The sequence below is a fragment of the Castor canadensis genome, chromosome 6 (genome assembly GCF_047511655.1).
Source record: "Castor canadensis chromosome 6, mCasCan1.hap1v2, whole genome shotgun sequence".
Classification (NCBI taxonomy): domain Eukaryota; kingdom Metazoa; phylum Chordata; class Mammalia; order Rodentia; family Castoridae; genus Castor; species Castor canadensis.
Genome location: NC_133391.1, coordinates 35,718,914 through 35,835,384, shown reverse-complemented (window position 1 = coordinate 35,835,384; position 116,471 = coordinate 35,718,914). Strand labels below are relative to the sequence as shown.

Genomic DNA, 116,471 nt, shown 5'->3' with positions numbered 1-116,471 from the left:
ACAGTTTAAGGAGGGTTGGTATCAGTTCTTTAAAGGTCTGATAGAATTCAGCAGAGAATCCATCAGCTCCTGGACTTTTCTTTTTGGGGAGACTCTTGATTGCTGCTTCAATTCCATTTTGTGTTAAGGATCTATTCAGGTGATTAATATCCTCTTGGTTCAGTTTTGGATGATTATTTGTATCTAGAAATCTGTCCACTTCTTCAAGATTTTCAAATTTATTTGAATATAGTTTCTTGAAGTAGTCTCTGATGATTTCCTGGACTTTCATGATGTTTGTTGTTATCTCCCCTTTTGCATTCCTGATTTTACTGATTTGGATTTTTTCTGTCCTCATTTTAGTCAAGTTTGCCAGGGTTCTGTCGATCTTGTTTATTTTTAAAGAACCAACTTTTTGTTTCATTGATTCTTTGGTTTTTTTGGTTTCTATTTCATTGATTTCAGCTCTTATTTTTCTTATTTCTCACCTTCTATTTATTTTGGGATTTGCTTGTTCTTGTTTTTCTAGGAGGTTGAGATGTATCATTAGGTCCTTGGTTTGAGATCTTTCAGTCTTTTTAATATATGTACTCATGGGTATAAACTTTCCTCTCAGGACTGCCTTTGCTGTGTCCCATAGTTTCCAGTAGGTTGTGTTTTCATTTTCATTGACTTCCAGGAACCTTTTAATTTCCTCTTTTATTTCATCAATGACCCATTGTTCATTAAGCAATGAGTTATTCAGTTTCCAGCATTTTGCATGTTTTTTGTCTTTATTTTTGTTGTTGAGTTCTAGTTTTAATGCATTGTGATATGATAGAATGCGTGGTATAATTTCTATTTTCTTATATTTGCTGAGGCTTGCTTTTTGCCCTAGGATATGATTTATTTTGGAGGAGGTTCCGTGGGCTGCTGAGAAAAATGTATATTGTGTAGAAGTTGGATGAAATGTTCTGTAGACATCAGCTAAGTCCATTTGATCTAATGTATGTTTTAGATCTAGGATTTCTTTATTGATTTTTTGTTTGGGTGACCTATCTATTGATGATAGTGGGGTGTTAAAGTCTCCCTCAACCACTGTGATGGAGTTAATATATGATTTTTTGTCCTTCAGGGTATGTTTGATGAAATTGGGTGTGTTGATGTTGGGTGCATATAGGTTGATAATTGTTATTTCCTTTTGGTCTATGTCCACTTTTATTAGTATGATATGTCCATCTTTATCCTGCTTGGTCAATGTAGGTTTGAAGTCTACTTTGTCCGAGATAAGTATTGCTACTCCTGCCTGTTTTCGGGGCCATTGGCTTGGTAAATCTTCCTGCCTTTCATCCTAAGCCTATGCTTATTTCTATTGATGAGATGGGTTTCCTGTAAGCAACGAATTGTTGGATCTTCCTTTTTAATCCATTTCATCAAACGGTGCCTTTTGATGGGTAGTTAAGTCTGTTAGCATTAACTGTTAGTATTGATAGGTATGTGGTGATTCCTGTCTTTTAGTTGTCTTAGTTGTTTGAGGGTTTGATTGTGAGTACCTAAGTCGAGGTTACTCTCTACTTTCTTGCTTTTTCTTTCCTGTAGTTTGGTACTGCCTGCCCTTTTGTGGTTATGTTGGGTTTCACTTTCTGTAGTATTGAAGAATCTTTTGCTGTGGTGTCATATATTGTTTTAGTTTCTGCTTATCATGGAAGACTTTTATTGCTCCATCTATTTTGAATGATAGTTTTGCTGGGTAGAGTATCCTAGGATTGAAGTTATTTTCATTCAGTGCCTGGAAGACCTCACACCAAGCTCTTCTTGCTTTTAATGTTTCTGTTGAGAAGTCTGCTGTGATTTTGATGGATTTACCTTTGTATGTTATTTGTTTTTTTCTCTCTTACAGCCTTCAATACTCTTTCTCTAGTCTTTATACTTGTTTTAATGATAATATGCTGTGGGGTCATTCTATTTTGGTCAGGTCTGTTTGGTGTTTGGGAAGCTTCATGTATCTGTATGGGCATAGTTTTCTCTAGCTTTGGGAAATTTTCTGTTATTATTTTGCTGAATATATTATGCATTCCTTTTGCTTGCACCTCTTCTTCTTCTTCAATGCCATGATTCTCAGGTTTGGTCTTTTGATGGAGTCAGTAAGTTCTTGCATTTTTTTTTACAAGTCTGTGTTCCTTAACTAATAGTTCTTCTATTTGTTCTAGTCTTCTGGATTGGCCTTCCATTTTGTTTTGCATTTCTGTTTCATTCTTTTTTCTGAGGTTTTCCATATCCTGAGTTCCTTCTTCTTTAATATTGTCTATATTCATCCTGAGTTCATTTATCACTTTATTTTTTGTGTTCTTTGTTTCACTTTTGTGTTCACACAGCTCTTCTATAGTTTCTTTTATTTGTTATTGTGTTTTCTCAAATTCTCTATTTTTGTTGTCTTGGAATTTCTTGAGTGTCTCCTGCATATTTTGGTTGACCATATCCAGTATCATCTCTATAAAATTCTCATTGATTACTTGCAGGATTTCTTTTTGGGGTTTTCTTGTGGGCTTCATTGGGTTCTTTGGCATAGTTTATCTTCGTTTTGTTGGAGTCTGGATCTGGGCATCTGTTTTCTTCATTTCCCTCTGGTTCCTGTACTAATTTATTATTGGGTGGAAAATGGTTTCCATCTTTTTTCTGTCTTCCCATCATTGCCCTTGCTATTGTTAATATCCCTGTACTGTGTGTAATTCAGTATTGTCTAGCTTATAATAGTAATGATGGAGATATCTAGAATGGAAGGGTGAGAGGAGAGGGAAAGCAAAGAACATAAAGGAAAAGGGAAAAAAAACAAAAACAAAAAACAGAGCCAAAGAAATAAACAGGGAGAGATAGTGTACTAATCAACAGTGAGCTAAACACTTCCTAGAGTGTTTGTATACATAGAAATTCAGCCCTGTATAACATAGATTTTAGTCCTGGCCCCTGCCTTTAACCAGATAAATGACCTTAGGCAAATTGCTTAATATTTGAAGGCTTCATATTTAAGAGACTGGTGTATCTCTTCAGGCTTTAATGATACTTGGTTTTAAATTTATTTCAAAGGTAATGGTAGAGTATAATTAAAAGAGATGACTTAATCAAATGTAAACCATTTCAGAAGTCATTTGGTGTATTTTTCTTTTTTGAAATTCATTTGTTAGTGAATAAAATATATGCATTATAATCTCACAGAAGAATCATTTTTGAAAAAAAAAGAAATAGTGATCACCTTATATTAACATAAATCCCAAGCCTGTTTTGTGTGTTCCCTCAGAAATTCCTGAACTTTTCCATTTGTTGAATAACCATATTGACTTAAGAGCTTCAGTCACAAAGGCAGTTCAAATTTTCTTCCAGAACAAGTTCAATTACTGTATCTTGGTATATGTGAATTTATCTTGCTCCCATTGTGCATCTTTTAACTATTTACAGATAGATTGTGCAACTTATAATGTATGTGAGAATTTCTTATGTATTATGCAATTTTATATGAAGAGTAGATACAATTACTGTTATTACCAATACATCATGATATCTTTTAACTTTCTTTTTTTTTAAGAAGTACGTATTTATTAGCATTTATTAGTTGTACAGGGGGTTTTCTTTGTGACATTTACTATGTGCATACAATGTATCTTAATTAGGTTGATCCACTTCATCCTTCTTTCTCATCCCTTTCCCCTCTTAGATAGTTTCAGCAGGTTTTATTGTTCATCAGTCAGATTAGCCCTCCTTCATCCTCAATTTACCCTCCCCCACCCACTGGCACCCACTTCCAACAGGACCTATTTTACCTTCCTGTCTTTTATTCTCCTAAGTGTACATTGATTGTTCAACAGGGTTTCACCTTCGTATTTCACACTTGTAATACTGTCCTTTAATCAGATTAACTCCCTCTATTACTTTCTCTATCTCTATCCCTCCCCTATTATTCAACAGCTTTCAGTGCATTTCATTATACTGTCTTCATACACAGATTCAATGTATTTCAATATATTCATTGTCTAAAGAAGATGGTCTTTAGGCACCTTCCCCTCCTAAAGTTTTGTAATATGGAAAAACCCTGTTCTCCTAGGAAAACTTGTCCTTAAGTTAGTGTCACTCAGTAGAATGAAGCAGTCTTTCTAGAAAATCAAGTTAAAGGAAACATAATAAAATATGGATTACAGGCATTGTAGTACATGTCTGTAATCCCAGCACTCAGGAGGCAGAGGCTGGAGGAGTTTGAATTTGAGGTCAGCCTGGGCTACATAGCAAGAACTTGTCTCAAAAAAAAAAAAACCCACAGTAAACACAATTAAGTTGCATAATATAAAGTTCAACAAAGGGAGAGAATATTGTTGCATTCCCTAGGGACTCAACCTGGTCACAAGCAGTGGGTGACCTTTTTACTGATCTTACCACACTGAGTGTATCCTGGATACAGAACTTAGGAAAAGAGAGGTAAACCAGGTTGGCTGATCTGAGGCAGGTAGATTCTATAGTGAGCATACATTAGTGAGTAACTAAGATGGATAAGGGGATGGGGTGAGTTATAATTGTTTTGAAAATCCCGTCTTTGGGACTAACACATGAAAAACCTGATGGGTCTGTAAAATCTTGTTCTGTACAGAGCAGAGTGAGCTCCATTTTTCTGCATCCAGAGACCAGATATTTCAGGCTTAATATTCCTTACAGAATTTAGAACCTTGTTTTTCATAAGTAATGCTCAATATATATTTGTTACCTGGTCATTCTTGAGCATTTTTGCCTATATTTCCAGTTAAATTTATACAAAGATGCATTATCTACCATCAAAGCCTGCTAGGCAGGTGCTCTTATTACTCAAGCCTCTGCCAGCTCATCATTACAATTTTACTTGACATTTGTTACTGAATAATTTAAAATTTTACTTTATAGCAGAAGATGCATTGTGGTACTATCATAGTTTAAAACATATTGACATAGGGAAATATGTGTGTTTTAAAATTTTTCTTGAAATACCTTGTGTAATTTTGTTACTTGGAAAAATACTGGCATCATGTTATGTCTGATTAACTATTTCTTGCCACAAGAGTATATATGGGTGGTCAACAGTGGTTTAAATTTGACTTTTAGAGATTGTAATAAAGATTATTGGTGGTTTTGATTTAAAGAAAAAAAGGACCTTTTTACTTGAGTATTAGAAAATTTTTCCTCAGAATTATATACCACAATCTTTAAAATTTGTGTAACATATTTGCTTTATAAGTGCACAGAGATTTAAAATTCAAATACTATAGGGCTTATTACCCAAAATAAGTTTTGCCCTCCCTCAGCCCTGTTCCTCGGACTGTTACTTACTCTTGCTTATTTCTTCCTGCTTACCTGTGATTAATTTTACATTGCCATTTCTAGATTGATCAATTACAGACCTTATTTGACTTTTTACTGTGGTGGAGTAGGAGTTGCCTCTTTGAGAGAACCAAGTGCATGACTGTGGGATTTTTTTTGGGGGGGGTTGAGGGGAGAAGGAGATGTCAGTGCTGGGATTCAGCCCAGGGCCTTGTGTATGTTTGGCAAGCTCAGTACCACTGAATTATACTACTAGCCCAGAAGTGATGATTTTTAAAGCATATTGGGCTTTTACACCTTTTGGTTTGGGAGTTTGGGCTTTTACACCTTTTGGTTTGGGAGTTATCCGTTCAGACTTGTTATTTGAGGTAATGGTATTTAAAGTAGCACATTCACTATTTAGCAGTACTTTCCATGTTTTTACTTTTGTTAATTGCCTCGTGGTTCTGATAATGCCCTTTTGATTCTCCATGACTTTAATCAATCTTAGTTTCTAGGTCATTAAAACAAATGAGTCAGTCCCATTCTACTTTTCATGACTTACAAATGTGGAAACTGCTATAATAGTTTACCCTGTTCATCCAGTAGTTCTATAACTGGAATGTGGGAAGGGTAGAGGAAGAGCTGACAATTTTGAGTATATGTGCCAGTCACGGCAGTTGTCATTTAATTCTTTTTTTTTTTTCATTTTTCTTTTATTATTCATATGTGCATAAAAGGCTTGGTTCATTTCTCCCCCCTGCCCCAACCCCCTCCCTTACCACCCACTCCACCCCCTCCCGCTCCCCCCCCTCAATACCCAGCAGAAATTATTTTGCCCTTATCTCTAATTTTGTTGTAGAGAGAGGATAAGCAATAATAGGAAGGAACAAGGAGTTTTGCTGGTTCAGATAAGGATAGCTATACAGAGCATTGACTCACATTGATTTCCTGTGCGTGGGTGTTACCTTCTAGGTTAATTCTTTTTGATCTAACCTTTTCTCTAGTACCTGGTCCCCTTTTCCTATTGGCCTCAGTTGCTTTTAAGGTATCTGCTTTAGTTTCTCTGCGTTAAGGGCAACAAATGCTAGCTAGTTTTTTAGGTGTCATACCTATCCTCACCCCTCCCTTGTGTGCTCTCGCTTTTATCATGTGCTCATAGTCCAATCCCCTTGTTGTGTTTGCCCTTGATCTAATGTCCACATATGAGGGAGAACATACGATTTTTGGTCTTTTGGGCCAGGCTAACCTCACTCAGAATGATGTTCTCCAATTCCATCCATTTACCAGCGAATGATAACATTTCGTTCTTCTTCATGGCTGCATAGAATTCCATTGTGTATACATACCACATTTTCTTAATCCATTCGACTGTGCTAGGGGAATCTTGGCTGTTTCCATAACTTGGCTATTGTGAATAGTGCCGCAATAAACATGGATGTGCAGGTGCCTCTGGAGTAACAGTCTTTTGGGTATATCCCCAAGAGTGGTATTGCTGGATCAAATGGTAGATCGATGTCCAGCTTTTTAAGTAGCCTCCAAATTTTTTTCCAGAGTGGTTGTACTAGTCTACATTCCCACCAACAGTGTAAGAGGGTTCCTTTTTCCCCGCATCCTCGCCAACACCTGTTGTTGGTGGTGTTGCTGATGATGGCTATTCTAACAGGGGTGAGGTGGAATCTTAGTGTGGTTTTAATTTGCATTTCCTTTATTGCTAGAGATGGTGAGCATTTTTTCATGTGTTTTCTGGCCATTTGAATTTCTTCTTTTGAGAAAGTTCTGTTTAGTTCACATGCCCATTTCTTTATTGGTTCATTAGTTTTGGGAGAATTTAGTTTTTTCAGTTCCCTGTATATTCTGGTTATCAGTCCTTTGTCTGATGTATAATTGGCAAATATTTTCTCCCACTCTGTGGGTGTTCTCTTCAGTTTAGAGACCATTTCTTTTGATGAACAGAAGCTTTTTAGTTTTATGAGGTCCCATTTATCTATGCTATCTCTTAGTTGCTGTGCTGCTGGGGTTTCGTTGAGAAAGTTCTTACCTATACCTACTAACTCCAGAGTATTTCCTACTCTTTCTTGTATCAACTTAAGAGTTTGGGGTCTGATATTAAGATCCTTGATCCATTTTGAGTTAATCTTGGTATAGGGTGACATACATGGATCTAGTTTCAGTTTTTTGCAGACTGCTAAGCAGTTTTCCCAGCAGTTTTTGTTGAAGAGGCTGCTATTTCTCCATCGTATATTTTTAGTTCCTTTGTCAAAGATAAGTTGCTCATAGTTGTGTGGCTTCATATCTGGATCCTCTATTCTGTTCCACTGGTCTTCATGTCTGTTTTTGTGCCAGTACCATGCTGTTTTTACTGTTATTGCTTTGTAATATAGTTTGAAGTCAGGTATTGTGATACCTCCTGCATTGTTCTTTTGACTGAGTATTGCCTTGGCTATTCGTGGCCTCTAGTGTTTCCATATAAATTTAACTGTAGATTTTTCAATGTCTTTAATGAATGTCATTGGAATTTTGATGGGAATTGCATTAAACATGTAGAGTACTTTGGGGAGTATCGACATTTTTACTATGTTGATTCTACCAATCCATGAGCATGGGAGATCTCTCCAATTTCTATAGTCTTCCTCAATCTCTTTCTTCAGAAGTGTAGTTTTCCTTGTAGAGGTCTTTCACATCTTTTGTTAGGTTTACACCTAGGAATTTGATTTTGTTTGAGGCTATTGTAAATGGAATTGTTTTCATACATTCCTTTTCCGTTTGCTCATTGTTAGTGTATAGAAATGCTAGTGATTTTTCTATGTTGATTTTATATCCTGCTACCTTGCTATAACTATTGATGATGTCTAGAAGCTTCTGAGTAGAGTTTTTTGGGTCTTTAAGGTATAGGATCATGTCGTCTGCAAATAGGGATATTTTGACAGTTTCTTTACCTATTTGTATTCCTTTTATTCCTTCTTCTTGCCTAATTGCTCTGGCTAGGAATTCCAGTACTATGTTGAATAGGAGTGGAGATAGTGGGCATCCTTGTCTGGTTCCTGATTTTAGAGGGAATGGTTTTAATTTTTCTCCATTAAGTATAATGCTGGCTGTAGGTTTGTCATATATAGCTTTTATAATGTCGAGGAACTTTCCTTCTATTCCTAGTTTTCTTAGAGCTTTTATCATGAAATGATGTTGGATCTTATCAAAGGCTTTTTCTTCATCTATTGAGATGATCAAGTGGTTTTTGTCTTTGCTTCTGTTAATGTGGTTTATTACGTTTATTGATTTTCGTATGTTGAACCACCCCTGCATCCCTGGGATGAAGCCTACCTGGTCGTGGTGAATAATCTTTTTGATGTGTTGCTGAATTCGATTTGCCATTATTTTGTTGAGGATTTTTGCATCAATGTTCATTAAGGAGATTGGCCTATAGTTCTCCTTTTTGGAGGTGTCTTTGCCTGGTTTTGGGATAAGTGTAATACCGGCTTCATAAAATGTGTTTGGCAGTCTTCCTTCCCTTTCTATTTTGTGGAACAGTTTAAGGAGGGTTGGTATCAGTTCTTCTTTAAAGGTCTGGTAGAATTCAGCAGAGAATCCATCAGGTCCTGGACTTTTCTTTTAGGGGAGACTCTTGATTGCTGCTTCAATTTCATTTTGTGTTATAGGTCTATTCAGGTGATTAATTTCCTCTTGGTTCAGTTTTGGATGATCATATGTATCTAGAAATCTGTCCATTTCTTTTAGATTTTCAAATTTATTTGAGTATAGGTTCTCAAAGTAGTCTCTGATGATTTCCTGGACTTCCATGGTGTTTGTTGTTATCTCCCCTTTTGCATTCCTAATTCTACTAATTTGGGTTTTTTCTCTCCTCATTTTAGTCAGGTTTGTCAGGGGTCTATCGATCTTGTTTATTTTTTCAAAGAACCAACTTTTTGTTTCATTAATTCTTTGTATGGTTTTTTTGGTTTCTATTTCGTTGATTTCAGCTCTTATTTTTATTATTTCTCTCCTTCTATTTGTTTTGGGATTTGCTTGTTCTTGTTTTTCTAGGAGTTTGAGATGTATCATTAGGTCATTGATTTGGGATCTTTCAATCTTTTTAATATATGCACTCATGGCTATAAACTTTCCTCTCAAGACTGCCTTAGCTGTGTCCCATAGGTTCCGCTAGGTTGTGTTTTCATTTTCATTGACTTCCAGGAACATTTTAATTTCCTCTTTTATTGCATCGATGATCCATTCTTCATTAAGTAATGAGTTATTTAGTTTCCAGCTGTTTGCATGTTTTTTGTCTTTACTTTTGTTGTTGAGTTCTACTTTTACTGCATTGTGGTCAGATAGTATGCATGGTATTATTTCTATTTTCTTTTTTTTTTTTTTTTTTTTTCATTTTCCTTTTATTATTCATATGTGCATACAAGGCTTGGTTCATTTCTCCCCCCTGCCCCCACCCCCTCCCTTACCACCCACTCCACCCCCTCCCGCTCCCCCCCTCAATACCCAGCAGAAACTATTTTGCCCTTATCTCTAATTTTGTTGTAGAGAGAGTATAAGCAATAATAGGAAGGAACAAGGGGTTTTGCTGGTTGAGATAAGGATAGCTATACAGGGCATTGACTCACATTGATTTCCTGTGCGTGGGTGTTACCTTCTAGGTTAATTCTTTTTGATCTAACCTTTTCTCTAGTTCCTGGTCCCCTTTTCCTATTGGCCTCAGTTGCTTTAAGGTATCTGCTTTAGTTTCTCTGCATTAAGGGCAACAAATGCTAGCTAGTTTTTTAGGTGTCTTACCTATCCTCACCCCTCCCTTGTGTGCTCTCGCTTTTATCATGTGCTCATAGTCCAATCCCCTTGTTGTGTTTGCCCTTGATCTAATGTCCACATATGAGGGAGAACATACGATTTTTGGTCTTTTGAGCCAGGCTAACCTCACTCAGAATGATGTTCTCCAATTCCATCCATTTACCAGCGAATGATAACATTTCGTTCTTCTTCATGGCTGCATAAAATTCCATTGTGTATAGATACCACATTTTCTTAATCCATTCGTCAGTGCTGGGACATCTTGGCTGTTTCCATAACTTGGCTATTGTGAATAGTGCCGCAATAAACATGGATGTGCAGGTGCCTCTGGAGTAACAGTCTTTTGGGTATATCCCCAAGAGTGGTATTGCTGGATCAAATGGTAGATCGATGTCCAGCTTTTTAAGTAGCCTCCAAATTTTTTTCCAGAGTGGTTGTACTAGTCTACATTCCCACCAACAGTGTAAGAGGGTTCCTTTTTCCCCGCATCCTCGCCAACACAGGTCGTTGGTGGTGTTGCTGATGATGGCTATTCTAACAGGGGTGAGGTGGAATCTTAGTGTGGTTTTAATTTGCATTTCCTTTATTGCTAGAGATGGTGAGCATTTTTTCATGTGTTTTCTGGCCATTTGAATTTCTTCTTTTGAGAAAGTTCTGTTTAGTTCACATGCCCATTTCTTTATTGGTTCATTAGTTTTGGGAGAATTTAGTTTTTTCAGTTCCCTGTATATTCTGGTTATCAGTCCTTTGTCTGATGTATAATTGGCAAATATTTTCTCCCACTCTGTGGGTGTTCTCTTCAGTTTAGAGACCATTTCTTTTGATGAACAGAAGCTTTTTAGTTTTATGAGGTCCCATTTATCTATGCTATCTCTTAGTTGCTGTGCTGCTGGGGTTTCGTTGAGAAAGTTCTTACCTATACCTACTAACTCCAGAGTATTTCCTACTCTTTCTTGTATCAACTTAAGAGTTTGGGGTCTGATATTAAGATCCTTGATCCATTTTGAGTTAATCTTGGTATAGGGTGACATACATGGATCTAGTTTCAGTTTTTTGCAGACTGCTAAGCAGTTTTCCCAGCAGTTTTTGTTGAAGAGGCTGCTATTTCTCCATCGTATATTTTTAGTTCCTTTGTCAAAGATAAGTTGCTCATAGTTGTGTGGCTTCATATCTGGATCCTCTATTCTGTTCCACTGGTCTTCATGTCTGTTTTTGTGCCAGTACCATGCTGTTTTTACTGTTATTGCTTTGTAATATAGTTTGAAGTCAGGTATTGTGATACCTCCTGCATTGTTCTTTTGACTGAGTATTGCCTTGGCTATTCGTGGCCTCTAGTGTTTCCATATAAATTTAACTGTAGATTTTTCAATGTCTTTAATGAATGTCATTGGAATTTTGATGGGAATTGCATTAAACATGTAGAGTACTTTGGGGAGTATCGACATTTTTACTATGTTGATTCTACCAATCCATGAGCATGGGAGATCTCTCCAATTTCTATAGTCTTCCTCAATCTCTTTCTTCAGAAGTGTAGTTTTCCTTGTAGAGGTCTTTCACATCTTTTGTTAGGTTTACACCTAGGAATTTGATTTTGTTTGAGGCTATTGTAAATGGAATTGTTTTCATACATTCCTTTTCCGTTTGCTCATTGTTAGTGTATAGAAATGCTAGTGATTTTTCTATGTTGATTTTATATCCTGCTACCTTGCTATAACTATTGATGATGTCTAGAAGCTTCTGAGTAGAGTTTTTTGGGTCTTTAAGGTATAGGATCATGTCGTCTGCAAATAGGGATATTTTGACAGTTTCTTTACCTATTTGTATTCCTTTTATTCCTTCTTCTTGCCTAATTGCTCTGGCTAGGAATTCCAGTACTATGTTGAATAGGAGTGGAGATAGTGGGCATCCTTGTCTGGTTCCTGATTTTAGAGGGAATGGTTTTAATTTTTCTCCATTAAGTATAATGCTGGCTGTAGGTTTGTCATATATAGCTTTTATAATGTCGAGGAACTTTCCTTCTATTCCTAGTTTTCTTAGAGCTTTTATCATGAAATGATGTTGGATCTTATCAAAGGCTTTTTCTTCATCTATTGAGATGATCAAGTGGTTTTTGTCTTTGCTTCTGTTAATGTGGTTTATTACGTTTATTGATTTTCGTATGTTGAACCACCCCTGCATCCCTGGGATGAAGCCTACCTGGTCGTGGTGAATAATCTTTTTGATGTGTTGCTGAATTCGATTTGCCATTATTTTGTTGAGGATTTTTGCATCAATGTTCATTAAGGAGATTGGCCTATAGTTCTCCTTTTTGGAGGTGTCTTTGCCTGGTTTTGGGATAAGTGTAATACCGGCTTCATAAAATGTGTTTGGCAGTCTTCCTTCCCTTTCTATTTTGTGGAACAGTTTAAGGAGGGTTGGTATCAGTTCTTCTTTAAAGGTCTGGTAGAATTCAGCAGAGAATCCATCAGGTCCTGGACTTTTCTTTTAGGGGAGACTCTTGATTGCTGCTTCAATTTCATTTTGTGTTATAGGTCTATTCAGGTGATTAATTTCCTCTTGGTTCAGTTTTGGATGATCATATGTATCTAGAAATCTGTCCATTTCTTTTAGATTTTCAAATTTATTTGAGTATAGGTTCTCAAAGTAGTCTCTGATGATTTCCTGGACTTCCATGGTGTTTGTTGTTATCTCCCCTTTTGCATTCCTAATTCTACTAATTTGGGTTTTTTCTCTCCTCATTTTAGTCAGGTTTGTCAGGGGTCTATCGATCTTGTTTATTTTTTCAAAGAACCAACTTTTTGTTTCATTAATTCTTTGTATGGTTTTTTTGGTTTCTATTTCGTTGATTTCAGCTCTTATTTTTATTATTTCTCTCCTTCTATTTGTTTTGGGATTTGCTTGTTCTTGTTTTTCTAGGAGTTTGAGATGTATCATTAGGTCATTGATTTGGGATCTTTCAATCTTTTTAATATATGCACTCATGGCTATAAACTTTCCTCTCAAGACTGCCTTAGCTGTGTCCCATAGGTTCCGCTAGGTTGTGTTTTCATTTTCATTGACTTCCAGGAACATTTTAATTTCCTCTTTTATTGCATCGATGATCCATTCTTCATTAAGTAATGAGTTATTTAGTTTCCAGCTGTTTGCATGTTTTTTGTCTTTACTTTTGTTGTTGAGTTCTACTTTTACTGCATTGTGGTCAGATAGTATGCATGGTATTATTTCTATTTTCTTTTTTTTTTTTTTTTTTTTTCATTTTCCTTTTATTATTCATATGTGCATACAAGGCTTGGTTCATTTCTCCCCCCTGCCCCCACCCCCTCCCTTACCACCCACTCCACCCCCTCCCGCTCCCCCCCTCAATACCCAGCAGAAACTATTTTGCCCTTATCTCTAATTTTGTTGTAGAGAGAGTATAAGCAATAATAGGAAGGAACAAGGGGTTTTGCTGGTTGAGATAAGGATAGCTATACAGGGCATTGACTCACATTGATTTCCTGTGCGTGGGTGTTACCTTCTAGGTTAATTCTTTTTGATCTAACCTTTTCTCTAGTTCCTGGTCCCCTTTTCCTATTGGCCTCAGTTGCTTTAAGGTATCTGCTTTAGTTTCTCTGCATTAAGGGCAACAAATGCTAGCTAGTTTTTTAGGTGTCTTACCTATCCTCACCCCTCCCTTGTGTGCTCTCGCTTTTATCATGTGCTCATAGTCCAATCCCCTTGTTGTGTTTGCCCTTGATCTAATGTCCACATATGAGGGAGAACATACGATTTTTGGTCTTTTGAGCCAGGCTAACCTCACTCAGAATGATGTTCTCCAATTCCATCCATTTACCAGCGAATGATAACATTTCGTTCTTCTTCATGGCTGCATAAAATTCCATTGTGTATAGATACCACATTTTCTTAATCCATTCGTCAGTGCTGGGACATCTTGGCTGTTTCCATAACTTGGCTATTGTGAATAGTGCCGCAATAAACATGGATGTGCAGGTGCCTCTGGAGTAACAGTCTTTTGGGTATATCCCCAAGAGTGGTATTGCTGGATCAAATGGTAGATCGATGTCCAGCTTTTTAAGTAGCCTCCAAATTTTTTTCCAGAGTGGTTGTACTAGTCTACATTCCCACCAACAGTGTAAGAGGGTTCCTTTTTCCCCGCATCCTCGCCAACACAGGTCGTTGGTGGTGTTGCTGATGATGGCTATTCTAACAGGGGTGAGGTGGAATCTTAGTGTGGTTTTAATTTGCATTTCCTTTATTGCTAGAGATGGTGAGCATTTTTTCATGTGTTTTCTGGCCATTTGAATTTCTTCTTTTGAGAAAGTTCTGTTTAGTTCACATGCCCATTTCTTTATTGGTTCATTAGTTTTGGGAGAATTTAGTTTTTTCAGTTCCCTGTATATTCTGGTTATCAGTCCTTTGTCTGATGTATAATTGGCAAATATTTTCTCCCACTCTGTGGGTGTTCTCTTCAGTTTAGAGACCATTTCTTTTGATGAACAGAAGCTTTTTAGTTTTATGAGGTCCCATTTATCTATGCTATCTCTTAGTTGCTGTGCTGCTGGGGTTTCGTTGAGAAAGTTCTTACCTATACCTACTAACTCCAGAGTATTTCCTACTCTTTCTTGTATCAACTTAAGAGTTTGGGGTCTGATATTAAGATCCTTGATCCATTTTGAGTTAATCTTGGTATAGGGTGACATACATGGATCTAGTTTCAGTTTTTTGCAGACTGCTAAGCAGTTTTCCCAGCAGTTTTTGTTGAAGAGGCTGCTATTTCTCCATCGTATATTTTTAGTTCCTTTGTCAAAGATAAGTTGCTCATAGTTGTGTGGCTTCATATCTGGATCCTCTATTCTGTTCCACTGGTCTTCATGTCTGTTTTTGTGCCAGTACCATGCTGTTTTTACTGTTATTGCTTTGTAATATAGTTTGAAGTCAGGTATTGTGATACCTCCTGCATTGTTCTTTTGACTGAGTATTGCCTTGGCTATTCGTGGCCTCTAGTGTTTCCATATAAATTTAACTGTAGATTTTTCAATGTCTTTAATGAATGTCATTGGAATTTTGATGGGAATTGCATTAAACATGTAGAGTACTTTGGGGAGTATCGACATTTTTACTATGTTGATTCTACCAATCCATGAGCATGGGAGATCTCTCCAATTTCTATAGTCTTCCTCAATCTCTTTCTTCAGAAGTGTAGTTTTCCTTGTAGAGGTCTTTCACATCTTTTGTTAGGTTTACACCTAGGAATTTGATTTTGTTTGAGGCTATTGTAAATGGAATTGTTTTCATACATTCCTTTTCCGTTTGCTCATTGTTAGTGTATAGAAATGCTAGTGATTTTTCTATGTTGATTTTATATCCTGCTACCTTGCTATAACTATTGATGATGTCTAGAAGCTTCTGAGTAGAGTTTTTTGGGTCTTTAAGGTATAGGATCATGTCGTCTGCAAATAGGGATATTTTGACAGTTTCTTTACCTATTTGTATTCCTTTTATTCCTTCTTCTTGCCTAATTGCTCTGGCTAGGAATTCCAGTACTATGTTGAATAGGAGTGGAGATAGTGGGCATCCTTGTCTGGTTCCTGATTTTAGAGGGAATGGTTTTAATTTTTCTCCATTAAGTATAATGCTGGCTGTAGGTTTGTCATATATAGCTTTTATAATGTCGAGGAACTTTCCTTCTATTCCTAGTTTTCTTAGAGCTTTTATCATGAAATGATGTTGGATCTTATCAAAGGCTTTTTCTTCATCTATTGAGATGATCAAGTGGTTTTTGTCTTTGCTTCTGTTAATGTGGTTTATTACGTTTATTGATTTTCGTATGTTGAACCACCCCTGCATCCCTGGGATGAAGCCTACCTGGTCGTGGTGAATAATCTTTTTGATGTGTTGCTGAATTCGATTTGCCATTATTTTGTTGAGGATTTTTGCATCAATGTTCATTAAGGAGATTGGCCTATAGTTCTCCTTTTTGGAGGTGTCTTTGCCTGGTTTTGGGATAAGTGTAATACCGGCTTCATAAAATGTGTTTGGCAGTCTTCCTTCCCTTTCTATTTTGTGGAACAGTTTAAGGAGGGTTGGTATCAGTTCTTCTTTAAAGGTCTGGTAGAATTCAGCAGAGAATCCATCAGGTCCTGGACTTTTCTTTTAGGGGAGACTCTTGATTGCTGCTTCAATTTCATTTTGTGTTATAGGTCTATTCAGGTGATTAATTTCCTCTTGGTTCAGTTTTGGATGATCATATGTATCTAGAAATCTGTCCATTTCTTTTAGATTTTCAAATTTATTTGAGTATAGGTTCTCAAAGTAGTCTCTGATGATTTCCTGGACTTCCATGGTGTTTGTTGTTATCTCCCCTTTTGCATTCCTAATTCTACTAATTTGGGTTTTTTCTCTCCTCATTTTAGTCAGGTTTGTCAGGGGTCTATCGATCTTGTTTATTTTTTCAAAGAACCAACTTTTTGTTTCATTAATTCTTTGTATGGTTTTTTTGGTTTCTATTTCGTTGATTTCAGCTCTTATTTTTATTATTTCTCTCCTTCTATTTGTTTTGGGATTTGCTTGTTCTTGTTTTTCTAGGAGTTTGAGATGTATCATTAGGTCATTGATTTGGGATCTTTCAATCTTTTTAATATATGCACTCATGGCTATAAACTTTCCTCTCAAGACTGCCTTAGCTGTGTCCCATAGGTTCCGCTAGGTTGTGTTTTCATTTTCATTGACTTCCAGGAACATTTTAATTTCCTCTTTTATTGCATCGATGATCCATTCTTCATTAAGTAATGAGTTATTTAGTTTCCAGCTGTTTGCATGTTTTTTGTCTTTACTTTTGTTGTTGAGTTCTACTTTTACTGCATTGTGGTCAGATAGTATGCATGGTATTATTTCTATTTTCTTTTTTTTTTTTTTTTTTTTTTCATTTTCCTTTTATTATTCATATGTGCATACAAGGCTTGGTTCATTTCTCCCCCCTGCCCCCACCCCCTCCCTTACCACCCACTCCATCCCCTCCCGCTCCCCCCCTCAATACCCAGCAGAAACTATTTTGCCCTTATCTCTAATTTTGTTGTAGAGAGAGTATAAGCAATAATAGGAAGGAACAAGGGGTTTTGCTGGTTGAGATAAGGATAGCTATACAGGGCATTGACTCACATTGATTTCCTGTGCGTGGGTGTTACCTTCTAGGTTAATTCTTTTTGATCTAACCTTTTCTCTAGTTCCTGGTCCCCTTTTCCTATTGGCCTCAGTTGCTTTAAGGTATCTGCTTTAGTTTCTCTGCATTAAGGGCAACAAATGCTAGCTAGTTTTTTAGGTGTCTTACCTATCCTCACCCCTCCCTTGTGTGCTCTCGCTTTTATCATGTGCTCATAGTCCAATCCCCTTGTTGTGTTTGCCCTTGATCTAATGTCCACATATGAGGGAGAACATACGATTTTTGGTCTTTTGAGCCAGGCTAACCTCACTCAGAATGATGTTCTCCAATTCCATCCATTTACCAGCGAATGATAACATTTCGTTCTTCTTCATGGCTGCATAAAATTCCATTGTGTATAGATACCACATTTTCTTAATCCATTCGTCAGTGCTGGGACATCTTGGCTGTTTCCATAACTTGGCTATTGTGAATAGTGCCGCAATAAACATGGATGTGCAGGTGCCTCTGGAGTAACAGTCTTTTGGGTATATCCCCAAGAGTGGTATTGCTGGATCAAATGGTAGATCGATGTCCAGCTTTTTAAGTAGCCTCCAAATTTTTTTCCAGAGTGGTTGTACTAGTCTACATTCCCACCAACAGTGTAAGAGGGTTCCTTTTTCCCCGCATCCTCGCCAACACAGGTCGTTGGTGGTGTTGCTGATGATGGCTATTCTAACAGGGGTGAGGTGGAATCTTAGTGTGGTTTTAATTTGCATTTCCTTTATTGCTAGAGATGGTGAGCATTTTTTCATGTGTTTTCTGGCCATTTGAATTTCTTCTTTTGAGAAAGTTCTGTTTAGTTCACATGCCCATTTCTTTATTGGTTCATTAGTTTTGGGAGAATTTAGTTTTTTCAGTTCCCTGTATATTCTGGTTATCAGTCCTTTGTCTGATGTATAATTGGCAAATATTTTCTCCCACTCTGTGGGTGTTCTCTTCAGTTTAGAGACCATTTCTTTTGATGAACAGAAGCTTTTTAGTTTTATGAGGTCCCATTTATCTATGCTATCTCTTAGTTGCTGTGCTGCTGGGGTTTCGTTGAGAAAGTTCTTACCTATACCTACTAACTCCAGAGTATTTCCTACTCTTTCTTGTATCAACTTAAGAGTTTGGGGTCTGATATTAAGATCCTTGATCCATTTTGAGTTAATCTTGGTATAGGGTGACATACATGGATCTAGTTTCAGTTTTTTGCAGACTGCTAAGCAGTTTTCCCAGCAGTTTTTGTTGAAGAGGCTGCTATTTCTCCATCGTATATTTTTAGTTCCTTTGTCAAAGATAAGTTGCTCATAGTTGTGTGGCTTCATATCTGGATCCTCTATTCTGTTCCACTGGTCTTCATGTCTGTTTTTGTGCCAGTACCATGCTGTTTTTACTGTTATTGCTTTGTAATATAGTTTGAAGTCAGGTATTGTGATACCTCCTGCATTGTTCTTTTGACTGAGTATTGCCTTGGCTATTCGTGGCCTCTAGTGTTTCCATATAAATTTAACTGCAGATTTTTCAATGTCTTTAATGAATGTCATTGGAATTTTGATGGGAATTGCATTAAACATGTAGAGTACTTTGGGGAGTATCGACATTTTTACTATGTTGATTCTACCAATCCATGAGCATGGGAGATCTCTCCAATTTCTATAGTCTTCCTCAATCTCTTTCTTCAGAAGTGTAGTTTTCCTTGTAGAGGTCTTTCACATCTTTTGTTAGGTTTACACCTAGGAATTTGATTTTGTTTGAGGCTATTGTAAATGGAATTGTTTTCATACATTCCTTTTCCGTTTGCTCATTGTTAGTGTATAGAAATGCTAGTGATTTTTCTATGTTGATTTTATATCCTGCTACCTTGCTATAACTATTGATGATGTCTAGAAGCTTCTGAGTAGAGTTTTTTGGGTCTTTAAGGTATAGGATCATGTCGTCTGCAAATAGGGATATTTTGACAGTTTCTTTACCTATTTGTATTCCTTTTATTCCTTCTTCTTGCCTAATTGCTCTGGCTAGGAATTCCAGTACTATGTTGAATAGGAGTGGAGATAGTGGGCATCCTTGTCTGGTTCCTGATTTTAGAGGGAATGGTTTTAATTTTTCTCCATTAAGTATAATGCTGGCTGTAGGTTTGTCATATATAGCTTTTATAATGTCGAGGAACTTTCCTTCTATTCCTAGTTTTCTTAGAGCTTTTATCATGAAATGATGTTGGATCTTATCAAAGGCTTTTTCTTCATCTATTGAGATGATCAAGTGGTTTTTGTCTTTGCTTCTGTTAATGTGGTTTATTACGTTTATTGATTTTCGTATGTTGAACCACCCCTGCATCCCTGGGATGAAGCCTACCTGGTCGTGGTGAATAATCTTTTTGATGTGTTGCTGAATTCGATTTGCCATTATTTTGTTGAGGATTTTTGCATCAATGTTCATTAAGGAGATTGGCCTATAGTTCTCCTTTTTGGAGGTGTCTTTGCCTGGTTTTGGGATAAGTGTAATACCGGCTTCATAAAATGTGTTTGGCAGTCTTCCTTCCCTTTCTATTTTGTGGAACAGTTTAAGGAGGGTTGGTATCAGTTCTTCTTTAAAGGTCTGGTAGAATTCAGCAGAGAATCCATCAGGTCCTGGACTTTTCTTTTAGGGGAGACTCTTGATTGCTGCTTCAATTTCATTTTGTGTTATAGGTCTATTCAGGTGATTAATTTCCTCTTGGTTCAGTTTTGGATGATCATATGTATCTAGAAATCTGTCCATTTCTTTTAGATTTTCAAATTTATTTGAGTATAGGTTCTCAAAGTAGTCTCTGATGATTTCCTGGACTTCCATGGTGTTTGTTGTTATCTCCCCTTTTGCATTCCTAATTCTACTAATTTGGGTTTTTTCTCTCCTCATTTTAGTCAGGTTTGTCAGGGGTCTATCGATCTTGTTTATTTTTTCAAAGAACCAACTTTTTGTTTCATTAATTCTTTGTATGGTTTTTTTGGTTTCTATTTCGTTGATTTCAGCTCTTATTTTTATTATTTCTCTCCTTCTATTTGTTTTGGGATTTGCTTGTTCTTGTTTTTCTAGGAGTTTGAGATGTATCATTAGGTCATTGATTTGGGATCTTTCAATCTTTTTAATATATGCACTCATGGCTATAAACTTTCCTCTCAAGACTGCCTTAGCTGTGTCCCATAGGTTCCGCTAGGTTGTGTTTTCATTTTCATTGACTTCCAGGAACATTTTAATTTCCTCTTTTATTGCATCGATGATCCATTCTTCATTAAGTAATGAGTTATTTAGTTTCCAGCTGTTTGCATGTTTTTTGTCTTTACTTTTGTTGTTGAGTTCTACTTTTACTGCATTGTGGTCAGATAGTATGCATGGTATTATTTCTATTTTCTTTTTTTTTTTTTTTTTTTTTTCATTTTCCTTTTATTATTCATATGTGCATACAAGGCTTGGTTCATTTCTCCCCCCTGCCCCCACCCCCTCCCTTACCACCCACTCCACCCCCTCCCGCTCCCCCCCTCAATACCCAGCAGAAACTATTTTGCCCTTATCTCTAATTTTGTTGTAGAGAGAGTATAAGCAATAATAGGAAGGAACAAGGGGTTTTGCTGGTTGAGATAAGGATAGCTATACAGGGCATTGACTCACATTGATTTCCTGTGCGTGGGTGTTACCTTCTAGGTTAATTCTTTTTGATCTAACCTTTTCTCTAGTTCCTGGTCCCCTTTTCCTATTGGCCTCAGTTGCTTTAAGGTATCTGCTTTAGTTTCTCTGCATTAAGGGCAACAAATGCTAGCTAGTTTTTTAGGTGTCTTACCTATCCTCACCCCTCCCTTGTGTGCTCTCGCTTTTATCATGTGCTCATAGTCCAATCCCCTTGTTGTGTTTGCCCTTGATCTAATGTCCACATATGAGGGAGAACATACGATTTTTGGTCTTTTGAGCCAGGCTAACCTCACTCAGAATGATGTTCTCCAATTCCATCCATTTACCAGCGAATGATAACATTTCGTTCTTCTTCATGGCTGCATAAAATTCCATTGTGTATAGATACCACATTTTCTTAATCCATTCGTCAGTGCTGGGACATCTTGGCTGTTTCCATAACTTGGCTATTGTGAATAGTGCCGCAATAAACATGGATGTGCAGGTGCCTCTGGAGTAACAGTCTTTTGGGTATATCCCCAAGAGTGGTATTGCTGGATCAAATGGTAGATCGATGTCCAGCTTTTTAAGTAGCCTCCAAATTTTTTTCCAGAGTGGTTGTACTAGTCTACATTCCCACCAACAGTGTAAGAGGGTTCCTTTTTCCCCGCATCCTCGCCAACACAGGTCGTTGGTGGTGTTGCTGATGATGGCTATTCTAACAGGGGTGAGGTGGAATCTTAGTGTGGTTTTAATTTGCATTTCCTTTATTGCTAGAGATGGTGAGCATTTTTTCATGTGTTTTCTGGCCATTTGAATTTCTTCTTTTGAGAAAGTTCTGTTTAGTTCACATGCCCATTTCTTTATTGGTTCATTAGTTTTGGGAGAATTTAGTTTTTTCAGTTCCCTGTATATTCTGGTTATCAGTCCTTTGTCTGATGTATAATTGGCAAATATTTTCTCCCACTCTGTGGGTGTTCTCTTCAGTTTAGAGACCATTTCTTTTGATGAACAGAAGCTTTTTAGTTTTATGAGGTCCCATTTATCTATGCTATCTCTTAGTTGCTGTGCTGCTGGGGTTTCGTTGAGAAAGTTCTTACCTATACCTACTAACTCCAGAGTATTTCCTACTCTTTCTTGTATCAACTTAAGAGTTTGGGGTCTGATATTAAGATCCTTGATCCATTTTGAGTTAATCTTGGTATAGGGTGACATACATGGATCTAGTTTCAGTTTTTTGCAGACTGCTAAGCAGTTTTCCCAGCAGTTTTTGTTGAAGAGGCTGCTATTTCTCCATCGTATATTTTTAGTTCCTTTGTCAAAGATAAGTTGCTCATAGTTGTGTGGCTTCATATCTGGATCCTCTATTCTGTTCCACTGGTCTTCATGTCTGTTTTTGTGCCAGTACCATGCTGTTTTTACTGTTATTGCTTTGTAATATAGTTTGAAGTCAGGTATTGTGATACCTCCTGCATTGTTCTTTTGACTGAGTATTGCCTTGGCTATTCGTGGCCTCTAGTGTTTCCATATAAATTTAACTGTAGATTTTTCAATGTCTTTAATGAATGTCATTGGAATTTTGATGGGAATTGCATTAAACATGTAGAGTACTTTGGGGAGTATCGACATTTTTACTATGTTGATTCTACCAATCCATGAGCATGGGAGATCTCTCCAATTTCTATAGTCTTCCTCAATCTCTTTCTTCAGAAGTGTAGTTTTCCTTGTAGAGGTCTTTCACATCTTTTGTTAGGTTTACACCTAGGAATTTGATTTTGTTTGAGGCTATTGTAAATGGAATTGTTTTCATACATTCCTTTTCCGTTTGCTCATTGTTAGTGTATAGAAATGCTAGTGATTTTTCTATGTTGATTTTATATCCTGCTACCTTGCTATAACTATTGATGATGTCTAGAAGCTTCTGAGTAGAGTTTTTTGGGTCTTTAAGGTATAGGATCATGTCGTCTGCAAATAGGGATATTTTGACAGTTTCTTTACCTATTTGTATTCCTTTTATTCCTTCTTCTTGCCTAATTGCTCTGGCTAGGAATTCCAGTACTATGTTGAATAGGAGTGGAGATAGTGGGCATCCTTGTCTGGTTCCTGATTTTAGAGGGAATGGTTTTAATTTTTCTCCATTAAGTATAATGCTGGCTGTAGGTTTGTCATATATAGCTTTTATAATGTCGAGGAACTTTCCTTCTATTCCTAGTTTTCTTAGAGCTTTTATCATGAAATGATGTTGGATCTTATCAAAGGCTTTTTCTTCATCTATTGAGATGATCAAGTGGTTTTTGTCTTTGCTTCTGTTAATGTGGTTTATTACGTTTATTGATTTTCGTATGTTGAACCACCCCTGCATCCCTGGGATGAAGCCTACCTGGTCGTGGTGAATAATCTTTTTGATGTGTTGCTGAATTCGATTTGCCATTATTTTGTTGAGGATTTTTGCATCAATGTTCATTAAGGAGATTGGCCTATAGTTCTCCTTTTTGGAGGTGTCTTTGCCTGGTTTTGGGATAAGTGTAATACCGGCTTCATAAAATGTGTTTGGCAGTCTTCCTTCCCTTTCTATTTTGTGGAACAGTTTAAGGAGGGTTGGTATCAGTTCTTCTTTAAAGGTCTGGTAGAATTCAGCAGAGAATCCATCAGGTCCTGGACTTTTCTTTTAGGGGAGACTCTTGATTGCTGCTTCAATTTCATTTTGTGTTATAGGTCTATTCAGGTGATTAATTTCCTCTTGGTTCAGTTTTGGATGATCATATGTATCTAGAAATCTGTCCATTTCTTTTAGATTTTCAAATTTATTTGAGTATAGGTTCTCAAAGTAGTCTCTGATGATTTCCTGGACTTCCATGGTGTTTGTTGTTATCTCCCCTTTTGCATTCCTAATTCTACTAATTTGGGTTTTTTCTCTCCTCATTTTAGTCAGGTTTGTCAGGGGTCTATCGATCTTGTTTATTTTTTCAAAGAACCAACTTTTTGTTTCATTAATTCTTTGTATGGTTTTTTTGGTTTCTATTTCGTTGATTTCAGCTCTTATTTTTATTATTTCTCTCCTTCTATTTGTTTTGGGATTTGCTTGTTCTTGTTTTTCTAGGAGTTTGAGATGTATCATTAGGTCATTGATTTGGGATCTTTCAATCTTTTTAATATATGCACTCATGGCTATAAACTTTCCTCTCAAGACTGCCTTAGCTGTGTCCCATAGGTTCCGCTAGGTTGTGTTTTCATTTTCATTGACTTCCAGGAACATTTTAATTTCCTCTTTTATTGCATCGATGATCCATTCTTCATTAAGTAATGAGTTATTTAGTTTCCAGCTGTTTGCATGTTTTTTGTCTTTACTTTTGTTGTTGAGTTCTACTTTTACTGCATTGTGGTCAGATAGTATGCATGGTATTATTTCTATTTTCTTTTTTTTTTTTTTTTTTTTTTCATTTTCCTTTTATTATTCATATGTGCATACAAGGCTTGGTTCATTTCTCCCCCCTGCCCCCACCCCCTCCCTTACCACCCACTCCACCCCCTCCCGCTCCCCCCCTCAATACCCAGCAGAAACTATTTTGCCCTTATCTCTAATTTTGTTGTAGAGAGAGTATAAGCAATAATAGGAAGGAACAAGGGGTTTTGCTGGTTGAGATAAGGATAGCTATACAGGGCATTGACTCACATTGATTTCCTGTGCGTGGGTGTTACCTTCTAGGTTAATTCTTTTTGATCTAACCTTTTCTCTAGTTCCTGGTCCCCTTTTCCTATTGGCCTCAGTTGCTTTAAGGTATCTGCTTTAGTTTCTCTGCATTAAGGGCAACAAATGCTAGCTAGTTTTTTAGGTGTCTTACCTATCCTCACCCCTCCCTTGTGTGCTCTCGCTTTTATCATGTGCTCATAGTCCAATCCCCTTGTTGTGTTTGCCCTTGATCTAATGTCCACATATGAGGGAGAACATACGATTTTTGGTCTTTTGAGCCAGGCTAACCTCACTCAGAATGATGTTCTCCAATTCCATCCATTTACCAGCGAATGATAACATTTCGTTCTTCTTCATGGCTGCATAAAATTCCATTGTGTATAGATACCACATTTTCTTAATCCATTCGTCAGTGCTGGGACATCTTGGCTGTTTCCATAACTTGGCTATTGTGAATAGTGCCGCAATAAACATGGATGTGCAGGTGCCTCTGGAGTAACAGTCTTTTGGGTATATCCCCAAGAGTGGTATTGCTGGATCAAATGGTAGATCGATGTCCAGCTTTTTAAGTAGCCTCCAAATTTTTTTCCAGAGTGGTTGTACTAGTCTACATTCCCACCAACAGTGTAAGAGGGTTCCTTTTTCCCCGCATCCTCGCCAACACAGGTCGTTGGTGGTGTTGCTGATGATGGCTATTCTAACAGGGGTGAGGTGGAATCTTAGTGTGGTTTTAATTTGCATTTCCTTTATTGCTAGAGATGGTGAGCATTTTTTCATGTGTTTTCTGGCCATTTGAATTTCTTCTTTTGAGAAAGTTCTGTTTAGTTCACATGCCCATTTCTTTATTGGTTCATTAGTTTTGGGAGAATTTAGTTTTTTCAGTTCCCTGTATATTCTGGTTATCAGTCCTTTGTCTGATGTATAATTGGCAAATATTTTCTCCCACTCTGTGGGTGTTCTCTTCAGTTTAGAGACCATTTCTTTTGATGAACAGAAGCTTTTTAGTTTTATGAGGTCCCATTTATCTATGCTATCTCTTAGTTGCTGTGCTGCTGGGGTTTCGTTGAGAAAGTTCTTACCTATACCTACTAACTCCAGAGTATTTCCTACTCTTTCTTGTATCAACTTAAGAGTTTGGGGTCTGATATTAAGATCCTTGATCCATTTTGAGTTAATCTTGGTATAGGGTGACATACATGGATCTAGTTTCAGTTTTTTGCAGACTGCTAAGCAGTTTTCCCAGCAGTTTTTGTTGAAGAGGCTGCTATTTCTCCATCGTATATTTTTAGTTCCTTTGTCAAAGATAAGTTGCTCATAGTTGTGTGGCTTCATATCTGGATCCTCTATTCTGTTCCACTGGTCTTCATGTCTGTTTTTGTGCCAGTACCATGCTGTTTTTACTGTTATTGCTTTGTAATATAGTTTGAAGTCAGGTATTGTGATACCTCCTGCATTGTTCTTTTGACTGAGTATTGCCTTGGCTATTCGTGGCCTCTAGTGTTTCCATATAAATTTAACTGTAGATTTTTCAATGTCTTTAATGAATGTCATTGGAATTTTGATGGGAATTGCATTAAACATGTAGAGTACTTTGGGGAGTATCGACATTTTTACTATGTTGATTCTACCAATCCATGAGCATGGGAGATCTCTCCAATTTCTATAGTCTTCCTCAATCTCTTTCTTCAGAAGTGTAGTTTTCCTTGTAGAGGTCTTTCACATCTTTTGTTAGGTTTACACCTAGGAATTTGATTTTGTTTGAGGCTATTGTAAATGGAATTGTTTTCATACATTCCTTTTCCGTTTGCTCATTGTTAGTGTATAGAAATGCTAGTGATTTTTCTATGTTGATTTTATATCCTGCTACCTTGCTATAACTATTGATGATGTCTAGAAGCTTCTGAGTAGAGTTTTTTGGGTCTTTAAGGTATAGGATCATGTCGTCTGCAAATAGGGATATTTTGACAGTTTCTTTACCTATTTGTATTCCTTTTATTCCTTCTTCTTGCCTAATTGCTCTGGCTAGGAATTCCAGTACTATGTTGAATAGGAGTGGAGATAGTGGGCATCCTTGTCTGGTTCCTGATTTTAGAGGGAATGGTTTTAATTTTTCTCCATTAAGTATAATGCTGGCTGTAGGTTTGTCATATATAGCTTTTATAATGTCGAGGAACTTTCCTTCTATTCCTAGTTTTCTTAGAGCTTTTATCATGAAATGATGTTGGATCTTATCAAAGGCTTTTTCTTCATCTATTGAGATGATCAAGTGGTTTTTGTCTTTGCTTCTGTTAATGTGGTTTATTACGTTTATTGATTTTCGTATGTTGAACCACCCCTGCATCCCTGGGATGAAGCCTACCTGGTCGTGGTGAATAATCTTTTTGATGTGTTGCTGAATTCGATTTGCCATTATTTTGTTGAGGATTTTTGCATCAATGTTCATTAAGGAGATTGGCCTATAGTTCTCCTTTTTGGAGGTGTCTTTGCCTGGTTTTGGGATAAGTGTAATACCGGCTTCATAAAATGTGTTTGGCAGTCTTCCTTCCCTTTCTATTTTGTGGAACAGTTTAAGGAGGGTTGGTATCAGTTCTTCTTTAAAGGTCTGGTAGAATTCAGCAGAGAATCCATCAGGTCCTGGACTTTTCTTTTAGGGGAGACTCTTGATTGCTGCTTCAATTTCATTTTGTGTTATAGGTCTATTCAGGTGATTAATTTCCTCTTGGTTCAGTTTTGGATGATCATATGTATCTAGAAATCTGTCCATTTCTTTTAGATTTTCAAATTTATTTGAGTATAGGTTCTCAAAGTAGTCTCTGATGATTTCCTGGACTTCCATGGTGTTTGTTGTTATCTCCCCTTTTGCATTCCTAATTCTACTAATTTGGGTTTTTTCTCTCCTCATTTTAGTCAGGTTTGTCAGGGGTCTATCGATCTTGTTTATTTTTTCAAAGAACCAACTTTTTGTTTCATTAATTCTTTGTATGGTTTTTTTGGTTTCTATTTCGTTGATTTCAGCTCTTATTTTTATTATTTCTCTCCTTCTATTTGTTTTGGGATTTGCTTGTTCTTGTTTTTCTAGGAGTTTGAGATGTATCATTAGGTCATTGATTTGGGATCTTTCAATCTTTTTAATATATGCACTCATGGCTATAAACTTTCCTCTCAAGACTGCCTTAGCTGTGTCCCATAGGTTCCGCTAGGTTGTGTTTTCATTTTCATTGACTTCCAGGAACATTTTAATTTCCTCTTTTATTGCATCGATGATCCATTCTTCATTAAGTAATGAGTTATTTAGTTTCCAGCTGTTTGCATGTTTTTTGTCTTTACTTTTGTTGTTGAGTTCTACTTTTACTGCATTGTGGTCAGATAGTATGCATGGTATTATTTCTATTTTCTTTTTTTTTTTTTTTTTTTTTTCATTTTCCTTTTATTATTCATATGTGCATACAAGGCTTGGTTCATTTCTCCCCCCTGCCCCCACCCCCTCCCTTACCACCCACTCCACCCCCTCCCGCTCCCCCCCTCAATACCCAGCAGAAACTATTTTGCCCTTATCTCTAATTTTGTTGTAGAGAGAGTATAAGCAATAATAGGAAGGAACAAGGGGTTTTGCTGGTTGAGATAAGGATAGCTATACAGGGCATTGACTCACATTGATTTCCTGTGCGTGGGTGTTACCTTCTAGGTTAATTCTTTTTGATCTAACCTTTTCTCTAGTTCCTGGTCCCCTTTTCCTATTGGCCTCAGTTGCTTTAAGGTATCTGCTTTAGTTTCTCTGCATTAAGGGCAACAAATGCTAGCTAGTTTTTTAGGTGTCTTACCTATCCTCACCCCTCCCTTGTGTGCTCTCGCTTTTATCATGTGCTCATAGTCCAATCCCCTTGTTGTGTTTGCCCTTGATCTAATGTCCACATATGAGGGAGAACATACGATTTTTGGTCTTTTGAGCCAGGCTAACCTCACTCAGAATGATGTTCTCCAATTCCATCCATTTACCAGCGAATGATAACATTTCGTTCTTCTTCATGGCTGCATAAAATTCCATTGTGTATAGATACCACATTTTCTTAATCCATTCGTCAGTGCTGGGACATCTTGGCTGTTTCCATAACTTGGCTATTGTGAATAGTGCCGCAATAAACATGGATGTGCAGGTGCCTCTGGAGTAACAGTCTTTTGGGTATATCCCCAAGAGTGGTATTGCTGGATCAAATGGTAGATCGATGTCCAGCTTTTTAAGTAGCCTCCAAATTTTTTTCCAGAGTGGTTGTACTAGTCTACATTCCCACCAACAGTGTAAGAGGGTTCCTTTTTCCCCGCATCCTCGCCAACACAGGTTGTTGGTGGTGTTGCTGATGATGGCTATTCTAACAGGGGTGAGGTGGAATCTTAGTGTGGTTTTAATTTGCATTTCCTTTATTGCTAGAGATGGTGAGCATTTTTTCATGTGTTTTCTGGCCATTTGAATTTCTTCTTTTGAGAAAGTTCTGTTTAGTTCACATGCCCATTTCTTTATTGGTTCATTAGTTTTGGGAGAATTTAGTTTTTTCAGTTCCCTGTATATTCTGGTTATCAGTCCTTTGTCTGATGTATAATTGGCAAATATTTTCTCCCACTCTGTGGGTGTTCTCTTCAGTTTAGAGACCATTTCTTTTGATGAACAGAAGCTTTTTAGTTTTATGAGGTCCCATTTATCTATGCTATCTCTTAGTTGCTGTGCTGCTGGGGTTTCGTTGAGAAAGTTCTTACCTATACCTACTAACTCCAGAGTATTTCCTACTCTTTCTTGTATCAACTTAAGAGTTTGGGGTCTGATATTAAGATCCTTGATCCATTTTGAGTTAATCTTGGTATAGGGTGACATACATGGATCTAGTTTCAGTTTTTTGCAGACTGCTAAGCAGTTTTCCCAGCAGTTTTTGTTGAAGAGGCTGCTATTTCTCCATCGTATATTTTTAGTTCCTTTGTCAAAGATAAGTTGCTCATAGTTGTGTGGCTTCATATCTGGATCCTCTATTCTGTTCCACTGGTCTTCATGTCTGTTTTTGTGCCAGTACCATGCTGTTTTTACTGTTATTGCTTTGTAATATAGTTTGAAGTCAGGTATTGTGATACCTCCTGCATTGTTCTTTTGACTGAGTATTGCCTTGGCTATTCGTGGCCTCTAGTGTTTCCATATAAATTTAACTGTAGATTTTTCAATGTCTTTAATGAATGTCATTGGAATTTTGATGGGAATTGCATTAAACATGTAGAGTACTTTGGGGAGTATCGACATTTTTACTATGTTGATTCTACCAATCCATGAGCATGGGAGATCTCTCCAATTTCTATAGTCTTCCTCAATCTCTTTCTTCAGAAGTGTAGTTTTCCTTGTAGAGGTCTTTCACATCTTTTGTTAGGTTTACACCTAGGAATTTGATTTTGTTTGAGGCTATTGTAAATGGAATTGTTTTCATACATTCCTTTTCCGTTTGCTCATTGTTAGTGTATAGAAATGCTAGTGATTTTTCTATGTTGATTTTATATCCTGCTACCTTGCTATAACTATTGATGATGTCTAGAAGCTTCTGAGTAGAGTTTTTTGGGTCTTTAAGGTATAGGATCATGTCGTCTGCAAATAGGGATATTTTGACAGTTTCTTTACCTATTTGTATTCCTTTTATTCCTTCTTCTTGCCTAATTGCTCTGGCTAGGAATTCCAGTACTATGTTGAATAGGAGTGGAGATAGTGGGCATCCTTGTCTGGTTCCTGATTTTAGAGGGAATGGTTTTAATTTTTCTCCATTAAGTATAATGCTGGCTGTAGGTTTGTCATATATAGCTTTTATAATGTCGAGGAACTTTCCTTCTATTCCTAGTTTTCTTAGAGCTTTTATCATGAAATGATGTTGGATCTTATCAAAGGCTTTTTCTTCATCTATTGAGATGATCAAGTGGTTTTTGTCTTTGCTTCTGTTAATGTGGTTTATTACGTTTATTGATTTTCGTATGTTGAACCACCCCTGCATCCCTGGGATGAAGCCTACCTGGTCGTGGTGAATAATCTTTTTGATGTGTTGCTGAATTCGATTTGCCATTATTTTGTTGAGGATTTTTGCATCAATGTTCATTAAGGAGATTGGCCTATAGTTCTCCTTTTTGGAGGTGTCTTTGCCTGGTTTTGGGATAAGTGTAATACCGGCTTCATAAAATGTGTTTGGCAGTCTTCCTTCCCTTTCTATTTTGTGGAACAGTTTAAGGAGGGTTGGTATCAGTTCTTCTTTAAAGGTCTGGTAGAATTCAGCAGAGAATCCATCAGGTCCTGGACTTTTCTTTTAGGGGAGACTCTTGATTGCTGCTTCAATTTCATTTTGTGTTATAGGTCTATTCAGGTGATTAATTTCCTCTTGGTTCAGTTTTGGATGATCATATGTATCTAGAAATCTGTCCATTTCTTTTAGATTTTCAAATTTATTTGAGTATAGGTTCTCAAAGTAGTCTCTGATGATTTCCTGGACTTCCATGGTGTTTGTTGTTATCTCCCCTTTTGCATTCCTAATTCTACTAATTTGGGTTTTTTCTCTCCTCATTTTAGTCAGGTTTGTCAGGGGTCTATCGATCTTGTTTATTTTTTCAAAGAACCAACTTTTTGTTTCATTAATTCTTTGTATGGTTTTTTTGGTTTCTATTTCGTTGATTTCAGCTCTTATTTTTATTATTTCTCTCCTTCTATTTGTTTTGGGATTTGCTTGTTCTTGTTTTTCTAGGAGTTTGAGATGTATCATTAGGTCATTGATTTGGGATCTTTCAATCTTTTTAATATATGCACTCATGGCTATAAACTTTCCTCTCAAGACTGCCTTAGCTGTGTCCCATAGGTTCCGGTAGGTTGTGTTTTCATTTTCATTGACTTCCAGGAACATTTTAATTTCCTCTTTTATTGCATCGATGATCCATTCTTCATTAAGTAATGAGTTATTTAGTTTCCAGCTGTTTGCATGTTTTTTGTCTTTACTTTTGTTGTTGAGTTCTACTTTTACTGCATTGTGGTCAGATAGTATGCATGGTATTATTTCTATTTTCTTTTTTTTTTTTTTTTTTTTTTTTCATTTTTCTTTTATTATTCATATGTGCATACAAGGCTTGGTTCATTTCTCCCCCCTGCCCCCACCCCCTCCCTTACCACCCACTCCACCCCCTCCCGCTCCCCCCCTCAATACCCAGCAGAAACTATTTTGCCCTTATCTCTAATTTTGTTGTAGAGAGAGTATAAGCAATAATAGGAAGGAACAAGGGGTTTTGCTGGTTGAGATAAGGATAGCTATACAGGGCATTGACTCACATTGATTTCCTGTGCGTGGGTGTTACCTTCTAGGTTAATTCTTTTTGATCTAACCTTTTCTCTAGTTCCTGGTCCCCTTTTCCTATTGGCCTCAGTTGCTTTAAGGTATCTGCTTTAGTTTCTCTGCATTAAGGGCAACAAATGCTAGCTAGTTTTTTAGGTGTCTTACCTATCCTCACCCCTCCCTTGTGTGCTCTCGCTTTTATCATGTGCTCATAGTCCAATCCCCTTGTTGTGTTTGCCCTTGATCTAATGTCCACATATGAGGGAGAACATACGATTTTTGGTCTTTTGAGCCAGGCTAACCTCACTCAGAATGATGTTCTCCAATTCCATCCATTTACCAGCGAATGATAACATTTCGTTCTTCTTCATGGCTGCATAAAATTCCATTGTGTATAGATACCACATTTTCTTAATCCATTCGTCAGTGCTGGGACATCTTGGCTGTTTCCATAACTTGGCTATTGTGAATAGTGCCGCAATAAACATGGATGTGCAGGTGCCTCTGGAGTAACAGTCTTTTGGGTATATCCCCAAGAGTGGTATTGCTGGATCAAATGGTAGATCGATGTCCAGCTTTTTAAGTAGCCTCCAAATTTTTTTCCAGAGTGGTTGTACTAGTCTACATTCCCACCAACAGTGTAAGAGGGTTCCTTTTTCCCCGCATCCTCGCCAACACAGGTTGTTGGTGGTGTTGCTGATGATGGCTATTCTAACAGGGGTGAGGTGGAATCTTAGTGTGGTTTTAATTTGCATTTCCTTTATTGCTAGAGATGGTGAGCATTTTTTCATGTGTTTTCTGGCCATTTGAATTTCTTCTTTTGAGAAAGTTCTGTTTAGTTCACATGCCCATTTCTTTATTGGTTCATTAGTTTTGGGAGAATTTAGTTTTTTCAGTTCCCTGTATATTCTGGTTATCAGTCCTTTGTCTGATGTATAATTGGCAAATATTTTCTCCCACTCTGTGGGTGTTCTCTTCAGTTTAGAGACCATTTCTTTTGATGAACAGAAGCTTTTTAGTTTTATGAGGTCCCATTTATCTATGCTATCTCTTAGTTGCTGTGCTGCTGGGGTTTCGTTGAGAAAGTTCTTACCTATACCTACTAACTCCAGAGTATTTCCTACTCTTTCTTGTATCAACTTAAGAGTTTGGGGTCTGATATTAAGATCCTTGATCCATTTTGAGTTAATCTTGGTATAGGGTGACATACATGGATCTAGTTTCAGTTTTTTGCAGACTGCTAAGCAGTTTTCCCAGCAGTTTTTGTTGAAGAGGCTGCTATTTCTCCATCGTATATTTTTAGTTCCTTTGTCAAAGATAAGTTGCTCATAGTTGTGTGGCTTCATATCTGGATCCTCTATTCTGTTCCACTGGTCTTCATGTCTGTTTTTGTGCCAGTACCATGCTGTTTTTACTGTTATTGCTTTGTAATATAGTTTGAAGTCAGGTATTGTGATACCTCCTGCATTGTTCTTTTGACTGAGTATTGCCTTGGCTATTCGTGGCCTCTAGTGTTTCCATATAAATTTAACTGTAGATTTTTCAATGTCTTTAATGAATGTCATTGGAATTTTGATGGGAATTGCATTAAACATGTAGAGTACTTTGGGGAGTATCGACATTTTTACTATGTTGATTCTACCAATCCATGAGCATGGGAGATCTCTCCAATTTCTATAGTCTTCCTCAATCTCTTTCTTCAGACGTGTAGTTTTCCTTGTAGAGGTCTTTCACATCTTTTGTTAGGTTTACACCTAGGAATTTGATTTTGTTTGAGGCTATTGTAAATGGAATTGTTTTCATACATTCCTTTTCCGTTTGCTCATTGTTAGTGTATAGAAATGCTAGTGATTTTTCTATGTTGATTTTATATCCTGCTACCTTGCTATAACTATTGATGATGTCTAGAAGCTTCTGAGTAGAGTTTTTTGGGTCTTTAAGGTATAGGATCATGTCGTCTGCAAATAGGGATATTTTGACAGTTTCTTTACCTATTTGTATTCCTTTTATTCCTTCTTCTTGCCTAATTGCTCTGGCTAGGAATTCCAGTACTATGTTGAATAGGAGTGGAGATAGTGGGCATCCTTGTCTGGTTCCTGATTTTAGAGGGAATGGTTTTAATTTTTCTCCATTAAGTATAATGCTGGCTGTAGGTTTGTCATATATAGCTTTTATAATGTCGAGGAACTTTCCTTCTATTCCTAGTTTTCTTAGAGCTTTTATCATGAAATGATGTTGGATCTTATCAAAGGCTTTTTCTTCATCTATTGAGATGATCAAGTGGTTTTTGTCTTTGCTTCTGTTAATGTGGTTTATTACGTTTATTGATTTTCGTATGTTGAACCACCCCTGCATCCCTGGGATGAAGCCTACCTGGTCGTGGTGAATAATCTTTTTGATGTGTTGCTGAATTCGATTTGCCATTATTTTGTTGAGGATTTTTGCATCAATGTTCATTAAGGAGATTGGCCTATAGTTCTCCTTTTTGGAGGTGTCTTTGCCTGGTTTTGGGATAAGTGTAATACCGGCTTCATAAAATGTGTTTGGCAGTCTTCCTTCCCTTTCTATTTTGTGGAACAGTTTAAGGAGGGTTGGTATCAGTTCTTCTTTAAAGGTCTGGTAGAATTCAGCAGAGAATCCATCAGGTCCTGGACTTTTCTTTTAGGGGAGACTCTTGATTGCTGCTTCAATTTCATTTTGTGTTATAGGTCTATTCAGGTGATTAATTTCCTCTTGGTTCAGTTTTGGATGATCATATGTATCTAGAAATCTGTCCATTTCTTTTAGATTTTCAAATTTATTTGAGTATAGGTTCTCAAAGTAGTCTCTGATGATTTCCTGGACTTCCATGGTGTTTGTTGTTATCTCCCCTTTTGCATTCCTAATTCTACTAATTTGGGTTTTTTCTCTCCTCATTTTAGTCAGGTTTGTCAGGGGTCTATCGATCTTGTTTATTTTTTCAAAGAACCAACTTTTTGTTTCATTAATTCTTTGTATGGTTTTTTTGGTTTCTATTTCGTTGATTTCAGCTCTTATTTTTATTATTTCTCTCCTTCTATTTGTTTTGGGATTTGCTTGTTCTTGTTTTTCTAGGAGTTTGAGATGTATCATTAGGTCATTGATTTGGGATCTTTCAATCTTTTTAATATATGCACTCATGGCTATAAACTTTCCTCTCAAGACTGCCTTAGCTGTGTCCCATAGGTTCCGCTAGGTTGTGTTTTCATTTTCATTGACTTCCAGGAACATTTTAATTTCCTCTTTTATTGCATCGATGATCCATTCTTCATTAAGTAATGAGTTATTTAGTTTCCAGCTGTTTGCATGTTTTTTGTCTTTACTTTTGTTGTTGAGTTCTACTTTTACTGCATTGTGGTCAGATAGTATGCATGGTATTATTTCTATTTTCTTTTTTTTTTTTTTTTTTTTTTCATTTTCCTTTTATTATTCATATGTGCATACAAGGCTTGGTTCATTTCTCCCCCCTGCCCCCACCCCCTCCCTTACCACCCACTCCACCCCCTCCCGCTCCCCCCCTCAATACCCAGCAGAAACTATTTTGCCCTTATCTCTAATTTTGTTGTAGAGAGAGTATAAGCAATAATAGGAAGGAACAAGGGGTTTTGCTGGTTGAGATAAGGATAGCTATACAGGGCATTGACTCACATTGATTTCCTGTGCGTGGGTGTTACCTTCTAGGTTAATTCTTTTTGATCTAACCTTTTCTCTAGTTCCTGGTCCCCTTTTCCTATTGGCCTCAGTTGCTTTAAGGTATCTGCTTTAGTTTCTCTGCATTAAGGGCAACAAATGCTAGCTAGTTTTTTAGGTGTCTTACCTATCCTCACCCCTCCCTTGTGTGCTCTCGCTTTTATCATGTGCTCATAGTCCAATCCCCTTGTTGTGTTTGCCCTTGATCTAATGTCCACATATGAGGGAGAACATACGATTTTTGGTCTTTTGAGCCAGGCTAACCTCACTCAGAATGATGTTCTCCAATTCCATCCATTTACCAGCGAATGATAACATTTCGTTCTTCTTCATGGCTGCATAAAATTCCATTGTGTATAGATACCACATTTTCTTAATCCATTCGTCAGTGCTGGGACATCTTGGCTGTTTCCATAACTTGGCTATTGTGAATAGTGCCGCAATAAACATGGATGTGCAGGTGCCTCTGGAGTAACAGTCTTTTGGGTATATCCCCAAGAGTGGTATTGCTGGATCAAATGGTAGATCGATGTCCAGCTTTTTAAGTAGCCTCCAAATTTTTTTCCAGAGTGGTTGTACTAGTCTACATTCCCACCAACAGTGTAAGAGGGTTCCTTTTTCCCCGCATCCTCGCCAACACAGGTTGTTGGTGGTGTTGCTGATGATGGCTATTCTAACAGGGGTGAGGTGGAATCTTAGTGTGGTTTTAATTTGCATTTCCTTTATTGCTAGAGATGGTGAGCATTTTTTCATGTGTTTTCTGGCCATTTGAATTTCTTCTTTTGAGAAAGTTCTGTTTAGTTCACATGCCCATTTCTTTATTGGTTCATTAGTTTTGGGAGAATTTAGTTTTTTCAGTTCCCTGTATATTCTGGTTATCAGTCCTTTGTCTGATGTATAATTGGCAAATATTTTCTCCCACTCTGTGGGTGTTCTCTTCAGTTTAGAGACCATTTCTTTTGATGAACAGAAGCTTTTTAGTTTTATGAGGTCCCATTTATCTATGCTATCTCTTAGTTGCTGTGCTGCTGGGGTTTCGTTGAGAAAGTTCTTACCTATACCTACTAACTCCAGAGTATTTCCTACTCTTTCTTGTATCAACTTAAGAGTTTGGGGTCTGATATTAAGATCCTTGATCCATTTTGAGTTAATCTTGGTATAGGGTGACATACATGGATCTAGTTTCAGTTTTTTGCAGACTGCTAAGCAGTTTTCCCAGCAGTTTTTGTTGAAGAGGCTGCTATTTCTCCATCGTATATTTTTAGTTCCTTTGTCAAAGATAAGTTGCTCATAGTTGTGTGGCTTCATATCTGGATCCTCTATTCTGTTCCACTGGTCTTCATGTCTGTTTTTGTGCCAGTACCATGCTGTTTTTACTGTTATTGCTTTGTAATATAGTTTGAAGTCAGGTATTGTGATACCTCCTGCATTGTTCTTTTGACTGAGTATTGCCTTGGCTATTCGTGGCCTCTAGTGTTTCCATATAAATTTAACTGTAGATTTTTCAATGTCTTTAATGAATGTCATTGGAATTTTGATGGGAATTGCATTAAACATGTAGAGTACTTTGGGGAGTATCGACATTTTTACTATGTTGATTCTACCAATCCATGAGCATGGGAGATCTCTCCAATTTCTATAGTCTTCCTCAATCTCTTTCTTCAGAAGTGTAGTTTTCCTTGTAGAGGTCTTTCACATCTTTTGTTAGGTTTACACCTAGGAATTTGATTTTGTTTGAGGCTATTGTAAATGGAATTGTTTTCATACATTCCTTTTCCGTTTGCTCATTGTTAGTGTATAGAAATGCTAGTGATTTTTCTATGTTGATTTTATATCCTGCTACCTTGCTATAACTATTGATGATGTCTAGAAGCTTCTGAGTAGAGTTTTTTGGGTCTTTAAGGTATAGGATCATGTCGTCTGCAAATAGGGATATTTTGACAGTTTCTTTACCTATTTGTATTCCTTTTATTCCTTCTTCTTGCCTAATTGCTCTGGCTAGGAATTCCAGTACTATGTTGAATAGGAGTGGAGATAGTGGGCATCCTTGTCTGGTTCCTGATTTTAGAGGGAATGGTTTTAATTTTTCTCCATTAAGTATAATGCTGGCTGTAGGTTTGTCATATATAGCTTTTATAATGTCGAGGAACTTTCCTTCTATTCCTAGTTTTCTTAGAGCTTTTATCATGAAATGATGTTGGATCTTATCAAAGGCTTTTTCTTCATCTATTGAGATGATCAAGTGGTTTTTGTCTTTGCTTCTGTTAATGTGGTTTATTACGTTTATTGATTTTCGTATGTTGAACCACCCCTGCATCCCTGGGATGAAGCCTACCTGGTCGTGGTGAATAATCTTTTTGATGTGTTGCTGAATTCGATTTGCCATTATTTTGTTGAGGATTTTTGCATCAATGTTCATTAAGGAGATTGGCCTATAGTTCTCCTTTTTGGAGGTGTCTTTGCCTGGTTTTGGGATAAGTGTAATACCGGCTTCATAAAATGTGTTTGGCAGTCTTCCTTCCCTTTCTATTTTGTGGAACAGTTTAAGGAGGGTTGGTATCAGTTCTTCTTTAAAGGTCTGGTAGAATTCAGCAGAGAATCCATCAGGTCCTGGACTTTTCTTTTAGGGGAGACTCTTGATTGCTGCTTCAATTTCATTTTGTGTTATAGGTCTATTCAGGTGATTAATTTCCTCTTGGTTCAGTTTTGGATGATCATATGTATCTAGAAATCTGTCCATTTCTTTTAGATTTTCAAATTTATTTGAGTATAGGTTCTCAAAGTAGTCTCTGATGATTTCCTGGACTTCCATGGTGTTTGTTGTTATCTCCCCTTTTGCATTCCTAATTCTACTAATTTGGGTTTTTTCTCTCCTCATTTTAGTCAGGTTTGTCAGGGGTCTATCGATCTTGTTTATTTTTTCAAAGAACCAACTTTTTGTTTCATTAATTCTTTGTATGGTTTTTTTGGTTTCTATTTCGTTGATTTCAGCTCTTATTTTTATTATTTCTCTCCTTCTATTTGTTTTGGGATTTGCTTGTTCTTGTTTTTCTAGGAGTTTGAGATGTATCATTAGGTCATTGATTTGGGATCTTTCAATCTTTTTAATATATGCACTCATGGCTATAAACTTTCCTCTCAAGACTGCCTTAGCTGTGTCCCATAGGTTCCGCTAGGTTGTGTTTTCATTTTCATTGACTTCCAGGAACATTTTAATTTCCTCTTTTATTGCATCGATGATCCATTCTTCATTAAGTAATGAGTTATTTAGTTTCCAGCTGTTTGCATGTTTTTTGTCTTTACTTTTGTTGTTGAGTTCTACTTTTACTGCATTGTGGTCAGATAGTATGCATGGTATTATTTCTATTTTCTTTTTTTTTTTTTTTTTTTTTTTTTCGTTTTCCTTTTATTATTCATATGTGCATACAAGGCTTGGTTCATTTCTCCCCCCTGCCCCCACCCCCTCCCTTACCACCCACTCCACCCCCTCCCGCTCCCCCCCTCAATACCCAGCAGAAACTATTTTGCCCTTATCTCTAATTTTGTTGTAGAGAGAGTATAAGCAATAATAGGAAGGAACAAGGGGTTTTGCTGGTTGAGATAAGGATAGCTATACAGGGCATTGACTCACATTGATTTCCTGTGCGTGGGTGTTACCTTCTAGGTTAATTCTTTTTGATCTAACCTTTTCTCTAGTTCCTGGTCCCCTTTTCCTATTGGCCTCAGTTGCTTTAAGGTATCTGCTTTAGTTTCTCTGCATTAAGGGCAACAAATGCTAGCTAGTTTTTTAGGTGTCTTACCTATCCTCACCCCTCCCTTGTGTGCTCTCGCTTTTATCATGTGCTCATAGTCCAATCCCCTTGTTGTGTTTGCCCTTGATCTAATGTCCACATATGAGGGAGAACATACGATTTTTGGTCTTTTGAGCCAGGCTAACCTCACTCAGAATGATGTTCTCCAATTCCATCCATTTACCAGCGAATGATAACATTTCGTTCTTCTTCATGGCTGCATAAAATTCCATTGTGTATAGATACCACATTTTCTTAATCCATTCGTCAGTGCTGGGACATCTTGGCTGTTTCCATAACTTGGCTATAGTGAATAGTGCCGCAATAAACATGGATGTGCAGGTGCCTCTGGAGTAACAGTCTTTTGGGTATATCCCCAAGAGTGGTATTGCTGGATCAAATGGTAGATCGATGTCCAGCTTTTTAAGGAGCCTCCAAATTTTTTTCCAGAGTGGTTGTACTAGTCTACATTCCCACCAACAGTGTAAAAGGGTTCCTTTTTCCCCGCATCCTCGCCAACACCTGTTGTTGGTGGTGTTGCTGATGATGGCTATTCTAACAGGGGTGAGGTGGAATCTTAGTGTGGTTTTAATTTGCATTTCCTTTATTGCTAGAGATGGTGAGCATTTTTTCATGTATTTTCTGGCCATTTGAATTTCTTCTTTTGAGAAAGTTCTGTTTAGTTCACATGCCCATTTCTTTATTGGTTCATTAGTTTTGGGAGAATTTAGTTTTTTAAGCTCCCTGTATATTCTGGTTATCAGTCCTTTGTCTGATGTATAATTGGCAAATATTTTCTCCCACTCTGTGGGTGTTCTCTTCAGTTTAGAGACCATTTCTTTTGATGAACAGAAGCTTTTTAGCTTTATGAGGTCCCATTTATCTATGCTATCTCTTAGTTGCTGTGCTGCTGGGGTTTAATTGAGAAAGTTCTTACCTATACCCACTAACTCCAGAGTATTTCCTACTCTTTCTTGTATCAACTTAAGAGTTTGGGGTCTGATATTCAGATCCTTGATCCATTTTGAGTTAATCTTGGTATAGGGTGATATACATGGATCTAGTTTCAGTTTTTTGCAGACTGCTAACCAGTTTTCCCAGCAGTTTTTGTTGAAGAGGCTGCTATTTCTCCATCGTATATTTTTAGCTCCTTTGTCAAAGATAAGTTGCTCATAGTTGTGTGGCTTCATATCTGGATCCTCTATTCTGTTCCACTGGTCTTCATGTCTGTTTTTGTGCCAGTACCATGCTGTTTTTATTGTTATTGCTTTGTAATATAGTTTGAAGTCAGGTATTGTGATACCTCCTGCATTGTTCTTTTGACTGAGTATTGCCTTGGCTATTCGTGGCCTCTTGTGTTTCCATATAAATTTCACAGTAGATTTTTCAATCTCTTTAATGAATGTCATTGGAATTTTGATGGGAATTGCATTAAACATGTAGATTACTTTGGGGAGTATCGACATTTTTACTATGTTGATTCTACCAATCCATGAGCATGGGAGATCTCTCCACTTTCTATAGTCTTCCTCAATCTCTTTCTTCAGAAGTGTATAGTTTTCCTTGTAGAGGTCTTTCACATCTTTTGTTAGGTTTACACCTAGGTATTTGATTTTGTTTGAGGCTATTGTAAATGGAATTGTTTTCATGCATTCTTTTTCCGTTTGCTCATTGTTAGTGTATAGAAATGCTAATGATTTTTCTATGTTGATTTTATATCCTGCTACTTTGCTATAGCTATTGATGATGTCTAGAAGCTTCTGAGTAGAGTTTTTTGGGTCTTTAAGGTATAGGATCATGTCGTCTGCAAATAGGGATATTTTGACAGTTTCTTTACCTATTTGTATTCCTTTTATTCCTTCTTCTTGCCTAATTGCTCTGGCTAGGAATTCCAGTACTATGTTGAATAGGAGTGGAGATAGTGGGCATCCTTGTCTGGTTCCTGATTTTAGAGGGAACGGTTTTAATTTTTCTCCGTTAAGTATAATGCTGGCTGTAGGTTTGTCATATATAGCTTTTATAATGTTGAGGAACTTTCCTTCTATTCCTAGTTTTCTTAGAGCTTTTATCATGAAATGATGTTGGATCTTATCAAAGGCTTTTTCTGCATCTATTGAGATGATCAAGTGGTTTTTGTCTTTGCTTCTGTTAATGTGGTTTATTACGTTTATTGATTTTCGTATGTTGAACCACCCCTGCATCCCTGGGATGAAGCCTACCTGGTCGTGGTGAATAATCTTTTTGATGTGTTGCTGAATTCGATTTGCCATTATTTTGTTGAGGATTTTTGCATCAATGTTCATTAAGGAGATTGGCCTATAGTTCTCCTTTTTGGAGGTGTCTTTGCCTGGTTTTGGGATAAGTGTAATAGTGGCTTCATAAAATGTGTTTGGCAGTTTTCCTTCCCTTTCTATTTCATGGAACAGTTTAAAGAGGGTTGGTATCAGTTCTTCTTTAAAGGTCTGATAGAATTCAGCAGAGAATCCATCAGGTCCTGGACTTTTCTTTTTGGGGAGACTCTTGATTGCTGCTTCAATTTCATTTTGTGTTATAGGTCTATTCAGGTGATTAATTTCCTCTTGGTTCAGTTTTGGATGATCATATGTGTCTAGAAATCTGTCCATTTCTTTTAGATTTTCAAATTTATTTGAATATAGGTTCTCAAAGTAGTCTCTGATGATTTCCTGGACTTCCATGGTGTTTGTTGTTATCTCCCCTTTTGCATTCCTGATTCTACTAATTTGGGTTTTTTCTCTCCTCATTTTAGTCAGGTTTGCCAGGGGTCTATCGATCTTGTTTATTTTTTCAAAGAACCAACTTTTTGTTTCATTAATTCTTTGTATGGTTTTTTTGGTTTCTATTTCATTGATTTCAGCTCTTATTTTTATTATTTCTCTCCTTCTATTTGTTTTGGGATTTGCTTGTTCTTGTTTTTCTAGGAGTTTGAGATGTATCATTAGGTCATTGATTTGGGATCTTTCAATCTTTTTAATATATGCACTCATGGCTATAAACTTTCCTCTCAAGACTGCCTTAGCTGTGTCCCATAGGTTCCGGTAGGTTGTGTTTTCATTTTCATTGACTTCTAGGAACTTTTTAATTTCCTCTTTTATTGCATCGATGATCCATTCTTCATTAAGTAATGAGTTATTTAGTTTCCAGCTGTTTGCATGTTTTTTGTCTTTACTTTTGTTGTTGAGTTCTACTTTTACTGCATTGTGGTCAGATAGTATGCATGGTATTATTTCTATTTTCTTATATTTGCTGAGGCTTGCTTTGTGCCCTAGGATATGATCTATTTTGGAGAAGGTTCCATGGGCTGCTGAGAAGAATGTATATTGTGTAGAGGTTGGATGAAATGTTCTGTAGACATCTACTAGGTCCACTTGATCTATTTCATATTTTAGATCTTGGATTTCTTTATTGAGTTTTTGTTTGGATGACCTATCTATTGATGATAATGGAGTGTTAAAGTCTCCCACAACCACTGTGTTGGCGTTTATATATGCTTTTAGGTCTTTTAGGGTATGTTTGATGAAATTGGGTGCGTTGACATTGGGTGCGTACAGATTGATGATTATTATTTCCTTTTGGTCTATTTCCCCTTTTATTAGTATGGAATGTCCTTCTTTGTCTTGTTTGATCAATGTAGGTTTGAAGTCTACTTTGTCAGAGATAAGTATTGCTACTCCTGCTTGTTTTCGGGGGCCACTGGCTTGGTAAATCTTCTTCCAGCCTTTCATCCTAAGCATATGCTTATTTCTGTCGGTGAGATGAGTCTCCTGTAAGCAACAAATTGTTGGATCTTCTTTTTTAATCCATTTTGTCAAACGGTGTCTTTTGATGGGTGAATTAAGTCCATTAACATTAAGTGTTAGTACTGATAGGTATGTGGTGATTCCTGCCATTTAGTTATCTTAGTTGTTTGAAGGTTTGATTGTGTGTACCTAACTTGATGTTACTCTCTACTGTCTTGCTTTTTCTTATCCTGTGGTTTGGTGCTGCCTGCCTTTTCATGGTTAAGTTGGGTGTCACTTTCTGTGTGCAGGATCCCTTGCAGAATCTTTTGTAATGGTGGCTTTGTGGTCACATATTGTTTTAGTTTCTGCTTCTCATGGAAGACTTTTATTGCTCCATCTATTTTGAATGATAGCTTTGCTGGGTAGAGTATCCTGGGGTTGAAGTTATTTTCATTCAGTGCCCGGAAGATCTCACCCCACGCTCTTCTTGCTTTTAATGTTTCTGTTGAGAAGTCTGCTGTGATTTTGATGGGTTTACCTTTGTATGTTACTTGTTTTTTCTCTCTTACAGCCTTCAATATTCTTTCCTTAGTTTCTGAACTTGTTGTTTTAATGATGATATGTCGTGGAGTAGTTCTATTTTGATCTGGTCTGTTTGGTGTCCTGGAGGCCTCTTGCATTTGTATGGGAATATCTTTCTCTAGATTTGGGAAATTTTCCGTTATTATTTTGTTGAATATATTACGCATTCCCTTCGCTTGCACCTCTTCTCCTTCTTCGATGCCCATGATTCTCAAGTTTGGTCTTTTGATGGAGTCGGTGAGTTCTTGCATTTTCTTTTCACAGGTCTTGAGTTGTTTAATTAGTAGTTCTTCGGTTTTTCCTTTAATTACCATTTCATCTTCAAGTTCTGAGATTCTGTGTTCTGTTTGTTCTATTCTGCTGGATTGGCCTTCCGTTTTGTTTTGCAGTTCTGTTTCGTTCTTTTTTCTGAGGTTTTCCATATCCTGGCTGTTTTCTTCTTTATTGTTGTCTATTTTTGTCCTGAGTTCATTTATCCATTTATTCATTGTGTTCTCTCTTTCACTTTGGTGTTTATACAGTGCTTCTATGGTTTCCTTTATTGCTTCTTTTGCTTTTTCAAATTCTCTATTTTTATTGTCTTGGAATTTCTTGAGTGTCTCCTGTACATTTTGGTTGACCCTATCCAGTATCATCTCTATAAAATTCTCATTGAGTACTTGTAGTATGTCTTCTTTTAAATTATTCTTGTGGGCTTCATTGGGTCCTTTGGCATAGTTTATCTTCATTTTGTTGGAGTCTGGCTCTGAGTTTCTGTTCTCTTCATTCCCCTCTGGTTCCTGTACTAATTTTTTGCTGTGGGGAAACTGGTTTCCTTGTTTTTTCTGTCTTCCTGTCATTGTCCTTGGTGTTGTTACTGTCCCTGTACTGTGTGTAATTAAGTATTTTCTAGCTTGTAATAATAACAATGGTAATATTGAGAATGGAAGAGTGAGCTGAGATGGAAAGCAAGAAGTTAAAGAAAAGGGGAAAACAAATATACAGACAAGAGGGAGAAAGCAGAACAAGGTATCAGTCAATAGAGTTTCAAAGGTATAAACAGGGAGTGTTAGTGTACTAATCGACAGTAAGCTGAACAGACAATAGAGAGACAGAGAGAGGATTGAAAATCAAAGATAAAAAAAATAAAAAATAAGTATATGAAAGTAATATCTATTTATAAAAATGAATTAAAATAAAATGGAAAATAGGAAATTAAAAAAAAAAAAACCAAAAAACTTCCAAGTTTATATGCAATGCAATTTCAGTCTTAATAATTTGGATGTCTGTCTTAATCTCCAGTCCTGGAGTTGGTGCCTCAGATGTTGTTCTGTAGTTGTCTCATCAAAGGGGATGCATAAAGTAGAACAAAACTACACTCACACACACACAGAAGAAAAAAAAAAAAAAAAAAGCCCCACCAAGTGTCCCCAGTTCAAATGCAATACAGTTTCAGTAAGTTTTTCGGCTTGCAGGTGTAATTCGGTTGTTCTCTCATCAAAGGTAGGGAGAAAAAGAAAAAAAAGCGTCTGGAGACAGTTCTGAGAGTGGTATCTGCAACTGTGGCTTGCCTGCCTGCTGCTCTCAGCCTGTAGCTGGAGGCGTTATTTATGTAGATCTCTGGGGTGAGCTTAGCACTCACCTGTTCCCACAGGCTTTGTTTGCTCAGAGTTCTCCTGTGCGGGGGGCCTCTGCTACAGCCTTTCCCCTTTCCAAGCACTGGGAAAGGTGCCACTGCCCCGCGTTGTCAGGCCTGCGTGTTTATTTACAGTTCACGTGGGAAGTGGGTCTTCCCTCCTCTCACAAGCGTCCCCGCTCCTGGTTGCTGGTGCGCCCCGCTCCCGCCAGAGCCTCTCCGGCCCGCCCGGCTCGTTTATTTCCAGTCCCGGGAAGGAGTCCCTTCCCCCAATCTTCAGCGCTCAGGGCGCCCCACCCTCTTTCCAGCGTGTCTTAACTGTTCTTATTGCTTAGTACTCAGTTTCTCTTTTTTTCCCGGGTGGAGGTCAGTCTGTCCAGGGGGCTATGCTGCTCTGGCCCAGGCTTGTCTGTGGGGGTACCGCGGTACCGCGAAGCTCACCTGGTCCGCGTCTTCCCAAGCCGTATGGGCGCCGGCCACTGGCGGCCCCGGGGGGCCTCCTCGGTTCTCCGTTTAACGTGAAGTGGAGATTCTCTGCGCCGGCTGGAGATGTGGAGGGGTCAAAGTTATGCCTTTTCTCGGTGATTATGCCTGCAAAGTGTGTCTCCAGCGTCTCTCCAAGATTTCACTATAGGAGGCTCGCTTTCTGCTTCCTACCTCTAGCCGCCATCTTGGAATTCCTCTATTTCTATTTTCTTATATTTGCTGAGGCTTGCTTTGTTCCCTAGGATATGATCTATTTTGGATAAGGTTCCATGGGCTGCTGAGAAGAATGTATATTGTGTAGAGGTTGGATGAAATGTTCTGTAGACATCTACTAGGTCCACTTGATCTATTGCATATTTTAGATCTTGGATTTCTTTATTGAGTTTTTGTTTGGATGACCTATCTATTGATGATAATGGAGTGTTAAAGTCTCCCACAACCACTGTGTTGGCGTTTATATATGCTTTTAGGTCTTTCAGGGTATGTTTGATGAAATTGGGTGCGTTGACATTGGGTGAGTACAGATTGATGATTATTATTTCCTTTTGGTCTATTTCCCCTTTTATTAGTATGGAATGTCCTTCTTTATCTCATTTGAGCAATGTAGGTTTGAAGTCTACTTTGTCAGAGATAAGTATTGCTACTCCTGCTTGTTTTCGGGGGCCATTGGCTTGGTAAATCTTCTTCCAGCCTTTCATCCTAAGCATATGCTTATTTCTGTCGGTGAGATGAGTCTCCTGTAAGCAACAAATTGTTGGATCTTCTTTTTTAATCCATTTTGTCAAACGGTGTCTTTTGATGGGTGAATTAAGTCCATTAACATTAAGTGTTAGTACTGATAGGTATGTGGTGATTCCTGCCATTTAGTTATCTTAGTTGTTTGAAGGTTTGATTGTGTGTACCTAACTTGATGTTACTCTCTACTGTCTTGCTTTTTCTTATCCTGTGGTTTGGTGCTGCCTGCCTTTTCATGGTTAAGTTGGGTGTCACTTTCTGTGTGCAGGATCCCTTGCAGAATCTTTTGTAATGGTGGCTTTGTGGTCACATATTGTTTTAGTTTCTGCTTCTCATGGAAGACTTTTATTGCTCCATCTATTTTGAATGATAGCTTTGCTGGGTAGAGTATCCTGGGGTTGAAGTTATTTTCATTCAGTGCCCGGAAGATCTCACCCCACGCTCTTCTTGCTTTTAATGTTTCTGTTGAGAAGTCTGCTGTGATTTTGATGGGTTTACCTTTGTATGTTACTTGTTTTTTCTCTCTTACAGCCTTCAATACTCTTTCCTTAGTTTCTGAACTTGTTGTTTTAATGATGATATGTCGTGGAGTAGTTCTATTTTGATCTGGTCTGTTTGGTGTCCTGGAGGCCTCTTGCATTTGTATGGGAATATCTTTCTCTAGATTTGGGAAATTTTCCGTTATTATTTTGTTGAATATATTACGCATTCCCTTCGCTTGCACCTCTTCTCCTTCTTCGATGCCCATGATTCTCAAGTTTGGTCTTTTGATGGAGTCAGTGAGTTCTTGCATTTTCTTTTCACAGGTCTTGAGTTGTTTAATTAATAGTTCTTCAGTTTTTCCTTTAATTACCATTTCATCTTCAAGTTCTGAGATTCTGTCTTCTGTTTGTTCTATTCTGCTGGATTGGCCTTCCGTTTTGTTTTGCAGTTCTGTTTCATTCTTTTTTCTGAGGTTTTCCATATCCTGGCTGTTTTCTTCTTTATTGTTGTCTATTTTTGTCCTGAGTTCATTTATCCATTTATTCATTGTGTTCTCTCTTTCACTTTGGTGTTTATACAGTGCTTCTATGGTTTCCTTTATTGCTTCTTTTGCTTTTTCAAATTCTCTATTTTTATTGTCTTGGAATTTCTTGAGTGTCTCCTGTACATTTTGGTTGACCCTATCCAGTATCATCTCTATAAAATTCTCATTGAGTACTTGTAGTATGTCTTCTTTTAAATTATTCTTGTGGGCTTCATTGGGTCCTTTGGCATAGTTTATCTTCATTTTGTTGGAGTCTGGATCTGAGTTTCTGTTCTCTTCATTCCCCTCTGGTTTCTGTACTAATTTTTTGCTGTGGGGAAACTGGTTTCCTTGTTTTTTTCTGTCTTCCTGTCATTGTCCTTGGTGTTGTTACTGTCCCTGTACTGTGTGTAATTAAGTATTTTCTAGCTTGTAATAATAACAATGGTAATATTGAGAATGGAAGAGTGAGCCGAGATGGAAAGCAAGAAGTTAAAGAAAAGGGGAAAACAAATATACAGACAAGAGGGAGAAAGCAGAACAAGGTATCAGACAAGAGAGTTTCAAAGGTATAAACAGGGAGTGTTAGTGTGCTAATCGATAGTAAGCTGAACAGACAATAGAGACAGAGAGAGGATTGAAAATCAAAGATAAAAAAATAAAAAATAAGTATATCAAAGTAATATCTATATATAAAAATGAATTAAAATAAAATGGAAGATAGAAAATTAAAAAAAAAAACAAAAAACTTCCAAGTTTATATGCAATGCAATTTCAGTCTTAATAATTTGGATGTCCGTCTCAATCTCCAGTCCTGGAGTTGGTGCCTCAGATGTTGTTCTGTAGTTGTCTCATCAAAGGGGATGCATAAAGTAGAACAAAACTACACTCACACACACACAGAAGATAAAAAAAAAAAAAAAGCCCCACCAAGTGTCCCCAGTTCAAATGCAATACAGTTTCAGTAAGTTTTTCGGCTTGCAGGTGTAATTCGGTTGTTCTCTCATCAAAGGTAGGGAGAAAAAGAAAAAAAAGCGTCTGGAGGCAGTTCTGAGAGTGGTATCTGCAACTGTGGCTTGCCTGCCTGCTGCTCTCAGCCTGTAGCTGGCGGCGTTATTTATGCAGATCTCTGGGGTGAGCTAGCACTCACCTGGTCCCACAGGCTTTGTTTGCTCAGAGTTCTCCTGTGCGGGGGGCCTCTGCTACAGCCTTTCCCCTTTCCAAGCACTGGGAAAGGTGCCACTGCCCCGCGTTGTCAGGCCTGCGTGTTTATTTACAGTTCACGTGGGAAGTGGGTCTTCCCTCCTCTCACAAGCTTCCCCACTCCTGGTTGCTGGGTGCGCCCGGCTCCCGCCAGAGCCTCTCCGACCTGCCCGCTCGTTTATTTACAGTCCTGGGAAGGATTCCCTTCCCCCAATCTTCAGCGCTCAGGGCGCCCCACCCTCTTTCCTGCATGTCTTAACTGTTCTTATTGCTTAGTACTCAGTTTCTCTTTTTTTCCCGGGTGGAGGTCAGTCTGTCCAGGGGGCTATGCTGCTCTGGCCCAGGCTTGTCTGTGGGGGTACCGCGGTACCGCGAAGCTCACCTGGTCCACGTCTTCCCAAGCCATATGGGCACCGGCCACTGGCGGCCCCGGGGGCCCTCCTCGTTTCTCCATTTAACGTGAAGTGGAGATTCTCTGCACCGGCTGGAGATGTGGAGGAGTCAAAGTTATGCCTTTTCTCGGTGATTATGCCTGCAAAGTGTGTCTCCAGCGTCTCTCCAAGATTTCACTATAGGAGGGTCGCTTTCTGCTTCCTACCTCTAGCCGCCATCTTGGAATTCTCCTCTTTTAACTTTCTTAATAGCCAAATTGTATTCTAAGTTCTATGGAAGCAGGGACTAATGGTATAATTATTCTCCAACATATTATTCAGAAATAAACTATTGTGATCTCTACTAAGCAATTTTTTGAAGTACATTTTAAAAATTTTATTGCAGTTTGAGTCATTTATTTTTATTTCAATCTATTTGTAAATAAGGTTTGATAGCATTATGGGTTGCCTTGCTTTACTCCTCACTTACAGGTGTGCCACAGTCCAGCTGCAGCAGAGGACCTGACTCTGGTCTTTGGTGCTCTAGCAGCGAATAATGACATGAACTCAGGGTTGTATCGGGTATCAATGGCCTAGTTTATTTTCTGAAGAGGGTATTTAAGCAGTGCAGACAAGCAGGAAGGAGTATGTGGCACTCCCCAGGTCTCCTTTGACCTCTGTACTAGGATTGGCTGTCACATTGCTATGGCTATGAGCCCAAGTGTTGAACATCATGTTCTCAGGACCGGGTTTTCCCAGTCCCACACAGAGAGAGAACAGGGGAGTTCAACAACTATCCTTTTGGACTGTTGCAATCTCTCTTAGGGCTGTTGCACCAAAGCTACAGTGACTCTGCTCCTTTCCAAGAGGCTTTGAGGGTCCTGAGGGTTTCCCCCATCTCCCCCCCCCCTTTTTTTATGAAAAGGTTGTTTAGAAATTTTTCTTTTTTGTGGCTGTTAGTTTCTCAAGTGATTAGTCATTTTAGCCATATGATACTAAGTAGACCCAAAAGCATGAGTCCACCTATGTCTATTAGTCTTTTAAGTCTAAAATTAAACCAATTATTGGTATTGTTTGTCTAGCCAAAGTCTTTTCATGGGTTCTGTCAACAGCTGTGACTGGTTTGATGCATCAGAGAGGCAGTCATTTTGGTCATTCATAGTCTGGAAAGACACAAGCATATCTTCAACCTGTAGTTAGTAAAGGGTCAGGACCCAGCCATGTTTGTCTCTAAATCCTTCCAAAGAACATGCACAGGTGGGCAGGTATTCCATGCATGGAAGTGCTTTTGCATAGGTGTAATGCCTTGATCATTAAGTAAGAAAAAATTTAAAGTTAATAGGATGAAATGTAATTGGGTATATGGAGACTTGGGGGTGAACTCCCCCTTTTTTATATTAAAAAGTTGGTTTTTGATCCTTTGATGTTGGCATTCTATAGTGGCCTCGCCTTGAGGATTGTAAGGAATTCCAGTATTGTGAGTGATGTCCTATAATTTACAGAATTCTTGAAATTTTTTACTTGTATAGGCAGGACCATTGTCCATCTTTATGGACTTTGGAATTTCAAAGGTTGCAAAAGCACCAAGCAGATGACCAAGGGCATGTTTGGTAGTTTCCCCTGTGTGGGCTGAGGCAAAGAGGACACCAGAGTATGTGTCCACTGTCACATGAACATATTTGAAGGTGCCAAACTGGGAATATGAGTGACATCAGTCTGCCAGATATGGTTGGCTTTCAGACCATGAGGGTTGATGGGGTTGATGTCAGTATTAGGGTCCAAAGGTAGAAGAGTAGTGCAAGTGGGGCAGGCCCTAATAATATGTTTGCACTAGTCTCAAGGCAAGGTTGGGAATTGTTTGTGTAACATGTTAGCATACTGGTGTAGTAAAGAGTGGCTTTGTAAAGCCTGTTGAAAAATAGAAGAAGGATTTTGAGTGTTCTCAACAGCAGTGAAGGAGATGAGCTGATCTACTGCTTGATTTCCCTTGGCCATAGGGCCAGGCTGGCCTGTATATGAGTGGTTATGAGTAATAAAAAAATGGAGAAGTACAAGCCTGAATGACCAACTGAGCCTGTGTGAATAACTGAAAAATGATAGAATTAGGATTTCCTTTTAGTCTAGCTATTTCAATAGAGTTAATGGCTTTAACTACATATTGGGAGCCTGAAACTATATTGACTGGACCAGAGAGAGCTTGCAGGGCTGCAAGAACTACTAAGATTTCAGCATGTTGTGCAGTTGCTCCTGGAGTTGCAAAGTTTATTTGTTTTGTACATGTTCCCAAAGGGGAGTAAATGATATAAATGGCTGTCTCTTTACTGGTACTATCAGTATATACCATGATTGTATTGGCTAGGGGGTTGGTGGTTGTGATGCAATGTAGAATCCAAGCCTGAGAAGTTAAAAAATTTTATAGTAGGGTCTTTGAGATAGTGATTGTCAAATTGTCCTGAGTGGTTACTAATTGCAATTTGCCATAAATAGTTTTATTGATAAAGATAGTCTATTTGAATATTGGTGAAGGGAGTAACTATGAGTAATGGATCATTGCCAGACAATTGTTTGCATCTTTGTCTTCCCTTCATAATTAGATATATTGCCTCTTGTATATAGGGAGTAATAGTCCTAGGCGATGTGTTATGGGTAAAGAACATCTCTATCATTTTATTTGGCCATTCTATAGTAGCCCCTGTTGGAGTAGTTGGAGTACCCCAATGAGTAGCTGGAGGGGCTGACTGGGGTCTATCCTGTTAATGAAACTATGTTGAAGAGTGTTTTCAATAAGTTGTATAGTTTGTTGTGCTTCTGGAGTTAATTTTCTTAATGAGTTTAATTGTGAATAGCCTTTTAATAGTTCAAATACAGGTTTTAAAGAGTCCAAGGGAATCTTAAGAAAAGGCTGAATCCAATTAATGTTTCCTAATAGTGTCTGTAATTCATTTAATGTCATAACCTCTTTTATGTCCAATTTTAGTTTAGGAGGTTTGACTATATTTTCAACTATAGTGTGTCCCAAATATTTAAATGGTAGACAGAGCTGTAGTTTGTCAGGAGCTATACTTAAACCTTCCTTGGTTAGGCATCTTTCTAAATCTCTGAGAGCCTGTTGTAATAGTGTAAATAAAGAATGAGCAAGTAAAAGATCATCCATATAGTGAAAACATTTCATTTGTGGCCATTTTTTAAAGAAGTTTATTAGAGCGGCATAGACACAGGCCTGACATATGGTGGGACTGTTTTTCATGCCTTGAGGTAATATTTTCCATTGATATCACTGAGTTGGTTTTTCATTATTAATCAATAACAATGTAAAGGTAAATTTTTCCTTATCATTGTCATGTAATGGGATGTAAAAAAGCAATCTTTTAAATCTATAATTGTAATTGTAAATCCCGCAGGAATCATGGCAGGAGAAGGGAGGCCAGGGTGTAAAGTTCCCATGGTTTGCATGGCTTTGTTAATGGCTCAAAGGTCAGGTATTAATCTATATTTTCCTTTGGCCTATTTTTTTCTATTACAAAAATAGGACTATTCCATGGACTATTTATTGGAAGGCTCCATATGTCCAGCTTTTACTTGTTGTACCAAAATTTGAGTCTGTTGTAATTTATGTCCTGAAAGTAGCCACCAATCAACCCATATAGGCTCATTGATTAACTATTTAAGTGGTGTAGCTGTGTGCCTGGACTTCATCTCAGTGGCCCCTGGGGGGGGTGGTTACAAGTATAACCAAGGCCACAGAGAACAGGAAGAACGCTCCTCCCAAGGTCTTATGATTGTCTTATCTTGTTGAGCTTGGGACAGGGCTTCCCCCAAAGGCCTTGTGACTGTCCTATTTTGTTCTATTTTGTTTAGTCTGGGAAAGAGTCTCCTCCCAAGGTTGACCTTTGTGCATGGTAAGAGTCATGCACAATTGTTGCATTATGTCTCTCTCCCATAAGCACAATTGTAGTCCTGTAATTATGAAAGGTTGAAAAGTCTCTGAATTGCCTTCTTCATCCTCCCATTGGAGTACCTATGCACTAACTTTGGCTAATTGTGGTCCCCCTACTTGCACTGTGGTTCCTCTTTTTGTTCCCCAATGTTTAGGTCATATTGATTGAGGGATAATACTCTGATCAGCTCCTGTGTCTAGAAGACCTAGAAAAGCTAGTCCCCTAATATGTATAGTAGCTAAGGGCCTTTGATCTAAAATGGGTTGAGTCCAATATATTTGAGGAGAGGTCTCAGATGGTAAAGGCAAAAACATTGCAATCTTGGCATCCTTCTTTAATCCTAACTATTCCCTAGAGCTAGAAACATAGACTATTGTTGGAGACTTGGATTGCAACATAGTATAATAAGGAAGCACAGTTAGTTCTTAAAGAAGATACTTTTCATTCTCCATGATTATTTCTGTTAATTCTTTTACAGAGTTATAAAAATGACATGTCACTGGGACTGGTGTATTACCCGGAGAGATGGTTAATACCTCTAAAACCAGGAGATTAAATCTTGAACTCTGGGAGTTTTCCCACTGGATACAGGAAATTGTTCCTTCTTGGGGAGGAGCTGAAGGTTGCTCCAAGTCCCATTTAAAGGTCTCCCAACAGCATGATATTTGGATTTACAGTCTTTAGCCCAATGATAACCTTTATTGCATTGTGGACACATTTTAGAAGGTTTTCTTCCTGGTGGGACATACTTTGGGACCTGGTAACCTTTGCTCTCATGGCAGTCCCTTTTCCAGTGGCCTCTTTGTCCACATCCAAAGCATGTAGTGTGGGAAAGAGTAGGGCTCCCTTTTGTTAGGGCAGCTGCAAGAGCAGTGGCCATATAGGTTTGGGTGACAATATCCTGGGTAGCAGAAACCCAAGTAGAAAGATCTCCATTCTTTACTGGTCTGATAGCTTGTTTACATTCTTTGGTAGCCCCCTCATATACAATTTGGCAAACCAAAAACCTTTGTGAATCTGCATATTGAATATTGCAGCTGATAGCATGTTTTACAAGAGCCAAGAATTCAGCCCATGGCTCATTGGCCTTTTGTTTTAGTTACAAGAAACTTTCAGTTGATTCTCTTCCAGAGTCAGGGAAGCTATTCCAAGATCTCTTGGCACAAAGTCTTACCTGATCAAAATATTGGGGCATGCCTTGCACCTGTTGAAGGGTATCAGCAAATGGGCCAACACCCTGCAGTTGGTTCTCAGTTAAAGGAACCCCTGTATCCCTATTTCTTTGTGCCTGTTCATCACATTTGTCATAATATTTTGCTTTCCATATAAGGAAATCACCAGGGTTAAGGCAAGTTCAGGCTAACTGCTTGTAGTCCCATGGTGTACAAATTTCTTGACTCAGATTTTCCAATAGAGTAAGAGTGTAGGGATGTTTAACTCCATTCTCCCTGACTGAATCTTTAAATCTTCCAAGTACCTCAGGAGAAATGGGCTCATGCCTTCATTGTCCCTGAGGCCCCAGGATGACTGGAAGGGCCAGAGGGTCCTCTGAAGATAAAAGCACAAAAGGCGGAGGAGAAGGGTCATTATTCCCATCCTCCAATAAGAGTTGCCTAAAAGTTTTTTCTAGGGAAACTTCTTCACTTTCCTTTCTCCATTTTGTTCTTACCTTAGGTATGGCACTGGTCTGAGGATCAATCTGAAATGGGGCCAATGATGGGTAAAGGCCAGCATAAGATGGTGCAGAATCCTCCATAGAGGAAAACTTAAATTTTACATGTTTTTTGGGGTGAGGCTTTTCCTCCTCCTTAATGTCCTTCTTATTATCTTTCTTATTGTCTTCCTTATTGTTCTCCAGAAGACTTGATTCATGAGCCTCTTTAGAAGGATCTGCTAGAGGTCCCAAGCAATAATGAATAGAAGACCACATGCCAAAAAAATGAATAGAAATACTTTTCCCTCTTTGGTGAGCTCTTTTCACATTTTCTCCTATCTGCTTCCAGCTATCAGGATCCAAAATTCCATGCTCAGGAAACCAAGGATTAAATTGGATAATTGTCTCTATAAAATCTTCAATTTGTCCCTGGGTGTAAGATAAACCCTTACTTTTTAGCAAACAGTGCAGTAGCTGTAAGAAATGCCTATGTTCTGAACTCAGTGAGTTCCCCATTCCATCCCCCATCTTGCGGCTTGTGACACTTTGGGTTGGGGCTCCACAGCGAGCCTTTCCCCCTTAAATTATACTGTCAAGATGTTCAGAACAGATCCCAGTCACAGCACCACTTGATGCAGTCCAGCTGCAGCAGGGGCTCTGACTCTGGCCTTGGGTGCTTGAGCGGTGAATAATGGCACAAACTCAGAGTTGTGCTGAGCAACAATGGCATAGTTTATTTTCTGAAGAGTGTATTTAAGCAGTGCAGAAAAGCAGGAAGGAGTACGTGGGAGTCCCCAGGTTTCCTTTGACCTCTGTACTAGGATTGGCTGTCACGTTGCTATGGCTATGAGCCCAAGTGCAGAACATCTTTCTTGGGACTGGGTCTTCCTGGTCCCACACAAAGAGAGAACAGGGGAGTTCGGCAACTGTCCTCTTGGACTGTTGCAATCTCTCTTAGAGATGTTGCACAAAAGCTACAGTGACTCCGCTCTTTTCCAAGAGGCTTTGGGGATACTGAGGGTTTCCCATACAGGTGAATAAGTGTAATAAAACAATAATGTCACAGCCAAGGATGTGTTAAGCCTCAAGAACTGAACTTTATATATTACTTCCTTTCTGATTGCTTCTATTGATTTTATAATGAAAACTCCATTATGTGTTTCAAAGGACTTAGATCTTAATTCTATTTCAATTTTAACTTAATTTAGCTTTGTTCAAATGTATAATGTAGTAATATATTTTCATACTTTCTAGATCAAACAAATTTGTTTTCTTTTTGCTTTGATTCCTAAAGAATAATAAATTTTGGATCACAATGTCCTCAGAAATAGCTGAAGATTATTTTTATTGCTTTCTTTTATTTAGTACTAAGGAAGAAAGTAGAATTCAACCTGATAAAAGATCCTGAAGAGGTACATAGTTTTTATCTGAGTTGATAGAGAGCATTGTTCCATTAATAGTTCAGAGTGCTGTGTGTGTCTAGGTTCGGAGCTCATCTCACTTCTTAAGAGCATTTTTTTCTTACTTTCTTATGACTTCTAACAACAGAGACACATACTATCCATATGTCTAGTTGAAAGTGCATTCTACTCTTATTTGGAATACTTAACCTCATTTCATCTCCCCTTACCTCTTAGCTCTATTATCATTTCAGCTCCTTATCTGTGTGTGAAGTGATACTTTTGTCTAATGATTAATTATTTTACATTATACTAAAATATCAAATGATTTTCTAAGTATGTATTGTGAAGAGCTCTGGTGTCTGACTGGCACATAAAAAGCCAAAAATTGCCACTCTGTCCCAACAAGTAAAAAGCTGAATAAACTGAGAAATCAACAAAGTTTAGATCCATAGGCCAAGGGAATCACAAGGCAAACCACTGGTAATAAAATTGGAAGACAGAAAGGTAATACAGAGAATCATATCTAATTGGATCTGAAAACCACAAAAAAGTGCTAGAATAGGAAAACCTGAACTGTGGTTGCTCAGTTGCTGGATGGTCAATATAATCAAGCCTGAAAGATAAAAGTTACAGAAAGACTCAGTCAGAGAGTCTGCCTCCACTTTTATAAGTTTTACCTCCAAGAGCCTTACCATATTTTCCAACAAATATAAAGGAAAATCCCCTCATGCTTTTGGCAAGAAAAGAAGAAAAAGAGCCATTTTGAAATTTTCCAGAGCATTCTGTTTTTCTTAAAAAGTCTGGCTTCCACAGAACTTACTTAACTACACCAACCCCCCTGGCTTTTATCAGAGCCCAACTGACCAAGGGAAGGAAAATGTCTAATTATATTTAGGTCTTGCCTTCCATGTGGACAAGCAGAAATACCTACCTACAGCCCCTTCCTGCCTTCCACATTGGAGATGGGTAATATCAACTCCAGTCCATTCTAGCCTCCTTTCCTACCTAGGGAAGAAAACGGAGAAAAGTTTCTGAAGTTCACAGACCAGATGCACAGATTCACCAAAAGACTGACATCTAATCATAGAACTATAGAGTGCTTCCCTTCCCTCACCTTGCCACTATATTACTAAGGACCTGTGTACAGGAGTTCCTTTTACACAAAATATTGTGTCTAATGATCAAAAATGCTATAAGGAATAAAAAGGAAGAGCATATGGTTTGAAGAAACAGCATGCATTAGAACCAGGGTCAGATATGCCAGGGATGATGGCTTATCAGAAAGGAAATTTAGAACAAGTATAATAAGGGCTCTAAGGCTAAAGCAGACACCACAAAGCACAGATTGGAACTATAACCCAGAAAGATAGACATTCTAGTAAAGAACCAAAATACTAGAGATTGAAAAAAAAATCACTAACAGAAATGAAGAATGCCTCAGATAGGCTTAGTAGTACATGACTCTGAGCTTAAGGTAATCTCGACAGAGAACTCCAAGACTGAAAAGTACACAGAAAAAAAAAAAACACTGAAAACGTAGAATATTCTAACCTGATGGATAACTACAAAAAGTACAAAATGCACATTGTGGGAATACCAGAAAGAGAAACAATACTTGAAACAACAATAACTGAGAATTTCCCCCAAATTCATGTCAGACACCAAACTACAGACACATAAGGTTCAGAGAACACCAAACAGGATAATGCAAATATAAATGTGAGTAAACATATGTACACATACATACACATATTCTAACTGCAGAAAATCAAAGAAAAAAATTACAAAAGAAGCTGGGAAGTATGGGAAACCTTACCTACAGGAAGCAAATAAAAGAATTATGTCTGACTTTTGCACAGAAACCATGCAAGGTGGAAAAAAGTGGAGTGACATTCAGCTTTGAATATTGAAAGAAAAAGCCCACAACTTAGATTTATGTACCCTGAAAAATTATCTTCTAAAAATGAAGGAGAAAGACTTAAGATTAAGATTAAGATTAAGTCTTTAATCACATAAACAAATATAGAATGGAATATCTTGCCAGTAGACTTGCCTTATAAGAAATGTTAAAAGTTCTTTAGACAGAGAAAAATGACACAGGTCAGAAACATGAAATTGTATGAAGGAAACACCCTGGAGAAGGAATGATTGAAGGCAAAGTTTTTTAAATTATATTATTCTTAATTAGTCTCACAGATAACAGTTTGTTCAAATAATAATATTAGCAGTGAAAGTAGAAGGTTGATTACTAGGGACTGGAAAGGGTGCAGGGGGATGTGTTGAGGGTAGAAAAAGTGTAGGTGAATATGTTTAATGAACTTTTATGCATGAATAGAAGTAGCACAGTGAATCTCATTAATTTATATACTTAAAAAGATGACACAAATAATACAAAATATATGTATTTTGACCAGCAAAATACTCATGTATTTATATCTAGTCTACTTCATATTGACAAACAATGAGTTAACATAACATTTATTATTACTGGTTGATGTTAATTATTGATTATAATTAAAAACCATAATGGACTGTGATAATTATGAGTCATGTTTACTAATTCGTAACTCAACTACTAGATAATTTCTCTCTTTTTACTGGTTAAAAGGCATTTGCTAATAACACACATATTACATATTGAAGAATTCACATACATGATTTAGCTTTCCATCACTATAATAAAATGCCTAACACAGTCACTTATGAAGTATAAAGAAAAATTTATTCTTGCTCATGGTTCTGATCCAACCGACAGCTTCGACCTTAGATGAGGTAACACCATGGCAGTGACCAGGTAGCAGAAAGATGGACCAAGTCATAAAAATCTTCAAGGTCATGCTCCCAATGAAGCCAAGGACATCCCACAAAACCCTCCTCTTAAAGGTCCACAGTACCTCCTAAAACCTCCACCCTGGGAACAAGCCTTTATAGAAACATTCTGAGAAATACTAACCCAAACCACAGCAATTCACATATAGATTTTCAAACATTTTAATAAATCTATATTACTACAAAATGAGGAATGTAGAGGAAATTTTCCAACCTTTTAAAATAGTAAAAAGTCCCCATGAGTCCAAACTTATTTTCTAACACATGAAATGTCTGATTCATCAAATTATGGGGATTGAAAGTCATGAATATGATACTTCTGCTTCTTAACACTTGTGAACTTAACACAGCTGAGACTAGTGTGATCTTTTCTTTAAGTATCTTTAAGAAAGCAAATGGCACAGACCTAAATAATATTCCAGAGAAGCATGGCATTCTAATGTCTAATTGAAGTTTGTTCTTCCAACATTCAAATCCATTTCTCCTGCTGTACATTGCAATAATAGAACCAAAAATTCCCAAATAAATCTGAATAACTGCTGAGTCTTTAAAACTCCAGAAGTTGTGTGATGTTGGAACAAATTGAGCTAGGTTTCAAGGCAGCTGTGTTTATCAAGAATGGTCAGCTAAGGCAGACCTGTGTAAAAACCTAGTGGTTTGATAAAGGGATATAAATCCATGACATTACATATTTGACAGCTGCAAATGAAGAAGGAAAAAATAAAAGATGGAAGGAAATTCTTGTTGCTTAGTCATAAATGCACACTGTGTCCAGCTCCATGCTAAGTGCTGTCAGGTATTAGATCTCAGTCTCCTTTTCAATGAACAAATGTGTACATGATACAGATCAAAAGTGGAATTAGTAAAAAGAGATGAGCTCAACAGCGTCGAGGAAAAAGTGGGAATGATTTAGACCTTAGAGAAAGTGAGACATTGCATCCATCAAAATAGGCCTCTCATATTTTCCCCTGGTCAGCCTACTTGTGTTTGTGGTTACCATTTCATCGTTTCCTCACTTTGTTTTCGTAAGAAAGGAGTGGCAGTTTGCTCAGTCACCCCCTTCTTCTATGCAAGATGGGAAGTCCTGACTTGAACGCACAGCTACAGAATGAGCTAACACTCTTAGTCTTGTTAGAATTGAACTTTCTGAAAGCAGATGAAGTGTTCATCTTTCAAGATTCATTTTTCCTGGAATCTTACCAAGCATATACTCCTGGACTCAGAACCTGAGAAAAGAAAGAGAAAGAGAAAGGAGAGAGGGAGAGAGAGAAAGAAAAAAAATGAATCCATCTAAATCATCTGTATTCCAATGTACAGGTAAAATTTGCAACTGTTCTTTTTCTTTCATAGATCTCTTATTGGAACAGGTGACAAATATGGTGAGAAAAAGAAAGAGTGAGAGAGAGAAAACATATTTAGGGAAAGCAACCAGATTACTGTTTCTACTTTTCTGTGATATGCTGGGTCACTCTAAGCACTTCACTTCACTTCTGAAGAACTCACTTTCCTTTTCTGTTAACATGTGTACTGGGAGGAGGAAGAAACTACTACATGATTGTTAATGTTCACCTGACTAATTTACAAAGAGCTTGAAAAGGGAGACACTGAACAGAAGTCAAGAGAGACACATAAAAGCAGAGAGGGGGAAAGGGATGAAAGACAAAGAAAGAGGGAGGGGAAAAAAGCCTTAAGAGGTGAAAGTACCTTTTTAAATTGGAGAAATAGAAAGGAAAAAGCATGAGGTCATGAATCAGAGTTAAAATCACAATGAATCACATTAGTGGTTCTTAAACTGTGGTCCTCAGACCAGCAGCATCAGTCGCCCCTGGAAATGGGTTGCTTCCACACAAATGCTACTAACTTGTTAACTCTGGGGCCCAACTCAGCAATCTGTGTCTCAACAAGCCCTCCAGGTGATTCTGATGCATGCTGAAAATTGGGGGTTTCTCAATATAGACAATGTGAGTGGAAAAAAAATAATTCTAGAAGATTTTCTTAAATATATTTTGCATCTCACTTTGGGAAGACTGACTGTGTTTGTGTCTTTCTTTCTACAGAGGGAGGATGCTTCTCTTCCCAGTGGTTCTTGTGGACTGTGGCTGGGGCCTCCACCCTGCTTCTCAGTGTCTGTTTTATCACCAGATGTGTTGGTGGGTTCTGAAGGTCAAATTCAATCTAATGCTCTAGTTGAAACTCTTCTTTGCTGTCTTTGGCATCTCTTCACGTACAAAAGGTCTTTCTATTCCACATTTTCTCTTGTTAATCTCCAGGCTATTCCTCAAGTTAGAAATCCCAACTAGTGCAGAGCCATTACCAAATTTCAGTGACCTCTGACACATTTTTCATGTTGGACATTTTTCATCTCCTTGGTGGTTTTGAGTTCTTCTCTTTATATGCCTATCACTAATGCAGGCTTCTCTGTGAGTGATTATCTTGGAGCTTGAACTCACTGCTAAGGACCAGAGATACAACAAACTTTATTTTGGAAGGTTAGAGAGAGATAAACTTGGTATATGAGGGTATATAAATATAGTTGTTTTCCCTGAGCCTTTCAGTCTGAAACAGTACATTCATCTTTATAAATCATGAAAACCATGAACTGTGAATACCCTCTTCTTTCTTTGAGAAAGTGAATCACATTGTCTTGCTTGTGGAAGGAAAAGTAGATAGCAAGAAAGCATCATGTAATTACTGGTACTTTTGTTATGAGCATTAAACTGACAAAATAGGTTTTTATCAACAAAAGAATAATGAGCATTAACAGTCCCTCTTCTCTCTTACAGTGACATATCACAGCTTTCAAACTTGTGATAAGAAAAAGTTTCAACCACATGAAAGTCTCAAAGAGCTCTCATGCTACAATGATGAGTCAGGTATACAGTCCTCAAAGTCAAACATCAAAATTTATATATCAACATTTTTCTGGATTCTAGATTGACTTTGGGATAATAAAAGTGTAATTGGATTAAGTCTTAATTTTCAAAGCAAAATGTAAAATCCAGTCTGTGTACAGAATAATGAAGAAGTATTTACAGTTGAAGAACAAGCTTTAGAAATCCAAGTAGCATTTGGACAGGAAAACTCAAGGATATTATAGGAAACTGCTGAAATGAATTTGAGATATATGTCTGAATAGTGAGTCTGAAAATGAAAGGTATTATTCCTAGGAGTGTATGTTTTTCATCATTAATGTGCTCCAAAATAAGGTGAAGGCAAAAAAAAAAAACCTACAGAATAGAGAATTTGAAAATATCTCAAAAATATACTCTAAATGCTCTTGTATACTTCCCTGTTCCAAATCTTATCAAAATGCTTCATAAGACTAAGTGCCAGGGGCTCACACCTATAATCATAGCTATTCAGGAGGCAGAGTTCAAGAGTATGGAAGTTCAAAGCCATCCTGGGCAAATATTTTGCAAAATCCTATCTCAGAAACATGTACAAACACACACATACACACACACACACACACACAAAAATAAGGCTGGCAGAGGAGTGGCTTAGCTGGTAGAGCCCACCTGCCTAGCAAGCATGAGGCCCTGAGTGCAAACCCCAGTACTGCTTCTGTGAGCTATAATTTCTACACCATTAATTATGAAAAAACAGGCCATTTATTTTTAATAAACCTCAAAGTCTGAGATTTCATAATTTTAAGAAATTTAGCCCATTTTTACAGCATGATTCAGAGATCTGGTTCAGAATACATTGTTTAGGCAATATGAGAGAGGTTTGCTTGGAAATCACCAAGAGGTAATTCATAACATTCGTTTTCTGAGCTTGGCAATCTCAAAATAGAAAATTGGGTTCCATGTCTATTGCATAACTGAGATAGATTCCATATATCATTGTATCCACTGGTACTGACTTCTAAAAAATAAAAGCTATGTTCAAAAGACGAGAAAACTGCAGTTTATGTTTACTGACATTGAAATTACTTGAAGTCTTAGAAGGTAAGAGTAAGTGGCATGAACAAGGGATTGCAAGTCTTCTGACTATAAATGTTGGATTCCATGGGATCAAAAGAAGCATATTTTGTGGCTCAGTTCACCAGAGATACTCATTGAAGCTTCTCTTCTCCTAGGTTCAGTCAAGAATTGCTGTCCATTGAACTGGGAACCTTTTCAATCTAGCTGTTACTTCTTTTCTATGAACACCATGACCTGGACATTAAGTTTAAACAACTGCTCAGGCATGGGGGCTCATCTGGTGGTTATCAATACCCAAGAGGAGCAGGTATCTGGAGTACAAGTTTCTCTAGTGTTGGCTTCATGTTCTTCACATGATCCAGTCCTTTCCCATACATTTGCACTGTTTGACCCTCACCCACAATTTGTTAAATGAGTGAACTGAAATTCATGTTATTATTTCTATAAGTCACTACTTATTTTATCTTTATTACTAGGAAACTTAACAAAAAAGGCAATATCCATGTAAAGTTCCATCATTAGTTAGGCAGGGTGAATAAAGAAGACTGGGAGTTAGTTTTAGAATGACTTTTACTTATGAACATATCATATGAAAGAAGGCAGTGATTGTTCCATTATTTAAATTGTGGTTAATAATGCTTTCTGCTAGATAGATACATTAAATTTGACTACCAATAGCACAAGATAAACTTTGAATGAATTATGGTGAATCTCCTATGTTGAAAGTTATTTATTTTCAGTTTAATTTTATGCATAGTTTACCATAGAAAAGAATTAGTAAATAATCTTTAATGCTCTTACAATTTTAAGCCCTTTTTCTATCATTTCTAGTCTAGTTCCTAGTTTACCTCTGTTAAGAACAATTACTTTCAACCATCTCTTTGGAACTGAAAGGATTTCCTTTATCTTCTACAGGAATTCCTTTTCCACACAAAACCTAGAAAGAGAGAGTTTTATATTGGCCTGACTGACCGTGTGACTGAGGGTCAGTGGCAATGGGTAGATGGTACTCCTTTCACAGAGTCTCTGAGGTAAGTACCTTCTTGCAGGAAACTTGTAACACTATCCCAAAGTTGGGCCACTGTTCAAGGGCTTTCTAGGTACTTCATTTTCTTATGTGAGATCTATTGGTAGTATTAATACAAGAAAGGGAATAGCTAGTATTGAAGAGAGGAAAAAAGAAATGAGCTCCTATGTCTCCCATTTTCTGAGACTATCACAAGAATAAAGGAGAAATAATAGATGAAAATGAAAAGGGGATTAGAATTGAAGAACAGTTAACTTTAAATAAAGAGCAGAAGCCAGGCATGGTTGCTCATGTCTGCAATTCTCAGCTAGATGGGAGGAAAAAACAAATCACAGTTTGAGGCCCAGGCAAAAAGAAGAGACCCTATGTGAAAAATAAACTAAAGTGAATAGGGATGAGGACATGGTAAAGTCCCTGATTCAACTTCAAAAGTGCCAAAAAAATGTAGAACATTAAAAGAGTAGTGCTGAGTATTATCAAAAATAGTAATTTAAGAAAAACAGTACATTCATATTTTGTAAATGTGGAAACCTCTTGATAAAGTCTCTTAGTAGTGACCTTGAATCATTATGATTTTCGAAGGTTTTCCTCATTAATTATTTCACTTTATGGAAATTACACCTTTCTGAGATATGTCAATGCTATTAATCTTCATTTAGCATTTGAGGAAACTAAAGGTCAGGTGAATTAAATGACTTTCCCAGCTAATAAGCAGCAGTTCTAAGAGCGTAGTCCAGATTCTCAAGAAACTTGCTTCACTACAGAACTATAATAGTGAAGCATGCACCTAAGGTAATTTCATGCTCTGTGCAGAATAGAGAACCATGTGTTATGTGAGATAGGAAATAAATCCATCAGCTTGTCAATCCTTCCCATGACTTCTCATGCTGTGTTAAAACCACAAAGGCACATGACAGAATAGCAAGTCAGGAAGATATAGTTAACTTCAAAATACACAAACTCCATTACTTAGACAACTGGCCTAACTTTTCTGAGATTCCTTTCCTTCATTGACAAAATGAAGATAATTATTTCTCACTCACAAAATTGTTGTGAAGTTAAAGCTGGGCCCCAGTGGCTCACACTTGTACTCCTAACTATTTTGAAGACTCACATTTGAAAGATTGGGGTTCCAAGACAGTTCAGGCAAAAAGTTCACAAGACCCTGTCTCAACAGATAAAAGGATGGGTGTGGTGGCCCCGTGACAGCAGTAAGCCTAAAATAAGAGGATCACAATCTAGGCTGGTTCAAAAGTGAGACCCTACCTCAAAAATAACCAGAACAGAAAGGGCTGGAGGCATGGCATATGTGGTAGAGCACTCATTAGCAATCCCTGATTTCACACCCCAGTACTACCATAATAATTGTTCTGAAGCTAAATAACACAAATGTAACTTGCCTCCTGTATTAGGTCAGTTTAACTCTTCTTTCTGGGATATAACACCCACCATGTTTCTCTTTTTCAGCTTCTGGGATGTAGGGGAACCCAACAACAGAGCTCTGCTGGAGGATTGTGCCACCATAAGGGACTCTTCAAATCCAAAGAAAAATTGGAATGATATATCCTGTTTCTTCAATATGTTTTGGATTTGTGAAATGCCTGCAATAGGTATTTCAGACTAAGAAAAATTTCTTAGATTAAGAAGCATGACCCATGTTGTGTAAATGAAACCAACAAGAGGATGACCACACTTATAAATAACGTGCAAGAATATTCACTGACATAAAGACTTCACGAGTATTTGTTACTCTGATGTAAATAAAAATAAGTAGTTTTCAGTGCTAAAATTCATGATTTTATTCTCTACATTAATCTAAGGTCCTCCTCAGAATTTACAAAGCTATTAACTAACAAATTCTACGAATGGATACTTACTTTCAATACATTTGCCTCATTTGTGAGTATTTATTTGAAAGGACAGGAACACAGAGCAAGTACAGAGACCAGCAAAGAAGAGGATGTTAGAAAGTGCTTTTGAATAATCACCTGATCATCCTCTTCTTTCTAAATTCTGAAATATCTGTCTTCCCTTCTTATATTGGTTTTTTCTCCTGACCAAGCATATATCATCCCTGTGCCTCCATACACTGATGAAGAAGTTTTTGCAAGTCATGAAACTTGTTCCTGCTCAGAAGACTGGTGTGGCCCTCACTGCACCTCACTAGGGAAATGCTCCAAATGACTGTAATCTAGTCCACTCATTCCTGTTCTCCCTTTTGGCTCCATTCTCTTCTAATGGGTACTCATATCAATTTGGATCTACTGCTCACCCAGAAAGAGTTTTTTTTATGATAAAAACTTTATTGTCTTAAATATCAAATATTTTACATACCACTTTTTCTTCAGAAAGTTCCTATTAAAAAAGAAAAATAAAATAAAGTGTTTTGATTATTTAGGGCTGATTTACATTTCAGTTTGTGACAAAAACTCCAACTCAAAGGCATCTAGTTCACCCAGCTGCAGACAGGTCTTACGTTCAGCCCCTCAGCCAACCAACCAACTCTGGATTCCTGAGTTTGATTCTTCTAAGTTCTCAGAGTTTCCCCAACTCTCAAAACCAAAGCACTGGGGAATGACTGAGCCACTGGTAAAGTCTAGGCTCATTATGCCAAATAGCTTAGTTCCTCTCATAAGACACAGTAGTTTCAAAACTTAGTTAGAAAATCTTGCAATACACGAGCAACTGCAAGAGCAGAAAGAAAAAGTTGTTTCTACTTATTATGGGTTTGCCAAATACAGCTAGAAAACTAGTAAATGAATCTTTCTTGAGTGCAAAGGTCATGAGCCCAACTTGCTGTGAAGATGAGATTTGGAATAAAAAAAGCTAGAAAACTAGTAAATGAATCTTTCTTGAGTGCAAAGGTCATGAGCCCAACTTGCTGTGAAGATGAGATTTGGAATAAAAAAGCACAAATCATTTGACATTGTAAGTGCAGGGCAAAAAAAGCAAATTCAATCAATATGCTGAATTGATCTAAGTTTGTCACCAGAAATATTTCCAAAAGATGATCAGGGATAGAAGGAAATGCAAGCAGTCAGATGGAAAGATCGTAGGTAGGTGGTGTAAAATCAGAAATCTGTGAGGCCTTGAAAGAAGGAAAAGGAAGTCTGGCCAAAGAATCAGGAAACAAACCTATCTCAACCAGTTCTTGCAGAATATAGGTCTACCTACAGATGCATTACTCAAGGTTGCAGGAAAAACAAATTCTTGTAAACGCAATTTCTCATCAGATGAATTTTCCTAGGGAAAAATGCCCAGCATGGGCCCTTCCTCCAAATAGCTATTGAAAAGCTTCTTATGGTACATTAGAGAAATACAATTCTGTAAAATTCTGTAAAAGCACCCTGATTTTGTATTCCGTGCTACCTCTTCTTCTTCTGTAGAAGAAGAAGAACCCTTATACCCTTATACCCTTGAGCCATTTGGCTGGTAGATTTCTTAAAATAGTGACTTAGAACTTGGCAGTCTTCCACATCTTAACAGCCCAACCCCTTGGAGATTCTAGATTACCAAGCACCAATATGTAATTGATAACCCAGCGAAAGCTTCCTAACTGTGAACTTCAGAAGTCACTAGTAAAGATCCACAAATTCTACCTTTATGCTTCAGGATTTTTAAATTTTATATTTTTTATGATAGTGGGGCTAGCTCAAAAAAGTGACCCAATGCTACATCTCAAACTCCTAGAAAAACAAGAACAAGCAAAACCCAAAACAAGTGGGAGACAAATAAAAAAAAATAATAATAAGGGCCAAAATTAATGAAATAGAGAGCAAAAAACCATACAAAGAATCAATGAAACCACCCTGATTTTTGAAAAAATAAACAAGTCTGACAAGCCCCTGGAAAATCTGACTAAAATGAAGAGGGAAAAGACCCAACTTAGTAAAATCAGAAATGAAAAAGGGGAGATAACAAACTCCAAGGAAATCCAGGGAATCACCAGAGACTTCTTTGAGAACCTATATTCCAATAAATTGGACAATCTGGAAGAAAGTACAAATTTCTAGATACTTATGACCATCCAAAACTGAACCAAGGATATTAACCACCTAAACATATATGTAACAGGCAATGAAATTGAAGCAGCAATAAAGAGTTTCCCAAAAAAAAAAAAAAAAAGCCCAGGTCCTGATGGATTCTCCACTGAATTCTACCAGACCTTTAAAGAGCTAATACCAACACTTTTTTTAAACTTTTCAATGCAATAGAAAGGAAAGGAACAGTGCCTAACTCATTCTGTAAAGCCAGTATTACACTCATCCCAAAACCAGACAAGGACATATCCAAAAAGAAGAACTACAGATCAATCTCTTAATGAAAACTGAGCAAAAATCCTAAATAAACTGCCACTGAATGACAGGAAAAAAACTGGTGAGTCTCCCCAACTACCTAGTGAGACTAAGACAGAGCTTCTGCATAAATACCAACACCAGGACTGGATGCTGAAGGAAATAACACCAGAACTACTAAGACTGAAATTCTATTGTTTCCAAATGTGGAATTTTTTATATGTTTATTGGTTTGTTTGTTTTGTTCTCTGTTTGTGTGTCCACCACATCTCCCTGTTGATTTCTTTTATTTTTTCTTTCTTTCTTTGTTTTGTTAGTTTTACTATTGTGAGTTAGCTAATACTAAGTTACACACAGACCAGGGACAAAAACAGCATACATACACTAACTTAAAACTCAACACAACCACAAAACAAAGTTAAACCAAGGGGAAAAAAACAGGTAACAGAAACCACCAGTAGCCTATCAAGAACATAGTTACACAGTACCAAGTGGAGTGATGGGAAGACAAAAAAGGGATGGAAACCGTTCTCCCCCCAAAAATAAATTAATACAGGATTCAGAGGGAAATGAAGAAAACAGATAGCCAGTTACAGACTCAAACAAAACAAAGATAAACTATGCCAAGGAACACAATGAAGCCCACAAGAACATTCTGAAAGAAGAAATCCTGCAAGTAAACACTGAGAACTTCATGGAAATGTTACTAAACATGGTCAACCAAACCGTACAAGAGTATGAAAAAATTTCCAAGGCAAAAAAATAAAGAATATGAGAAGATACCAAAACAAATAAATGAACTCATAGGAGCCCTAAATAGATGCCAAAGTGAAACAGAGGACAATACAAATAGAGAGATAAATAAATTAAAGAAGAAAATTGACAATTTTAAAGAGGAAGTGACCATGATATGGAAAACCTCAGAAAAAAGAATGAAACAGAAATACAAAACACAATGGAAGGCCACTCCAGCTGACTAGAACAAGCAGAAGACAGAATCTCAGAACTTGAAGACAAAATGGAAAGTAAATGAAAAACTTAAGAGCTGTTAGTCAGACAACTCAAGACCTGTGAAAGGAATATACAAGAATTCACCAACTCCATCAAAAGACCAAACCTGAGAATCATGGGCATGGAAGAAGGAGAAGAGGTGCAAGCAAAAGAAATTCATAATATATTCAACAAAATAATAACAGAATATTTCCCAAATCAAGAGAAAACTATGCCCATTCAGGTACAGGAAGCCTACAGGACACCAAACACACTTGACCAAAATAGAACTAACCCATGACATGTTATCATTAAAACAACAAGCACAGAGAATAGAGAAAGAATATTAAAGGCTGTAAGAGAGAAAACACAAATAACATACAAAGGTAAACCCATCAAAATCACAGCAGATTTCTCAACGGAAACCTTAAAAGCAAAAAGAGCATAGAGTGAGGTCTTCCAAGCACTGAATAAAAATAACTTCAGTCCTAGGATACCCTACCCAGAAAACTATCATTCAAAATAGGTGGAGCAATAAAAGTCTTCCATGATAAGCAGAAAATAAAACAATATATGACAAACAAGCCACCACTACAAAAGATTCTTCAAAAGATTCTGCACACAGAAAATGAAAGCAAACAAAACTATGAAATGAGAGGCAGTACCAAACCAAAGGAAAAGAAAAGACAAGAAAGTAGAGAGTAAGATTGATCAGGTGCACACAATCAAACCCTTAAACAACAAAAACAGCTAAATGACAGGAATAACCACATACCTATCAATACTAACACTGTATGCTAACAGACTTACCTACCCCAACAAAAGACACTGTTTGACTAACTGGATTAAAAAGGAAGATCCAACAATCTGTTGCTTACCAGAGACCCATCTCATCAACAGAAACAAGCACTGGCTTAGGCTGAAAACTTGGAAGATTTACCAACCCAATGGCCCCCCAAAACAGGCAGGGATAGCAGTACTTATCTTGGACAAAATAGGCTTCAAACTCATATTGATCAAATGAGATAAAGAAAGACACTCCATACTAATAAAGGGGGAAATACACCAAAAGGAAATAACAATTATCAACCTATATGCACCCAACATCAATGCACCCACTTTCATCAAACATACTCTGAAGGATTTAAAAACATATATAAACTCCAACACAGTGGTAGTGGGAGATTTTAATACCCCTATCACCAATAGATAGGTCATCCAAACAAAAAATCAGTAAAGAAATCCTAGAACTAAATCACACCATAGATAAAATGGACCTAGCTGATGTCTACGGAGTATTTCATCCTACTTCTGCACAATATACATTCTTCTCAGCAGTCCATGGAACCTTCTCCAAAATTGATCATATCTTAGGGCACAAAGCAAGCCTCAGCAAATATAAGAAAATAGAAATAATACCATGCATTCTATCTGATCATAATGCATTTAAAACTAAACCTCAATAACAAAAAGAACAGTAAAAAACATGCAAACAATTGGAATCTCAATGATCAATGGGTCATTGATGAAATAAAAGAGGCAATTAAAAGGTTCCAGGAAGTTAATGAAAATTAAAAAACAACCTACTGGAACCCATGAAACACAGCAAAGGCAGTCCTAAGAGGAAAGTTTATATCAATGAGTGCATATTAAAGGGACATCAATGGAACCCCAGCAACTCAGCAACTAAGAGATAGCATAGATAAATGGGACTTCATAAAACTAAAAAGCTTCTACTCAACAAAAGAAATGGTCTCCAAACTGTAGAGACCACCCATAGAGTGAGAGAAAATATTTGCCAGCTACGTATCAGACAAAGGACTGATAAACAGAATATATAGGGAACTCAAAAAACTAAATTCACCCAAAATTAATGAACCAATAAAGAAATGGGCAAGTGAATTAAACAGAACTTTCTCAAAAGAAGAAATTCAAATTGCCAAAACACACATGAAAAAATGCTCACCATCTCTAGCCATTAAGGAAATGCAAATCAAAACCACACTAAGATTCCACCTCACCCCTGTTAGAATAGCCATCGTTAGAAACACCACTAACAACAGGTGTTGGCGAGGATGTGGGGAAAAAGGAAGCTTTATACACTGCTGATGGGTTGCAAACTAGTACAACCATTCTGGATAAAAATTTGGAGGCTTCTTAAAAATCTAAACATAGATCTGCTGTATGATCCAGCAATACCACTTGGGGATATACCCAAAGAAATGTGACACAGGTTACTCCAGAAGCACTTGCACATCCATGTTTATTGCACAATACTCACAATAGCCAAGTTATGGAAATAGCCAAGATGCCCTACTATTGATGAATGGATGAAGACAATGTGGTATTTATACACAATGGAATACTACTCAGCCATGAAGAAGAATGAAATCTTATTATTCTCAAATAAATGGATGAAACTGGAGAACATAATCCTGAGTGAGGTTAGCCGGGCCCAGAAGACCAAAAATCATATGTTCTCCCTCATATGCAGACATTAGATCAAGGGCAAACACAACAAGGGGATTGGACTTTGATCACATGATGAGGTGAAAGCACACAAGGGAGGTACGAGGACAGGAAAGAAACAAAAAAAAAAGAAGAAAGAATTCCAAGATGGCGGCTAGAGGTAGGAAGCAGAAAGCGACCCTCCTATAGTGAAATATTGGAGAGACGCTGGAGACACACTTTGCAGGCATAATCACTGAGAAAAGGCACAACTTTGACCCCTCCACATCTCCAGCCAGTGCAGAAAATCTCCACTTCACGTTAAACGGAGAAACGAGGAGGGCCCCCGGGGCCGCCAGTAGCCGGCGCCCATATGGCTTGGGAAGGCGCGGTTCCCCCACAGACAAGCCTGGGCCAGAGCAGCATAGCCCCCTGGACAGACTGACCTCCACCCGGGAAAAAAAAAAAAGAAACTGAGTAATAAGCAATAAGAACAGTTAAGACATGCTGGAAAGAGGGTGGGGCGCCCTGAGCGATGAAGATTGGGGGAAGGGAATCCTTCCCGGAACTGTAAACAAACAAGCCGGGCGGGCCAGAGAGCCTCTGGTGGGAGCGGGGCGCGCGCCGAGCAACCAGGAGCAGGGAAGCTTGTGAGAGGAGGGAAGACCCACTTCCCACGTGAACTGTAAACAAACATGGCGGCCGGCAGGAGCAGCAGCACTGCCCAGTAAGCAGGAGCAGGAAAGCTTGTGAAAGTGGCAGTGGGAGGAGAACTTCAGAGGAGAGGGGGGAAGACCCACCTCCCACATGAACTGAAAATGCAAGAACTCACTGACTCCATCAAAAGACCAAACTTGAGAATCATGGGCATCGAAGAAGGAGAAGAGGTGCAAGCGAAGGGAATGCGTAATATATTCAACAAAATAATAACGGAAAATTTCCCAAATCTAGAGAAAGATATTCCCATACAGATGCAAGAGGCCTCCAGGACACCAAACAGACCAGATCAAAATAGAACTACTCCACGACATATCATCATTAAAACAACAAGTTCAGAAACTAAGGAAAGAATATTGAAGGCTGTAAGAGAGAAAAAACAAGTAACATACAAAGGTAAACCCATCAAAATCACAGCAGACTTCTCAACAGAAACATTAAAAGCAAGAAGAGCGTGGGGTGAGATCTTCCGGGCACTGAATGAAAATAACTTCAACCCCAGGATACTCTACCCAGCAAAGCTATCATTCAAAATAGATGGAGCAATAAAAGTCTTCCATGAGAAGCAGAAACTAAAACAATATGTGACCACAAAGCCACCATTACAAAAGATTCTGCAAGGGATCCTGCACACAGAAAGTGACACCCAACTTAACCATGAAAAGGCAGGCAGCACCAAACCACAGGATAAGAAAAAGCAAGACAGTAGAGAGTAACATCAAGTTAGGTACACACAATCAAACCTTCAAACAACTAAGATAACTAAATGGCAGGAATCACCACATACCTATCAGTACTAACGCTTAATGTTAATGGACTTAATTCATCCATCAAAAGACACCGTTTGACAAAATGGATTAAAAAAGAAGATCCAACAATTTGTTGCTTAGAGGAGACTCATCTCACCGACAGAAATAAGCATATGCTTAGGATGAAAGGCTGGAAGAAGATTTACCAAGCCAATGGCCCCCGAAAACAAGCAGGAGTAGCAATACTTATCTCTGACAAAGTAGACTTCAAACCTACATTGCTCAAACGAGATAAAGGACATTCCATACTAATAAAAGGGGAAATAGACCAAAAGGAAATAATAATCATCAATCTGTACGCACCCAATGTCAACGCACCCAATTTCATCAAACATACCCTGAAAGACCTAAAAGCATATATAAACGCCAACACAGTGGTTGTGGGAGACTTTAACACTCCATTATCATCAATAGATAGGTCATACAAACAAAAACTCAATAAAGAAATCCAAGATCTAAAATATGCAATAGATCAAGTGGACCTAGTAGATGTCTACAGAACATTTCATCCAACCTCTACACAATATACATTCTTCTCAGCAGCCCATGGAACCTTCTCCAAAACAGATCATATCCTAGGGCACAAAGCAAGCCTCAGAAAATATAAGAAAATAGAAATAATACCGTGCATACTATCTGACCACAATGCAGTAAAAGTAGAACTCAACAACAAAAGTAAAGACAAAAAACATGCAAACAGCTGGAAACTAAATAACTCATTACTTAATGAAGAATGGATCATCGATGCAATAAAAGAGGAAATTAAAATGTTCCTGGAAGTCAATGAAAATGAAAACACAACCTAGCGGAACCTATGGGACACAGCTAAGGCAGTCTTGAGAGGAAAGTTTATAGCCATGAGTGCATATATTAAAAAGATTGAAAGATCCCAAATCAATGACCTAATGATACATCTCAAACTCCTAGAAAAACAAGAACAAGCAAATCCCAAAACAAATAGAAGGAGAGAAAAAATAAAAATAAGAGCTGAAATCAACGAAATAGAAACCAAAAAAACCATACAAAGAATTAATGAAACAAAAAGTTGGTTCTTTGAAAAAATAAACAAGATCGATAGACCCCTGGCAAACCTGACTAAAATGAGGAGAGAAAAAACCCAAATTAGTAGAATTAGGAATGCAAAAGGGGAGATAACAACAAACACCATGGAAGTCCAGGAAATCATCAGAGACTACTTTGAGAACCTATATTCAAATAAATTTGAAAATCTAAAAGAAATGGACAGATTTCTAGATACATATGATAATCCAAAACTGAACCAAGAGGAAATTAATCACCTGAATAGACCTATAACACAAAATGAAATTGAAGCAGCAATCAAGAGTCTCCCCAAAAAAGAAAAGTCCAGGACCTGATGGATTCTCTGCTGAATTCTATCAGACCTTTAAAGAAGAACTGATACCAACCATCCTTAAACTGTTCCATGAAATAGAAAGGGAAGGAAAACTGCCGAACACATTTTATGAAGCCAGTATTACACTTATCCCAAAACCAGGCAAAGACACCTCCAAAAAGGAGAACTATAGGCCAATCTCCTTAATGAACATTGATGCAAAAATCCTCAACAAAATAATGGCAAACCGAATTCAGCAACACATCAAAAAGATTATTCACCACGACCAGGTAGCCTTCATCCCAGGGATGCAGGGGTGGTTCAACATACGAAAATCAATAAACGTAATAAACCACATTAACAGAAGCAAAGACAAAAACCACTTGATCATCTCAATAGATGCAGAAAAAGCCTTTGATAAGATCCAACATCATTTCATGATAAAAGCTCTAAGAAAACTAGGAATAGAAGGAAAGTTCCTCAACATTATAAAAGCTATATATGACAAACCTACAGCCAGCATTATACTTAATGGAGAAAAACTAAAACCATTCCCTCTAAAATCAGGAACCAGACAACGATGCCCACTATCTCCACTCCTATTCAACATAGTACTGGAATTCCTAGCCAGAGCAATTAGGCAAGAAGAAGGAATAAAAGGAATACAAATAGGTAAAGAAACTGTCAAAATATCCCTATTTGCAGATGACATGATCCTATACCTTAAAGACCCAAAAAACTCTACTCAGAAACTTCTAGACATCATCAATAGCTATAGCAAGGTAGCAGGATATAAAATCAACATAGAAAAATCATTAGCATTTCTATACACTAACAATGAGCAAACGGAAAAAGAATGTATGAAAACAATTCCATTTACAATAGCCTCAAAAAAAATCAAATACCTAGGTGTAAACCTAACAAAAGATGTGAAAGACCTCTACAAGGAAAACTATACACTTCTGAAGAAAGAGATTGAGGAAGACTATAGAAATTGGAGAGATCTCCCATGCTCATGGATTGGTAGAATCAACATAGTAAAAATGTCGATACTCCCCAAAGTACTCTACATGTTTAATGCAATTCCCATCAAAATTCCAATGACATTCATTAAAGAGATTGAAAAATCTACTGTGAAATTTATATGGAAACACAAGAGGCCACGAATAGCCAAGGCAATACTCAGTCAAAAGAACAATGCAGGAGGTATCACAATACCTGACTTCAAACTATATTACAAAGCAATGACAATAAAAACAGCATGGTACTGGCACAAAAACAGACATGAAGACCAGTGGAACAGAATAGAGGATCCAGATATGAAGCCACACAACTATAAGCAACTTATCTTTGACAAAGGAGCTAAAAATATACGATGGAGAAATAGCAGCCTCTTCAACAAAAACTGCTGGGAAAACTGCTTAGCAGTCTGCAAAAAACTGAAACTAGATCCATGTATATCACCCTATACCAAGATTAACTCAAAATGGATCAAGGATCTTAATATCAGACCCCAAACTCTTAAGTTGATACAAGAAAGAGTAGGAAATACTCTGGAGTTAGTAGGTATAGGTAAGAACTTTCTCAACGAAACCCCAGCAGCACAGCAACTAAGAGATAGCATAGATAAATGGGACCTCATAAAACTAAAAAGCTTCTGTTCATCAAAAGAAATGGTCTCTAAACTGAAGAGAACACCCACAGAGTGGGAGAAAATATTTGCCAATTATACATCAGACAAAGGACTGATAACCAGAATATACAGGGAACTGAAAAAACTAAATTCTCCCAAAACTAATGAACCAATAAAGAAATGGGCATGTGAACTAAACAGAACTTTCTCAAAAGAAGAAATTCAAATGGCCAGAAAACACATGAAAAAATGCTCACCATCTCTAGCAATAAAGGAAATGCAAATTAAAACCACACTAAGATTCCACCTCACCCCTGTTAGAATAGCCATCATCAGCAACACCAACAACAACCTGTGTTGGCGAGGATGCGGGGAAAAAGGAACCCTCTTACACTGTTGGTGGGAATGTAGACTAGTACAACCACTCTGGAAAAAAATTTGGAGGCTACTTAAAAAGCTAGACATCGATCTACCATTTGATCCAGCAATACCACTCTTGGGGTATACCCAAAAGACTGTTACTCCCGAGGCACCTGCACATCCATGTTTATTGCGGCACTATTCACAATAGCCAAGTTATGGAAACAGCCAAGATGCCCCAGCACAGACGAATGGATTAAGAAAATGTGGTATCTATACACAATGGAATTTTATGCAGAACGAAATGTTATCATTCGCTGGTAAATGGATGGAATTGGAGAACATCATTCTGAGTGAGGTTAGCCAGCTCAAAAAACCAAAAATCGTATGTTCTCCCTCATATGTGGCCATTAGATCAAGGGCAAATACAACAAGGGGATTGGACTATGAGCACATGATAAAAGCGAGAGCACACAAGGGAGGGGTGAGGATAGGTAAGACATCTTTGTTGCCCTTAACGCAGAGAAACTAAAGCAGATACCTTAAAGCAACTGAGGCCAATAGGAAAAGGGGAACAGGTACTAGAGAAAAGGTTAGATCAAAAAGAATTAACCTAGAAGGTAACACCCACGCACAGGAAATCAATGTGAGTCAATGTCCTGTATAGCTATCCTTATCTCAACCAGCAAAAACCCTTGGTCCTTCCTATTATTGCTTATACTCTCTGTTCAACAAAATTAGAGAAAAGAGAAAAATAGTTTCTGCCTTGTAGTGAGGGGGTGGGGGAGAAAGAGGGAGAAATGACCCAAACATTGTATGCACATATGAATAAAAGAAATTTTAAAAAAGACAGAAAGTTTTCAAATAAACGACCTGATACTATGTCTCAAACTCCTAGAAAAACAAGAACAAGCATAACCCAAAATAAGCAAAAGGAGAGAAATGATAAAATTAAGGGCCGAAATTAATGAAATAGAAAAAAATATACAAAGAATCTGAAACAAAGATCTGGTTCAATAAAATAATGGCAAACCAAATCCAACAACACATCAGAAAGATCATTTGCCACAACCAAGCAGGCTTCATCCCAGGGATGCAGGGGTGGTTCAACATACGAAAATCAATAAATGTAATAAACCACATTAACAGAAGCAAAGACAAAAACCACCTGATCATCTCAATAGATGCAGAAACATCCTTCAACAAGATCCAACACCACTTCATGATAAAAGTTCTAAGAAAACTAGGAATGGAAGGAATTACCTCAACATTGTAAAGGCTATATTGACAAACCTATAGCCAACATCTTAATGGGAAAAACTGAAACCATTTCCCTTAAAAACAGGAAGGAGACAAGGATGACCACTATCCCTACTTCTATTCAACGTAGTACTGGGATTCCTAGCCAGAGCAATTATCAATAAGAAGAAGTAAAAGGAATACAAATAGGTAAAGAAACTGCCAAAATATCCTTATTTGCACACAACATGACCTATACCTTAAAGACCAAAAAAACTCTACCCAAAAACTCGTACACATCATAAACAGCTACAGCAAAGTGGTAGAATAAAAAGTCAACTTACAAAAATCATTAGCTTTTTTATACACCAATAATGAACAAATTGAGAAAGAATATATGGAAACAATTCCATTTACAATATCTTCAAAAAAAATCAAATACCTAGGAGTAAACTTAACAAAGGATGTGAACGACCTCCACAGGGAGAACTACAAACCCCTGAACAAAGAGACCAAGGAAGACTACAGAGGTGGAAAGATCTCCCATGCTCATAGATTGGTAGAATCAAAAACAAGCTATTATCAAAAACACCACCAACAGCTGGTGTTGGCGAGGATGTGGGGATAAAGGAACCCTCGTACACTACTGGTGGGAATGCAAGCTGGTGCAATCACTCTGGAAAACAGTATGGAGGCTTCTTAAAAATCTAAACATAGATCTGCCAAGATCCAGCAATCCTCCTGGGGATGTACCCAAAGGAGTGCAACAAAGTTACTCTCAGGCACCTGCACACCCATGTTTATTGCAGCCCTATTCACAATAGCCAAGTTATGGAAACAACCCAGATGCCCCACTACTGATGAATTGATTAAGAAAATGTATTTATACACGATGGAGTTTTACTCAGACACGAAGAAGAATGAAATCTTATCATTAGCAAGTAAATGGATGGAACTGGAGAATATCATTCTGAGTGAGGTTATCCAGGCTCAGAAAACCAAAAATCGTATGTTCTCCCTCCTATGCAGACTTTAGATCTAGGGCAGATGCAGCAATGTTGTTGGACTTGGAGCACATATGGGAGGAATGGGAATAGGCAGGAAACCCAAACTTGAAAGTGTTTGACGTGCCCACTGCAGAGGAGGTAATATAGTAACCTTAAAACGACAGAGGTCAATATAGGAAGGTGACCGGGAAATAGTGAAGAGGTCAGGTAGAGATGAAATCAGTGCAGGTTGTAATACACTTGTGCATGGAAGCAATGCTAGGAATCTGTCTGTATAGCTACCCTTATCTCAACAAGCAAAAATGCTACGTCTTTCTTATTATTGCTTATGTCTGCTCTTCAACAAAATTAGAGAAAAGGCAGAACAGGGGCAGAAGGAGGGGATGAGTGGGGTGGCTGGGAGAAATGGCCCAAGCAATGTATGCACATATGAATAAATGAATTTTTAAAAACATAGCAAAAATGGCTATGGTACCAAAAGCAGACTACACATTCAATGTAATTCCCATCAAAATCCCAAGGACATTCATCACAGAGATTGAAAAATCTACCCAAAAATTCATTTGGAAACATAAAAGAACATAAATATTCAAGACCAATACTGAACAAAAAGAGCAATGCTGGAGGTATCACATTACCTGACTTCAAACTATACTACAGAGCCATAGCAATAAAAACAGCATGGTACTGGCACAAAAGCAGATATGAATACCAGTGGAACAGAACAGAGGACCCAGATATGAATTCACCCAGCAATGCCCACCTTATTTTTGACAAAATTTCCAAAAACATATGTTGGAGAAAAGACAGCCTCTTTAACAAATGTTGCTGGGAAAAGTGATTATCTGTCTGCAGAAAACTGAAAATAGATCCATGCCTTTCACCCTGTATTAGTATCAACTCAAAGTGGATTAAGGACCATAATATCAGACCTAAAACCTTGCAGTTCGTACACAAAAGAGCAAGAAGATTCTCTGGAAGCAATAGGTATAGGCAAGGACTTCCTCAGTAGAACTCCAGCAGCTCAGCAGCTAAGAGAAAGTATGGGACTACATGAAATTAAAAAGCTTCTTCCCAACAAAAGAAAATGCCTCTGAATTGAAGAGACCACCCAGAAAGTGGGAGAAAATATTTGCTGGTTATACATCAGACAAAGGACTGACAACCGGAATATATAGGGATCTCAAAAATCTAAACTACCCAAAAAATCAATGAGCCAATAAAGAAGTGGGCAACTGAACTAAACAGAACTTTTTCAAAGGAAGACATCCAAATGGCCAAAAAACTCATGAAAAAATGCTCACCATCCCTGACCATAAAGGAAATGCAAATCAAAACCTCACTAAGATTCTACCTCACTCCTGTTAGAATAGCTAGCATCAAGAACACCTCCAAGAATAAACGTTGGTGAGGATGTGGGAAAAAGGGAACCCTCATACACTGCTGGTTGGAATTTAAGCTAGCACAACCACTTTGGAAAACAATATGGAGGCTTCTTAAAAAACTAAACATAGGTCTGCCATATGATCCAGCAATACCCCTCCTAGGTATATACTGGAAGGATTGCAACTCAGGTTATTCCAAAGGCACCTGCACACCCATGTTTATTGCAGCACTACTCACAATAGCCAAGCTATGGAAACAGCCAAGATGCCCCACTACCAACAAATGGATTAAGATAAGAGGTATTTATACACAATGGAATTTTATTAGCCACAAAGATATTTTGTCATTCCCAAGCAAGTTGATGGAACTAGAGAACATTATCTTAAGCGAAGTTAGCCAGGCTCAGAAGGCCAAAAATTGTATGTTCTCCCTCATATGTGGACTTTACACCTAAAACAAATGCAGTAATATTATTGGACATGGGTCACACGCTAAGGGTAGAACACACACAAGAGAAATAGGGAAAGGAAAGGAAACCTAAAACTTGAATGTGGTTGATGTGCTCACTGTAAAGGAGTGAATATAGTAATTTTAAACTGGCAGAGGCTGCTGTGGGAAGGGAACCAGAAAGTAGTAAAGATGTCTAGCAGTCATGAGCCAATGTGGGTTGTAATACACATGTGTATGGAAGCAATAGTAGGAATGGCTCTGGATATCTGTCTTTATCTCAAACTATCAAAATGCTATGTCTTTCTTATTATATCTTATGGTTTCTCTTCCCCAAAATCAGAGAACAAGAGGGCAAAACAAGTTCTGCCTTGAAGTGGGGTACAGGGATAGAGGTTGGGGGAGGTGGTCCAAACAATGTATACACTTGTGTGTAAATGTAAAAATGATAAAACAAAAATAAACAAATCATAATTAGCAATGAGGGAATATTGGAAGACAGATGAACATTGTTTATTCATATGTATTTCACTACAGGTGACTAAAAAGTTTTGTTTTTATATTGAAAGACACATGAAGGACCAGGCATGGTTGCTTACACCTATAATTCCAGCTACTTGGGAGGCAGAGGTGAAAAACTGTTATCTGAGACTGGCCCCAGGGTAAAAGCGTGTAACCCTATCTGATAAACAAAAACAAAGTAATACAAAAAGCATTGGAGGTATGGCTCAAGTGGTAGCAAGTATGAGGCAGAAAGAAAGAGAGAGAGAAGTCTTTTGGGGAAGTAAATCACTGAATATAAACTTTTAAAATATAATGTTGCATAGGTGACATTACACAAAGATTTAACCACTTTGCTACCAGAAAACCAACAAAGTGGCAAAAAAAGTAAAACACTAATTAACCATTTATATTCTCAAACATGCTCTCAGAATAAACCACTACTGAGATTTAAATATTACCATATAGGCCACTAATTTTTTAAAAAGAAAAATCTCTCTTCTGCTTTTTATAAAAATTATACATTTTTAGAGCTTAGGATGGGGCTCAAGAGGTAGAGCACTTTCCTAGCAAGCATGAGGCCCTCAGCTCAAAACTCAATACTAGCAAAAAAAATTATACATTTTCATTATCAAAAAACTCCTACAGAGTTTGAGAATATAAAGATGGAAAAAATTGAAACCCAGATTATAGAAATTGTTACCATGAACATCAGTTGAGCATCATTCCAGAAAACTGTGATTTTGATGAGGTATAGGACAGTCTAGCCCAAAATAAGGAAATTTTTTCAATTTCCAAGAAGTTCACTCTTGCCTTTCCCTGGTCTTTCTTCCCTAATGCAGGCCATAAAATCAAGGAAGGCCACCTTCTGAGCTGCCCCCCTTCTCTGCTGAAGACCATCATGTGAGTGGTATCTGCGGTATATCTGCAGGGAAGAAGCCAGGAAGAATCTGAGCAAACAGGCCTTGCTAAGTTCCTCAGTTTATTACCAGTAGACCAAACTTTGTTTGTTAAATCACATTTTTCCAGAATTATCCACCTCTTTATCAGGCTTACCATAAAATACACATAGATTTCTCTGTAAAACATATAAAATTTGTATGCTTTTCTCCTGTTAATCTGTCTTCTATAACAGTGGCTTCATCTATGAACCTTGCCTTTGGTGAAGAAAAAGTACTTTTCTTACCTACAACTTGAAGAGTTAGATTGAAGGATGGAACCACAAGAGTTTGAAAAATATTTCCGTATACACACAAGCACACATTGACTTACAATTAGAAATGAATCATAGAACACATGATACTTTAAAATATTAAATTTAATTTTCCATGAATTTAACAAATGAAAAAAATGAAGTGAAATTAAAAGATTGAACTTCAAGAATTTTATATGCTTTACAGATTACCCCATGAAGCTATTTCCTAAAAGGTCTCTCTGTTGTAAGGAAAAAATTAGATTCATATAAAATGTTCTTGCTCCTTTCTTTCAGCAGAGCATCCTGGTGAAGGAGCCACCTGGCCCTAGTATCAAAATCTGAGACATGGGGAGAACACCTACAGGTGAAGAGGCTGAGTGTGAGTGTGAAAACCCAAGCAGGAGGACTGGGTAGAAGGGTAGCCAGGCACAGGGGAAGATAGGGTGGGGTTGGCACAGGTTACACAGTGCAGGGTAGGGAGGCAGAGATTGTGCAAGCCAGCTTTCGCGTCCTGCACCAAGTTTAAAATTTTCTACAGAAAATTTATACATTTGTTCAACTTTCTTCTTGGGTGTCTTATTGTTTTATTGCTGCAATTAGTACAATACTTTATTTTAAAATACATGTCCTTCAGAAAGGTAAAACAGGACCTCTCTTGGGGGGTTAGTACCAATGGGAGGGGGTAGAACATAAGGAAAGGGTGTAGGAGGGTGAAAATATAATGAATGAAAATGGAAAAATGAGACTTGTTCAAACTATTCTAAGAATGGGGGAGGAGGGATAAAGGAGAGTGATGGGTGAATTTAACTAAGATACATTGTAAGCATTTTTGTGAATGTTAGAATGTCCCCCAGTATAACAATCATATGATAAAATACTACAATAATAACAAAAATAAAACATGGTGCAGTGTCCTTTTTCAGAGCATCATATTATTGAGCTTTATGTATTGATAACTTATCCAGAAACATTGCTAAACTCTCCTATTTTTTTCACTTGTGCATCAGCCCCTTACATTTTCTACATAAATAATTGTACTCTCTATATAACTGAGCTGTCCAATCTATCTGTCACTACCGATGGGGCTATTCAGCATTATCTTAGTTAAGAAATGCTGGAACTATAAAATATATATCAGAGTTTTAGAATATAATTTGAAAAAAATTAAATGTTCCACTAATGACTTTATGTTGATTACATGATTAAATGTTACTATTTTGGGTTAGTTGATTTGAATAAAATAGATTGTTACAGTAATTTCACCTATTCTTTTCTATTTTTTTGTATGGTTACTGAAATTTTAAATATAGGCAGCTTACATATTTGGCTTGCCTTATGCTTCTTTTGGACAACTCTGGTCTAGAAGTAATGACAGTTTTGTTTTTTACCTTTCTAGTCTTTTGTTTCATAGGACAACCATAACTGCTGCAGTGTGCACCTTGTTTTGTTCTGGGCTTTAAAGAGAATGCTTGTAATGGTTTACCATTAAGAATGACAGTTCCAAGGGAGGGGGTGGCGGGGGGGGGGGGTAAGGGAGGGGTGGGGGAAGGGAGGAGAAATGTCCCAGACATTGTATGCACATACGAATTTTAAAAAATGACAGTTCCTACAGGTTTAGGGGAGATGTTCTCCAGAAATTTAATTTTCTTCCTTATTTATTGAATGTGACAAAGTGGCTTGCTGATTTCATTAGATGATGCTCACTATGGTTTGGGTGTGGTGCCCTCAAAGTTTCATATTCTGGAAGGTTGGTCTCCAAAGTGGCAATGTGAGAGGCTTTGGAACCTTTAAGAGGGAGGAGGCTAATGGGAATTAATTAGGTCATTGAGGGAACTGCCCTTGGAAGGGACTAATGTGGTTTTCATGAGACCTCAGTCAGTTTCCAAAAGAGTGGGTTGTAATAACACGAGTGAGCTGGCCCTGAATCCCTCTTACTTCCCATCTGGCTACGTGACTATTCTCCCTATCTCACATGTGTTCCCACCAAGGTGCCATCCACTACATTGTGATTAGCCAGAGGGCCCTCACTAGAGACTGAACTCATGGGGCCACCTGAACTTGGACTTTCAGCCTCACTTTTAGCTGTAAGCTAAATAAACCTTTTTCTTTATACATTACCTTGTGTGACACCACAGAAATGAACTAAGACAACACTTAAGCATCTGTTTGTAATATTGATGTGATTAATTATATTATTAGATTTGCAAACTTTGTACGTATACAAATACAGTTCTTCTCTAATGGTTATAACAACAAATGCTGGCAAAGATGAAGGGGGGAAGGAACACTTACACACAGTTGATGGGAATATAAATTAGTGCAGCTACTATGGAAATCAGTATATGGAGGCTCCTTAAAAAACTAAAAAATAGAACTGCCAAAAGATCCTGCTATACCACTCTTGGACATATATCCAGAGGAATGTAAGTCAGCACTTACATAGAGCTATCTGCACACCCATGCTTATTGCAGCACTATTTATAACAACCAAGCTATGGAATCAGCCTATTGGGAATAGGTACCCAATAACTGATGAATGGATAAAGAAAATGTGGTAAATATATACAATGGAGTACTGTACATCAAAAAGAAGAATGAAATTATGCTGTTTGCAGGAAAATGGATGGAACTGGAGATCATCATGCTGAGCAAGGTAAGTCAAGCTCAGAAAGACAAATATCACATTTTTGCTCATATACAATATAATATAATTGTAAAAGAGGGACTGTTTAGATGACTAGTAGAGGAAAAGGAGAGGGTGAAAGGATGGGAATATGATAGAAGTACATAAGACTCCTAAAAAACTAATAAATAAATAAATAAATAAAAGTCTTGCTTGGAACAATGTCTTCCATTCCAGATCTGAGCTATGATTTCTTTCTTGGGTTTGTTTTGTACTCATTATTTTGATGATTTTTATGATATAAAGGAGATTATTTTTTAACTTTAACATATTTAATTATGATACAATAAATAAAACAATATTCGTTTATAAGGAGCAAGGTAAATAATAATTTCCAAACTATTAAGCAAAAAAAGAAGTACATAATGTTACTATGAGTGCAAAAATTGTGCATCTATATATGTTTGTAACATAGAAACATATATAAGATATATTTGTATCATATGTAGTACATAACATAGTTATACATTTGTGCATAGTATAGCATGTATACCATACACTTTCTATGTACTAGATATAATTACATATAGTATACAATCATATATGAGAATATAAATGAGAAACTGATAATCATATTTATTGTGAAGAGGTACTAGAGGTCTGGAGTTCAAGATGGAAGAGAGATTTATATTATACATTTATTATGTTGACTCTGCTTTTTTTAAACATATATACACTACTTTTCAACAAATAAAAACTTTAAATTTTAAAGTGTTTAAGCATTTCAAGCTTTAAGGCCACCATAATGTTCTAAAATAACAAAGAGTCTTTTTTTATTAAGTTACTGCCAGCTATTGTTAAAAAATGATGAAGGATAAAAGTGCCATGCGAGTTGAAAAGAGCCTGAAAGGGACGAAGGGTGGAAACAGAGAAAGCAATCCAAAGGCCACTGCATTCATCCAGTTGAGAGAGAGGGTAGCTTGGGTATGATGATGGCTTTGGAGTTGGTGAGAGGTGGTCAACATTGAGAGAAACAGGTTCTTGGTACAGATGCAGACACAGGTGAATGAAATCACAGAGAGATAACATTTTTATTGACAATGATTCTCTACCTATCTACAGCTCTATACAAATTGAAATGGACAATATTAACTATGCAATGCCCTTTAGCATTTGCACATTATTTCAACAGGTTTTGTGCCATGTAACTCAATGAATATGATGAGCACAATTTAAAGTTACTTAGTCCCACTTCAGTTAAAAGAATCAGACATTCACATACACACACCACACATACTTCACTACACATAACCAAATATCAATACTCCAAGCTCAGAAAAATCAATAAATTAGTTTAAAATTACATACCGTTTTTTTAAAATAGTGGTAGAGAAGTTATTTTTAAAATCTCTTTCTTGATCAACTGGGCACCAGTGGCTCACACCTATTATCCTAGCTATTCAGGAGGCAGAGATCAGGAGGATTGCAGTTCAAAGCCAGCCCAGGCAAATAGTTCATGAGACCTTATCTCAAGAAAACCTATTACTAAAAAAGGACTATTGGAGTGACTCAAGGTCTAGACCCTGAGTTCAAACCCCAGTACCACAAAAAATGAAAAGAAAAAACTCTTGCTTAAAATTTTCAGCCTAGATGTAAGAAACATCAGCAAATTAAAATTTTTAAGAGACCATACCACCATATTTTGCGGAAGTTGGCTGTGACTATTTCACCACTAATACCACATACTTAGTACTTGTAAGTTGTCAAAGCAGTGACATCCTTGGTATCTAGAGCTGCCGCTTCATAGCTCTGAAACATTTTAACAATTTATATAAACGACTTAAGATGTGATTTTCTGATTCAAATTAAAAAAGAAAATGCCACTACAATAAACCTACAAAAACTTAAGAAATTTTAGCTGTTAGCTAATTTATCCTCGTTAATTTTCCTGTAATTACAGGCACTCTCTAGTGAACAAGCCAAACAAATTAAGACCTTTAATTTTCTAAGATTTTTGTCTCCTCAGCTTTAGAAGTGAAGAATTTTGGTTAAACTATCCTTTAATGGGATTTTCCACTAAAAAAGTCAACTTGAGACTGCCTGCTTTGAGAAGACATGTAGAGTGGAGTTAAAAGGAAAAATTTAAAGATATGCATACTTTTTATCTACTTGCACAATACCATAAGTTAGAACTATTCATTATCATTGTTCTGGAAATTTTCACCTTCAGAATGTCAGTATAATGACTATGGAATTAATTTAAAGATCTGAAAATTAAGCATTAAACAATAACACTGCTGGAAATTTTAAACTGTTTGTGATACTTGGGTTAAAAAATGAGTATCCTACTTTTGAATTTTAACAGCTAAGAATTAGGAAGAGAAAAATGACAAAGAAATTGCATTATGCAAGCCACTGTGTTACATACATAATCAGTGCACACCAACTGAAAAGTAAATACCTTGAAATACTACTAAGAAAGCAAATATAAACAAAGCTGGTTCTCACAGAATGATTCCTTCCACCAAAACATCCTGTAAAACCACATTATCTTAAACACACAACAAGCTTGAATAAACTGAATAAAAATAAATAAGGCCACCATGACAGAAAATGCTCTGTGGCCCAGCACATTCTCTCTATTTCAGTGATGCATAAATAGTCTAATAGATTCATCTTTTCTGTCTGCATCACAGGGACTGCGTCATAGGTTTCTAGTTGAATACTGCTCTGGGTATCTTACATATCCTACTTGATTCCAAGTTACAAGGAAAATCATTCCAGGCCCATTTATTTTGCTGATAAACAAGGACAACACAATTTTCTTCCTGAAAGTTGTTGGGTTCATTTGCATGCCAGAATCTGAAAAAAAAATATGTATCTATAAATTATATAGAGATATTTAGAGGTGTAGATATCCAGTGACAATCCTGAGAAAATGCCCCTAGGGAATAATTTAGAGCAATAAAAGAGCTGTGATCATTATCAGACATGGATCACACACTATGGGAGAATGCGCACGGAAGAAATAGGGAAAGGGAAGGAAACCTAAAACTTGAATATGGTTGATGTGTCCACTGTAGACAAGTGAATATAGTAATCTTAAACTGGCAGAGGCCATTATGGGAAGGGGATCAGGAAGTAGTGAAGAGGTCTGGTAGAGATGAATCAATGTGGGTTGTAATATACAAGTGCATGGAAGCAATGCTAGGAATCTCTCTGCATACATATCTTTATCTCAAACTGGCAAAAATGCTATGTCTTTCTTATTATCTTTTATGTTTTCTCTTCAACAAAATTGGAGAATGAGAGGGCAGAACAGGTTCTGCCTGGAAGCAGGGGTGGGGTGGGAGGGGAGAGGTGGCAATGTATACACATGTAAATAAATGTTAAAACACACACACACACACACACACACACACACACACACACAAACACACAGTGGTCAGGAAAGTAACGCAGATCCTGTCTGGAGGTTGGTACCAGTTGTGGGGGGGACGATATAAGGAAAGGGTGTAGGAGGGTGAATATGGTGGATATATTATGTACTCATGTATGTAAATGGAAAAATGAGACCTATTGAAACCATTATAAGAATAGAGGAGGGGGGATAAAAGAGAATGATATAGATGGTGAATTTAAATAAGATATACTATAAGCACTTTTGTAAATGTTACAATGTAACTCCATTACAACAATAATATGCTAATAAAATTTTTTAAAGATGGATAATAAAAAAAGAGTTGTGATCATTTTGAGTGTTAAGTGCACACTATATTTCAAAGATAATACAAAAAACATGCAAAATATGTTGGTAATAATATTATATTGATTACATAATGAAATAAGCATTGGATGTACTGGACTGAATCATTATTAATGATTAATTATTAATACATTATTAAGATAAATTTCTCCTGTTTCTTTTTACTTGCTTAATGTGGCTACTAGAATATTTTAAATTACACATATGGTTTTTGTATTATATTCGTATTAGACAAAAATCATCAGGTTATAATTGTTTCAAAAATAATTTTTAACCCTTATGAGGTTATTTATCTAAATGTCAAATTCAAGGACATTTTTTTCATATCACTCCTATACCATCCATTGTTTCACCAACATTGTACAAATAAGAATACTGCAAATTTCACTGAAGTTATAGCATTATTCTGCGGTGGAGACATAGTTTGTAGAGGTTACTCAACCCACAGTGCTCTACTCTGAGAAAATACTTTTATGTTGGGGTGTTCCGCTCTAAAATGAATTCTGGCACCACTTCTACCCTCCCTGCAAATGTTCTTCGCCCCAATCAGTATACTCACGCCATGTGCGGGTCAAGGGGTGTCTGGTCCACCCACTGCCACTGACCTTCGATTTTCTCATATGTAAGTCCCAGGAAATATGAAAATCGTCTATCCAAAAACTTTGTTGTGAAGTTCTGCACACAAAATAAAAGTTTTCATAAATATATTTGCACTTAGATGATGGCTGTTATGTTGAGAAAGAGGAAAGAAGTCAAATAAGTTGTAAAAACTTTGGCATCAGATTGGTCTGTTTTCAAATCCTGATTATAATGTTAATAAGTACTTTTGAATGTCACCAATTCCCCAGTTTTCTCATCTCCAAAAAAGACAACTTGACTACTTCACAGAGTTACTGTGAAGATTAAGTGAGATCATACTTGCAACCTTCTTAACACATACTTAATAAGATTGGATTTTTAAGAGACTTGTTTTTAAAACTGCCTTTTTGTATATTTCATTAAATTCCATTTTATTGAAGAGTCTGCAAGTCTAGAGATTGCAAAGACATAATGACAGAATCCTCAAAGAAACTCTGGTGACCAAGAAAAGAGTAGAAGCTGAGTCATGGTACATATATGAAATATAGGACCTGAGAAGACAAATTTCAGCTTTTGAAGAATTGAATTTACCTTAAGATTTACTTTTATTTAGAATTTGAATCTTACAGCTGAACTATTTTCTTATACTTTATCCTAAGAAGCTATTTCTGTCCTGATTAACCACTTATTTATTCCCTATACTCACCAAACATTTATCAAATCCTATCTGGTGTGCCTGGCTCTTCCCAGGACATTAGAGATGCAAAGATGACTCAAGTATGCTCCCATCCCTCCACCAAGTAAGAATCAATGGAAGAGGTGGAACAGTACACCAGAGAAAACACTGTGCTCTCACTGTGCCCAAAGAGCCACAACAGTACCTCCAACTTAGAATAAGCAGGGGGGGAGTAGGGAAGGTGGTTGGGATAGTTTTCTGGGGGAAGCAATACATAAACAAAATTGGGGAAGTCCAAAAAAAGTTGATCATGTAAGAAAAACGGCTAATTTTCCAAAATATAAAGTACTTATGTTTTCACCCATAAAATATATATCATTTTATGTGTGTATTCTCTTAGATGAATATATCAACACATAATTCTATGTGTTTGTTTTCTATAGAAAGCATTATAACCAAATGATTACCATATAACTATTTGGTAAATTATACTGCAATGTCTATCAGACACTGCAATTATGAAAAACATAGTTGAAAAATCACAAAAGGGGAAGAAAGGAAAGATGAGGAGAGGGGAGGTGAGGGGGATGGAGAATAATAAAAACAGGAAGGGACAAGAAGGCTTTCTAAGCATATGGATAGGTAAAGCAAAGGCACAGAGGCATGGCAGTGCAGAGATACACTTTCTCAGCAAAAATTTAAAGAAACAGAGAAATGGTGTGAGCTCCCAACACACCTGCTCGGCTTCTGTGTTGATGGTCACCAGGTGAGCTCCCATCCCTGAGCAGTTCCTTTGACTCTCAGCCCACGTCTTGTTGTCATTAAGAGAAAAATAGCAGTTGGACTGGAAGGCCCTCCAGTCAACAGGACAACAATTCCAGGTACCCCCTAAGGTGGAAATGAAAATGTAAATTGCTTACAAGGGAGTATTTCATCTCTTACTACTTAGTATCTAATTAACATTAGTGGAACTAATACCAGAATTACTAATATCATTGGCTCCCAATCCCCTCTCTTGGAATTCTGAAAATTCCAAGTCTAAATATCTTCTAAATAGAAATATCTAAATGATGGAGTGGCCAAGAGAAAACTGGATTATAGTCTCATAGATGACCTAATCGTTTTTTCATCTCTTTACTTTCATATTTAAAATGAAAGGCTCAGGGCTCAAGATATAGCCCAGTGACAGAGTGTTTGCCTAATATGTGCAAAGCCCTGGGTTTGATCTTTAGCACCACAATTTTTTTTGAAAAATTAAAAATAAAGTGTTTCTATAGCAAAGTTTTGTGAAGGATTTTTTTATCTGAAAGAAACAAAGAATCTGCTGAATCTGAAGAATTTCTCCATTCTCCCAAATGAGACTTTACAAATTCCAGAATAACAAGAAATAAAGACATCTTAGAAAAAGCATATATTCCAAGCAGAAACTGTCCTTATGATACATCTGGATCAAGGAAAATTTGAATAAAATGCTAGTGTTTTCAGATGTTAGAAGCAGCCCACAATCTACAGTGGTGATGAATCTCTGCAATCACAATACTCAGGTGTCAAAGGCAGGAGGATTACAAAGTCAAGGACAACCTAGCTATATAGCAAGCTTCAGGCCAGCTTGAGCTACAAAGCCTGTCTCCAAAAACCAAGAGCTTCTTGGGGATATACCCAAAAGACTGTTACTCCAGAGGCACCTGCACATCCATGTTTATTGCAGCACTATTCACAATAGCCAAGTTATGGAAACAGCCAAGATGCCCCAGCACTGACGAATGGATTAAGAAAATGTGGTATCTATACACAATGGAATTTTATGCAGCCATGAAGAAGAACGAAATGTTATCATTCGCTGATAAATGGATGGAATTGGAGAACATCATTCTGAGTGAGGTTAGCCTGGCCCAAAAGACCAAAAATCGTATGTTCTCCCTCATATGTGGACATTAGATCAAGGGCAAACACAACAAGGGGATTGGACTATGAGCACATGATAAAAGCGAGAGCACACAAGGGAGGGGTGAGGATAGGTAAGACACCTAAAAAACTAGCTAGCATTTGTTGCCCTTAACGCAGAGAAACTAAAGCAGATACCTTAAAAGCAACTGAGGCCAATAGGAAAAGGGGACCAGGTACTAGAGAAAAGGTTAGATCAAAAAGAATTAACCTAGAAGGTAACACCCACGCACAGGAAATCAATGTGAGTCAATGCCCTGTATAGCTATCCTTATCTCAACCAGCAAAACCCCTTGTTCCTTCCTATTATTGCTTATACTCTCTCTACAACAAAATTAGAGATAAGGGCAAAATAGTTTCTGCTGGGTATTGAGGGGGGTGAGCGGGAGGGGGTGGAGTGGGTGGTAAGGGAGGGGGTGGGGGCAGGGGGGAGAAATGAACCAAGCCTTGTATGCACATATGAATAATAAAAGAAAAATGAAAAAAAAACATTTAAAAAATAAAACAAAATAAAATAAAAATTGGAAAAAAAAAAACCAAGAGCTTTGGATGTAGCTCAGCGGCAGAGCGCTTGCCTGGCACACGCAACACCCTGGGTCTGATCTCCAGCACTAAAAACAAAAAGCACCTAAGTGTGTGATTATATTTTCTAGTCATTCAACTGACTACAGTCATGAGAAATAATTCTATCCCAATTTACTTAATGTTTACTCTTGTTGTACCCAAGTCTCATTTTATGTTACTTTACTCGCTCCTGGTTTACTACTGATACTCTTTAAATTAAATTACAAATTTGAATGGAAATGGAAATGAGAAAGTAATGCTCTTATCTCTCTGCTACCTGTGCGTCTCAGTTCTGGCTCTTCTCTGATGCATGTTAGCTTCCTGTGGTGCTCTGGGAACTTGAAGATTTCCATTCGTCCCTTACAACGTATAAAGTTGTGATGAGTCACTGTCAAGGAAGGGAAAAAATTAGTTTTCTTTCCCTACAAAACCACTTAGTTAGGGAAGTTGGGATCCCATCTCCCTGACCTTTCCCTTGCCCTAGTACATACAGCCCCTGCATTTTCTTTTCTTCCTATGCAGTTCCTTTTTCCAGGTCCAGGTGAACTTGTTGAAAAGTAGTATTTTTATTTATCCCGTGCTTTACACGGGAAATTTTACAAACTTAATGCATATGATTTCAAGTATATTTTTCTATCAAAATTTCTATTGAGAGTAAAGAATTTGGGTGAACACTGGGATAATTCTACAAAGTTTTGAGCAGGAGCTCAAATTTCATTTCTTAAACATAGATAATCAATGGGCTCTCCAACACTAATTGAATAAAACTGTCTTTTTTCCATAACTACAACAGCCCCCTCTGTTTTTATATAAAGAATTTACATCTGCAGGATCTATAAAAAAAAAAAAGCTCTATATTCTTTCCTTCAGTTTCTTTGTCTTGTACCTGTTCAGCATTACTTTAATTATAATAACTTTATCTTAGGTCTTGATATCAGAAAGAACAAGTCTTCCTATGGCTTTGATGCGGTGATGGTTTCATGAGTGTGTATCCATCCCCAATCTTAATGATACCTACATTAAACAGTTAAAAACATTTTATATGCCAATAATACCTCAATGAAGTGGGTTTTTTTTGGAAGGAGGAAGAGAAGGAAAGGAGAGAGGGAAGGAGGGAAAGGAGGAAGGAGGGAAAGAGGGAGGTAGGGAGGGATGAAGGGAGGGAGAAATGGAAGATTAGTTTTCCTTTGCCAATTCAAGCCAGTCCATCTAAAAGTTGGTTTTTTGCTGCATATACCTTACTTTAAAAATGTGGCCCTTGATAGACTTTGATCCAAGATAGCAAAAGATGAAAAATCAAGATAGCAGTAGGGCAACTTTATGAAAGTTGTTAGGGAAAAAAATTCAAGAAGAGTTCCACTTTGGATAATAACTCACCCAAACAACTTGCAATAAAACAGGCGCTGAGAAGTGAGATGCAAACAGTAGCAAGGGCCCAAGGGATAAACTGGGAATACTGGCTTCCTTATGTTAGGAGAAAAGAAAAAAGATAGAATAGGTTACTTTCCTTTCTACCACAAAGGTGTAAGAAAACCAAGTCTATCAAGGAGCAAACAAAATATAAGAGCACCCTAAGTATTTTAGACCCCGAGGAAAACTTAAATAATTCCTCTGAAAAAAATCAACTTTAAAGCTTACTGGTAAATAATAACAAAGAAAAATGTAAACTTGTTTTCATAATTTTGGAACAAGAAGGGTTACAATAAGCAAGATGCAAAGCCCAAAAGCCATAAAAGATCGGTAACTTGGGTACATAAAAATTAAAGCTTCTCTCTAACACAGTGTAAAAATAGGGAATACAGGGAAGAAAATTCTTGTTACAATATTAGTATCCAGACCATATAAAGAATTTCAAACATCAGTTAGAAAACTGAGCAATTTTCAGTGGGAAATTTTCTGAAAATTTAACATGCTGAAATTATCAAAAGCCATTAATGAAATAAAAGTATGCTCAATCAGGGAACTATAAACTGAAATACTGTGGCATGTTTTCTCACATAGATTCTAAAAGAAAGTAAATTGAAAAATACAGTACTGGAAAGGGCTAAGTACTCCTGGTAAAGAAATAAATGCTGTTGCTAAGATTGTAAATTAGAGAAACTTTTAAAAAATATCAACTAAGTGGCATTTATCAGCTTTAACTGCATTACATTTGCTATAAAAGTTTCAATTCTGTCCTACAGAAATCACAGAGCTTATTTATATGAAAGGAAATTCATTGCAGTACTTTGAGAAACAGAAAAATCACTGGAGCTTAATAATTATCAATAGAAGAAATTCTAAATTGTGATGAATTTATATAATAAAAACCTACAAAGCAAATTAAACAATCATGTATATCAGCACATAACAGTATTAAAAAAAATCACTTGAGGCACAGTGTTCCATAAAAAGGTGTTTTTTTAGGACCACGTGCAACATAACCCTATTGAAGTTTGCCATGGTGGGTTGATGAGATGAAGTGAAACTTTAATTCTAATCTTATATATTTCTGCATGCATTCTATATATTTCTCAAAAAGCTTTTTTTAATTTTCTCATGATACAAATCCACTGGTGTTCCTTAAGTCAAATATAAAAACAGATAGAACCTATACATCATGAACCCAAGTCAACATGTTTTCTTTATCTTCCTCACTCTCTGCCCTTGAAAGTAATGTTCTCAAATTACTCTATTTTTTCCACTTTATATCTCTTTTATATACTTTATTTCCTCACTTGGAATAATCTAGATTCTATAAGGAAGTGTCTGTTACTCAACTTATTTGAATCCATGTCCTTCTTTTCTACCAAGGCCATCCTCATTTTCTTCCACCCCTTCATCCCATCACCACCATCTTCCATCATCACTGCAGCTGTCAAATCATATTTTAAAATCTTATCCCTAATTCCATCTGCTTCTTTAAAAGTGAAAGGAGAAGTACTCACGTTTACTCTGAAGTTCTTCCAGACCCATCATGTGTTTATTCGCCTGTTGTCTAGTGGTTATGAGGAACCAGAAACCTCTATTTTTCCCCAAGGTGTATATTTCTGTGAATAGAGATATCTGCTCAGAAATACTTGAGATTGAACAAGAATCAATTAGAATTATATTAGAAACTTCTCTGTATAAGAAAGATAACTCCAAAAAGGAAGTCTTTTCAAAAGTTGGGGTTTCCTTTGATTCACTCTGACAGATGGGGCAAAGAAGAAAAAGGAAATTGAGAAAGCAGTACCCAAAAAACAGTGACTAGGAACTTCCATAAGTATGCTGAATTCCCTGGTGTGTCATGTAAAATTTCTCAATCAGTTTTTGTTTAGACAAAGCGTTTAGCCATGCTCTAAAATAAACTAGTATGCCTAAAAAAAATTTAATAAATATCCCTTCATCTTTCTCTTTTCCTAGGTATCATATTTTAAAAGGCAGTTACATACTTGAGGTAAGAAAAAAGAGAGTTTCTGCCCTAGAAAGTTCTTTGAAATGTGCCCAAAATGGCAAAAGACAATGTGGACAATGAGCAAAAGCTCTAACATGTACTTGTGTATTCATCATATGTTTTAAATGTGAAGGAGAGGGAGTGGAACAGTTGACTAAATCCCAAGATCTTTCCAAGTAAGAAAAACAGATTTTGTAAGGCAAAGAAAATATAGGATTCTGTAATAAAGATATCATCAGGGTCCCGACTTCACTTGTGGTATTGCTGAGGAGGGAATGTGTGTCTCCAAGATTTATTTTTTGAAATCCTAACTGAGTCTCTAATAGTATTTGGAGGTGGTATCTTTGGGAGGTAAATTATGATAGATTTAGCACTCTTAGAACTGATCAGAAAGTTTCTGCTTGATCTTCCTCCCTCTCCTCCCACTCCCCCTTTCTCTCTCTCTTTTCCTCTCTGCTATGTGAGAATACCCCAAGAAAACAGTCATCTCCAAGCCTGGAGGAGGGCTCTTACTAGAATCTGACCCTGCTCTTCTTGTACTTGCACCCTCCACAACCGTGAGAAATAAATGTTATTTGCTCACCATCTATGATACTTTGTTATAGTGTCCAAGATGACTAAGACAAGTACCCTGCAGCTTAGAGAGCCTTCTTAAAGTCATTTCCAGAATATAGCCTTTTACCTGCATTTGTCCTTAAACTACAATATTACTTTATATATAAGTGCATATATATATACATATATATATAGTGATCTTAAGTGAAAAACTACTTTGACATGTTAATTTGGGAATGAGAGGAGATAAAATAATAAATTTTTCTATATATTTTTTCCAGCACTATCACTACACAAAAAAGCATTTCAGTAGCTTCAACAGCACTTTCCCATAAACTGTTATATACAAACCTCAAACCATATTTTTGCCTAAGGTAACATTTATTCTTATTAAAGAGATTTAGGACTCCTACAAGATATACGAATCCTGCTTAGAGCAAGAAATAAGATAGATGTGGGATATTCTGTTGTTTTCAGAACACAAGCATGATTGCAAAAACATGAGAGAAACTACAGTCTAGAAAGTTCTCTAAGGTCTTCCTAGACGATAGGCTTAATAAAGCAAAAAAGGAAAAGAAAGAAAGAAAACAAGAAGTTGAGATTCTGTGGTAAAGACACAATCTTTATTGCAAATAAAAGGTAAACTGGACAACTTGTCAGGGACAACTTTAAATAATTAGGTAGAAAATAATTTCTTTCACTTTGATGATTAACTGGAAATACTTAAATATATAAAAATCCATGATTCTGGGCTGGAGGTGTGGCTCAAGTGGTAGGGTGCCTTGCCTTACAAGCATGAAGCCCCGAGTTCAAACTCTAGAACCACAAAAAATTCACAATGATTCACAAAGGAAATAATTTATATGACATGAACTATGAATACACATTAAAGTCTTTATTCATTTTAATGGATTTCAATAGGCAGAGGCATCACAATTATGTGTATTAATATGTATTAGTTTCTTCTATGGAGAGTATGTACATTTACAGCCATAGGTATTTATAAAATATCTGTTATTAATAAGAGATACAAGAACTGATAAGACAAGTAATTCTGGAAGTCAGTTATGTTCCAATAACAGGAAAGACTAAAAGACTTACTTGCATCAGTTGTTAAACTTAACAACCAGGTAAAAAATAAGCCAAGAGTTCACACATGGAAACTGAGCAGAAAGTACTGCAAAATGAGGAATTAGTCAAATATGTTAATAAAAAAGATTAGCACAGGCTTCCTTATAATCCTAGAAGATCAGACCTCAGAATGGCCTTACTGACTCTGGTATACAAGAAATACGTGGTTTTGGAAGAATGCTATCAGATGAAGCAAATGAGTTAGATAACAATATTGCTGGAAGAGAGAAAAACACTAAATCATATGAAAAGTGCCAACCTAAATAGATTGTCTGATGTCATTAGTGATGATTAAGAGTAGAAATAACTATCAGTCTAATTTCTGTACAAAAATAAATTATTTTTCAAGCAGATCACTCTTTCTTGCCTGAGTAATGAAATGGTTGCAATCTTGCATTGCAGTACCCTCTGTGAATGTTCTGCTTCTGTTTAAGAATATTGCCAAAATCTGTGTTTGACTTCATCTTATGGAATATCATCAAGTAGCTGGATGTAGACTTGAACTTTGTTGTTCTTTCTTTCTCCCTTCCTTCTATACTGCCTTTCTTCCCTCCCTCCCTTTCTCCCTGCTACCTTCCTCCCTTCCTTTCTTTCCTTCAGTGTTAGAAGAAAGTGAGAAACTCAAAAGATATCTTGGTCCTCTATAGGTCTCTTTAAAAGTGATGTTTTTTCAATTCAGAAACTAAGAGAGTTATGAAATTATTACTGCACCATTATGGTCAAGCTCCATGGCTTAATAACTACAGACTTATCTGCAATAATTTTTGATAAACTTGTATTTATTCTCATGTCTAAAATATTTATTCCATGAGCTGATATTTTATTTTGCCTTCACTTTCTCCAAATGTTTATTATAACATTTAATCATTCGGCATTCACTTGTTCTAAAATATACGTTGGTCACCTGTTATGTGACAGACACCACTAACCACATAAGACCACTTGAAATACAGCTAGTAGGATAGGAAAATTAATTTTAATTGTATTTAATTTTGGTTAATTTAAATCTAAATAGCTACAAGTGACTAGAGACTACAGTGTTGAAGAACACAGATCTAGATTCTTATAGAGAACACAGGGAACAAAAGAGACAAAAGTCACTGCCCAAAAAGGCATTACATTCTAGAGGGACGAGATCAAGCAATTAATGAAAATTGTATAAATAAGTAACCCCACAATTTGGTAAAAGAGGATGAGAGCAATGGAAAAAAACAGTGTAGTACAAATGGGAATGGGAGTGCCAGGGGTGGGACAGGTATAATTTTAGATAGATTGGTCTGCATAAGCCTCAGTGAAAAGGTCATGGTCAAGCAAGCCCTCAAAGAGGCTGTGAGTTATGTGGACTTCAGAGAGAAGAGCATAAAAGGAGTGGAAGCTTGTCTGACAGTTTTTGGGACTAGCACCCAGGCAAGTATAGATACATGAATACACTTTTGGTGCACCTCTACTAAATAAGTAGAAAAATAAGTACATATATTTGAAATTTTAATTGAAATTATAAATTATAAATTAATTAAACCTATGGCATTGATACTTTATAATACCTTTAAATACAGCACCAATTTTTAGAATCATTCACGTCAGCTGATAGATGTTTTTGAAGTGTTTCAAATATCAACCACATCAATTAGCTATTATTACTGTTTAAATTTTTAAAGAAATTAATTTTCAAATATGTAGCACATGTACACAGCCTCAAGAAATATAGCATTTTATTTATTTACTATTTTTTTTTGGTGGAACTGGGATTTGAACTCTGCTTTGTGCTTGCAAAGCAGGTGCCCTATCGCTTGAACCATACCTCCAGTCCAAGAAACGTGGCATTTTAAACTTCTGTTTATTTCTTAATAAACTTAGAATTGAATTATGTCTATTAATATGCTGTCAATATTATCTATTTTATTTCACTAGTAGATATTTTAAAATATTAATTCCTTCTTCTTACTCTCTATTAACAAATGATCTCAATTTCTCTTAACCTCTTCCAAGACACATGCTATTCAATTATTTCTACTTATATCAGAATTTATATTTCCAACATTAATAGAGGCTAAGTCCTTGACATCTAAGTACAGTGCATTATGCATAGCGGTGTATTCCTCAACCACCTCATACAGTAGGAATGTGTATGGAAACCCAATGTTTATTGAATTTTGCTTTCTAGCTCCGTATCTGTCCTCTACTTTCTACCCTGGGTCTCACACCTTGATGCCTGAGTTTCATCTTAAACTATATACTTTTTTGTGAGTTAGAAACAACTCTAGTGACTAACTTCTAAGCTTTATATATGTACTTAATTGTGTAGTGGAAAATGTAAATAGGAAAGGATTAAACTTTATGACAGAGAATATACATACTCAGACAAAGTCTCCTCAGGAAACCATCTCAGATACCAGAAAAGGTCCACTGTTCCACTCTGCAAAGAAATCAAGTATTAAATTGAAAGTATTTTGCTTTGTTTTGGTTTGGGGGTTTTTTGGGAAGTACGGGTGAGTTGTTTTACTGTTGGTTTTAAAACCTGAAGCAGATGCTCTTTTAATTTAGTACCCCTTTAACTAAAAAACACTTCAAATGCACTAAACACAGTTTCAAAAATCAAAAAACAGAGTGAATTACTTTAACCTTTTTAACTTCTGTATAACAAAATGTCCGCCTCTATAGAATGACACCTGCCTGCTAATATCACAGTTGCTGTGTGAAGACAAGATTCCATAAAAATAGTTTTAAAACTGAATAATCATATAAATAAGATACCACTATCTTTATTAATGAAGGTCCTTTAAATTTCATTCTTCAACTTGAATGTCAGTGATAATACTGGATATTTGTTCCGTAACAACCAATTCCTTTTCCATTAGATAAGTCTTTCACGCTCTCTCTCTCTCTCTCTCTCTCTCTCTCTCTCTCTCTCTCTCTGTCGATGGTAGGGGGCTTTGAAATCAGGGCTTCATGCTTGCTAGGCGGGTACTCTACCATTTCAACCACTCTGCCAGCCCTTTTTGTTCTGGTTAATTTGGAGATAGAGTCTTGTTTTTTGCCCAAGCTGGCCTTGACCACGATCTTCCCACTATAGCTGGGATGATAGGCTTATCACCACTTGTAACTTTTTTCCATTGAAATGGGGTTAGTAAACTTTTGAACGTGTGTGTGTGTGTGTGTGTGTGTGTGTGTGTGTGTTTGCCTGGGCTGGCCTAGAACCATGATCTTCCCAGTCTCAGCCTCCTAAGTAACTAGGATTACAGATGTGAACCAGTGGCACCCAGTTTAGCTCTCTCTCTCTCTCTCTTTCTCTCTCTCTCTCTCTCTTTTAAATTTTATTCCTTTCTTTATTGTCAAGCCCTTAATGTCACTTCTTATCATCCTCAGAAAGAATCCACATTTACCTTTTGCAATCAGCAATTAGCATCTCCTAATTAATTAAGTTAGTGGTTTATAATTATACACAGCAAGCTCTTTATAAACCTTATTAAAATTACTTCTTTCATCAATGTTACTCCAAAAGATAAACATACATACACTTTTTATGCATTTTATAAAATCCTGGAGAACTCCACAACTCTACGTGGCTTGTGTCCGTTATTTTAACTAAGAAGATGGTCCTCATTTTCTTAATATCTTTGATTTGTTTTATTGGGAAGGGATTGTTTTACTTTAGAACGATTTCAACCAGGGTAACAAGGAAAATAAAATGCAAAAGAATGGCTTGTAATTTAGAGAAAGAATAAATGCAATGTAAATGCTAAATAAGAAGGGAGTGCCCTCTTGTGGACACGATGTGTCAAACCCTACTTTAAAAAAAAAAAAGATTATGTGAATTATACTTTTTTTATTATTGTTGTACTGGGGGTACATTGGGTTTTTTCAAAGTTCTCATAGTATATCATAGTTGAATTCACTACTTTAAAGTCCATCTCTGCACTTTGTAACTTGTTACTTAAAATGGAAGACCAAGTCACAGATTGAGGTTGGGCATAAATCCATCCCTAGTTTCAAAAATTGAATCTCTTCACAAGAAATTGCCAGTTTTTAAGCAAATGATTAATTTTATGTCTACACAAAAAATTTTAAATGCTTTCTAATGAAATGATGAGTTATTAATAAGAAATTTGAAGAGAAAGGCAATCCAAATTTTAGCAGTAATTTCAGAGGACCAAGTCATAGAAGAAAAACATTAGCTTATGTACCCCTGTCTACTGTAACTATAAAGACAAGCTAGAGCATTCCTGGATAAATAAGCCATGGATTCTGTGAGGAAAACATGATTTGACAGAAACAGACCTCAGCTTCTCAGGGGCTCAGTGTCAGAATGATGCTGACTCCTGTCATACCATGACTATTAAAATGTATTTATCTGAGGCTAAGCATGATAGTCCATGCCTGTAACCTCAGTTACTCTAGTGGTAGAGACTGGGAGGAATGCCATCTGAGGCCAGTCTGGGCAAAAAAAGTTAAAGTTAAAAGTTAATAAGCCAGGTGGTGGTGCATGCTTATAATCCTGGCTATGGAGAAGATAAGGGTAGGAAGATCATGGTCCAAGACTGGCTTAGGCAAAAACATAAGACTTTGTCTAAAAATTACTGAAACAAAGAAGCTGGGGACATGGCTCAAATGGTAGAGCACTTGCCTAGCAAGCACAAGGCCCTGAGTTTCACACCCCAGTACTGCTCCCTCCCCAAAAAAATGACTTGTAACAAACCATAGCATTCCCCCTTTGATTGTCAGAAAATTGACGTACTTGAAATGATTGGGATGAAGAGAAAATAAGGAGGCAGAGGGGAGATTTTCAAAGACTCAGGTGGGAACAAAGTCATTGCATTTCCATAGCTTTAGAACATGAATCCTGCACCCTGTCAGGTTCCCCAAAATGAACAGACTCACGCAGAACCCATGCTGAACATGGAACGATCACTGGTGACTCTGACACACTGAAAGTCATGAGCCCTTCTCATTTTGGCTGGGCAATACACATACTTCCTAAATCTTCATGCAACTACAATGAGGAGAAAGGAGCCCCAGAATGACTAAGGTTGAATTCCCTACTAGGATAGCATGTCCAGGTCTTTGAATCAGATTTACTTTTATTTAAATTTTGGAATTTCTTGCACATTCGTTTATAGACAAAGAGTTATACCCAAAAGGACAAAAAGGAAGTCATGGTTCCATGAAATCAGCATATTGAAAACACAAAACCCAGGAAGCAAAGTGCTTGGATGACAACTGAGAAAGACCTAAAGAATAATGTCCAGTGTGGAGCAGCAGAAAGAGGGCACTGAGCAGACCATGGAATAGAACAGTTGGAAGGACTGAAGATCAAAGGTATAACAGGTTATTCAAGGAAAGGCAATTACAATATCATGAAAAATAAAAACTGTATGAGAAAGTCAGTGTCCAGATAAGAATCAAATTTAAATGAAGGTTGAGTTTAAATAATCCATGGAAGCTAAGCAAATTCTTAAGGTTATGGTCCCAAAAAGCACTAATGTAACCTTCCAGGAACAGCAAAAATGGGCATTGCGATGGTCTCTAAACTTCTCATCTAAAATTTCCTATACTTTTGGCCTCAGCATAAAAATTTTTTTTCCTCAAAATATTAACATTAGTTGTCCCTGTGGCACTGTGATTGCCTTGGGGCATCCCTCTGAGTGCCCTTCTCTAACCCTACAGGCACCTCTCCAGGTGACGCATCCCTTTGTTGAAGAGGCTGCCTGGTTTTGGCTAAAAGGTAAGATCCTTGACTTTTTTCTCTCACTGCCTTGGTAAGGTGGCCTATTCCGACCAGTCACTTCTTTCGGTCCTGGTCATGGATGGTGGAAGGAAGTCACAAGACAGGGACACCTGCTATCGTTAGTTAGATCTGATCCCCAGTCAAGACACGGACAAAAGGGGAGTCTGACAAGTTTTTCTAGATGGGACCTGCCCCTTCCAGTCTTCTGACCTCTGTTCCCAAGCCTGTCTATTGAAATGTTGGCAGGACCTTGACCCTATTAATCTCAAGAAAAAAAAAACCTCATCTTTCTTTGTATTGAGACATGGCCTCAATATCCCCTGGGTGACCAAGGCCTTCAGATGGTTCCTTAAATTATAATATCATACTCTAATTAGACCTTTTCTGTAAAAAGGAGGAAAAGTGGACTATATACAGCTTTTCTTTTATCTCCAAGACCACCCAGAATGGCTCCATAATTGCTGTCTAGATAATCAAACACTGGCCATTCTTTGTAAGTCATAGGATAAACATGGGGAAGGAAGACCAGAAAAGCCCCTTACCAATGACACAGCCTGTCCCTACTGCTCCACACTGTGCCCTACCTTCTAAGCCACCCCAATATTCAGAACTTCCTAATGGATTTTTACCCTTCAAGAGGCAGTGGTAGGAAGAGGGCAAGTCTATGTCTCCTTCCAGTTATCAAATCTAAGGGAGATCTTAAAAGATCTGGGTAGCTATACTGATGCCCCAGACCAATACATCCAAGCCTTTATCTCTGTGATCCAAACCTTTGAATTGGCATGGAGGGAAATTATGCTTCTACCAGACTCTTTCCTCATTAGAAAAGCAATGGTTCCTAGCCTAAACCATTCAGGTTAGAGACAATTTCCATCTACAATGAGCTCCAATACCTGTGGCACCTGAAAATGAGGATATGAAATGCCTATACACACAGGGGCACAGGCAGTCCCCTTGGCAGATCCACGTTTGGACCAAAATGGTGAGCAGGATGAACGGTGTCAATACCACTTCATCCATCTTATAGTGGAAGGGCTAAAAAGGGCCAAAGTGAAAGCTCTAAACTATTCCCAGGTGACTGTAGTACAACAAGGCCCTGATGAAAACCCCCTTACCTTTCTACAGTGTCTTAGGGATGCTATCAGAAAACATACCACAGTGGACCCAGAGTCACAGGTGGGAGAGGTTCTCCTCAAAGATAAATTTCTAACACAGTCAGCCACAGATATATGTAGAAGACTCCAAAAGTCTATGGGAAAAATCAATGGACAAACTAATGCAATTAGCCATGCCTGTATACTATAACCAGGACATTACGAAAAAGAGAGAAAAAGATAAGCACCATGACCTCATCACACCTGTCAGGGAGTGCCCCAACCAACGGGAACTGAGCTTGCTACCATTGTGGACAGGATGGGCACTTCTGCAGAGAATGTCCGAAAGGGGAACAGCCTTGGCCCCCATCAGGACCCTGCCCTCTCTGCAAAGGTAACCACTGGAGGTCTAAGTGCCTCCATCTCCAGATGGAAAGTGGGGTGCCACACCTTATGGATTGATGGGTTCCAGGGCCTCATGTCCAGGCTCCACTTCTTAACATCAATGTTGAGGAACCTCAGGTAGCCATAATAGTACAGAAGTGAAAGGTCATTTCCCTCCTGGACAGTGGAGCCTGTTTCTCTATCTTACCATTTTCTCCTGGTCCCCAGTCCAATAACAAGGTTATCATTTGGGGCATATCTGGCCAGCCCCTAGAGTACTATTTTACTTGACCTCTGGCCTGCTCTTGGGGAGACCTCCACTTCTGTCACTCTTTCCACATAGTCCCTGAAACTCCAGTGCCCCTGCTGGGACAGGATTTACTATCTCAACTAAAGGCTGAAATTCTACTTTCCCCCAGGTGACTATCTCTGCTGCCCCCTTCTTCAGAAACAAGTAAATCCCACAGTGTTGACTGGTGGAATAACTGTAGGATGAGCCAAAGTGGCCCTCCAAATTCAAATAAAACTCAAAGATCCCTCACAATTTCCAAATCAAAAACAGTATGCCCTCAAGCCTGAGGGACAACAAGACCTCTTACCTATCATAAATTCCTTTAAAAAATCAAGGGCTACTAATTAGTTTCTCCAGCCCCTACAATACCTCTATTTTTACTGTCCACAAGGGGCCAAACAAATGGAGGTTGACTCAAGACCTCTGGCTCATTAATGAAGCAGTCAATCCCCTCCACCTAATTTTTCCCAATCCCTATACTGTATTGGTTCAAATACCCTCAAAATCCCAATATTACTCTGTACTGAATTTAAAGGACGCTTTCTTTTGCATTCCTCTGCATCCTGACAATCAGCCTCTTTTTGCCTTTGAAGATTCCCACTAACCCTTCACAACAACTAACTTGGACAGTTTTGCCACAAGAGTTTAGAGACAGCCCTCATCCCAGGCCCTAATCAGATACTTATTAGATTGGCACTGCCCAGAGGCCACCCTTCTTCAGTATGTTGATGACTTACTTCTGTGTGGAGACACAGAGCCCCTCATCTCCAGGGCAACTGGGTTCCTTTTAAACTTTCTGGCCTCCTGGGGATACAAAGTCTCCAAGGAAAAAGCTCAATTATGCTTCCCTCAGGTCACCTACCCAGGTATGATCTTAAAGGGACAGAACTGCTCCCTGAGTCATGAGCATATCAACCCAATCCTCCATTTCCCATTCCACCAGACCATAAAGCAGCTTAGAACTTTCTTGGGAGTTACAGGATTTTGCAAAATCTTGATCCCTAGATATGCAGCCCTTGCCAGACCCCTTTTTATAATCCTTCTAATATTCCTATTTGGGCCCTGCATAATAAATCCTCTCTCCAGATTCATATCTCAACAGGTCCAACAGATCAAACTCCAGCACTTAGTCAAGGGATACTCACCTCTGCCTATGCATGAGCCCTCCATCCAGTTCTATCAGCAGCCCCTGGAGACTACACTGGTCAACACCTGAGACAAGTACCATGACCCCTATCCCCATCACCCTATTGCTAGCATGAAACAGCTAGATGAGTCATCACCCCTCTTCCCAATAGCAGTTGGGTACTTGTCTCAGAGGGGAGACTTGTTGGGTCTGGAGACCTAAGGCAGATGAGTGAGTATCCCATCCCCCATGGATAGCAGTAACATTCCTGCATCCTGAGGAGTTATAGATCTGCATTCCTGCATCCTGAGAAGGAGTTGTAAATCTGCATTTCTGCATTCTAAAGAGGAGATACAGGGTCTGATAGATCTGTCACAGGGCTGATAGAAAATGCTCTCGATTCTTTCCTCTCCCCTAATAAGAGGCAAAATAAACCAGTTCATATAAGAAAGCCCATGAATCCACAGGCAATGAAAAGAGCCCACCTAACCCAGAGTTTAAAATGTCCATAAAAACCCCAACCTTTACCTGAGCAGGGAGCTACTGGTTTCCAGGCTCTGCTGCACTGCTCTAGCTATAGCCTTTCCTTTTTCTCTAATAAATCTTACTTTGTATACCAGCTTTGGCTCACAAACCAATCAGCTGTCTCATGAGCCAGTTCCCTGGCTTGTGAATGCAAGGACCCTCAACACTGGCCCAAAACACTTCAAACTGGCATGTAACAATAGAATAGTAAGGAATAGGAAAACGTTAGTAATCAAATATTTTAAATCCTACCATCCTAACTAGAAAAGGAATTGTGCAAAGAAGCTGAGAAAGAAGCAGATGCATACTGGCTACCATGGTGAGGAAACTGGCATAGCTAAACAGGATGGCATCCATAGCAACAATTGACTGACTCGGTGGTGATTCACGGCTTCCTCTTTTGGATGAGGAAGTAAAGAATACTGCTGTGGCATAATATGCTTACCAAAGGTCAGAAAAGCCAGAGTAGCCCAGAAATGTTCACAAGTGAGTATGTCTTGACTAATGGTAAAGATCTACTTTTCTTCCCCAAAGAGCTATTGATACATACTGTAGACCAGACTGTAGACAAAGACAGCAATCATATTATTTTCTTATGTGTCAGTGTCTATACTTTCAGGATACTTACTGGCTTAATATATAGGAGGTGAAACCATATAGCAAATGAAATAGAGAGTTTAGATATTTACATCCATATTTTTTATAGTCAAAGCATATTTGAATTTCTTTTTAAGGTTGTAGCTATTCCCCAAAACCACTATAATTTTTTTCCATTCCTATCTTCCTTGAGTATTCTTTTTTCCTACTTCTTGCTATCTAGATAACATTTATATTATGTTGCTGTTTGTTTTCTGTTGTTTAAGTGGTACTGGAGAGTGAACCCTCAAGAGAATGCTCTCACTAAGAAGACTCCTGCATAAAATAGGAAGGAATTTTCACCCCAACAAATCACAACTTACAAACACAAAAAATATGAAAAGTCAAGACAATATGACTCCTTCAAAAGTTTATAACTCTTCCACAAATGAACCCAAAGGTACTGAAATGATAGAAATGTCAGACAAAGATTCAAAAATCTAATTTTTAAAATGATTTCAAACACCAGTCCCACAAGGAAAACAAAAGTATATTATTTTCCAAATAAACTTTGCTATCACTTTCACTACAAACAGCAAATAAAAATGTGACAGAGTGAATGAGGAAACAGTTTGCCACTCTGGCCCCACTGAGGGAGGAGGTGGATGTAGAGCTGAAGCCTACACCTCAAGGTAAGACAAGCAACCTCTGCAACAGATTGGCAGACCTAGCTGTGGAACAAAAACTACACCACCCACAAACCCTAACCCCAATGTTGGGATTTGATGGGACAGTGACTTCCCAGCATGATGGGCCAGCATAAGACAAGACATTTCATTTCTCATACCTCAGAGAATGATGGCAAGAAGTCACCTTGAGAGAGAGCCTCCTGATCAAGACTGAATTGCAGAGAGAGAGGGAGTTAAAACAAGAAGCAATCACAGCACAGCACACCTTGAGGCACCTGCCACAGTATATCAAAGTGGGTTACCACAACAGGCTTATAGAGGGGGACAGGCCTTGACTTAGGGTGAGCTGGGAAATTAAAGGGAGTTCAGGATGGGAAAAGTTCAGTGTTGGTGTCCCCACCCTTTCTACATGTGAAAATTTTCTAAAACAAAGTGCCTAGCCCTTACAGGCAGAGCTCAGGTACCAAAACTGCTTTCAGGTGGTCTGTAAGCAGAGGAGCTTTGAGATTTAGTAACCTAGGGAATTTGAAAAACCACAGCCCAGGAAGTTCTGGGACTCCCAGGGTCTATGTGGGGGACTGCCACCAGTAGTGGACATAGAAAGGGAGAGGTTGTGACTGGGATGATCTGAAAAGCAGCAAAAACCCCAGAGGTCAACAACCCTGCCCTATCTGGGGATAACTGCTCTATTATCTAAGGTCAATTTCAAAAACAAAGGACCAAGGCTGCACCAACTGAGAGGTCAGTGCCTACATGGATGACTGCCACAAAAAGCAGACACTAAGAGGGAGAGGTTCTACCTGGGCAATCTGAAAACCATCAAAAGGCCCAGAAGACAGTGACCCCATCTTATCTAACAAAAGTAGCTCCATTAACTAGCTAAAAGCAGTCATGTCCATCAAACCTGCATTACAAAGCCTGCTCAAAGGAATAACTCACATAGAAGAGAATATAAAATTCACAAATATGAAAAGCTAAGGAAAAAATAAAACTCAAAAGGGGAATTGACAAACCTACAAGAGCTAGGAAAGTAGCAAGTATGATCAACTCAGTAAACCAGCAAAACCCAAAACGGAACAAAGCCAGAAGTAAAAACAATCAACACAAGACTTAATCTGGGAAAAAAAAAACAATAGAAGCACATAACCCTCAATGTAAACAAAATCATAAGACACAGATTGTCTGACTGGATCCAAAAGCAAGATCCAACAATCTGTTATCTATAAGAAATACACCTCACAAAGACACACACAAACTAAAAGTGAAAGATTGGAAAAAGATATGTCAGGCATGCAAACATCAAAAGGAAACAAGAATAAGTATTCTCATGTCAGACAGAGCAGATTTTAAACAAAAATGAGTCAGAAGAGATGGGAAAAGTCACTACATACCAAAATGGGAACAATCTAGCAAGAAGGTATAACTATTATAAATATATATGCATCAAATACTGTTGCTCCCAAGTTCATAAAACAAACACTTCTGAGCTTAAAGGAACAGATAGGTCCAGATACAATAACAGTGGAGGTTCTTAACACCTTACTCTCATCAACAGACAGAGCATTCAGACAAAAAAATTAACAAAAATATCTTAGAACTAAACAATGCTATGGATAAAATGGTCTTAACACACATGTATAGAGTACTCCTTCCTACAGCAGCAGATTACACATTTTTCTCAGTAGCTCATGGAACATTCTCCAAAATATATCACATCCTGTGTCATAAAGCAAATGTCAACAAATACAAAAAAAGATAAATAGATCCCTGTATCATAGCACACCTTAATGGAATAAAATTAGAAACCAATGGAAAAGAAATCCACAGAAACCACTCAAACCCATGGAGGTAGAACAACAAATTTTTGAATGATCAATAGGTCATGGAAGAAATTAAGAAATTCCTAGATTCAAATGAAAAAGAGAACAAAACTTCCCAGAACATGTGGGACACAGCAAGACAGTCTTAAGAGAGAAGTTTATAGCCAATCCACATCAGAAAATTAGAGAGATCTCAAATAAACAGTCTGGTGATGTGCCTCAAAATCTTGGAAGACAAGAACAAACCAATTACCATAATGGATGGAAAGAAATTATAAAAATCAGGGCAACAGTTAATAAATTGGAGACCATAAGTATCAATGAAACAAAAGCTTATTCTTTGAAAAAATAAACAGGATCAACAAACTTTAGCCAATTAACCAAAAGCAAAAAGGGAAAGGCCCAAATTAATAAAATCAGAGATAAAAAGGGAGATATTATGACAGACACCAATGATATTCAAAAGATCATATGGTATATTTTGAGAACCTATACTCTAGCAAACTGGAAAATCAAGAAGAAATAGAAAAATTTCTTGAAACATGTGACTCACTAAAAATGAACCAAGCGGACATAAGCAACTTATAGCGATCTATAACAGGAAATGAGATTGAGATAGTTTTAAAGAACCTCCAAAGAAAAGTCCAGATATACACGGGTTCACTGCTGAATTCTACCAGACCTTTAAAGAAGAACTAACACCAATGCTCCTCAAACTATTCCATACATTATTACAAAGGGAAGGACACTACCAAATTCATTCTGTGAAGCCAGTATTACCCTAATACCAAAACCAGATAAAGATACCTCAAAAAAATGAAAGTTATAGTCCAGCATCCCTGATGAAAATAGATACAAAAGTTCTCAATAAAGTACTTGCTAATTGAACTTAATAATACATTAAAAAGATCATACACCATGATCATGTAATTTTTTTTCAGAGATGAAAGGATAATACAACACATGGAAAACAAATGTAATACAACACATAAACAGAGTCAAAGACAAAATCCACATCATCATCTCAATAGATGTAGAAAAAGCCTTCAACAAAATTCAACATCCATTCATGATAAAGCTCTGAAGAAGCTAGGAATGGAAGGAACATACCTCAACATTACAAACACTATCTAGAACAAACCTATAGCCAACATCATAATAAACAGGGGAAAACTGAAACCATTTCCTCTAAAGTCAGGAATGATACAAGGTTGTCCATTCTCCCCACTCTTATTTAATATAATACTGGAATTCATGCCAAAGCAATAAGACAGAAGAAAGGAATAAAAAGTATTCAAATAGTGAGGGAAGAAGTCAAATTATCCCTGACAGACCCAAAAAACTCTTAGAGTGCATACAAATGTTTAGTAAAGTAGCAGGATACAAAATCAATATGCGAAAATCAGTAACATTTTTATACACAATGAACAGTCCGAGAATGAAATCAGGAAAACAATACCATTCACAATAGTATCAAAAAATTAAAATACCTAAGAATAAATTTACTAAAGGAAGTGAAAGACCTATATAATGAAAAACTATGAATCACTGAAGAAAGAAATCATCTTTCTTTAATATTGTGAAAATGGCTGTACTACTGAAAACAATCCATTTGTTCAATGTAATCTCCATCAAAACTCCAATGACATTCTTCATAAAAAGAAAAATCAATCCTAAAGTTCATATGGGAGCACAAGAGACAATAGTCAAAGCAATCATGAGCCAAAAGAGCAATGCTGGAGGTATCACAATACCTGACTTCAAACTATACTACAGAGCCATAGCAATGAAAAAACAACATGGTACTGGTTAAAACAAAAAGACATGAGGACCAATGGAACAGAATAGAAAACCCATACACAAGTTCACAAAGATACAGTCATTCGATTTTGACAAAGGAGCCCAAAACATGTATTGGAGAAAAAATAGCATCTCTGATAAGAGCATATGCCTGAAGAAATGTAAGCCAGAATATGATAGAGCCACTTGCACACCCATGTCTATTGCAGCACTATTCACAATAACCAAACTTTGGAAACATCCCATATACTTACAACCAATGAATGGATTAAGAAAATGTGGTTTTTATATACAAAGGAATTTTATTCAGCCACAAAAAAGAATGAAATTTTGTTGCAGGTAAATGGATAGAACTGGAGAACATCATCTTTTATGAAGTTGTCCAGGTTCAGAAGGCCAAACGCTGCATTTTTCTCTCATATGTGGAATATAGACCTAATACAAATACAGCAATACTAAGAAAAACAGGTCATGCTAAGAGGAGGTCACATATGAGAGAGGGAGGGTAAAAGAAGGAAGTTAAGAAGGTGAATATGGTTGATGTACTCTCTATACAAGAATGAATATAGAATTTTTAAACCTATTGAGTCCACTATAAAAAGGGGACTAAGGTAGAAAGAAGAAAAATAGAGGAGATGAACCAATTTGGGTTATAATACATATATACATGGAAATATCACAAGGAAACTCCCTGCATAGCTATCTTAAACAAACAAAAATGTCATTCTTTTCTTTTACATAATTAGAGAACAGGAAGACATAGCAGGTCCTGCCTGGGGTATTGGTACCAGTGGGAGAGAAGAGGAGGTAGGGAAAAAGTGTGGGAGGGTGAATATGGTACAAATACAGTACACATGTATGTAAATGGGAAAATGATTCCTGTTGAAACTGCTCCAGGAATGGGGGTAGGGAAGGAGAATGATGGAGGGGGCAAATTCAAGTATGATATATTTGATACTTGTAAGAAACTTTGTAACTGCCACAATGTACCTGCCCCCAGCACAACACTAGAAATCTCTCTGTATAGCTATCTTTATCTCCAACTAGCACAACAACACTAAGAGTCTCTCTGTATAGCTATCTATATCTCAAACTAGCAAAAACACTATGTCTCTCTTACTATTTCTTGTGTTTTCTCTTCAACAAAACCAAAGACCAAGAGGGTGTAGCAGGTTCTGCCTAGAAGTAGGAGTGGGGAGGGGGAAGGGAGGTGGCCCAAACAATGTACACACATGTGAGTAAATGTAAAACTGATAAAAGAAAAAATTAAAAAAGAAAATGTGGTATATATATACAATGGAATATTACTCAGCCATAAAGAAGAATGAAATTATGTTGTGTGCAGGTAAATAGATGGAACTTGAGTTTATCATGTTAAGTGAAGTAAACCAGGCTCAGAAGGACAAACATTACTTGTTTTCCCTCATGTGGAAGCTAAATTAAAAGATAAATGTATGCATAAACACATACATGATCTTGTATACATACACATCTGTACACACACACACACACACATAGGAAGAGAAAGATAATATGATCATAATAGTGGGTCTGTCTGAGGGCACTAGGAGGGATGGGAGTGGAAAGAGACAATGTTAAAGAATGAATAATGTTGAAATCCATTTCATCTGTGTATGAAGACAGTATAATTAAATAGATTGAAAACTGTTGAATAATAGGGGACAGGGCGATAGAGAAAGAGTAAATAACACAGGGAATTAATCCAATTAAATATGTTATTGGTACAAAGTACCAAGGCAAATCACCATTGAACAATCAATATACACTCAAAATAATGAAGGACAGGAAGGTAAAACATGGCCTGTTCAGGGGTGGGTAATAATGGGAGGAGGGGAGGTAAATGGGGAGGGAGAAAGAGGATGAATATGCACAATGTACTTGGTATATTTGTATGAAAATTGAACAGATACTTTAAAGTATCTGCTTTAGTTTCTCTTCATATGCAGACTTTAGATCAAGGGCAGACACAACAAGGGGATTGGACTTTGATCACATGATGAGGTGATAACACACAAGGGAGGTATGAGGATAGGCAAGACACCCAAAAGAAAAAAAAACAAGATAGCATTTAATGTCCTCAGTGCAAAGAAACTAATGCGGAAACTTTAAAGCAACTGAGGCCAATAGGAGAAGGGGACCAGGAACTAGAGAAAAGGTTAATTTGAGAAGAATTAATTTAGAATGTAACACATATGTACAGGAAAGCTATGCGAGTCAACTCCCTGTAATAGCGATCCTTATCTCAGCTAGCAAAAACCCTTGGTCCTTACTATTATTGCTTATACTCTCTCTTCAACAAAACTAGAGATAAGGGCAAAATAGTTTCTGCTGGGTAGCGAGGGGATGGGGGGGGGAGAAAGGGGGTGGGGGAAAGGGGGGAGAAATGACCCAAACATTGTTTGTACATATGAATAAAAGAAATAAAAAAGAAACTTTGCAGAGATCCCAGGCTTGGAATATGCAAAAACAGCACCATTGGTTTCTCCAGTTACAATTTTCTCATGCTTCAGGTTTCTCTCTACGTACACATTTTTTAAAGGTAAGAGTACATTGAAACCAGGTAATTCTCCTCCCAAAGCCTACCATGGCCTCCTGTCTTGCTCAGAATGAAACTTAAAAATCCTTATCATGGCCAGCAAAGTGCCACATAACCCCGTCCCCCTGCCTCACTGAATTTCCTTCCCCTGAAATCAACACACTCTTACATTAGACATATCTTTTGGTCCTCATAATGCAGCCTGGAAACGCTTCTGCTCAGGTATCTCTTTGATTCAATGCTTCTCTTCATGCAGGTGACTGACTGCTCACTTTCCAGAGCGGTGTTTCCTGAGTACTGTATGCAAACTAGTACCCCACCACCACCATTCCCTCATCATGATCCCCTTGCTTTTTTGAAGCCCTGGTACAATGCATGATGCATTCTTTTTTTCCTTTTCTTTTCTTAGACAAGGTCTCACTATGTACCACAGGCTGGCCTTGAATTTACAGTGCTGTGATTATAGGTGTATGCTACCACAGTCAGGTGTATTCTTCCCACTAGGATGAAATCTATATTAAAACTACATTTTTCATTTCTTTATTCTTTCTTAGTAAAAACATGGTACAAGATAAACCTGCAGTGTATATTTTCTTAATGCATTATAAATAGTGATTAAATTAGAAATTGACTCTTATGACTACATTTGTTCATTGCATTAACTACACACTAAATTATGCACTGGCATATGTGCTTAAACTACTAACTTCTTTAGCAGTTTCTCACAAACAGATATATCATATAGAATACCATTTTTAGATGTCAGTGTGCCATAAAAAATAGTTGGATATCCCCTACATATCCCACTATACACCACTTTGGAAATCTACAATGTATGTTTTCATATAGACAAAAGTCCTGATAATCCTATAGGAAAACTCTGCTTAAAAAGTTAATGAGACAGTAGTGTGAAATTAATTTTAGCTGCGAGCACTTTTTCCTAACATATGTTAGTACCTTCAAGATTTTCAGTGAGCCATCACAGTCAAGTGTGAGGCCCTGGGTTCAAATCCCAGTACCACCACTACCACCACCAAGAAAGAAAAAGGAAGGAAGGAAGGGAGGGAGGGAGAAAGGGAGGAAGAGAAAGAAAGAAAGACAGAGAGAGAGAGGGAGGGAGGGAGGGAGGAAGGAAGGAAAGAAGGAAGGAAGGAAGGAAGGAAAGAAGGAAGGAAGGAAAGAAGGAAGGAAGGAAAGAGGAAGGAAGGAAAGAAGGAAGGAAGGAAAGAAGGAGGAAGGAAAGAAGGAAGGAAGGAAGGAAGGAAAAGAAAGAAAGGAAGGTGCCAATCTACTACCATCTGAATCGATCAAATGATCCATACATTTAGGCAAACTTACCCATCAGGTTAAAGTTGTGAAAATGACTCATTCATATTGTGAATATATAAGAATAAAACTACCTTTAAAGTTTGCTCACCTCTTCCCATCCACAAGAAGGTGGAATTCTTTTAAATGAAATGCACATGCACTCCCAATTTCCTTTCTCTCCTGGCTCTCTATGGGCAAATGAGAGGAAGAACTTTTTCTGCAGGCAGCCTATAGTTCTCACTATGTGAGTCTGTCTATTAGACTTAGGAATATAGAGTAATGGGAAACACTTCTTGGCTCTAAATCCAACCCACATTTTTTTAGTACAACTTTACCAGTAATAAAGCTGGTGATTGAATGCCTGCCTGATTCCTTTGTCTATTTTCTAATTTGCTCAGAACTCAGAACAGACCACTGGCATGTTAACACGCACTTATAATCCCTGCTACTCTGGAGGCAGAAATAGGAGGATCACAGTTAGAGGCCAGAGTGGGCAAAAGTTAGTGAGACCTTGTCTCAAAAACAAGCCAGGCATGATAGCTCATACCTGCAATCCCAAATACTTGGGAGGCAGAGGTAGGAGGATCATAATCCAAGGCTGGCTCAGGCAGAAGTAAGAGACCCTAGCTTAAAAAAAAACTAAAGTAAAAATGACTAAGGGCATAGCTCAAGTGGTAGGGCACTTGCTTAGCAAGTGCAAGACCCTGAGTTCAATCTCCAGTGCCACCTGCAAAAATAAAAAGGACTCAGAGAAGTGTGATTATTCATGGTAAAGTAGTAATTTTTCAGTAGGATTGCATTTCAAGGCAGGTTAGAATGGAAATTTGCCAGTTTTCCATTATGTAGAATGATGAGAGGGTAGGAAAGAGGAAGGTGACTACAGAGCTCTCTGATGTTCTTTGTCAGGCTCTCTTCTTAAAATCCCTTGAACACAATCCCCTTACAGGTCACCTTGGCCCTATTATCCCACAGGTGTGGCTCAAGTGGTAGGGCACTTGACTAGCAAGTGCATGATCCA

General features: G+C 37.5%; 2 protein-coding genes across 8 annotated transcripts; one reads left to right on the top strand and one right to left on the bottom strand.

Annotated features, from left to right (window-relative positions):
* Window positions 1-58,530: 58,530 nt before the first annotated feature.
* Window positions 58,531-106,958, bottom strand: Clec4d (C-type lectin domain family 4 member D). Of its 5 annotated transcripts, XM_074076141.1 has the most exons (9): window positions 106,707-106,958; window positions 99,915-99,973; window positions 95,384-95,485; window positions 93,834-93,920; window positions 92,734-92,844; window positions 90,685-90,836; window positions 89,253-89,368; window positions 81,813-82,034; window positions 58,531-60,196 (listed from the first exon to the last, which is right to left on the bottom strand). In XM_074076141.1, the coding sequence occupies exons 3-8, from the start codon at window positions 95,412-95,414 to the stop codon at window positions 81,821-81,823; spliced, it is 711 nt and encodes a 236-aa protein (XP_073932242.1). In that variant the 5' UTR covers window positions 95,415-95,485; window positions 99,915-99,973; window positions 106,707-106,958; the 3' UTR covers window positions 58,531-60,196; window positions 81,813-81,820. The 5 variants fall into 5 exon arrangements, with proteins under 5 accessions (XP_073932242.1, XP_073932241.1, XP_020036898.1 ...); XM_074076140.1 differs by lacking the exons at window positions 99,915-99,973; window positions 106,707-106,958 and having other exon boundaries at window positions 95,384-95,664; XM_020181309.2 differs by lacking the exons at window positions 81,813-82,034; window positions 99,915-99,973; window positions 106,707-106,958 and having other exon boundaries at window positions 95,384-95,656.
* Clec4e (C-type lectin domain family 4 member E) lies at window positions 60,018-66,289 on the top strand. Of its 3 annotated transcripts, XM_020181311.2 has the most exons (6): window positions 60,018-60,287; window positions 61,028-61,120; window positions 61,754-61,843; window positions 63,052-63,203; window positions 63,812-63,927; window positions 65,391-66,287. In XM_020181311.2, the coding sequence occupies exons 1-6, from the start codon at window positions 60,251-60,253 to the stop codon at window positions 65,545-65,547; spliced, it is 645 nt and encodes a 214-aa protein (XP_020036900.1). In that variant the 5' UTR covers window positions 60,018-60,250; the 3' UTR covers window positions 65,548-66,287. The 3 variants fall into 3 exon arrangements, with proteins under 3 accessions (XP_020036900.1, XP_073932244.1, XP_020036901.1); XM_074076143.1 differs by lacking the exon at window positions 61,028-61,120 and having other exon boundaries at window positions 65,391-66,289; XM_020181312.2 differs by lacking the exon at window positions 61,754-61,843 and having other exon boundaries at window positions 65,391-66,289.
* Window positions 106,959-116,471: the final 9,513 nt, after the last annotated feature.

Bases quoted from the DNA above. Each gene is read 5' to 3' on its own strand.
- Clec4e (XM_020181311.2), top strand. From the start codon at position 60,251: ATGAATCCATCTAAATCATCTGTATTCCAATGTACAG. The intron at 60,288-61,027 runs GTAAAATTTGCA...TTCTTTCTACAG, and splicing joins ATCTGTATTCCAATGTACAG to AGGGAGGATGCTTCTCTTCC. The intron at 61,844-63,051 runs GTATACAGTCCT...CTCTTCTCCTAG, and splicing joins ATGCTACAATGATGAGTCAG to GTTCAGTCAAGAATTGCTGT.
- Clec4d (XM_074076141.1), bottom strand. From the start codon at position 95,414: ATGATGGGTCTGGAAGAACTTCAGAGTAAAC. The intron at 93,921-95,383 runs GTGAGTACTTCT...TCCTAACATAAG, and splicing joins GGAAGAACTTCAGAGTAAAC to GAAGCCAGTATTCCCAGTTT. The intron at 82,035-89,252 runs GTGAGTATACTG...TCTTCCCTGCAG, and splicing joins CCCCTTGACCCGCACATGGC to ATATACCGCAGATACCACTC.